Below are 132,109 nucleotides of genomic sequence, written 5' to 3'. Positions count from 1 at the left end.
ACCCGCCTACTCTAAAAGCTGGTCCATGAAATTACAGGCACTAACGCCTCTCTCACTTATAACAACTTTTATGGAATCGTAAATTGTTTAGAAGTAGGTTGTGCAAGTCGCTGACAGCACCTTGGCTTGGAGTATCTACTGAACGTGAACGTCTTAAACCTAGCTGCTTATGAAATGCCCTGGATTTTAAAGCTTTTCGGACGTTTTTCAAGTTGGATAAATTGGTGTCATTCATAATTTATTTCTGCCGCAGTGTCTTGTGGACTAAATAAGAAATAATTTCATATATACCGAATGTAAAGTAGTACCGAGATAGTATATCTACTAGTAGTACCTCAGTGTCTACATGTATGATATACTAGCTTTTGCCCGCGACTTCGTCTGCGTGGACTTAGTAACCCCATCTAGAGTAAGAATAGCGCCTGGAGAAAGTCTTATAGCAATCATTCAATTTGAGCATAATATGCACACAAATATTAGGCAACTCATTTATTATCTCAATTCCACCATGATTCCACCCTAAATACTATCCTAATGTGTCCCTGGGACTCAAACTATCTCTACGCCAATTTTCAACTAAATCGGTTCAGCGGTTTAAGCGTGAAGAGGTAACACACAGACAGACAGACAGACAGACAGACTTTCGCATTTATTGACCGAAGCGTAGCGAAGGTCTACGGTTTGACTCGCGCATTTTGCTTTTGTATGTCCGGATGTTCTCCTCTACAGGTCGCAATTCTCAACCGATTCTCGTGAAATTTTGTGACCAAATTCTATGACTAAATAGATTTTTTTTGTCGATCCGGTTTTAGGAAATTTTTCAAAATGGCGGAGTCGTGATAGCTCCCGCCTAAACAAATAGTCGTATCGATATCATAACAGTATCTTCTTTTTGAGATATGCTTACAGATTAAATGTCGAATAATGCAGAAAGTTTGTATTGCTAGTTTTGGCGGTATTTAGATATTTAGTTTTTACTCGAGAATGAGTAGCTGAATTTCGTCAACTTAGGTAAGCACTATCATGGTGTGTTTTGCAAACATTCGCTTTTTTAGTTTGCACCGGGTGGTCCCTGGTTCGATCCCCAGTAAATTGTATGCTGCTATATATATAGTTTTTTGTATTTTGTTTTTTACACTTAAATTTCGTATCGTTTTTTTTTTTATTTGTTTTTTATTTTTCTATTTTGAAACTGATTGATCAAGCGCGGGCTAAGCGTATTCGTTTCATTTGACAAGCTTTTATTTAACTAGCCCTAAAAATATGTTTTTTATTTTTGTTATTTTAATTCTCTAGTGTTCTGAACGGCGGAGCCATACATTTAGTTAGCTTTAAGGGGTTCTCCTTATACCGAATTTCATACAATTTTATTTACTGTTTTTCTTTTAAAATACGTAGATTTCTTGCACCATAAACTTTGAGGTTTACGTTGTATAGATTCGTTTGTCTGAGCGGGTTTATGGAGCCAATTATTCAAAAATTCAATAAAAAAGTAAGAAAATTTGACTCAACGCCTGTCTGTGTGAGTGACCTTTACACTATCCATGTCAAACAAGATGGTGAAGTTGTTTAATAATAACTAACAAAGATGTCACTTTAACACAGGCAGGTGACCTAACTAAGTAGTACCTAATTTGCTCGATAGGTGGTGACATCGTGAGGTTGAAACGGGCCGATTTTTAGGGTTCCGTATCCAAAGGGACCCTAAGAAAAAAAACGGGACCCTATTAATAAGACTCCTCTGTCCGTCTGTCTGTCACCAGGCTGTATCTAATGAACCGTGATAGCTAGACAGTTGAAATTTTCACAAATGATGTATTTCTGTTGCCGCTATAACAACAAATACTAAAACGTACGGAACCCTCGGTGAGCGAGTCCGACCCGCACTTGTGCGGTTTTTAGAGTTTCGTTTCGATTGGCATACTTGTAAATAAGGTTCATTCATAAGATCATAAGCCAAGCCGTACGAGCCCAATTTTAAAGAAAAACCGCAAATCTATATACAGTTTAGCTATTTGGCACACGCATACAAAAGGTCAATACAAAATTTGACCCGCACACCCGCAGTTCTTAAAAAAAATCCCTTAGGAGGGAGTGCAGTCTTTTTTTTTTGTACGCAAAAAAAATATTAGAAACCTATCGTTTGTGGTATTACATAGGTTTGTGAAAGGCCTTTTTGAGAAATCTCACCGTATTTAAGAATGATTTCGCTTAAAATGTACTTTTTTCATCGCAAGTGTGATGAAAAACATTGTGTGTGTGTAACTCCGGGGGTAATAATATTGTTACTCGAGTCTTTCCCTCCCTTTCATAAAAAATGCCCCATATACTCTCGTACAATATTTCACTTACCACCCACGTTGCACAATGTACTTATTGTCTCTCCCACAATTGAGACGAGTAAAAATTTCCAAGCGCCATTTAACTGTTTTGTGGCACTCCTTCGTTCCTAATTTTATTTTTGTTTAATACATTTTAACTGTCGTTCACCTTGTTGGTATAGATTTGCACCTGTTTCACTGTCAGTAGGCATAGTATTCGCGAGAGCCTGACTAAGTGCAGTATCCGGTAACCGGCGCTTAATATAAACACTGTAGCGTCGCTTATGCCACTACGTATAGATATCTAGCTAGAAATAAGTAGATCATCACCCAATAGTACATCCTGCATTATGACGTGATATCCACTGATATTAGACAGTTTTCACATTGCCTGATCCGATATCGGATATCGGAGATAACTACAAAAAAGCAAAAATAATTAACCTAAAAAAAATATAAAAAGCATAAAAGGCAAATAATAGAAATAACAAGCCTTAAAAAAAGTTTTATCAGTCGTTAAATAAGAAACAAAAGAAACAATGTATATATGTATTTGGGAACTCATGAGACATTTGAGCTTAGTAAAATAAAGTTACAGGGACTTTGAAATTTTTGCCAGCCACTTCATCTGCGTGGACTTAGTAACCCCAGCTAGGTAAAAATAGCGCCCGGAGAAAGTCTTATAGCAATCATTCAATTTGAGCATAATATGCACACAAATTATTAGGCAACTCTTTAATTATCTCAATTCCACCATGATTCCACCCCGCTTTTCACCCTCTTAAGGGATGATTTTCGGGATAAAAACTATCCTATGTCCTTCCCCGGGACTCAAACTATCTCTACGCCAAATTTCAACTAAATCGGTTCAGCGGTTTAAGCGTGAAGAGGTAACACACAGACAGACAGACAGACAGACAGACTTTCGCATTTATAATATTAGTATGGATAGTATGGATTGATACTTATAGACAAGGATATACTTAATCAATTTTTCAGAATTCGTAGCACGACAAGAAGACAGTTACAATACTCGTAGGTTGATATTTTTCGCCAAATTTAAACTAAATCGATTCAACGTTCAGCGGTTTAAGCGTGAAGAGGTAACACACAGACAGACAGACAGACAGACTTTCGCATTTATAATATTAGTATGGATTAAACCTAGTATTTTAGATATTTTCGCTTATGCGAGTACATGGAAATTCAGGAAAACGAATTTTCCCAAGGAATAAGGATGAAAGTTAAGTATTATTATTATGTATACTACTTACCTATATTCGTTATCGTTTGCCCGTTTATGAGAAATCATAAAAATATTGCTTGTACTGATTATTACTGAATTACTTACATAAATATGTTTAGTTGTGTGCATTCTGGGGGACGCCAAGACGAGCTAAAGCGAAGCGTAAGTGCACTACCTACCTTTTCTCGAAGCGCTTCGTCGTTTACTTTGGTTTGGATTATACCAGATAAATAAAATTCTCGGGATATGATGTCAATAGTGGACTTATTAAGCATACAAATTTTCAATAACACAGCTCTTATACTTTAGATTTTATTCATATCTAAAAAAAAATGTGTGGTTTTAGGAAACCATCAAACCACGATGCAAGTGACTTTTTTTCAGATTGTAGGCATTTAAATGAAATTTAAAGGTTTTAAACAGTGGAATAAAAATAACAAAAACATAATAGTAAAGTAAGTATTTTTATTGCTATACAAAGATAGCTGATATGATGATGATGATAGTGATTCGCACTTGAGCAAATATTTTTATTTTATTTTATAAATAGAAAAAAAAAGAAAACATAGCTTAAGTTGGCGCAGGTCTAGGTTTTCAGTTGTTTAAGAGGCCGTAGTCGATTTTGGAGCAAAAATTTTAAATTGATAGATTTAGTCGTTGAAATTATACACGTTTTGTTACGTAATATCTAAATAACAAGTATTGGTTTCTATTAGCACGTCTTCTCATCTTGCCTTTTAATTATGAGGTCGCGAGCGTGCGTCCCCGGTAATATATGAAGAGAAGGGGCAGTTTTTAAAAATTCGTCAAAAAATTATGGTGGTAAATTATACAAATTGATGTATAAGAATAGTTTCGGCAAATGTTGTAGATTGTTTAAGTATCAAAATTACGTTGAAATTAAGTAGATTTTCAGAGAAATTGTCACTTGTTTTGAAGTAATTCCTGGAGAAAATTGATTTCGTCTAACTTTCATTTACACTACTTCAAAGTCATAAAAATAAAAATGTAGTCTGATAAACGTCAAGCACAGGATATGTGTAATACAAAATTACCATGTTTAGCCGTCCAAACTTTACGAAATTTACAAATAAGAGCGACAAAATCAGTGCTTTACGCGCGTTTACCTAAACGTCCATCAGAAAAGCAAACATGACTAATTTAGTGAGTCTGTTTTCAAAAAATTGATCTGATAAAAGGTAAAATAAGAAGACGTGCTAATAGAAACCAGTACTTGTTATTTCAATTAGGTAACAAAAGGTGTACAATTTCACCGACTAAATCTATCAATTTTACATTTTTGCGACTAAAATCGACACCGGCCTCTTAATTTAGACATGTATTTTGTTACCAATACTTCCCCGCATAAACTTGCGTAACATTCACAAAGTTACGATCATTCGCAACCGCGACCGATGAAGCTTACGGGGGCCTTGGTGTAATAAAAAGTTGTCTAAACACCGGCAGAGGTGGTGACGGACGCTTGGTGTAAAATAAAGCCGCGCCAGAAGACTAATATTTGAATAATAGAGGAGCCTTCGTTGTGTCCTTGCAGCTGGCGCTGGCGTCGCGGCGGGCGCGGCTCTCTGTGCGCGGAACTGGGGCTCCGGTCCGTCCGGAGCGATATAAGGATACAAGATACAACAGGCTTACCTATATATAGGGGTTCGGACTTTAACCGCGGTTATTACACTGATACGAACCTGCACGCCTGCACTGCGGTGTGTGAGCGAGACAATTTCATGTACCTAATCACGAAACTTTATAACGAATGTTCCTACTGTTCCTAATGTTCTTATTCATCTGGTTTTTGTAAAATTTTAAACCGACTTGAACTTGAACCCTGACATTGACAAAGCAATGGTTAGGTACATTATGCGCATAACTACCTTACCTACTAAACAATAAATTCAGCCGTATAAATCTAAGTGTTTGTTTCCGTATACTTTTTTATTTGACACTTAAGAGTTAAGTACTAAGAAAGCAGACAAAAATGATCGTGTCTTCTATATAGTGTCGTCACATGCAAGTCTAAACGTGTAGATAATACCTGTAACTACCTACTCATAATAATTACACAATACCAAGTTTGGTGTCAATAATGCTCCACTGAATCCGCATCCGCACCTGAAAAAACATTTAAATTGTCAATATATTTATGTAGAGTACTATTTTTAACTTAATAAAAACAGTCAAATTAATAACTTATAAGTAAAAAAAAAATTGCCCTACTAAATACAACGTCACTAATGCTTTACCTTAAGTTAACCTGTCTATGGAAAAATTCTAACATTCTTTATAATCGAATTTAAACTATCGTGAGACATATTAACTACTTAGCGGTTTCACTCGCGACGATTTTAGTACGTGACGCCCGCCCGTCGTGACCACAACTCACTCAGGCACTGTTAGTGCTTGAAAATGGAGACCTATTCTTTATCATGTTTTACATTTTCAGCCCAAGTCAGTTTAGTTTATATCTATTTCGGAACTATGACGTCACAAACAGATACAATGAATTTGCTGGTGGTCATCGTAGAATGTTACAATGTAATTTTGACAGCATTGTAACTCACTGCAACGCTGTTGTAACTGAAATTTTCACTTACTGTTCCTATAAACGCTATTCAATTTGGTCATACCTATTCCTGCCGATAAATAAGTATGGCTTTCTCCACGCTCCCGCTCCCCGCCATCATACCCGCCGCACCCGCCTACTCTAAAAGCTGGTCCATGAAATTACAGGCACTAACGCCTCTCTCACTTATAACAACTTTTATGGAATCGTAAATTGTTTAGAAGTAGGTTGTGCAAGTCGCTGACAGCACCTTGGCTTGGAGTATCTACTGAACGTGAACGTCTTAAACCTAGCTGCTTATGAAATGCCCTGGATTTTAAAGCTTTTCGGACGTTTTTCAAGTTGGATAAATTGGTGTCATTCATAATTTATTTCTGCCGCAGTGTCTTGTGGACTAAATAAGAAATAATTTCATATATACCGAATGTAAAGTAGTACCGAGATAGTATATCTACTAGTAGTACCTCAGTGTCTACATGTATGATATACTAGCTTTTGCCCGCGACTTCGTCTGCGTGGACTTAGTAACCCCATCTAGAGTAAGAATAGCGCCTGGAGAAAGTCTTATAGCAATCATTCAATTTGAGCATAATATGCACACAAATATTAGGCAACTCATTTATTATCTCAATTCCACCATGATTCCACCCTAAATACTATCCTAATGTGTCCCTGGGACTCAAACTATCTCTACGCCAATTTTCAACTAAATCGGTTCAGCGGTTTAAGCGTGAAGAGGTAACACACAGACAGACAGACAGACAGACAGACTTTCGCATTTATTGACCGAAGCGTAGCGAAGGTCTACGGTTTGACTCGCGCATTTTGCTTTTGTATGTCCGGATGTTCTCCTCTACAGGTCGCAATTCTCAACCGATTCTCGTGAAATTTTGTGACCAAATTCTATGACTAAATAGATTTTTTTTGTCGATCCGGTTTTAGGAAATTTTTCAAAATGGCGGAGTCGTGATAGCTCCCGCCTAAACAAATAGTCGTATCGATATCATAACAGTATCTTCTTTTTGAGATATGCTTACAGATTAAATGTCGAATAATGCAGAAAGTTTGTATTGCTAGTTTTGGCGGTATTTAGATATTTAGTTTTTACTCGAGAATGAGTAGCTGAATTTCGTCAACTTAGGTAAGCACTATCATGGTGTGTTTTGCAAACATTCGCTTTTTTAGTTTGCACCGGGTGGTCCCTGGTTCGATCCCCAGTAAATTGTATGCTGCTATATATATAGTTTTTTGTATTTTGTTTTTTACACTTAAATTTCGTATCGTTTTTTTTTTTATTTGTTTTTTATTTTTCTATTTTGAAACTGATTGATCAAGCGCGGGCTAAGCGTATTCGTTTCATTTGACAAGCTTTTATTTAACTAGCCCTAAAAATATGTTTTTTATTTTTGTTATTTTAATTCTCTAGTGTTCTGAACGGCGGAGCCATACATTTAGTTAGCTTTAAGGGGTTCTCCTTATACCGAATTTCATACAATTTTATTTACTGTTTTTCTTTTAAAATACGTAGATTTCTTGCACCATAAACTTTGAGGTTTACGTTGTATAGATTCGTTTGTCTGAGCGGGTTTATGGAGCCAATTATTCAAAAATTCAATAAAAAAGTAAGAAAATTTGACTCAACGCCTGTCTGTGTGAGTGACCTTTACACTATCCATGTCAAACAAGATGGTGAAGTTGTTTAATAATAACTAACAAAGATGTCACTTTAACACAGGCAGGTGACCTAACTAAGTAGTACCTAATTTGCTCGATAGGTGGTGACATCGTGAGGTTGAAACGGGCCGATTTTTAGGGTTCCGTATCCAAAGGGACCCTAAGAAAAAAAACGGGACCCTATTAATAAGACTCCTCTGTCCGTCTGTCTGTCACCAGGCTGTATCTAATGAACCGTGATAGCTAGACAGTTGAAATTTTCACAAATGATGTATTTCTGTTGCCGCTATAACAACAAATACTAAAACGTACGGAACCCTCGGTGAGCGAGTCCGACCCGCACTTGTGCGGTTTTTAGAGTTTCGAGCGTTTGATTTCGTGTGGCTCCCTTCAACATATCTCCATCTATATATATATCTAAGCATTTCAATACTTAAACTACTAAAATCAGACAGGTATACAGGTTGGTTTGGGTCACTGAGGGCAGCTACCAGATCCCGTGCTGCTACGCGAAAATGGTCTTAAACCTTCCCTCAATTTCAAATTAATGAAGATTGGGGTTTACAGATTTTAGAAAAAACATAGGTACCTACAGGATGCGAGAAAAAGGTCATTTTTGACAAACTTTTCTTTGACGTGAAATGTAAGGTGCACGTCTTTAAAAACCCGTAGAGGGGCTCGGAACGAAAACCGATTTTAACGAAAAAGTGTTATGGCGCGATGGCGGTATATTATATATGGTTTCTATATCAGTGTATCAACGAAAGTAGCTATTACCCGGAACTGCATGTGCTGCTGACATAGATGGCGCTGATTCTGCGCTAGAAACGACGCATTCGGAGCTAAAATGACCCCTATTTGCAGTGTTAATAGTTACTCATCAGTCCATTAACCGATTCCGATACAATTGAGTTCATTTGATAGAACTTTTTGAAATATTATAAAAATAAAATACGCGGTATTATAAAAAGCTGGAGAAGAGTTAAAATGTTGCATTTTTACAGGAATTTCACGACTGTGTTTGTTTGACCACCGTGTGCGAAAATTAAGGCATAAAAAGCTCAAATGCGCATACAGGGCGCCTGCTTTACGCTATGAGGTCCCTAAGCAGCGGCCCTATGCGGTCTTCGCAATAACTTCCACGCCACGTTTCACATCAACCACTGCGGCTGTATCCCTGATACAGCCTATCCCCATGGTTTTTTGATGCCAATCGATCCCATTCCTATCCGCGATCAAAAGCTTGTATGGGACCAAAAAAACTTCCGCCTAAATAATCCACAAGTCGAGGATTTTTTTTCCATACAGTGTATGAAAATGAAAACTTTTATTTTTCACATGCCATTTTTTATGCCAATCGATTCCATTCCTATCCAGTATCAATAGTTTCATAATATTTATTTTTTATATTTGCGAAACTTACATCAAAATCAAAGTGATTTGTTAAGATTTAGTTAGTGGAAACTATTTTCTCCCGAAAAGGAAATTGTATGAAAAAAGTACCTATTGTCTGTATAGCTATTCTACCCTTTTAAACGTAACAGGACTGATTGGCGAGATAGAAAAATATGAATACAATTTCACGTTTTCTCCATAGTAGGTAAATGTAAACTTTTGTTACCTACTCAAAAATGTGACTCACACGCCAACAGTACTAAGCTATCAATAGAAGCGTTGTTGTAGTTGTCGGTAGAAGAATTCGCGACACTCAATTGATAATAAGAATAACATACGCTTAACGCGAAAAAGAACAAAAAAAAAATATTGGCACCGTCGGGGTTTGAACCATGTAATCTGTTTTTTTCAAAACAGAGGTTACGAATGCCACTAGCACACTACAATTAATATCTGAAAATATCAGTGCCTTGTCAAAGAACAAGAATTTAAATTTAATTTCTAATCTTTTTTAACAATAAACATTCCATCCGCTGCGCCCTCTAGGTTACTTTACTGTTACTTTACATTACGAATCTACTGACATTTCACACAGTACGTACGTGGACTGTTTAGATTAGCTACCCAAAATTTTTGTTCCCCGATAGCTTATGTTCCATTCGCATTTTTCCCCATTCTGCTTTTTAACCAGCGTAAATTTTTTCAGTAGTTAATTTAATCACACGCGTATGGCCCAGTAGCTTTTTTCGCCAAAGAGTAATGTTTTCACGATAGTCACACTAAGTCACATAGATAGGTAGGTTAGGTTCGTTAGGTAGCTTCAGATGCCCGAAGGGCAAACCGCCCAGAAATAGGAGCTCCGCGTAGCGGGGCTCCGTCGGCTCAGGGGCCTCAGGGTAAGAAGGCATGTTCTCGGATATATTACTCTTTGGGGAAAAAAGCGACTGGGACATACGCGTGTGATTAAATTAACTACTAAAAAAATAAACGCCTGATTGAAAAGCAGAATGGGGAAAAACGCGAACTGAACTAAAGCTGGGGAACAAAAATTTTGGGTAATTAATCTATACAGTCCGTACGTGAATGCAAGATATTGCTATATTTTGCAATCTTTCTTTACATATTTTTGATGAAGTGTGACTCTGCTGTTGAGTGCAAATATATTTCTATTTAGACGTCATATTTTTGTTGCATGCATAAATATCAACACTTCTTAGAAAATGCTTAGAAAATGGTAGAAAAGTTTTGGAAACGATGGTGATAATTCGCAAATTGTGCACAATCACGCCATCTTTTGGTGGTTAGTCGGCAGGACAGCCCTAGACACATACACATCCATCTTATCTTAAGCTATGCTCGCGAGGTCTACAGCTCACAGAGCCACTAGTAATATTAGTATGGATTGATACTTATAGACAAGGATATACTTAATCAATTTTTCAGAATTCGTAGCATGACAAGAAGACAGTTATAACACTCGTAGGTTGATATTTCTCGGTTACTCTACGCTTGCTTTTGTTACTCAAATTCCACCTTGCAAGTGACATTCGCTTCTTAAGATTTATAAAACCGCGTTTACTTCTTATTCTCACATAATATCGCAAGCATGATTCCGCTTGCAGGCGAATATAATTCCCAATACCTTCCGTTAAAACTTAGATTTGTACTGATTTGAGTTTTATCATACGAGGTTGATGAATTAGTTGTTTTCGTAGCTAAAGAGTAATTAGATGAAGGTAGCTACGGGGCGAGTCTGGGGAGCGCTAATGTTCCGCCGAACTGACACAGCATCAGCGAAGCAAACCTGCCATGTTTTTAGGTTATTACATCACTGAATATGTAATTTATATTATTTTTCTGGTACGCCGCAGTCATCATTACCGTCATTAAAGTAGGTAAAAAATGTGTTAAAATAAAGTGTAGGTTAAAATTTCAATAATATTCATTTAAATATTAGCGGTAAAAATGTCTACTCGAACCGAAAAAGAAAAAAAAAACGCGTAGCAATTTTTTCAATCGTTTCGGAGGAAAGGTTGAAAAAATTTCATTCTGAAATTCAATTTTATTGGATTTATTGTGCGTTGTTTTTGTTATTATATATGAGTTCCGATCGGAAACTGATTTTGTGGCATATTTTAAAGCACTGAAAGAACACTTTAAAGTAATTATAAAATCGTCATCACTGGGAGTTATACTCCATGAAATGAAATGATTTATTTTATTTTCCCAGACATGGTTACATAAGGTGTTATAAAGTTTTAGTTTTTCTTTGTAGTAATGTACTATTACATTTCAAGCCAACGTTCCAATAAATATCAGTTATCCCTATACTACGGATGATTTAGGGGCTCTAGCTCTATATAGATAGACTCACTTCTTGTAGTTTAAATGGGCCCACTGACTATCAGTCCGCCGGACGATACCGGACGATATCGGCCTGTCACTTAGAACAAAAATTCGACAGTTCCGAACAACTGACAGGCCGATATCGTCCGGCGGACTAATAGTCAGTGGGCCCCTTTTTAGAGTAGTTGCATTTGCCCCATAATCGCAAGAGCCTTGGGTGAGCTTAACTAGTATTTATTTTGGCTATTCGATAATTTCGGTAATAACTCGCAATAATTATTCATATTAGGTATAATTGATGAAAATATGTAGGTACTCTAGCAACATAAATAACGGGCTTCTCAAGAATCACCCTAAAATTGGTCAAATTGAGATATTAATTTACGTTTTATATCACCTCTATTATCTTATCTGATATGAATTAACTTTACAGAGCATTTCAACCACAGGTATTAACGGACTCTTCCTAAGTTGAAATGAGTTTGCCACGTTTTAAATCAAGCCCTCCCTTTGACGTCGAGTCCTGGATGCTAGTTAGGGGCACGGTGCAAAAGAAAACTGATTTATAACAAATATCCGCCTCGGGAGAGCTAGAGAGTTTGTTGGAGTTATAGTTTAGTTAGTTTATACATATGATCCATATAATTATTGTTCTACTTCCCATGCCACTCGTCGAGTACCTATGTGGCCGGGGTATATGGCTGTAGAGTCAGGCAGTCGGACCAAACTATATCTGCATGGCACTTGACTTTATCTTGCAAGGGATTAATGTCAAATTTATATGAATCTATCACTTTTATAATCGGTGCAAAGTTAGCTTAGAAGACGGACTCTATGCTAATTATCCTTTCTTGGGGTTTACGAAAAATGTAAGTTGGATAGCACTAATGCATATCGCGCCTTATTGAGGATAAGAGAGCGATAAACAAGTTACGTTAAAATTACGTCGGGAGAAATTTAGATAAGCGATTATACGCCTGTTTGCCAAGTTTTTCTTTGGACGTAAATTCGACTTGTACATATTAAATGACCAAGTCATGGACAACTACAATGTCGCTATAGCAACGATATAGACCAATATATCGTCTTATCGATCACCTTTAGCCTTGTTCGTCGTTATCGATCGTGCCTTCGATGATTCAGTATACCTATACATTAAAAATTACGATTCTAAACAGTTATTAGGGTTCCGTACCCAAAGGGTAAAAACGGCACCTTAGACTCCGCTGTCCGTCTGTCTGTCTGTCACCAGGCTGTATCTCATGAACCGTGATAGCGACAGTTGAAATTTTCACAGATGATAATAATAATAACCCAAAACATTCCATCTCCTTCAGAAGGCCGTTATCCTCAATACATGCCGCATTGTAAGAAAATTCTTACAAACTGACCAAGAAACTCTTGCTGCTTCAACCTGACCAACCTCACTATCAGCTACCCATGCAACCTTAAACTTTTCCATAGCGTCAACTACTGAACCACTTACCGCAAACTCGGAGACTCACACGACGGACAGGAACCGCTCATCCTGATGTACCGTAATTTAAGGAGATAATACATATTTACACTTACCTGAGATGCACTTGGCCTAGGCCCGTGCATAGCAGTATTCCGGTGAAAGCCGAGAAAATACGAAAAACAAGATAATAATAATAATAATAAGCCCCCAGGGCAGCTTGTGGCGAGCTGAATGGGAAGTGACGTCCCTTGGGTCCCATACCCCCGAGAGTCGGTCAGGCCCCTCCCTCCGGCTTGCCTTCATTGGACGGCTGGAGTGAACACTGAGCAGGGGCCGCAGGACTCTCACCTCTGGCTTGCCTTTACCGGCCGTCCAGTGTGGGGTGTCAGAGCTATAGTTCGCAGGGTGGAAGTGAAATATGCATAAGACGCGAGTTGGCACAGTGGCTGTGAGTGATTACAGCCACTGGGTAGAAAGCGGTGCACACCTCTCCACACCCTGAGCCACTCACGCGATGTTGTCCCCTTGTCGCTCCGTGCGAGCGGCCGTTTTCGGGGACCCATATTGTGAGTTGGCGAGTCACCACCTGTCCATTTTTTTTCGTGTTTTTAAACATAGATTGGGGCAGGTGCCATAGTATTTCCATAGACCCGGTAACCAGTACACTAACATCTCAACACAATAGCCTAGTTTATTTTGTTTCTTATCATTGCAATAGTCCTGCACTAACCGGGGCTTGTCCTTGGGTGCACTACTATAGTGCATACAGGGATAATCGTCGGTTGGTGTCACATCACCTTTTAGAGTAAATTGTCTTTTTACAAGGGGCCTCTGCGTGTTGGCTTCGGCCCCACGCACGCCTTCCAAATGTCCGGGACCCCATGGTCCCGAGATTATGTAAAGGACGAACATAATAATAATATTCTTTATTGTACACAATGAAACATGATTAAATACAGCAAATGATGATGAGATGATGTATTTCTGTTGCCGCTATAACAACAAATACTAAAAAGTACGGAACCCTCGGTGCGCGAGTCCGATTCGCACTTGGCCGGTTTTTTAGTGTCAGATCCAAATGCAGCGATGCCCATCTTTTTTTTATTAATCGACATACACCCACCGCAACTTCGCCCGAGCACGTCAAATGCAAACGATTAAAATTCTCGTTTCACAGAATTTCACTTTTTGAATACTGTACGAGTTCACAAATATATTGACAAGCCAACAAAGTAACAAAAAAATAATATTTACCCAACCTTTTTGTCAGTGTCTTTGAGACATGAATATATTTTTTCATTTCTCATGCTCTGAAAGAGGGTCATTGTTGTTCTAAAAGGTGCGCAGAAAATGATACGTGTCTGCACTAGAGCATTTTACGTTCGAAGTACGACTTTTTTAATTTTTTTACGATACGCAATTGAAATTTGAGTTTAAATGGATTTGTAATAAATTTTTCATTTTGATATTTGACTCTCCATTCCATAAATAACGATACTTTTGTCTGAATTGTTAATTGAAAGTACCCTCAAGAAATACTATAAAAATGTATACTTAGTCATGTTTTAAAAAAAATACATGCATTTTACTTTCCTCGTATTCGAAATGAAAAGTAGAGTGTTTAACTCGGGTGAAAGGCATCATTTCTGCCTCGGACTATTGGCGCTCTCACTGCATTCGAGCGCCAAAATACCTCGGCAGAAATGAGTGCCTTTCGTCCCTTGGTTAACAATCTACTATTGTTGGCTTGTAAAACGTTTGTCAACTCGGCTGTACCTACTCTAATCTCGTAAAGAGGAATCCAGATGATTTAAGGCTTTATTCTGTCCGTTTATTAGGTACAGTGTGTCAAGCTATTTCCGTCAGTAGAAAAAAGCGGCAAATTAATTAAAAACTGTCGCGAAGCCTAATGGACCCATAAAAAAAAAATCGGTCCTTTTTTTCTACTGATAAAGTTGTTTGACCGGCTGCGGCTATACACCCTAGACCAAAAGTATGGAAACAACGTTGTTTTCTTTAATATCTCATGTTTCTATTTTTGTTGTATAGGGTGGGTGGGTATAAATGCATGTTAAGAAAGACGTCGATACGAAAAGAGAATTTATCACTGGCCCCTATATATATTTGTAAACTAAGACTTACACATGTATACACGCTTAATATCAAAACATGCTAAAATATTGTCAAAAAGCTAAAAAAATAAAGTAGGAAAAAGTTACATAATTATACTTACCCTTTAATTACATGACAAAATGTTGAATTGGCAACTATCACAGCCAGAGTAATTTACTTTTAAAATGTTCTATTATTATTTTTACCAAATTGTCAATGAGTAGTATAAAATCCATCGCTTAAAAGATCATACTTCTCTATTGAAATACAACCTTGTTTCCATATTTTTGGCCTGGGGTGTAACTACCTGGTTATTAGTAGGTACTTACCAAATACTTTAACTTTTTGATCAGTTCTAATCCGATAACATTTCTGAACCATCACACAATTAAATATGATTTGTAAGAGAAATGCTTAGTTTTTATTAACTCTTTCAGCAGGGAAACAGGGCAGAAGTTTATAAAACAAATTTATGAAATGGACGAAACATCGTTTACCTCGGAACCTGCGCCGCAAGCCCGGTGGTCCAAGTGATGGAAGAAATGCTTTATAGCTGTGGATAAAATATCCTTCAATTTCGTACTTCCTTTCCTGAATTATATATTTCTACTCACATGGACATGTATTCAATGTGGAAATAATCAATGGGCCCTGGAGGGAAAGTACCTCAAAACCTTAAGTGTGCTCATTTTGCTTAAAGGACATATTCTTTTATTTTTGATAATAAACAAAACTACATGCATTTTTTTTTTTAATTCTGCTTGTCTTACTAAATATTCGATTTTATGGATATTTTGTACGACAGACGAGTGTAAGGCCTAATGTTTCTTGGAGAAATGTTATTATTAACATTAACTGTATCGAGTAGTAGAATAATTTAGCGTTGATTTAATTTAATTTTAAGTCGGTTTGATTCCCGGGTGAAACAAGCGATAAAAAAAACCGGGCAAGTGCGAGTCGGACTTGCCCACCGAGGGTTCCGTACTTTTTAGTGTTTGTTGTTATAGCGGCAACAGAAATACATCATCTGTGAATATTTCAACTGTCTAGCTATCACGGTTCATGAGATACAGCCAGACAGACGGACAGACAGACAGACGGACAGTGGAGTCTGGAACTATCCGTTGCATCTCTAGTTATTTTTTTGCTTGAGCATCGGTTGGTTTGACATCCAATTTAGCATCCACACCTATTAACTGCATGCCATATGCAGTCTAATTCAGTCCAATTAGGCTCTAATAAAAGGTCAGGTCTTCTCTTCCTTAGTCATTATTCTGAGTTCTCTTCCATCCCCGTACTCGCATATTAGTGCGAGCGAGACGTATAGGAAGTAAATAACGTAGACGTTAGCGTATATGTCAGTTTTGACAGTGTCATCTTTGCTGTTGGTGACTCATGGTACGGGCAAAGTACGGGTAATATTATGAAGTTAGTGTAAGTGGTTTAATATACCTGCGTCTCTTTACTTGAGCCACTACTTATTTGGTGCGTTTAGGCCGAACTTCAATCACTTTGCCCGCCCTTCCTGTAAGGGCAACAAACGAAATACTACGAGAAATATAAACGTACCTACTAGCTCGGCTACCATCTGCAAAAACAAGTCGATTGCGAGCTTGTACCCGTTTTTTAGGGTTCCGTACCCAAAGGGTAAAAACGAGACCCTATAACTAAATATCAATATCCAGGGAGTAAAATGAGGACTACGTTTGTATGGAGAATCGAACGTCCCCTTTCCTCTTAAGGTGCACTACCTTTCCATCAGAGAAGAAAAACTGTAGGTAACCTAGAAAAAAGTGCGCTGGAGACTCTTCAAACCTTAACCAAAGCAAATGAGGAAGAGGCCTGTCTAAGATAGTTCAGGGAAAAGGACCCAATCCACAAAAGTCCGTGAAGAGAATTTGAACTTCCTGTCAAAAAGAAAAGTCATTCATTTGAATGACAAATTTTTGAGGATGGATCCTTTCCGCTAAATCGGCCAATTTGGCTTGTCAGACAAATGTCACAAATGCTAGGCATTATAGGTATATTGGTCGTGGCATTCCTCGCCGCTGACCTGTGGTCAGACGGACTAAGGAAACCGATTTAGAACGGTTATTATTAACCGGGCAACTAAAATATTAAACAGGAACTTTCATTGGGCATATAATAATACTAGCTTTTGCCCGCGACTTCGTCTGCGTGGAATTAGTAATTTGGATACCTTAATTCTTAAACAAATCTGCTTTTTAATCCATCCTTTTTCACCCCCAAATTGGTCCACACTATACATTTCCACCCCATTTTTTACACCCTTAAGGGATGATTTCGGGGATAAAAGTTATTCTATATCCTTCCCCACAGCTCAAACTAGCCCTATACCAAGTTTCATCTAAATCGGTTCAGCGGTTATTGATTCCCCATACAAATTTCCACCCCCCTTTTCACCCCCGTGAGGGGTGAGTTCTGGGATAAAAAGTATCCTATGTCCTTCCCCGGGACTCAAACTATCTGTATACCAAATTTCAACTAAATCGGTTCAGCGGTTTAAACGTGAAGAGGTAACACACAGACAGACAGACAGACAGACTTTCGCATTTATAATATTAGTATTGATAATTTAGCCGTGTATTAATATTTTAACGCCTAAAAATTTATTTTAGCTCCAAGATTAGATATCTGATAACTTTTTGACAGTGCGAGCCTTATGGTTTCGTCTTGGCAACATTTTACATGAAAATGTTTTTGGTGGGATTTATATTTTTACAAGCGGTTTTACGCACATTAGAATGGCATCTTACCAAAAAATAATTCTTAAACCTTTCTATTTGTGGTAGTCAGGAAGACTTTACCCTACTCTAGCACTGAAAGTAGTTTTTGTATGGGAGGCAATTTTTTGTCAAAAAGTCAAATTCACCAAGGTAAAAAATCTCAGAACTATCTCAATCTGAATACAATTAGAAAAATTGTGTCTATTGTGAAAAGAGGATGTCGTAAGGCATAATTTGGATTATCTAGTAAAAAATTAAAAATATGCGGAAAGAGAAGAGTCGTGGAACGTATGGGGCCCAATAAATTCCACGATTCTTCTCTTTCCGAACAGACTCTACATCTACACCTATCTTAATATAACTACTGGGTGATATTGGGGTCGTAGTGATCCTGAATGTCAAAAATGTGTTATAAAAAAGATGGTCTTAGTAAACAAAGTTCTCTATGAAACTAAACACAATATCGCGAAAAAAGTCAAACGGACACGTTGAGAGCCCAAAGTAGGTAAAGTCACCTGCAATAATATGTTACACAACGAAGGCCAAAATATCTGACACGATCCTATTTGTAGAGCCATAAAGCGTGTCACATATTTTTGCGCCTTCGAAGAGTAACATATTATTGCATACTGTACCTAGCAGAAACGTATGAGCTCAGGGGTATATTTTTTCACGATTTTCATATCAAAGGAAACCTCTTGTTCGGTATGACCCTAATACATTTTTGACCCTCGGGATCACGATCGCATCACCCAGTATGTGTCTTTCCTATTTATTATCCTAACAACTATTCTAACAGGATTGAAATCGAGCCACTTGCTGACGGTACACCGGGATGAATTGAGATTCGGAGCATCAACAAGTAGCAAACATAGACATATATCCTTCCTAAAGACCGGCCTTACGAGCACTACGAGCGGGGCCGACACATTGGAGTCAAAATTGCATTTAGTTACAGCAGCGCGCTGCGCGCTCAGTCGTGTGGCGGATTACGCAGTGGAAAGGCGTCACCATTGGTGTAAACAAAGTATAAGCATATGCATACAATTCCGACCGAACACCGAAGCCTTTCCAACATAATAAAAGATAGGTTTCGGTCTTTATGTAAGAACGCTGTGTTCCTAGTTTCTCTTTTTTTCTCATTTCAATCTCGTGTTTTTTTTTGCTCTCTGGTTGTCTTTCCATTCATAAACGTCTCTGCAACATTTCAAAAATACAAAAACTAATCGATTCTTGATATATTAATATTTTCACAAATTTCTTTAGCCTCATCGAATTTTCCAAGGCTATTGGTGCAGTGATTTCGCTCCGTCATTACTTAAAGCTCGTTATCATGAAAACGAATGATAGAATTGACAACTATTGTGGTATCATATATGTTCCTCATGCTATAGCGATTTTAATTTAGGCCTACAAATAAAATTAAACCACCCTGACAAAAATTATAAGCAAAAATGTGTGCCTACATTTTGGCTTTAGAGTGCTTAGCAGTGCTTAGCCGAAGTAAGACGGGTACTCGTTCAGCAACAGCGTGTATTTATCAATTGGACTTCCTGCCCTGCACAAGATTACACTCCCGTGACCAGATGTTACAAATGCCAGCTCTACGGCCATTCTGCCAAGTACTGCAGGGAAGCTGATACCACATGCAGTCACTGCGGATTATCCGGACACACCATCAAAGAATGCACTAAATTGTAAACTATGAGGGCACCTAAAACCCCTCACTACCTATCTCTAAAATAAACGACCTTATTTGTTTGTTATTTATATGTATTGTCAAAGTTGACACGTTTTAATTCAGTTATTTACCTACGTTCTTGTACCTATACTATATAATCTTTACTGTTTTTGCTCAATAAGCACATAACTTACACTACAATTGACCCACTAACACGAAATACCTAAGATACAAGTATTACTTAGTTTAGGTATTTTAACCGACTTCAAAAAAAGGAGGTTATCAATTCGACCGTATTTTTTTGTATATATGTTACCTCAGAACTCCAGTAATTTCTGAACCGATTTTGAAAATTATTTTTTTGTTTGAATTTATAATAGTCCCTAGTTTTTGTAAAACCCAGTTTTGATGAAGGGATCCATTAGGAATCCAGGGAACTCCTCAAATCTTATAGGCATACATATATCGGTTTTAGTATTTTTATCAACAAACCAAGCACTTTCATCCAAAACAGTGCCCTTTGATGAAGTGGAACTACTGATGATGACCAGAACGGGACTCTTTAACAACGCATATTTCAATTTTGGAGATTTATTCTCTTCGTTATGTTTGTTAAGCACAAGTAAGTTCTGAAGGAACATTTGTGTTAGGGTCTAGTTCTGATGATGGGTTCCACGAGGTCCAAATCCTCAAATCTTGATGGCTTCAAATCCAGACCTTGAAACTTGAAACCTACCCGAATTGCAAAAATGTTTAGCAACATGACAGTTTGGCCAGACAGATAAAGAAAAACTAAAAATGGAAAAATAAAATTAATCTTTAAAACAGTAAAACCGACTTCAAAAGGGATAAAATAAAATATTATCTAGCAAACTGATACGTTTGAAGTCGGTGCCAAGCTAAATAGTTAGAATAGGTACTGGTTCGTTTGTTCTTATCAAACTATACCAGGGTTGGCATTCGGTTTGACGGCAACTTGACGCTTTTAAGATTTGGCTTGGCACCGACATTTTATGTGCCCACGTTTTGGCGTGTTCAAGCTTTAGGTACCTATTTTTATTATTTGCTGGATAGGATATACCTAATACCTACCTTATGACTCCTCTACACGATGGCCCAGCGCTGGACCTGCGAGATGGCCATGCGATGGTTGAGCGCACGCACTATGGAATGTGCCACGTTTAGATGCTTACGCACCATTGCACCGACACCGTGGCCATCCCATCGCCATCCCGCCGCGCCATAAGCCATCCGACGCCACTAACATCTCCAGCCCATCTTAGTGGGCCAGTACGATGGCCCATCGTGTAGTGAGCTATTATGTCCCCACCCAAATGTAGAAACAAGCAATAAGTATCATTATGTATAATGCCAATATTTTAATTGCCTGTTTAATAGGTATGATTTCTAAGAAAAATTAAAACACACGACGTACCTTATCAGTACATGTATATGGGTAAATATGTGCGTAATATGTTTAAGTAGGTACTTATAGTAGGTACAATTTCACATTAAGGCTATTCTCGTTCCGTGTAAAATGAACAAATGCATATTTCCGCTTCACTGCCCTAATAATCAATGTACTTACCTAAGCATAACAATAAAATACCACTCCTCGATTTTATTCTCAACTCAGTCCATTTCAGAACAGCTTCGCCGCCGGTTGCTGTCGGATATAGATTTCAAATTCGACCGCATTTTTTTTAAACCATGGACAATATGAGTTTCGTAGTCGATGAGCCATTGCCGGTCATTGGGGATGCAAAGGTTCCACATGTGCCGAACTGTGTGGCATTTTATACTAGTGGGGGGAACGGTGCTTGTGGGGCTAATTGTAGTGGGGGTGCCGTCGTACCCATCTATGGCATGTAAGTATTTTCCATGAATCTAGTATAACTGGATGAGGTCATGACAATTCATGAGGGGTGGGGGGAAATGACCGAACGGGTAGTCTTATGTATCTTTCAGCAGGAGTAGCAGAGAAAGCGCTGTTATTGTTTGTCCTTGTCACAGTCTCACATTTTTTTATATTCCCCACCGTAAATTTAGTATGGTTTATGGTGGGCTACAAATCTACTCGACCAATCATATTGTCGCATTGCGTATGTTTTGTCCCTCACGGGCGCACGCGTATAGCTGATCTATGTAATGCGAGGTCTATGGTATTTTTACAGGCTAATGAGAATGACGGATACATAAAAGGTGGATATCGAAACACATCACGACATCACACATAGGTACCATAATGCCTAGACGCTACTCAGAAGATGAAAAACCTCGTAACTCCATTTCAAGGACATTACGCATTGGCTACCGTTAGCCAACAATACCTAAAATTGTAAAACGCTTGGAGTTGTTGTGGAGGAGATACGAGGTTTGCGACTTTAGCCGATAGCCGACGCATTTTAGCTCGTGCAGTCTGCATCGAGGTGGACAATTAACTACAAAGGAAATTAAAAAAAAAATATTTTTCTGCCACTGTCAGGCCTATGGAACTCTCCTCGCGAGCTCGGATTTATGCCTACGAATCTCGTCCCGCCGGCGGTACAAAGGCCAGCCAGTTATTGGTTACCACGCGCGCTCACGCATGCATCACATGCATGTCACCGCGCGCTTTAATATGCCAAAGATTTTGCGAAAGAAATGTGTTCGTCGCGAAAAAATAACACAGCTTGTAGTGTGTAAGTAGACATTCTCAATCAGACGTTTCTGCTAGGTTGCACTAGCTGTGGTCACGGAACATGTTGTACAAAAAAGTGTTATACACGAAGTTTTACAACTAAAAATAATTCTTGCTGCATTCTTTTATATTGTACAATAGTTATTGTAGTAACGAAACGGCCAAGCCACATATTTTAACTAAGGTGTAGAGTTTGTGAAGTTAGGGCTCGTAGAGTTAGAAGCTTGGCTCTACAAGAGATCTGATAACTTTATGACAGTGCGAGCCTTATGGTTTCGTCTTGGCAACATTTTACATGAACATTTTTTTGGTGGGATTTCACTTATTTTTGCAAGTTGCTTATGAAAATCTTCCATCTCCTAATTTAAAGGGTTGGGGGCTCGGGGTAATTTACTATTAAAAATCCGGAAATAAGTATCTGGGGGCATATCTTTTATACAATCTGCTGTTTACTGATTCCCCTTACAAACTTCAACCCCCTTTTCCCCCCTAACGCCTTTTTCCACCCCCCGTTCACCCTTACAGGGTGATTTAGGGATTGAAAACTACCTATATTATATATCATTCCTCATAACAAAAACTACTCTAGATACTAAATTCCAACTAAATCGGTCCAGCAGTTATTGATTCCCCATACGAAATTCCACCCCGCTTTTCATCCCCTTCGGGGCTAAAAATTTCAAGTTTTTGAATTTTTTGGTTGCTTGTGTACTAAGACTATTACATACCAAATTTCAGCTTCCTAGGACTTCAGAAAGTACCCGGTTTTGGTGATCATCAGTGAGTGAGTGAGTGAGTCAGTGACGAAATCGTTTTTTTTAGATATGAATAAAATCTAAAGTATAAGAGCTATGCAATTGAATTTTTTAAGTCCACTATTGGCATCATATCCCGAGAATTTTGTTTACCTGGTATAATTCAAACCCAAAAACTAGCCAAAAACGACTGACGTGATTAATGGAAGCCCCCTACCTGTACAAATCGTAAAAAAAACACTGTTTCTTGATCTTAGGTTTGTAACCATACCCAGCTGGATGCTAAATTTCAAGTTGCCAGGTCATCTGGAAGTGGGTTTTAGGTTTATGATGTTAGGTGAGTCAGTCAGTACTTCAGACAGTCAATAAGTCAGTGAGAAAATCTCGATTTTTTAGATGTTTGTATCTTAATAACCGGTTGAGCTACAGGTATTCATGAAATTTGGGGTTCTAGTTAGCCTTAAGGGGTCTTAATAAATGAACCAAATTTTATAATATATGTTTAATGTTTAATAGATTATTTAAGTTACGAGTGGCTCCAAAAAATGGTTCGCGTAACATAGGTACTAATATGAGACACGGCCGTTGCGTCGCCAGTTTTCTTCTTTTGAACTTGGCTTGACACGCTGCCGCGTGTCTAGATGATACCCAAACCAAGTCAAGTCAAAAATATTTATTTATTATGTCAAAGAGAATAGATTACTATCAAAGAGGATATACATAATAGGATAATTACGGAGTTATATCTATCTTTGTATATACTATGTCTATGGCTGCCATACATGAATATGTCTTTCTCTTACCCCAGGGGCCCATACCTCGAACGGTATTAGACTAATATTATTAAAAAAAAAGGTTAATTCGCTCCCGATGCAAACTATTAATAGTCTCCATGATTATGAATTCACGAACTGTCAAATCGTATGGGGTACCATGGCAACACACTAATAATATTAGACTAATACCATGAGCGGTACTGTCATAGTAAATTTTGTAACCCCAGTAAATTCACTGCCATCTGTCGACACACTTTAAAGCTAAAAATGAAGATTTATAAAAATACGATAGAATGTATTTAAATATAGATAAATGATGTTTTTTATTTGCATTAATTATTTTTATGATTTTGACCCATGTTCTTTCACTGATATGCGTTAAAATTGTTAAATAACAAACGAAACCGTCAACGCCATCTATACGTCCGTAGGCCAAAACTAGTAGCGCCCTCTGAACGAGAATAAAATTTTCTTGATTTTCGAGGCACGTTTATATCTATCTTTGCTAATACGGTTCGAGAAATGGACCCCTGGGGCCCGTTTCTCAAAAGCTTGTAACTTGTAATACAAGCGAATGTCACTTTTTGACAGCTTTTGTTAGAAAGGGACTTCCACTTGTATTACAAATTACAAGCTACAAGCTTTTGAGAAACGGGCCCCTGGTCGCTCGGTTTCATGTCTATAACTACTTGTATATACAATGTCTATAAATCTACTAATAATACGCAAATTTAGAAACTTAAACATTTCAAATAATTGTTTCAAATAATATCAGTAGCGTCCTCTATCCTTACTGTGTAGTAATATTAAAAGCCGCTCCTATTGCAGAAGCTCACTCACGCCGCCGCCGGAACGAGCAGCCATCTGTGGGATTTTTTGCAAACTATTACCCTTTTTGCAGGATAGTGAATATGAATATTATCACAAGATGGCGATACGAAACAATATATGACTCCTTGAAATAAAAATATAGTCTAATGAAAATAAAATTAATCAAATAAAATCTGATATAAATCTTTTGAATATTTGCAATAAGTTAAAATAGCAGAATGAATGCCTTGATTTTATTTTATTATTCCACTTAGTCTATTGCTTCTTGCTGTCAGCCTGTCAAATGTCAAATCACTCATATTATTTTATTTTACTCAGTTCTACTGTTTATGGTTCTGAAAGAAAAGTTTTGATTGAAAATAGATCGTTATTTGTTTTGTAGCTACTTACAGTGTTTTGCAGTTGTTTATCGTAATTAAAAAGCAACAGGGTGTTCTTTATCGTAAGTATTTGATTTACATTGATCCGCTATGCCCTTCTCTAGCATTTACTTCTTTCAATGCACATTGCGCGTAAAACATTTAACGAATAAACTGTTTTAAAAGTGCGTTTATTTGCAGCTGCATGTACTTACATTACGAAATTATCAATTTAACGTATATCATCATCGTACAACTTGCCATTTATGTTTTAAGTAACCACTTCCCGGGTTCTAGATTGAAAAATTGACGTAATAAAGCACGCATGCGCTTTCAGTACGCCGCGAAGTGAGCCAACAGCCGCAGTTTCATGAACAGAAGTACACTCAGGCAGGTACTATTTAGTCGTTAGCACTGATCTGAGACAGTGCAGTGAATAGAGCGCGGCCCGGACCCCGGCGGCGGCAACTCAACTTTCCAGCCTTCAAGAACACCGAAGTTCCAGCACTCCCAGGTAAGAGCTCAATTCGAAATTTAAATTTAAGCAATTTCGCACCTGAGCTGTTTCACATGTTAAGACTATAAACCTGTGGCAAAGTTAAGCGAAAGTATGTGATGGCATGTTTTATTGTTATTTTAATCCTTATTTTAAGGTCTGTTTGTTAAGTGATTGGTCCAATTGGCATTGGTGTTTGAATGTCATTTGTGTTTTTTTTTATAACTTTTTTAACAGATGATTGACTGTCCAGGTTTATAATAATGCATACTCTGGAAAATTGCACCAACCACATTTAGCAAATTGATCATCGTCACTCAGCAGTCACCATTAAACTTCCCATACAATAAAATTTAAACAACGCTTTAATGCAGACAGTTTGGTGCAACCGACTCTAATACTAGTCAATGCGTATGGTGCGCTTATTATTTTTTGGGTTTGACTAAAAAGTTCACTTAAATGCCTAACCCTTTGTGTAATGTTAACTGTATCTGAGACTTGTAAGCAGGGCCCGATCAAGGCGCCAAAATGGCAAATGGCATTTTCTAATTAAATTTTCAAAAATCTATCATCATGAATGTGTACATTTTATTTGACTGAGGAGCAAGTTAAACATTATATCTTTAAAATCCACTTTTCTTACTACCTGGGCACCAGCACAACCGGCATGGCCTTAGCATGTTTTTTCTTTGCTTCACCATTTTAAGGCTTATGTTTTTTTTTGGGTGTATGTAGCATGCCTCGCAGTCTGCTGAGCGAGGGTTCATACTCGTCGCTGGACCCAGTCTACAAAGGCACCACCGTGCCTAACATTAAGGATGGTAGAATAAAGAAAGTCTTAAAGATGTCTAAGGCCAAGAAGAGATTAAATTTTAATGAGATATTATTCAGTCAGCTTCATAATAATGAAGAAGCGGAGTGAGTATGTAGCTACATGCATGATGCACGGCAGCCTTCTTTACAAGCATGGGTACTGCTTCATCTGCTTACATCATAAGTTGTAGTGTGTGCAAACCATGCACATGCCTTGGGTTATATCATATTCATACATGCAAGTGCGAATGATAGTGTATGACTAGTGTTGGTAGGATATAGATATATATATATCTTTTGAGTATAAATTTGAGAACCACTAATTTTTAAGACTGTGCAAAAAAACTTCCGAATTTAAGTCCTGAGTAGTCTTTATTATTATTATTATTTGTATCTCCTTGGATATCACGGGCCTATAAATCCCGGTCTTTTGATAGGCTTGCGTGGGGATATAGATCCAACACGTAGAGGCCCCTTGGAGAGCTTTAATGTCATGTAGAACGCCTGCTGGAACCCGTTCACAGGCGCAACAATAGACACCCATGAACCGGTCGCAGCAGGCATTGGGACTATTGCAGAAAAAGTGAACAGTATACCGGTCTATGGATTGAAGTTTGGGTGGACAATGAGACTGGGCTATTGTAAAGAACTCCGGACACCTTCCATAACAATGTTAAAAGTGTTAAAACACGTTATCAAGGCAGGTGGTGACTTGCCGCTGACTAGATGGGCCCCTGAAACTGCCGTCGTGAAGACGACCAGGAACAACACCGGTGTGAGCGGCTCAGGGGTGTCGAGAGGTGTGCGCCGCTTTCTACCCAGTGCCAGCTAGCGTCTTATGCATCTTTCAATTCCACCCCTGGAGCATATAGCTCTTACGACTCCCCTCTGGACGGCCAATGAAGGCAAGCCAGAGCTGAGAGTCCTGCGGGTCCCCTTGGGGTCCACTCCGACCGACGAAGACACGCCGGAGACGGAGACCCTGACCGACTCTCTGGAGCACTCGGGTCCGTGGGGTCGTCACTCCCCAACAGCTCGCCACAAGCTGCCCTGCGGGCTTATTATTATTATTATTATTATAGCCTTTACTTCCATATTCTTTCATATTGTTTATTTTTTGTATCTTTGAGCAAGTTGTTTTATTTGTCTTTATTGCCCTCTCTGGGTGAAGGCGGAAGAGTAGTCTTAATTAAGCGCAACTCAAAAGCACTCAAGCCTCCAAATAGACTGTCAACAATTTTGTAGATTGTATCTAATCTCATCCTCGTCGCCACTGCCACTAATATAACTCACAGTTTTAGGGGTCCAGGCACAGGCATGGGTCAGGTTCGCGTTGACACTCACTTTTCACAACTACTCCACTTTGTGTGTGTCAAAACCTACCCCTATAATACATAACAGTGTAATAAATACTAGAAGCAATAAAGAAAATAAGCGTTATTGTATGGTGTAACTAACCCACGAATTTTACATGAATACTATGCACTTTGAACATTTTCGTACAAAAAAGAGTGTTTTCTGAAAAGGGCTCAAGTCTACAACAGACTCGCGTCTCTAACAACTTGAGGTTTGAATTAATGAGGGCTATCGTTTTTTTGCTCACCAGTTGGCGCCTCTGTTGATGGTGGTCCAAAAGACTAAAGAACAGCTGTCAGTCATTAAAGTGACAAGTGACATTTGACATTTCGAACTATGGAAAAGACCACCATCTACACTAGCGCCCCTAGCGGCGAATTCATACGCGTTAGCCCTCATTATGAAAAATCGAGTCCAGTCTTAAAGCAGAGGACCCAAACGACTCGATTCTTAACCAACACTAGTCATCATGCCGATTTGAGGATACTATCATATATAGGTATACTTGTGTCTAGACGGTATCACTAATAATTACAGTTCGTTTTATACATGCATTACAAATTACAATAGGCCAAAGATACAACTAGGCCGCGTTGCATAATAATCTACAACTAACATTATGCAACACGGCCCTGATTTGGAATAACAAATTTTATCTATATATAAAAGCAGATTTAGCTTTTTTCTTGCCCAGTCTTAAACTAAAAGACAAGCTAAAGGTTAATCGATAGTATAAGGCTTTGGTTTTATCTTTTTCAAACATGGAATTTAAAGTTTACACTGGTGGAATCCCGCCTTTAGCGTTCGACAGTCAAATTTGCGGCTACAACATTTTTCATTTACGCGCTTTACGCGTCTATACGTATTTCCATATAAATGTGTCTATGATGCCGTGCCGCTAAGGTATTAAAAACCGGCCAAGTGCGAGTCGGACTCGCGCACGAAGGGTTCCGTACCATTACGCATAAAACGGCAAAAAAATCACGTTTGTTGTATGGGAGCCCCCCTTAAATATTTATTTTATTCTGTTTTTAGTATTTGTTGTTAACAGAAATACATCATCTGTGAAAATTTCACTTTGGGTACGGAACCCTAAAAAATATTAATAACAAGTTGCTTAATTTGTGTCAAAGAGTTTTTTGAGTTTAGGTACTTTTTGTAATTCGCTAACATAAACTTGGCCTTCAAATTCACACTACTCAGCCGTTCGAGCGGTTAAAATACTGAATAATTGACTAAAACACAAAGGAATTTCATTATTAATGATACCGTCTGCTTTTCATGAACTTGGTCGTATAGCGTTTATTCGATTTTATTATTGATTATGCGAACTAAAGGCAAGCAATGTCAAGGGTATATATGATTGCACAGTAATCATCGGACACTCGCCATCAGATAATGTACATGTACATACGTATACATATTGGGGATAGCTAGACAGCGACGGAATATACATAAACGGTCCATATATCTGACACATCTGATACATATCACTGAAAGTTATGTCTAATGGCTCCTGTACACCATGGGCCAGTGTAGGCCAGTCCAAGGGACGCATTTATGCGTCAGTGGGAGCAAGTGATATTGCTATCTCATTCCACCGCATAGCTGCGTCCCTTAGACTGGCCTAAGCTGGGCCATGGTGTACAGGAGCCATTTGATACCAGTACCCGTACCACGTGTCACTGACAGTAACAATAACAACACTGACATAATAATACGCTAACGTCTATACGTAATTGGACGTAAATAGTATAGCGAAAGGGATCTATCCTCTAAAATTTGTCATTTAAATGAATGACTTTGCCTTTTGACAGAAAATTCAAATTTTATTAACAGATTTTTGGGGATTGGATTGTTTTCCCTAAAATACGTCCAATTTACATCTTGCACGCACTAATGTCAGTACGAGCGAGATGCATATAAAGTAAGTTAGTTACGTAGACGTTAGCGTATATGTCAGTGTTGACACTGTCAGTAACTCGTGGTAGGGTAAAGATACCTATACGGGTATTAGGGTGATACAAACTAGTACTAAATTTTTATTTTATGTTCTTTTTTTACTCTCACAAATGAATGATTGCATTAGAAAACACTAGATTTTTTTTACTATACTACTAGTACACTATACCTAATAGAAAATATCTTCGTAGTTAAGCGCTGATACCTTCATAATTAGCCTCATGCATGAAGTTTATATTTGAACGAAATATGTTTTATTCGGATGTTTGTTACCGTTATATCATGTTACAAATGCATTTCCGTTTTTAAATTACCATTTAATCACTTAAAATTATAAATAAAAAGTACAAAAATTTGCCCGCGAAAAGCTAGTGAGCGAAACGCTCGAAACGCCACGTGACGTCACGCGTTCGACAGATTAGTGTCATTAGTAGCAAACGTCAGTTGGGCCGCCCAACGTGTGACGTCATCACGCTCTGTCGAATTCGCGCCAAAAATTATGAGCGTTTCAACCGCTCAAAAATTTTCAACATTTTAAATATTTTTTAATAAAATAATGTTAATGTTTTTGGATGCAATAACGATAAAATTGATTAATGGACTGTATTTGCTAAAAAATGTTTACACTAACTTTACACACCCGTGTATACTATATTTTAATAAGAAATCGCGGAACAAGTAAATATCAATGGAAAGTGCACAAATCACATACCTTGAACTCGAGGTTTGCTGCGAAGAAGGCTAGCTTTGGGCGGCTCTGGTATCTAGGAATATCGTGCAGCTGCTGTCTTACCGAATTACCCTCTACCTGGACCAGCCTACGAGCTTAGCTTTGTACTTTTCCACCGCACACATGTGATTGGCACTGATTTTATACTATTCTATACTTGGTTAAGGCTAAAGAGCGACTTTAAAGTAGTTTTCGACAACGGAGCACAGGACAATGTGTGCTCTCCGAAAGTAACGAGAACGAGTTATGGCTACCGGAAATGGACTCTTAGTGTTGCCCTAAATATCACGGAAGTCGTAAGAAAATAGGGTTGTGATCCAAAACCGATACGAGAGTTAAACATACCGCCTACCTAAATATACAATATTTAATAGCATTAGAATACGACAAACTTAAGACTAAATCTATGCTAAGTGACGATACTATGGATGTTAATCTGAAAGTGGCAGTGGGCACAGCTTGACGACGGGTCTTCTGTATTGACCAGTAGCTGTCTGAACTGTGACAACCCTGCACACACCATCAGCTCCAGGATGTAGAGCCACAATGCGGCCAAGCGGCCATTTTAAGGGACTTGTCTGCTCATTCAACAACAGAACCAAGGAACCGACGACAATATTCGTGTTCACTTTATTCCATTTTGTCCTCTGTTGCAAGGTATGAACGTATTCAGCATGCCACCTGCGCCAAAAGTCCTGATGCATTTTCTGGATCAGCTTCCAGCGATGGCAGGGGCTTATTTTTTGATCGACAAGAGTTTCCTCAGGGACGATCGACAGAGGTTCTAACGTTAGAAAATGACCGGGCGTGAGCGCGGCGAGGTCATTTGAGTCCGAGCTGAGGGGAGTCAAAGGACGAGAGTTCAGCAAAGATTCAATAATTGTCGTCACGGTATAAAGCTGTTCGAAGGTTAACCTCTGGTTCCCTATAACTCTAGCTAGATGCGTTTTTACTGAACGAATCCCAGCTTCGGCTAAGCCATTGAAGTGGGGACTTCCCGGTGGATTAAATGAGAATTTTATTTCTTCCGCATCAGCAGCACCTTTCATGAGAGAACCGAGGTAATTACTGGCTCCAACAAAGTTTCGACCTTGATCAGAGACAATATGGCTACACCGACCGCGACGAGCGACAAAACGTTTCAGTGCACAGAGAAAAGCTTCAGTCGACAACTCTGAAGCAAGTTCAATGTGGATGGCCTTGGTGCTGGTACAAACAAAGACACAAATATATCCTTTGAACGTCTTAACACCGCGACCACGTGCGAAGGCGATATCGAAAGGTCCGCCATAATCTATGGCGACACTCGAAAAAGGTTTTATTTGAGAAACCCGACATAAGGGTAAATTTCCCATAAGCGGCGCAGACGCCGGGGAGGGATTGGCGCGGAAGCATTTGACGCAGCCACCAATCACTGCCTGGATTGCTCGCTTGGGCGATAAAATCCAAAAGGATTGCACAAGTAAATTTTGTAACGTTTGGGCACCTGGGTGTAAGAATCTTCTATGATATTCGTCAATTATTAAGACTGTTAACCGGTGGGAGCGAGGCAATAATATAGGATGCTTGACCGAATATTTAATAGGCGAATTAGCCAAGCGACCGCCCACCCTGACGATACCCGCACTATCAATGAACAACGAAAGCTTGCGCAAGTATTTTGGCAATGAATTTAAACGACCCTCTCTCAAGTGATTGATCTCTACACCGAACGAAGTGAGCTGCACATGTTTTACTAAAAACATGAGAGCTGCTGTCGTCTCAGAGGACTGTAGAGATCCGACAACCTTCTCGTTCTTAGACGACCGTAAGAAACGAAAAACAGTAGGCTAACACACGCTTTAATGTGAAAAGCGAGGAAAACCTGTTGAGAAGTGTATCAACCAAGTCAGGTTCGCTGGTGGCGACTAAACTACAAATCCGTTGCTCATCAACGATAGCATCGTTGGCTGGAGCGTCCAAAGCTGAACAAGGCCAATCTTCTTCCTTCTCTAGGAGCCATGAAGGGCCCTTCCACCAAAGATCACAATCGACCAGGTCTCCAGGCAATAACCCTCTGGATCCTGCGTCAGCAGGATTATGATGGGTGCTTACATGGTGCCAACGATCAGGAGCGATTATATCCTGTATATGGCTAACTCGGTTAGCCACAAAGGTTTTCCAGCGCGATGGACACGACTTAATCCAAGCCAAAGTTACGCTAGAGTCAGACCAGGCAAATATTTCCTCCACAACATGCAGAGGTTCTAACGCTTCTTGGACAGACTGCATCAGATCCGCCAGCAGGACGGCAGCCTGAAGCTCCAGACGACAAATAGATTGTTTACGCAAGGGCGCAATCTTCGATTTTGCACAGCAGAACTCTACAAATATAGAGCCCTCTGCAGTAACAACACGACAGTAAACGACAGCGGCGTAGCCTCGTTCTGAGGCATCACAATATCCATGCAATTGTAACGAAACAAAAGAGTGGATGATGCGACGAGGAATGACTACGGATTGCAACAACGACAATTGAGATCTGAGTCTCGTCCACTCTAAGGCAACTGCTTCAGGTACATCATCGTCCCACTGGACCCCGGATGACCACAGGACCTGCATTAAGTATTTCGCATGGAAAGCGACAGGACAGAGGAATCCTAACGGATCATAGATGCGTGCGATGTTCGACAAGATAATGCGCTTGGTGCATCTTTGATCAGTGGGTGTCGCTACCTCAAACTGGAACGAATCTGTCTGAGGACGCCACGACAAACCTAATATTTTAAGCGACAAGTCAGAGAGTTCGTCAAAGTGTTTGAATTCACTTGAATATAACTCCGAGGAGGGAAGATCAGCGATAAATCCCTTTTGATTGGAGGTCCATTTTCTCAAATGGAACCCACCAGACGACAAAATTTTGGAGAGGTCTGATCTGATTTGTAAAGCTTGCTCAATAGAGTCAGCGCCCGTGACAATGTCATCGACATAAATATCTCTACCTAGCACGCGCGCACCTTCAGGATAGACGGTTTCAGTCTCCTTAGCCAACTGCGCTATAGTCCGCAAAGCTTGGTACGGAGCCGACTTTACCCCATAAGTAACTGTGCGCAATCTATAGTCTTTAACAGGGTCGTCACTCGAGGAACGCCACAAAATCCGCTGATAATCCGTGTCTTCTTCCGGCACGAGAATCTGACGGTACATGGCTTTAATGTCACCTGTGAAAACTACTTTGTGCCACCGAAATCGAGTAAGTACATCAAAGATATTAGTTTGTAATTTAGGTCCTGCCAAAAGGGTATCATTCAGCGATATACCGTTGCTGTCTCGAGCACTTGCATCGAAAACTGCACGAAGAGGCGTAGAGACAGACTCTGGACGCAACACAGCATGGTGTGGCACGTAGTTAAATTTCCCGACACTACTTGAAGGAGGCTCTACCTGTTCCATGTGACCGCTGGTTTCATACTCTTCCATGAAAGAGACATAAGCTTTACGAAAATCCGCATGCCGAGATAGCTTGCGCTCTAACGAGAAAAGTCTTCGCAATGCGATTTCACGAGTGTCCGAAAATGTAGGCTTATTCGTAGGGTCGACGAAAGGTAAGGGTACCTCGAAACGGCCTTCACTCGTACGACAAAAATTATTAACGAACGTATCTTCGCAAAGTTGGTCCTCTTTCGACAACACAGGTTTACTGGGACTACTAATATTTTCTAACTCCCAAAACCTTTTTAGAGAACTATCCAACGACAAATCTGATTGCGAAGGGTTCGGCACGAAAAAACAATCCTTTCGACAAGTTGCAAAGGATTGTGCATAACAATCACTGCAGTCCCCCATAAGAACCCAACCAAAAGTGGTCTCTATTGCTCTTGGTTGACCCGGCTTGCCATCTCTTCGACCGCTCAGAAGAGACGAAGCGAAAATCTGAGCATTAAAAAGTAAATCGATTGGTCCCGGAGTAGCAAAGTCAGGGTCAGCAAGAGACAAGTGTTTAATATGCGGCCATTGCGACGAATTAATTGCAAAGCATGGCTGGTCTGGAACGATGGAAGGAAGCAAGGCTACTCGACAATCAAAACCCTTTACATTTGTTCGATTGGGTTTAACAGAACACACTAAAGAACCACAAGAATTAACCCCGGTGTGTCCAATGCCAGTTATTGATTCACCCGATTGACTAATGTGCAGCCCGAGCCGCTTAACACAATCTTGTGACATGAAGTTAACCGCACTAGCAGGATCTAGCAAAGCACGAACAAGCTGATACTGGCCCGAGCCATCTCTAACAGCTACTTGAGCAGTAGCAAAGACAACTGTTCCATTATCTGAGACAGTGGTCAAACTCACTGCACTGTTCGACGAACCGCTCACAACTGGTTGCGGTGAAGGAACAGTTTCCGAATGTTCATCTTCCTTTTTACCGAAATGTAATAAAGTGTTGTGTGAGTACCCACAAATACTACAACGTGATGTGTTCTGACACTGCTTCACTTTATGGTTCTTTGAAAAACAAGACACGCACAAACCTTTCCCTTTAACGAATTTAAACCGGGCAGAGGCATCTAACTTTTTAAATTTGTCACAAGTATCCAAACTATGCTGGTCAGAACAGAAGTCACATACTGCTGTTGCTGCCACAAGAGTGACCTTTGTCTTTTTTTGATTAAAAGTAACATTAGTTTGTGTCTTATTTGAAGAATTGCCACCTACCATAGACTTAGTGTCCGTCGCTTCTAATGCACGAATCTGCTTTTCAAGAAATTGTTGCAAAACTTCAAAGTCAGGAATTTCATTTGAATTAAATTCGAGTTGAAAAGCCTCACGTGTTGATTTATCTAATTTGGACCACATTAAATAAAATAGCATAAAATTTTTATCCGGTAAACCAAATTTTCCTAAAACCTGTAAGGTTTCCTTAAATGTGCGACTTACTTTTTCCAATTCCACTGCAGACTTCGACTTGACTTGCTCACACAACAACATTTTCTCATAATAACTAAAAACTATCTGTCGTTTCTTATTGTAGAAGTCGTTGAGTGCATTATAAGCATCTATGTAACTGTCGTCTGAAATTGGGTAATTCTTTATTAAGTCTAACGCCTTACCTTGAACGCATGTTAATAGATAGTGCAACTTTTCTATGTTTGCTATATCTCGTTTGTGAATCAACGAATTAAACAATTCAATGAACGATAACCAATTCTCTAATTTACCATCAAAAGGTTTAATCTGAATTTTAGGTAATTTGGCCGAAACACTTTCACATTTTTTGGTTTTGAAAGAATCTTCATCACTCTTTATGACTGGCGCCTTTTGCCGTAACCTACTCAATATTGATTTCACCTTGCGTTCAAAGTCAACTGTAACCGAGAATTCTGCACTAATATCTTTACACTTCGCTAAAATAAGCTTTTGAGAACTATGAAAAGAGGACGTGATGTCCGCTATATCTGAATCTACATACCCATCTAGGTCATCACAGTCATACAAAAATTCTAGTCTCATGATAGCATAGTTACGCTCTATTATATCCGGATCAGCACTGACACTGTCACCACTTTTTTCACTGTCCGAAACCATTGTTATCTCCGCGTAATAAACAGAAACCGAAACGAAAATCCGCGTAATATACAAGAAAACACGGAACGAAAACGACAATAAGTGTTTTTGTTTACAGAATACGGTATAGATAACAACTGACAGCAGTGACAGTGACAAGAACGGAAAAATGGAGCGTATCTGTCACTTGGCTTGACAACTAACTTATAAGGCAACGACAATTCACGAATGGATAAACGGAACGCAGGTGTCACAATGCTGCCAACAAAATACTACTAAATTCTACCAAACTAAACTACCAAGTCGAACTTTCCGGCAGCCATTAACTAACCGAACGAAATAAGTACCCTACGAGTACAATAAAAAATCAAATTTTAAAACGCGACAAATATGATATTTTTAGCTTAAAATAGGGAACTTTTCACAATTATCGGGTCGAAGGAACAATGTTTTTGGATGCAATAACGATAAAATTGATTAATGGACTGTATTTGCTAAAAAATGTTTACACTAACTTTACACACCCGTGTATACTATATTTTAATAAGAAATCGCGGAACAAGTAAATATCAATGGAAAGTGCACAAATCACATACCTTGAACTCGAGGTTTGCTGCGAAGAAGGCTAGCTTTGGGCGGCTCTGGTATCTAGGAATATCGTGCAGCTGCTGTCTTACCGAATTACCCTCTACCTGGACCAGCCTACGAGCTTAGCTTTGTACTTTTCCACCGCACACATGTGATTGGCACTGATTTTATACTATTCTATACTTGGTTAAGGCTAAAGAGCGACTTTAAAGTAGTTTTCGACAACGGAGCACAGGACAATGTGTGCTCTCCGAAAGTAACGAGAACGAGTTATGGCTACCGGAAATGGACTCTTAGTGTTGCCCTAAATATCACGGAAGTCGTAAGAAAATAGGGTTGTGATCCAAAACCGATACGAGAGTTAAACAGTTAAGGTTTACAAAAGTATTTTTATCATTTCCGGTGTTCCAACGATATAAATTATGAATACAAAAATAAAAATTAATTCATGCATGGAGCTAATTATTAAATTAAATATATATATTTTAAGTCTACTTACCTTATATTACTGTTGTAGTGATATCATTTATACCTTTGCCTATTTTTGAAGCTTGTACATATACAAATACTTAAATAACCTTTCTTTACGCAATGAGCGCTATACCCCCAAGGTTGAACAAACGGCCTCGCTCATAGATTTCTTACGTAACTAAGTAATATAATAACAATGGATAATAATAATGTTTACAACTCGCTAACAATAATAAGTTTCGACATCAAAACAGTAGATAGGTAGATACAGAGTTAAACCGAATGTTTGCGGATGCCTTATTATGGATTCCTTGCACAACGAAGCCGGCCATCCCCGAATGGCCGAAGTCGGTCACATTCTTGATCCTTTTATAACCCGATGGCAACTAGAAGACGCTCCCAGTGAATCCGTTTGACGCTGACGCTGGCAGCGTCGAGCGCCATACATTTGTTTTCACACCTGTCTGTAGTGTCTGTCTTTCGATACCGCAAGCGTCAGCGTCAAGTTAATTCGCTGGGAGTCTTTCATGTAGCCCAGCCGGGCTAGCACATGATTGGCGCGAGAGTATCTCGCCGCGACATAGACTACCCGTCCCTCTTTAATTCATACAGTTAATAAAAGATGGGTAGTCTATCTCGCGGCGTGATACTGTCGCGCCAATCATGTGTTCGGCCTACAAGCATCAATAATTTATTTTACAGTACATATGGTGCTGCTTTCTCGCACTAGTGCGTAAAGTGCACTTTTTGTGCATATGTCGAAAGTTTAAAGGGCCATATGTACTGTAAAACGTTGTTCGATACACGTGCGAATAGGTAATTCGCAACTCATGTCGATTTAAAACACTTCCTGCGGTCGTGTTTAAATTTATCGCCACTCGTTTCGAATTTCCTCTTTTCCGCACTTGTACCGAAAATAACTATACGTATATTTTATTCGGCGGTTGACAGTTTATTTTCAACTGTTTATTTTTAAATTTAATTATATGTCTCAAAAATAACCGTTTGACGTGTAAAAAAAATCTTTTTTTTAAACCACTCAAGCACCAAGCTAGCGTCAGGTTTTTACTCGTATTCCATTTCCACGCGCCAAGAAGAAGGTAGGTTACCTCTGAAATCTGTGAGCAAGCCCCCTTTGTTCTCGTACATCTGTTTCGAAAACGCATTAGTTTGGTAATTTTCATGCAAATTAGGTACGTAGGTAACACTGGTATGGTAACAGTTCGTCATCAAATTACTATATTAGTTAGGTTAGCGAGTTTCTATAATTGGGATTCGTATTGAATAATACATTTAACAGGTACAGGTTCTACCAGCCAGGAGAGTAGGTCTAAAATGATAAAGCTTAAAAAATATCGGAGATTAAAATATATACGAAAATTAAGTTTCTACAAAATACTTCTATTTTGGAATCACAATTTTACTCTCGCTAACCTTTCTAATTCTGGCATCATATACATTCGGTTTACGAAATGTAATGTTGAATAAAATTGGTTGAAATATTATCCTAATTGATGATTAATTATAACAGCTTGATGATTGTAGGACCAGGCCCCTATTTTACCACATTGACAGGTGCGATAATTGTCGATATCACTGTTGCTGACGTCACAGGCCTCCATGGGCTACGGTTACCGGGGCCGATTTCATGTTTGTCATCATCATTGTATTATTTAAAAAAAAATTATATCGGCAAAAAACAGGTAAGTTAATGATGATGATGACAATTGTCACAGATTTAAAAGAATTTTCGGTAATTCTTGACAGGAAATGAGTTCTGTGTCTGAATTTCGTGACAATTGTCGTATTTCTTGTGACAATTGTCATTAGCTTCGCAAAATATGTAAGTACTTATTTTATTAGCGATATAATGGATTTTTTTATATTAAAATGTTGGTGGCAAATAAGCACACCGCCCGTCCGACGGTAAGCCGTTACCGTAGCCTATGGAGGCCTGTGACGTCAGCATTAGTGATTTCGACAATTGTCGCATCTGTCACCGTGGTGAAATAGGGGCCTGGGCCATTCTATAATTTGGGATTGACCTGTGCTAGCGATATCCCCTTATTGAAAAATTGTTTTTATGTGCCTTTTCGTCCCACTATCATCAAGTCTTATTAAGAACTTACGTAACAGCTAGGTAAATTATAAAAAGCTTGTTACGATTAAGAGGTAAGTATGTATTATGTTCACTCGATAGAAAAGAGAAGCGAAATATCACATTTCGCTGCTCTTATGAACACATTGTTATAAAACAGCAGTAGAAAATTGGAACTAACGAATTATAAATAAAATAATGTTACAATTTCAAGTTTCGTAAGTAATGAATGTAGATTAGATTGGAATCACCTCATGCATACATCGAGTAAGCTATCGTACAATGCACTATTTCAGAGTGAATATCCTCACGAAGGAAGAAATCAACGAGGAGAAAATGCCCACAACCAATGCTGAAGAAGCCGCTCTGCTCGGGTAAGTACAATAAAGTCACCAAAGCCTTATTGAATTGTAAGTGTTACAATATCGCGATAACAGTTCTGCACCTAAGTTTTTTTTTTCTACCTTTGATTACATTAACATGTCTCGGTTACAAAAAAAACGTTCTAAAAGAATTGGATTCTCGTTGACGCTTGTAATGTCGAGCGCATAGACATAGTATATACAAGTAGTTATAGACGCGCCACCGAGCGACCGGGGGTAAGACAAAGAATATTCATATAAAATTTGGGCAGCATAGGATTTTTTCTCTTTCACTCTTATAAATGTCGGTATTTCGCCATTCCTACCTATGATAAGACTCTTTCTCTATCAAAGAGTGTCAGGCCCTTGGTCGAGCGCCATACGCCTACCGTCAATTGTAATATGCGGTCAGAGCGTATTTTTAGTGGCCTTCGAGTTAATATAATGATAGGCCTGATTCTAACTTTAATATACGAGGGTGGGTTGATAAAAAACCGAAACGACAATTCAGTTTCAAAATATTGATATAAATTCCTTCTCTATCATAATTTAAAATCTTTCTCAATTAAGTATTTAAAAAAATTGTTCATGTTTATTTGTTTTAAAAAAAATACTATTGAGGTTTGAAGTGTCACTTTTCCATTTTGTCCAGTTGTCATACAGTTTTAAGTTTAAAAAGGAAAAACGGGAACCCACATTAAAACTGTGTTGCATCGTGCCATATGGGACTCTTCTTTTTGTATCGTCCGCACTTGGGTAGATGATTTCATACGGAGACGGCAAAGCGTCAATGGCGTGTCCCAGGAGTTGGAGACCAAATGAGGTGTAAATCCCAGAAACGACCAAAAAACTAAGAATATTGTATTAAAAGACCGTCGATAACTACCTAGGGAGACAGCAGGGATTGTAAACAGCTCGCCGGAATATGTTTTCAATAATCCGATCCATATCGTATTGACCTAATATTGGACGTATAGTAAAAGACGCATAGTAGAAGTGAAAGTTCGAATCAGGCCGTATATTCGTGTATAGTATGAATTATCTCAGTAGATTTTTTTGGGTTTGGGCCCTAATCCGTTAAACAAAAGCCTTTGTTTCTTTTAAAAGCGGTCTACAGCACGTGCGAAAGCAACCATGTCATTTAAAAAGCAACTATCGTGATAGTATCAAGGTTCAAATTCATGTGAGAGCTCATTCAGAGAATTAACAATCAGGGTGGTCTTGTTTTTGGAAATAACAAAACTTCTTATCTCCGAAAGGGTTGTTTTATGAATTTGAATTTGGGCTTGTTCCCCTTACTTATGTCGGGGCTATTAGCAGTAAGTAGTGTAACCACTGCTTAAAGTAAACAATACCTTTTGTTTAACAGATTAGGGCCCGAGCTCGAAAAAATCATCTGAAATAATTCATACTATAACAACTATTACCGATGCGATTAGAGTTGTGTAGACACATGTGCTACGCCGTAGCGCGTAGAAGGTAAATGTAGCGGAAAATGGTTCTTAGTACTGAAGCGCTGCATTGTGTCATGAGCACTGAATGGGGACGGGAGCCTTATTCTGATTATAATAACAGGTTCTTGTTTTTGGACATAACAAAACTTGTTATCTCCGAAAGGGCTGTTTCATGAATTTGAACCATATAATGAGAATAGTAAATTTGCTTTTAAACGGGCTTGTTCCCCTTACTTATGTCGGGGCTTATTAGCAGTAAACAGTGTAACCACTGCTTAAAGGAAACAATACCTTTTGTTTAACAGACTAGGGCCCGAGCTCGAAAAAATCATCTGAGATAATTCATACTTTAACAACTACATATTACCGTTGCGCATAACTTTTTCGTGGTGCTGTAGAGTTGTGTAGACACATGTGCTACGCCGTAGCGCGTAGAAGGTAAATGTAGCGGAAAATGGTTCTTAGCTCGGAGGATAAGGTTCTTAGTACTGAAGCGCTGCATTGTGTCATGAGCACTGAATGGGGACGGGAGCCGTATTCTGATTATAATAACAGCGTAATTTGATCTGGATTTGTTATGCTTATGATCTGTCAGTGTCAAAAGTGACGTTTCTGGTTGATAAAAAAAAAACAGATCAAATTCACACCCTAGTACTACAATAAGAATACGCCTCCTTGTTGCGTGCTTTCCCCAGTAAATAGCGAGTAGTTCGTAGGAGCATGATGCGTATGTAAGTCAGCATTAAATTAAAATAGTGACACGAACGAGCGTTTAGTATAACAAAGTTAAATGTTTCCAGAGCTATATATAACATGTTCTGTTTTTGCAAGAAAGTATCCCACATCGTTGTGGTTGTGTTCGCACTTGTGGCGTCCGACCGCGAAAACGCCAGACTTAACACTCTCAGGCCAACATTACGAGTATTTATTTGTTAAGATTCGACTTGCCTATTTACCTTACAGAAGATTTGCGACATTCATTGTTTTATTACATTTCGTACCTATGCGTAATTGGAGGCCCTCTAGAATTGTCAAAATATTTCTAGGTATCTTTGTGAAAAAGACTGCGCAGGCATTTTTAAGGGCAGTTTGAGTGTCATACAAAGGAAGCTTTATACTTGTACTACTTATAGTCTGCCTGTGTCTATGTATGTACGTGTAGTGATGTGGTCAGTTGTAAATCTGCACACAAACTCATTGAACTGTTTTCGTGTGAGAATATTGTATCTCACACGAAAACATTCAATTACAAAACTGTTTTTAATAGCTGTCGCAGTTTATAATTATGATGGAGCAGAATTGCAGTACCGTGTGGTACCATCTAACTCTCACCGTCAAGTGTGGATATAGATTTAGTTAAAATAATGTTTGTTTAAAGCCAAACCACAGAATAAGTTTAGTAATAGTATTACCATCATACAGAACGGCCACGCACCGCCCCGCCCCGATTCGAATTACGAGTACCTCGCCCCGCGACAGTAGATTGACGATCTTTTGCCGGCCGTTTTAAAGCAACTTACAGTACTTACACAATGACGCATGCCGCGTGTACAGACGTGCCGTTCACACATAGAAACGCAAGTGATTTTTATGTATAGCGTGTCCACCCTATGGCCAAACATCGGATTTTTGAGGCCGAAATTAAATGACAGGTAGGGAGGTCCTTTATCGATAAACTCCATTATCGATGCTTTTCCTATATATTAGTGATCGCTCCCAACTTTATTTGGAAGGGTTTTTTTTATGAGTATTATTATGGAGACAGTGGTAAAATAGATTACATAAATCATACTTCAAATTATTGCTAGGTTATGAGTACCTTTGCATTATGAAATAGTTATTACAAGAATTATATAGCGTATTTTTATAGCCCTTCGTATTTTCGTCCAAATATTATTACTTACTGTGTGCTTCATGAAGCGATTGAATTAAACAACAACTGCTATTTATACATATAATACAAGATATTATTTATCTTTTATTGAACTTCAAAGTCGGTTCAAACTTGTTATTAGTTCAGCTACTAATAGTCACAAGCAAATAGTTACAGGTATCAATGTCACCTAATCAAAGAGTTCACCCCGTTCAGCTAAATATAGCGTTCACCGAGCTATTAGTAACACCAAACACCAGGTTTGAGAATTTAAAGTAACGTCCGACTGCTCGCAATGAACTTCGTAATGGCGCATTTGAAGTTCCTTTTTTAGGGTTCTTAAATTTTAAATGGCTAAACATGTTACTCGTAAAAAATATTTCTTCTTTCATCCGCCACTCATCACGGATTGAAGCATGCTTCCGCCAGTCGCTGCAAAAAGCGCCCAGGGGGGCGATTTTTTGAATTTCGATCACTTGATTTCGGTGGTCGAAGTCGGTGGAAAACGGTGAAATGCAATTTTTTTTTAATACGACCGATAGAAATTGGGAATCGAGTGCTAGGTATTGACAGCTCGTTTTCAATTCTATTAGTAGAATTTAAATGCCTAGTAGTGGAGATATTACTTAACGAAATACACGAAATCGAGCGGTCAAAATTCTAAAATCGGCCCCCGTCGTCCCATCATGTTTTTTTGGTCTGCCCCGGCTAACCTATAATACGTACGTAATTATACGTAAAAAATTAAGTATAAGATTGAGATAGCAGCCTGGACCTGAGGATGACTTTTACTCGTATATCTGATAGACTGACAATGATAAAGCTCATGCTTTGAGAAGTATCTCGTATACACAGCGTTTCACTTACAAAAGTTGCTCAAAAAAGTCTACATCTTGGTCAAAAAGTCAAAACAGTACATCTACGGTTAACTATTACATGTATAGGAAGGTGGCCCGTGACTCGCTTGTTTTCACTATGTACTTAATCGTAATCACTTATACTAGTAGATGACATCCAATTATCGGGTCATTTTACAAAGTTAGTTACTTAAATACCATACAGAGTACCATGCACCAGTGCAATTATATTTTAACTAGTACTTAAACCGCTAAACGTGTGATTAAATTTCCATTCGATAATATTACCTATTGTAATTAAAGCCGGTATACAGCGTCATTCAGACGCCAAATCGATTTAATTATTTATTAGAAACTGTCTGGTCCTTAGTATTTAAAGAACGACTTTACAAGGAAATTGTGTCGTTGGTGTTCTGTTATTTAAAATATGAGACACTATATCCAACAGCATGTTACTTTGAATGACAGAAGTAAGCCAAAAATAATTACTTAATAACTATTACTGTATGTACATATGTTATGATAATACTATTATTTATTCTGTGCTTATGTAGAAAAGCCTACTTATTAGAGGCGGTACGCGAAACAGAAAAAGACGGTTTCACCGTATTTCCATGTTTTATTGTTATTAATATGTTTTTATGACATACCTACGCTTTCTACTATACATGACATAATTCATTTTATTACCTACCTTATCCTTTTATTTAATATTTTGTATAAATACCCGAAAAAAGGATAAGCTCTCTTTGTTTGTGGTCGCGCGCTCCATCGTAGCGTCAGATCAGCATCAGAACTTCTTAAGTCGAATCTGCTAAATTAATACGTTGTTTTGGCTTGCGCGATACGAGTGCACTGCACCCATATTTTCAACAAAGTTCCGAAAAGGAGGACATCTAAATGTTATACGCAAGAAAACGTAGCTAAACGGTTTAGTTTTTGAAATTCATACTTGTTTATATTATTGCTATGATTTATAGCAGATTTCAACATTATCAACATACGAGTGCACTGCATGACTGCACCCATATAACGTTGTACTAGATGTGAATATTCGACCTATTTCTGTGAAATTCACGTGATCGCGTGTCGGCACGTGTGTGGGGGGGAGGGGGGGGGGTATTAACCTTTTCATGAGAATGCACGTAGGCTCTGCAGTGACATCGTCTCTTTTCACAATATTTTACTACGTGTATGTTAGAGTAAAACCATTCTTGAATGCATGCACTTCCTTGAGTTTTTTCAATCTTAAATCAAATTATAATGGAGATCGTTGAATCCGGATTCAGATCCGGAAAATAGTTTACATAATATAACAGCAAGAAATATTTATAATTCCGCCTGCTTACTTCGCCAACTTGAGGTACCTCTCAAGATTATCCATTAGAATCCCAAATTTTTTGACTTGCTGCGACTTTATACCCTATATCTATGGTATTGAAGACGATCTTCGATAGCAATTTCGAACTTCCAAAAATAATAGTCTGCGTTTATTTATACATACATACGAAGGGTTAAGCTGGCCACTGTATTCGCGAGTTTGATAAATCTTCCTGTCTATTTTAGTATCTGGGGATTATAAACAGAGATTACCACGGATGAATAGAACCATAAACGAAGTTAGTTGATCTAAAACTTGCTATAACTAAATTAATCATTCATCTAAAAGGCTTCGACAGAGGTTTGGCTTTAGACTGTTTTGTTTGTTGTTGTTGTGCAAAATTGAACTGATATAAATCGTCTTACTACTACAGTGGATAACACGAATCTCAAGGGAAAATAATTAAAACCTTCAAGATTACACGTAGAGATTACGTTTTTTTAACGTATAATGGTTAAGGTAACCTCCATATTAAAGAGAGTACATGTCGTAGACATTGTATTTTTAGATTATTCGGTGTTAAAACAAAAAAAACTAGTCAGAACAGCACCCTAATATTAGTAGTAACTAGTAATTACGAGTTACCCAGACTTCGGGACTTTAGGGGAAGAGAATACATGTTTTTTCTTAGTAACAGTGAAAAGATTTACGTTATCAAGGTTTTGCCGCCGTAATGTTACTCATACCAATGTAAAACATTGTACTTATTGTTTGGATGCTTGTTAATACTTAATCACGCAAACGCTGTTGAACTGTAGACGGATTTTGACGATTTACATCAAACAACCGTTGTTAGAATTCTCTCTGTAGTTACCAGCATGTATCTAATAACAGGGCAGCCCTGGCAAAACTATCAGGTTACACCGTCCGAACTCTTTTACAAGGTATTGCATTACACGATTTATTCATTTTCAACTCTACGTACTCCAGTTAAGGTTAACTTTAAGTACAGAATCGTTCGTTTCAATCACGACTCAGTCCACGTATTTTCTTAATCCGATTAGAGTATCGATTGGAATGGAAATGAATATCTATTTGGACGGTTATTGTGTGGAAAAAAACGTTAAATTGTAGTTATTATAGCGTAACATTTTATAAGCAGTTTGAGTACAATAGAGAAGCTTAATGCGATCGCTCGTTTGGCATAATAACGGTTTATTAGGCTGCGTCCACACTGTTGGGCTGCATCGCACCGAATATCATAACAAACATGAGTTTACGCTTAAGGCCGTTCCATCGGTTTGCCGCTATCACTGTCACATTTCGCAAGAAAGAACGGGAAAGACCATGCGCGCCAAGTGTCAATTTTGATCGAATTTTGTCGATTTTTATTTATTTTAAAAACGTTGCCTCACAATATCGAAATGCGAAAGCGGTAAAATTACTATTTAAATTAATTTTGTATCAAGCAGAAACGTTTACGAACGATGCTATTAAGCTTAGAAATAAATTAAAAGTGGAAAATTCACTGTCTTGGGTGGGACTTGAACCCACGACCACTGGATCACTAGTAAGTGCTCTACCATCTGAGCCACCAAGACCGTACCCAATGCACCGGATATTTCCACCATATATTAGCCATTAGGGAGGCTCTAGCGACATCTACCGTAAGAGTGTTACACTTCTTAAACTCTTGGAACTCCGGTAGTCGTTTTTTTAGGGTTTCGTACCCAAAGGGTAAAAACGGGCCCTATTACTAAGACTCCGCTGTCCGTCTGTCCGTCCGTCTGTCACCAGGCTATATCTCATGAACCGTGATAGCTAGACAGTTGAAATTTTCACAGATGATGTATTTCTGTTGCCGCTATAACAACAAATACTAAAAAGTACGGAACCCTCGGTGCGCGAGTCCGACTCGCACTTGGCCGGTTTTTTTTAATACATTTCAAAGTTGAATGTTAGATTATTTTTTACCTCTTTCACAAACTTTAAAGGGTCGTAGTTTTTTTATTTACAAAATGTACACCAAATGTTAACTTTAACACAACTAAACAACACATAAGACAAGAACAATAAAACATTTTGATGGTTTTAATTTCATTCCACTTCGAATAAAAGTTTCACTTGCATCGTGGTTTCCTAAAACCACACAATTTTTTTTTGTTAAGAAAACTTATGGCTAGAGTAAAAAGTTAGGTGGTAACATAGAAACAGTGATTTTGGTTAAAAATACAAATAAGACCAGCCCAGACGGGGAAATATTTCGTACAATCTGATTAATTTCTCATTTACATTCTGTGGTGTGGTCGAAAAAATTTAATTGTCTCGGTGATTCCTAAAGCAATTCCTATTGCAAAGACCAGTTCCCAAACTGGACATTCAAGTTGAAAATTAGGTCAGAATTTAAATAATTATGGATCAATCTCATCTACCGGCCACATGTACAAAATTAAATCACCAATTTTAGATTCATGGCGACAAACGAGCTCTTGAAATAAACAACTTGCCCCCAAACCTGCATACTAACATCGAAATTTGTCAATTTCATCCGCACCTCCTGATTTGATCGGTAACGTCACAATCTTACAATCGAATCAACCACTTTTCTGTAAATCATATATATCGAAACCGTTTGTGATCCCTTTATAATTATCACACGGGTACTAAGTGCAATATCTTCGATATCATGTTCTCGACATATACTCGTGACTATGTCTTCTTTGCTATTCGGTATCATTTTATTTGTCAATCTCATGTCAATTTAGTTCGCATAATTCTGGAGGCGACCTTAAGTACATTCACTTCACGTATAGATTTTAAAAAAAGGGGCCCACTGACTATCAGTCCGCCGGACGATATCGGCCTGTCAGTTAGAACAAAAATTTGACAGTTCCGAACAACTGACAGGCCGATGTCGTCCGGCGGACTGATAGTCAGTGGGCCCCAGGAAGCGGTGGTGGCCTAGCGGTAAGAGCGTGCGACTTGCAATCCGGAGGTCGCGGGTTCAGACCAATACCTTTTTCGGAACTTATGTATGAAATATCATTTAATATTTACCAGTCGCTTTTCGGTGAAGGAAAACATCGTGAGGAAACCGGACTAATCCCAATAAGGCCTAGTTTTCCCTCTGGGTTGGAAGGTCAGATGGCAGTCGCTTTCGTAAAAAACTAGTGCCTACGCCAATTCTTGGGATTAGTTGCCAAGCGGACCCCACGCTCCCACAAGAGCCGTGGCAAAGTGCCGGAACCACGCGAGGAAGAAGAGATAGATTTTATATAATTATGTTTAACAGTTGTAACCGCGTTCTTTAATGACCTTAAATAATCTATACTATAGCAAATGTAATATTGACGTACAGGGTCCTATAAAGTCCTATTGATATGAGACGAAAATACTTACTAGTGACTGAGATACTGGTAATTTCTAATATACAATTATTACGCGTGAGCGAATGCGTTCCTCCCAAAGAAATGTACATACAGTGGAATCCGTTTATTACGACTCCGCTTATAGACCAACCGCTTACTATGACGTAATTTCTGTGTGAAGTTTGGTTTTCATATAAAATTCTTTGTGACAAAGTCGGATAAGATGACTTCGACTTATAGTGACAAACTGACCTATAAATCCTATTTTCATGAAATTATTTATGTCCGGTTATACTAACACATTCGCTGGTTTTCGTGGCCGTCCCTACGTCTTTCCCTGCGAGGACGTTTGGGGCGTGCGTGGCGTGTAAGATGTTTTAGTTTTGATTCTCAGAGACAAGTTGATAATTGGTACAGATCCCTTTGAAAAACTTAACAAAAATAAAACGTTAATCAACTATGCTTTATATGACATCCGCTTAGTATGACGTATTTGTCACTTCCCTTCGATGTCATTATAAGCGGATTCTACTGTATATTCAATTTGCTCTTACCATATTCAACAAGAACAATAACCACAGGCGTTTGTTAAGTTTTTACCGCAGCTAGTTCAACATGAAATGGGTCGTGCTGCGTCGTTATTGGCACTAGGCAGCTAATCGCGTTAGCGTAATACACAGCTCCATACCTACTACTAACCACTTACTATTGCGATGTGCTATCCGGACCAGTGTAACTTTCTAGATCTATCAACTATTTGTAACTGTAGAGCGCACATATACTGGTTCTCATGAGCAGTACTGCTGCACCCGGTAAGTGATTGGAACGCCACCGACGTACTAACATACTAAAAGCAACATTTTAAGTGACGAATGTAGACCTTATCTCCTTGCTTTTAGGTTTACAAGTAGACAGTTAACTGTGTCGATGGTGGTACACGACGTGCAAACAGATTATTACATAAGAGCTCACACCGAATGTCTGTGTAAATATTTGCAGATTACATACTCGCGTTATTTTTGTGAGACGATTATATTTTTTTTTGTTGTGGGTAGAATCTGAACTGACTGGATAAGGGACAAAAGTAAATTGAAATAGGAACCTAGAATTTTTAATGTTTATTAAATGACAGTGTGAATACCTACTCTGTTACATGTTTATTATCATCAAATTTAAACCGAAGAAATCATGCTCAATACTACAAAACAAGAGCTTTTAACTTTCAAAGCCTTTAAAAAGCCTTTGTGAACCTTTTCAGTCAAAACTTGCATTAGTCGGGTACACTTTAACGACAAACTGTTTTAGTATAATGCGATGCGGAACTCGAATAATGTGATTTGACTTGTGTAGTGGCCGCAATTGATGACAACGGGTGCTACGAATATTCCATGACGTTTTAGACAGCTCGTGGCATGGTAATTCAACATTGCATAAGCACCCTCCAAACTTGTGCGCGAATCGTGGCGCGAAGCCGCGATGCCTGCTCCACACGCGTTCGCGGCTTCGCGCTGCGATTACGCGCTGTTACCTACTGTCAGTTTGCTTGTGAAAATGTTTTAACAAGCAAATCGGCTTCGGCGTCCAAAATGTGAGCACAAGCGGAAAAAAATATTTGAAATCCGAATCAAATAACAAAACCGCGCAACGATATTCATTTAAAGTAATTCGCAAGTTGTAAACCTTTCCGCGAAAATAATCCGCTCTAGAAACGCTTGCTGGTATAAGCCGACACTAATACATATCCCTACAGACCTAAACGCGGCAATCAGTAAAGGCCCAAGTACGTCTTGAACTTCATTGTACATTCACTCTTTTCTTTTGCCGTATTGCCGTTATTAGGTACATCGGAAAATAAGCACGTAGAGCTACGAGAACTTTAGAGAACGCTTCAAAAGGAATAAATAAGAATTACAAAACATATTTTCTTTTATAGCCCGCTCTTTGTTTGCGATGACGTGCCTACGTATGTTTTGGGGAAAAATGTGTCGTCGCATATTTTGACAGATCATTAGGCGTAATTTTGGGTTTCTGTTATTTTTAAATCATGAATTGCGTCATTGAACGGTAATACCTATTATTTTTGATAAATAGTCTGTGTCGTTTTACCCAAGTATTCAAAATCTACGACGTTTGATATATGTGTCTGAACCATGTGAATACCACAGCCTAATTATAATACGCTGTAATTGGTTAATAATATGAGTATACAGCCTATAATTGTATCATTACAAAGTGCGCTTAATTACTTGGCTGTTATAGTGTTATATAGGGTGGGCCAGTGACAAATTCTCTTTTCGTCTCGACGCCTTTCGTTAAAATGCATTTATCATGGCCCACCCTATAGTATTCCGTATGCAAATTATAACCTGATTACTGACTAAATAGTGCACGACATACCCATTAATGTCAGTAATATCACCTAATATAATTTTGAGTAGGTGATCGGACTGTCTATTCTAATTGGTTATGTATTTCAGTATGAATATCAATATTCAAACTGTCTCCTACAAAATTTAAAAATTGATCGTTTACAGTAGTCATAATGATTTTCAAGTATCTATATTAAATTTCGTTGAGACATTTGAGAGGATAATAATTATTAACTATTTGAAATAGATTACAGAGTTGTTCAGATAAAGAAGACCCGCCTTCCATATAGATTTTCGTACTTTGACCCGCCTGTTGCTATCTCTATTGCACTCGCATTATTATATTGCTGTCTAATTCGCACAGTGACATTGACAACCGGCATCATGGGCGTGCTGTTTTTTTTAGGATGGATGTCCATATTGTCTGTAGAAGCAGTGGCGTTTGCCCAATCTGGGGAACTATTACTTCCCGTCGCTGTGTTTAAACACCGCGTATAGTCAAATTTTATTTTCAAATTTCCTTCCCGATCCTAAATCGCGCCAAACTAAGTACTTATACAGCAGATAGCAATACGCTCCGAATCTGACTCAGTTCTCTCGTCTAGACGAAACTATTGGCCAGCTCTAGCGAAAATATCTATTGGCCAATAACCGCGGCGTCTGGTCGTGAATCCACTTCCAGATTATCGAGGGCAGTTTATTGTCTATAAAATGTATTTGGTATATGACTAATTTAAGGATGACTCACGTTAGACCGGGCCGTGTCCGGGCCGGAGCTTCTGGCGCTTCGTTTCCTATGGAAAGCATCACGTGATCACCTGTCATGTCATAGAAAAGTAAGCGCCGGAAGTTCCGGCCCGGACACGGCCCGGTCTAACGTGAGTCATCCTTTAATGTGCGAAATGTCAGCCCAGCGGCCGTATCCTAACGCAATAGATAGTGTGGTACTATAAATATTAAATTGATGTAAGTACATTGATACTGCATGAACACAATAAAATGTGTGAACGCGCAGAATGTGGAATGAGTTATCTCCTGAAATATTTCTTTTGCGTTACGACATGGGGTTCTTCAAGAAGCGGGTATTCAGGGTTCTCAAGGGTCGGCAACGCATAGTGACTCCTCCGGTATTGCTTGTCCAATCTCCATTGGCGACATATTTAGTTATTAAAGCCACTTTAATAACTAAATATGACGAAGTAATTGACACTGGATAGGTTTAGTTCTTTCTAAAAATATCACCTATATTCGTTTTATATCCGACTTAAAGAGATCCGTTGAGTACCTACAATGTAATTTATCGGAGAGCACTGTTTCACGTGTTAATTAAGTTAATGTTCTAAACAATGGTATAAGCGGCGTATGCCCTCTGGCTTTGTTTTAAGAAAACAGTAACTTAAGACGAAAGTGAAGGACCCGCGCGAAATCGTTTTTTCATACAAACGTAGTCCTCATTTTCCTGTCTGGATATTAACGTTATGAAAATATTTTGTAACAATTTCTTGAATATCAACCACAGCTATGCCTAACGTTTGTTTTTTTTTCGAATTTTAATTTATCATAAGAATTAGGAGCATTTAAAAAATTGTATGAAATCTGCTCCAAATTCGCTCCAAATTTTTATAATAAAAAACCGGCCAAGTGCGAGTCCGTTTTTTTATGCGAAACATGAGTGATTAGTAAATTGCGGTTTACGATTTATGATGTAATAAAAAAAACTACTTACCAGATCTCGTTCAAATCCAATTTTCGGTGGAAGTTTGCATGGTAATGTACATCATATATTTTTTTCAGTTTTATCATTCTCTTATTTTAAAAGTTACAGGGGGAGGGACACATATTTTACCACTTTGGAAGTGTCTCTCGCGCAAAATATTCAGTTTAGAAAAAAATGATATTAGAAACCTCAATATCATTTTTGAAGACCTATCCATAGATACCCCACACGTATGGGTTTGATGAAAAAAAAAATTGAGTTTCAGTTCCAAGCTTCCAAGTATGGGGAGCCCCCAAAATTTATTGTTTTTTTATTTATTTTTGTGTGAAAATCTTAATGCGGTTCACAGAATACATCTACTTACCAAGTTTCAACATTATAGTTCTTATAGTTTCAGAGAGAAGTGGCTGTGACATACGGACGGACAGACAGACAGACATGACGAATCTATAAGGGTTCCGTTTTTTGCCATTTGGCTACGGAACCCTAATAAAATCGAAAAAAGTCAAACGTAGGGGCAATAGCTACTATGGTTAATATACATCAAATTATGTTCAAATATTGTCCATATTGTTAATATCCAGAGAGGAAAATGGGGACAACGTTTGTATGGAGAAACGGCCGTCCCCTTTCCTTTTAAGGAACAAATCCATCCCCAAGGGAGCTAAAGCTAACCCATAATTCCTTTGTCAACTCTCCAACAATTGAACTGAACCGATTTTATACAGTAACTGAATTTAATAGAGTCTGCCAGTACAATCGTCTCACCTAAGGTAAATAATTATCGCACGTGATGGTCGCACTTGTCTACATGACAGCTCGATAATGACTGTTTGTCTCTTTCAAATTATTTTATCACGTGGATGACGCCATCCTTCACACGGCTGCTCACAACACAGTTGTTTTCAACATTTAACGAAGGTATTTATTTATAAACAGTATACGGGTAATAACATAAGTACGAGTATGTTAATGTCGATAGTGACGTGTGTTGACTTTCTGGAAACACGTGTCGAAGGGCTCCGAGCACATGTGCCTTCATGAGAATACGATTATGTGCATGCGGAATTTAATTATGGTAATGGATGCGTCTAGGAAGGTTTTTCACAGTTTTATTCATGAACGTATATTTTGACCCATGCCGTCTGAGTTTCGTTAAATTGCGATAAAAACGGGTGTTCGTGCAGTTGGAAGGATTCCAGGGTAACAATTTTCCATTATGGTAGTAGTTATTTTACATATTCATAAAAGTAAAGGCAATTAAACCACAATTCTAACAAATCACGAGTTATTGGTACACATATTGACATTTATCGTTTGTTTTTTAATCGTGACTGACACGACTCTGCGACTACCGCGTACATCGAAATTCGAATCTTCATCTTTTTTTAGAGAGGCGTCATCTATCTTTTTTTAGAGTGACTACCGCGCGCATACACGAATTTTGATTTTAGAAACTCACAATTTAGCCGGATTTTACAATAGCCGGTGTGCCATATACATGCTTGTAGACAACAACGCTTAAATATCCGTTGCCTCATCAATCTCATCATCATATAAACTTTTATGCAAGACTAGATTGTTTAGATACTGTACCTTCTGCTGACTGGCTATGTAAGGTCTTCTCATTCATTTTCATTCCTCTAAGACGGATTATGTGAATACTTTGAATACTTAAATATAGGCCTAACAAATTAATTCACGTACAATGAACGTTTTCCCCCTTCGTGACGCTTAATTTTAGCCACCACTCAACGTCAAGGCCGCCAAGCCCTTAAAGCTGAGTTACGAACGTTCCATGGTCATGAAATATTTGCGTCGACAAGCAAAGACAATTCCTTTTCATGAAATCTATTAAGATTACGCTCATTGCGTAAGCATCCTAAATCTTGGGATCCCTAAGATGCGAGTACTAGGACGTGCTTGGTACATTCGTTTTCAAATTGAAAGTGCCGAAGTTGCCCCAGCCTCTAGTTGGCCCTTCGCCAAGACGCCCGGTCGATCGTACAGTGCTCGTACCTACTCGAGGCGCTTTCCGACTCGACCTTATTTTCAAATCGTTTGTGTTTTGGTTTTTACTTAGCAATTAAATGCATGTTTGGCCGTGTCGGGTTCCGGGAGAGCAATTTGCTTATCTAATAATAGACGCTGGTGTTGGATTCAATTTCTCGTCTAATTAATACACTTTTAAGTAGAAGGCAGAAGACTAAACTTAGTTATTTTACTTAACATAATACTAAAAAGTTTCATGCAACCAAGCCTTCAAACAGTCCGTAGCTGGCCATAATCATTCTTTTGTATCAACCGCGTAGACCTATAATTGCCACTGATTTGACTTCTATTAAGGATGACTCACGTTAGACCGGGCCGTGTCCGGACCGGAGCTTCCGGCGCTTACTTTTCGATGACATGACAGGTGATCACGTGATGCCTTCCATAGAAAACGAAGCGCCGGAAGCTCCGGCCCGGACACGTCCCGGTCTAACGCGAGTCATCCTTAACTTATGTTTTTTTTTTTGAAGTAAAGCTTGTTTAGGCGCGACTAAATTTATTTTTCTGACGGAAGTAACGCTCAGTAGTGTCACCACACGTACAAAAGGGCATACGTCAAAGTGCCAACATAGCGATAAACGGCATCGTCAAAGAAGTTTTACTTCAATCGCTCGTAAAGATTACACGCACACACTTTTTTTACTTTATTTAAGGGGTGGGAACAACACTGACAAGTTCCTACATACTAACAGATCGGGTTGTAATTAATTATATTTAATTATTCGCCTTGAATAAATGAAGACTATTTGATCCATAAGCTTTATAATTATTACCTAGCTATTCTATGCTTCTTCCTAGTGATGCAATAACAAATGTTTGCCATTTCACCCGCGAAGAGTGAAAACGTCGAGAAAGTGCATTTAGTAGACGTTGGCAATAGCATCGCCCTATCGGTTTTTATGACTGTGACGTCCGTGCGTTGGGCGCAGTATCTACCTCGTACCCCCTGTCGACTAGTGACAACCGCAGCTCATTGTATAGGTTCAAGCTTCTTAATTTTTTGAAATTATCATCGTATACTTTGCTTAGAGTGTAGTTATTGTCGATAGTTGCCCAGATCCTCCCCAGGACCTTATTTGTATTTCCGAGGCCATGACCAGATTTTCAGCCCGTTTGAGCATCGGCTAGTCGAGTAGCATTTCCTGATGTGGCAGTGGATGCATTTTAAGCTCCTCAATTTATTATCATAATTAAAATTCTTTACATCTTTGTTAATGACAATATGACGGATCAGCAGAATTTCCTGCCACTGGCAATGGCTATACCTAGTTACCTAGCTACTAGGAGATTCTAACCTTTGTAAATTAACCCTTTTTTTTCAAGACAAAAAAATATTGACATGAAGATATTGATATTAACTCATAATATGCTAACAATGTCTGGTATAAATGACACAGTACATATCAATGAACCATCACTTGTTTATGCATTATTTATTTTATTTATCTTTCCAAAGAAAGCAAACCCTTTTCTTGCCCTTTTATGTGTATCAAGCCGATATATTATCGTCTGGATTATGATCGAACGTTCCGACCCAGTTGCAAGGAAAGCTAGGGCACACCCTGTATGGCGTAAAACGTAGGTAATTCAATGTCACATATGTCTTTTTACCGAACCATTTAGAAAGGAGCCGTCGGAGACGTCGCGACCCTTCGCTATAATCGAATTAAAACGTACAACTAATTAAATTAACAGCGAATAACAGAGACGCTGAATAAGCTATAAGGCAATTTATTTAAATATCTATGCGAGCTACCTTTGTCAAACAAGCCCAAATTAACAAACGAATCTTTATGACTGATTTTGTTCATGCTCCTTGTAAGATTTTAATAGTTTGTGAGCAGAATACCTGTACTCGTACATGTGGTTGCTTGGCACATATGGGCTTTAAGGCTTCTGGCCCAATAACGACAAATCACTTAATCACCTTAATTTAAAAACATTATTCAGGTAAGGCGGGGTGAGAAAGAAGAACACTTAACAACGTTGTAATTCCTGGTCTTAGTGCAAAGTGAAGTTTTTCTTACCGTACAAGAATAATTAATGTTTGGTTATTAATTTGACTTATTAAATGTATTATTAATTTAATAATTGTTTTGTTCTTCTAATTGTAAATAATTTGTGAATATGACGATGATGTACAATTACTACAAATAAAATATATTATATTCTATAGCCGCAAAGAGAGGCTAAATAATGCATTGTGATTCGTCTTCAAATGGGTCATATTGGCTTATTTTGTGTTAAGTACTCTCTTATCTATGAAGTTATCCTGGGTCAAACACAAAACTGTGTTCACCACGGCTTTCCTGTAAACATACCCAAAATTTAAGGCCTATAAAGGTTAGTTTCTTATTTAACCCTTGTTTCAATTAATAGCCAGTGTTCTATCAATTAAGACGCTCTTTTGTAGGTACCTTAAGAATAGATTGGCAGCAAATTAAGATTCTTATTTTGATTTGCATCATTTTCATTTTGACGACCGGTCTGGCCTAGTGGGTAGTGACCCTACCAGTGAAGGCGATGGTCCCGGGTTCGAATCCCGGTAAGGGCATTTATTTGTGTGATGAGCACAGATATTTGTTTCTGAGTCATGGATGTTTTCTATGTATTTAAGTATTTATATATTGTATATATCGTTGTCTGGGTACCCATAACACAAGCCTCCTTGGGCTTACCGTGGTTCTGTGTAAAAATGTCCTATATAAATATTTATTTATAATATTTATTATCCATTTACGTGTGAACAAGGGATGACTGCAACTTGACGCTTTAAATTGTAAGAGTTACGCCACCGTGTTTAAATGCAATTTAGTATGTAATGTTTGTTCTGATCGTTTCAAACGTGCCCTATTCTACTCGGCCTTTTTTTTTCATAACAGAGGAGCTACCGCGAAAATCGAAAATTTAAATTTGGTTTTTCGCTGTATGCCCTCAGGTATGCTTAATCGGAATTCAGATTGGTTCGCCCGCAGCGATAATTCTCTTTGTAAATGTATCAGTTTCCCGTCACGGTTTTGATGGTAGTTTTATACTTCATTCCACTGGAATTTTCCGCGACTGGGATATTTTTTGCTGCACCCTAGCTGGGTAAATCCTCTATAATAACCTCCCTTGAGTTTTCATAAACCAGTACCTATGCGAATAGATAGCTATCATTTTACTCTGTTGCGTGTTATTTATGTTAAATTATTCTATATGGTTTAGTAATAATACTATGTGACAGTGACAAGGCGACTTCATGAAACGTTGGAATGTAAACGGGTCACTCAAGTATTAAAGTACAATGCAGCTCTGCATATTGCAGCTTTTTCGAGTAGGTATCCGATCTTGTAAAAACCGAAACAGTACGAGCTATATTCGACTATACGAGTAATACGCCACTCATCCCTTTATAAATATTAAAAATAGTTAGACTTAGATTTTTAGTCTCTACATGTTAATAATAAAGTGGAGTTTCTTCTCAGTCTAGAGTAGGTTGTAGTAAAAGATTGTTTTTTCGTATCATTCTTAATGAACATCTTTTAGTTTTAATACGATATAGCTTACCGCCAAGAAAATGGTAACTCTTATAAGCGTTAAAGATAAATCCTGCGTTAAGCATAAATATACACCATGTTTTGATACCTTACCGCCTTTATTACATCATTTTATAGGTACGATAACTCCGAATATCACCTCAATAAAGTACCATGTTAAAGCGTAATAATAAATATTTCGTGAGATTCATTGCAGGCGCTTATCCAGATCGTTTCTCATGAAAAATACAGTTTTACAGGGTAGTAGGACGTCATCGCCAGCCTATATTACTTACCACTGCTGATCCGTCGGTTGTTCACTTTAGCACCTATTTCAGAAATTTATACAAAGTAAACTAGTATGGTCAAGTCACCACTACTGGTCGCCACAGGGAATACGGCCCCTGCCGTCTTATAAATAAAATAACGATGTCATGCACTACTTTCTTTATTTACATTGGCCTATACGATACGTTATAGCTGTATGCTTTTCAGTAGCTTCAATATAGTTGAGTGGCAGCCGTTCTGAAGAATTTACTGTTTCTATAGCTAGGTTTTGTGCTATCATTTCCACTTTCTCGTTTTTTCGAATTCGTTTTAAGTGTACACATGCGTGAAACGCTACGTAGATGGGTTTCAAACCGGAATTAAAATTCGCATTCCAATTAACGTGCGGGGTTTAGCGGCGAACGGTAAAGGCCCTGGTCAGATTGGCAGACTTTGGTGTTGGAGACCAATCAAGACGTACCGCTCCCAGCAGAATGAGGCTGCAGCGTACTGTAATCGCAATTTCTACGAGTTCTATTACTTAGCGCGCTTTGAACCTTCTCAGTGAAGTATATTATGTAACTTCTACTTTAGATATTGATATATAGTTATTACATGAGGGTTGTTAATAATAATATAGGAACAGTTTACTTGTATAGTGTCAGAATTAGGTATGTCCTTAAAACTGCAAATACGTATTTTATACTTTTAGTACATTAGAAAATACGTTTTCGAACTGCAACAATTTTGCAAATCCTTCGGTTTCCACTATGGTTTCAGTGAGCTCTTTCGCTCAAACAATTTATTAAGGATTTCTGTAATTAAGCTTGTATTAATAATACATCGAAACAGACACAATAGTTGCATGTTTGAAGAAAAAGCTCATTGAATTTAGCTAGTTTTGTTGCCTTTAAACTTTCCATCCTATAGTGTCTAATCAGAAGAGAAAAAAAAGCTGATACTTATTACGTATTTTCTCATTTGTATTGCAGATTCGTAAACCAGAACAAAACAAAATTCTGCTAAGACAACTTTCCGAATCTGATCTGTATTATATGTACCTACTGCTTTGATTAACACTATAACTAACCCCGGGTCCATGTTTCCTTACAAATGGTATCCCTTTTAAATTTTCCTTTAAAGAAATAACACTCGCCCGAAACCGCTTCAGAGGAACGAATTGGCTCGTTTTACTTTAGAAAATGGCTTTTTAGCAGATGTTGGAATCCTGCCATTCACCTTAAGATTGCGGTTGAATTAACGAAACCGATTACGTTTTGAACTCGATGCACCGAGCCAGACATACACAGGAAGATTTTTAAACTGCTTTAAATGTCAACCCGCGACATGGCTAATTAAGTGCTACTTTCGTAAAGTTATTCAATAGTTTTGCTATTTAATACGCATAAATAAGATCTTTTAATGTTCAAGCATAAAACGTACGCCCAAGTACGAGCGAAATGCACGCGCCAATGATAACTTAAACACATCAGTTATAGATATCAAAATGGATGTTCGAATTGGCATAAGTATTATTGGTCTATTTGTTTTTCCAAAAATACTAATGTCAATAAATTGTAAATATTATTCTTTAGTAACCGTTATTTTATGAAATATGACCTGAGTAAATCCAGTATTTCTTAAGTCCGGGCTTGTAAGGACGCTTTGTACCTTTGTTCCACTTCCCCGCTGAGCTTCTAAACCGCTTATCGGCGTGCTTGCGATTGCGAATGCTCAGACCAGTGCCTTTGAGCTAGCTGCTAGTAACTGACCATGATCTGTATAGTTCGCTCGTGGGCTAACGAGTAAATTCTATCCGCCGCTGAATAGTCGGCTGTGGAAATGGCTGCGCAGTCGAAATAGACAAAATAAATGTAGGTAGAGTTAAACCAAGATATATCTGCAACGATTTTGACAGCACACGCAGTGCAAGTGTTATGTATACGTCATAATTTCATTGAATCTTGACGTTTAAAATAATACTTGCACTACGTGTGCTATCAAAATCGTTGCAGACTTATCTTGGTCTAACTCTAATTTGTGTACCGTGGAGCGAAGAAAAGTGAGAAAAGTTGTATTGCAATGTTGATTTTGTCAGTGTATTACACTAATTATAGGATAAATATTGAGATTAGACTACGTGGGATTAATCCCCGCCTCGGTCATGTGGGATTTCGCCATGATCTTCACGAGGAAAAACTGGAAAAACTGTTTTGGTTCTTTTTAAATATTTTTTTTGCTGGATCTAAAAAAAAAAATCTTCGAGCTAGGTATTGAAATAACTATAGGAGAACAACATGTTTTTTATTTCTTATTAACATCATATTATAAAATCGTATCGACATATCATAATAATTATTGACCCCATTAGGAAATTTACTAACCCGGATCTATCTAGAACTAATAAATGCGACTTAAATATTCAATCTTGCTTCTGTCTTGAGAGCGCTGGGAGTAATTGAATTGTAACTGATTCATTTTATCTGAAACGATAATATTTTAGTGCACAATCTTTTTATTAGTTTATGTAGAAGTTGCATTTGTGTTAATTTATTTTGTTTTTAAAGTTTGTTGACTAAAATAATTCATAAATGTATGTTTTTTCAAATCCTTTTTTTATTTTATTGAATAAGCCTGGGTGTCCGCCACTGGGGGACTTCCCCATACTCCAATGCACTTCGAAACCAGACCTCATATTCAATGGCAAACTTAAAGCGAAGCAAGGGCCTTGTAAGTACCAGCATATTAATTACTCCAGGACCTCTGTGTCCGATTGTGAAGAGCGGAAGTCGGATCCTTTACGTGACGTGATATCGCTTTTAACCCACCGGTTCTTTACTTCCTTGAGCCCTTCCGCTGAACTAGAGCCGAGTTTCATCGATATCTTATTATCTTTCCAGAATTTCAGTTACACCTTTTAGCCTCTTGACATTACATTCGATAGCGTGACGTGACGTACGCGTATGCGTTAAGTCTTGTCTAAGTTGTATGGGATTTTGAACAGCGCGCCAAGTGGGACGTTTTGGAAACACAAAATCCCTTACAAAATGAAAATTAACGCAAACGCCGTACGTCACGACACGCTATCGAATGAAATTTACACTAGGGGTACAGAGTGAAAAAAAATACTTTAATATGAAGTGTCTCGTAATATTTTCAAAATCCTCACTCTTGACTAAATGGATCCGATGGTCAAATTTTTATTGCCTGTTTCCAGTGACACATATATTTAAGTAAAACATACCTACTTTAAGACCATAATAACGAAGGCTATAAGTTACCTATATTAAAGTAAGTAAAAGCATACATATTAGTACAGTCTTCTAATTTTAGTGGAGGAGTAAGCGCAGAAGCAAAGACATATGCAACTCCGTATGAGATTAATAGTCTAAGGAAAAAACGTGCCTCAAAAAATCAAGAAAAGGTCATTCTCGAATAGATGGCGCCACACCTTTGGCCTATACTCGGCTAGATGGCGTTGACGACACCGTTTGATATTAAAAAAATTTAACTCATCATTGAAAGAACATGGGTCAAAGTCATATGGCGTTCTAAAAACATGAAAAAATCGTATATATACATTATTTGATATTTTTATACATTTTAATTTTTAGTTGTCGATAGATGGCAGAAAATTTACTGTGACTACAAAATGTACCTACTATGACAATAACCCTCTATACTATATATTCTCTTTGGCAGAAGTGTATGGAGAGCAGTATGCACTTTTGTCTTAGTCTATTACGTCATGAGGTATGCGAGTATGCATACTCACTGTGCTTTCTTTCCCTACCTACTAGTTGGTAACAGTACAAATATGCGTTTATTAATTTAAAATATGAAGCAGTATTGTTTGTGTTGTTCATTCCTTTCTCCGTAACAAAGGGAAATTACAAATGCATGAGTAGTTTAGTTTGAAACATGAAAATGTGAAACATTTTTGCCCCAGCTATAGTAAAAAGACATCGTCCTCTGCCTTTGTTCCTCGACGGACATTTTACGGACGCCCTTTGTTGCTTCCCTGCTAAAGATACCTACTTTGGAAAATTGAGTTGCAGCCTTAATTCATCAACCTATTGTCTCTTTTTTTAAGCTGTTTTTGTTTGTTTATTATTTCACTTAACTCTGTAGAGTTTTCAAAGTGCTTTAGATTGAAAGCGATTGAACGATGACCCTTCGCTTTATAACCCTCGGTTTAATACAGCAATGTACAAAACTAAACAGAAAGGACCGGATTACTTTACGTCCAACAACACAAGTTTTATATATTGCTCGAAATACGAATGGTCGAATGGTCGGCAATGCTGTAGAGTTTACAAATCGGTCACTATAGGTCAAAACGGTTGTTGACACATGTTGAATTTTATAACTAAATCTAGTTAAATATATAGAAAACGAGCAATTTAACACAATCAATTGGAAACTTAATAAATATATTGGAATAGGAAAAAAATACAAGACCTCAGTTTTAAAATTTGTTCTTTTTAGGGTTCCGTACCCGAAGGGTAAGAACGGGACCCTATTACTAAGACTCCGCTGTCCGTCTGTCCGTCCGTCTGTCACCAGGCTGTATCTCATGAACCGTGATAGCTAGACAGTTGAAATTTTCACAGATGGTGTATTTCTGTTGCCGCTATAACAACAAATACTAAAAACAGAATAAAATGAATATTTAAGGGGGGCTCCCATACAACAAACGTGATTTTTTTGCGTAATGGTACGGAACCCTTCGTGCGCGAGTCCGACTCGCACTTGGCCGGTTTTTTTTTATATCCAAAAAAAGAAAAACTAATTGTATTGTAACTATATACATATAATAAAAATTGTCTTGACAAAATTGCAATTTCCTTTTTTTCCATTCATGCTTCGGCTTCTATTAGGTGTACATGCTGACATTGCTGATCTCACGATGTATTGCTATTTTGTTAGGAGCATTAAAGTGCGATTGTCAGACTTTGACATATTTTGTTACTTTTGTATTGCTTTAAGGCAATAGGTCCCATATAGACATTTGATCCTCAAAACAAACCAATCGACTCACACCTTAATAAAAAATTGTCAGTTACCCTAATGCATGTAGTTCCGCAATAAAACTCGCAAAGTCCCCGCGGGTCTATTGCAACGTGTATCTGATACAAAGTGTGAAATAAAATAACTTTGCAGGTGCATTAGCATATAGAGCGAATCGTTCACAGCCCTGCACCCTGAAGTGCCACAGACGCATGAACTAGACGTCAGTCGTTAAATGATCGTTGAAGTTTGACAGCACTTAGAACCCTTAGCACCTACAGTAATATTATTATTCCGTCAACTTCAACACTTTACGACTTTGCGTGTCTATTATTATTCTTATCGTTGGTGGCAACGAAAGATTTACGCTTTCGTACCTATTAAGCTATATTAAAACAATTTTTCCCTCTCTACGTCTAGTCTACCTTTTTACATATAATAAAACAGTTCCAAACACGTTAAAACTATTGTAAGGAGATAACCTCCATCTATATACACGGTGGCAAAAAAATAAGTGCATTCCCGTTGCCAGGGAGGTTTTGGGATTATACTGAGCCACTTTTACCATGGGACCAACCCCAAATCGCTAAACAAAATTTGGCTGTTTCATACATTTTGGCGGGTCCATTTTCTATGGGAGGGTAAATTTTTTTTTCGCAATTTCGTTGTTGGTCCCATAGTAAAAGTTGCTCAGTATAATCCCAAAACCTCCCTAGCAACGGGAATGCACTTACTTTTTAGACACCCTGTATATAAATGCGTGTGTCTTGACCGACTGACTGATTCATCAACGCAGAGCCGAAACTAAAAACGATAGAAAGTTGAAATTTGCACACCATGTTGCATTTATAGTGTACGAGAAACCCCTAAGGGAGATAAAAAGGGGATGATAGTTTGTATGTGGTTCTAGTATGCCATAATATTATATCGGCCAAGTTAGCGATTCCAAAACTTCAATAAACAAATTAATAAGTATCATATCATAGTCAGACATGGTTTGAATGCTGCTCGAGCTAGAAGTCCGGCCTCACGCAAACCGGTGAGCAATCTCAAAGCATTGCCAGGTTTCAAGGAACTATATAGGGTGGTTCGCAGTGGACTTGTTGACTTGAGCACAGTAACCGGGAAAACTACTAATTAGAATCCACGGGTGAATAACCCGTAGCTCGTGTGTGTTACTATACCTACATGTACATACATAGATTACACTAGGTAGCGCGGCTCGTGTCGTGGGACTAACTATCTTTAATGATAAAATATTTTGTCCCAGATAGATTGACATAATGTAATGTAATGTAATGTAACGTTTATTTCAGGCAAATAGTCCATATTATAAAATTACAAACATAATTAAAATAAATAAATAATAATTAATCACGAATTAAAACAACACACACCAAGTCGAATAAATTAAATTAACACAAACCATAATAAAACAAAGTTATTCAAAAATTCAAAATTTACATTTAAATATTACAAATTTAAAATTATTTAATAGTTATGTCAAGATTATAATATTTATAATAGAAGCATGTCCTGATAAAGATAATTCTGAAATATTGAAAATTAAATTCGGGAGTTCCGGGGCCTGACATATAGAGATACTTATACGCTACGGCGACCGCTTACCATCAGGCGGGCCGTATGCTTGTTTGCCACCGACGTAGTATTTTTTTTTTGGTAAAGCTCAAATTCGCAAATAGCCCTACTCGAAAGTAATTAAGTAATAAAATCTACTGGGTGATATGATAACGTTAAGAATGCCACTAACGACCCCTATCTCCGCAGGGTGGCGCCGATGGACAGCATGGACGACATCGAATTGAAGAACATCCAGCTCCAGTTCCCATCCGCTCGCTGCTTCGGGGAAGCGGGCTGCACCGAAGTCCGCGTCCGCACCGACCGCGGGGACATCCTCGTGGCCGTGCAGGGCGACCGCAACAAGCCCGCCATCTTCACCTACCACGACCTTGGCCTAAACTGTGAGTACTTTAAAACATTTCAAATTGGAACGAATCGAACTAAAGAACACCAAGGTTTCCCGAGCGCCGGCTGCTTCGGCGCGGCGGGCTAGGGTAAACTCGCATTATTTGGTGACACGCCTAATTCGGTGATACAAGTTTTGAAGCAGGAAAGCTAGTGAATTAGGGCCTTTTAAATAGGCCTCACGGCTTCGGCGGCTTTGCCGTGAGGCCCATTTAAAATGCCCTAATTCACTAGCTTTCCTCAGTGTCCTGCTTCAAAACTAGTATCACCGAATTAGGCGTGTCACCAAATAATGCGAGTTTACCTATACTGAAACGCATGGTTAATAATAAATCGAATCGAATGGTCGAATCATCGGATGGTTAATAAATAAATCGAAAATATTCAAACGAAGTAGTAGTACTTGTCGTTATAATACAACAAATTGCGTAACAATATTTCGTATAGTATATATATATGTCCACAGAGGAAAATGGGGACTACGTTTGTATGAAGAAACAGTCGCCCACTGTCGTCTTAATAACATATTTACAAAACGGTTTAAATCATACCTTTAGTACTAGTCGCAAAAACAAAATGTCACAAACCAATTAAAACTTCAAGCTAGTACTTTAATAGGTTCTTTATTATTTATTTAATTATTAAATTGCAATGTTTGTACGCCTTTATATTAAAAATAGCAAGTTTTAAGCAAAACATAATTATACCTTAATTAAGTGCGAAGGTACCCTACTTTCATGTGTTCGGTTATTGTTATTCCCAGTACTAAAGAAATAGCGACACTCATTTTTTATATTTTAACGAAAATAAAGACACCTACAATAGGTACACTAACTACGTCACCAGCAATAATTGACGTGCAAAGTGTATGATGCAGAACAGAACGAGTGAAGCTCCAAATAACTCGAACGACCCTGCAAATTAAGGTCAGGTATTTATATAGGTACCGCATACAAACTACACTGTATTTGCACAAACTTTCGTTTTTCTGGGGAAGAGTCTCTGTGGTCTCTAGGGTCACACGTAAGTTAAGTTTCAACGCAGTACGTAGGTATTAAAGTTACCTATCATTTTAAATCCGAAATGCGTTTCCGTCATAAGTAATCATTAATCATAATCATAGCATTAATAGCTTATTAGACGGACTCTTGCTGTATAGGAAATACTTTTTAACAGAAATCATTCCACCGAGAAGGTCAACACACAACTTTATTTATTGTTAAGATTCTAATACTCTAAAATCTTACACGTTAATAAGCTGAATTGCTGCCGACTGTACATACCTATATGTGGTGGTAATTTATGTCTCGTCAAACAAAGAGAATTTCAGTGTAGGTATTTTAAATTACACGTGTTCATTAAATATGTATGATGAAATGATGATTTGAATAGGGAAAGAGTCATTTACAGAGGAGAGCGCAGAATGAATAAAAAAACGGCCAAGTGCGAGTCGGACTCGCGCACCGAGGGTTACGTACTTTTTAGTATTTGTTGTTATAGCGGCAACAGAAATACATAATCTGTGAAAATTTCAACTGTCTAGCTATCACGATTCATGAGATACAGCCTGGTGACAGACAGACAGACGGACAGCGGAGTCTTAGTAATATGGTCCCGTTTTTACCCTTTGGGTACGGAACCCTTAAAAGAATGATTTTTTTCAGAATTACCTAAAACCACGACGAATAACCGATGACGTATTTCTCAGTTACATGTTGAACCGTTTTTAAAGAATTATCCAAAGTTTTCACGCGATTTCCTCGAGCACTTAATAGGCGCTGCCTGCCGTGACAGGTGATTTAGATTTTTTTCGATTTTTTGATAACATATAATTGATAACTTAATGATAAGAGTTTTGAGCCAAAAACAAGTTCCATATATTTAAAAAGTTGGAAAATGGGTACTACGTTTAATGGCGAAGCGGTCACGTGAAGTCGTCATCTTTCCTTTTAATCTGCGAGATGAAAATGTGACAGGATTTTTTTCGGGATCTCGGCGAACCTCATATTTCCCCGAGATCCCGAAAAAAATATGGCTCATGGAAAACGCATCATCTAATTCATCAGATTTCACTTGGCCCTGAACATAATATAATACAAAATATACCCACAAAGATATTTTTTCTGGTTAAGTTAAAGGACTACAGGAGTGATAATTTTTATTATTTTTAATTTTGTACAAGTCCTTGTAGGTAAGTACAATAAGTTCTTGATTATTATGACATTTTGTCTTCTCAAAGAATGTATCTTTTTCCTGTCTTCGACGTATCCATAGATAACAATCGATGTTGTATATCGATGTAACCTTTCTTTGGTCCCTCTGAAACATCCACAGTACCTGAAAACGCGGTCGAACAGATGTTTACGTAACTCAACCGTGACGTCATCGCTGAAAAGACTTGCGAATTTAACTTTTGGCATTTAACAATACTGTACTACTGGAGCGATGTAACTTTTATTATTCGACGCTGCAGTGAACGTAATAATAGTGAAGTAACCTTTCGTACTATATCTCAATTCCTGAACAATGTTTGCGAAACATAACGTGACGTCATCTCTGAGTTCAAACATTAATGTCAGGAATATTAAAAAACAAATAAGGAGACAGATTAGACTTGGAATTTACTTGCTTCCAAAAATACGGTACTGTCAAATGGGGTGAATAGGGACAAGAACCGGAAATTACATTTACCTGATAATTTAAATGAAGGCGGTTAAAGAAAATATCAATTACAAATTGTATCTTGCGATTGAAAATAACAGTAGATTATATTCTTTTGGTAATAGAAAGACTGGAAAAGAACGAAAGTCGTGATATTCTGTCAAACTAACAGTTTAAAATTGAGTCTGTCATTAAAATGTATCTTAAAGTTCAAAATTGTCCTTATTCACCCCGTTTGACGGTATTCACGCTAATGTATTTTGGTCGGATTTCATATTATTTATTACGTGTAAATAAGTGGTAAATTGAAAGTTCAAACTCGCTTCCGGTTTCCGGTTTAGACAAAATGCGGCTCGATGCTAATAGATGTGATTCCACCCTAAGGGGCCCACTGATTATCAGTCCGCCGGACGATATCAGCCTGTCAGTTAGAACAAAAATTTGACAGTTCCGAACAACTGACAGGACGATATCGTCCGGCGGACTGGTAATCAGTGGGCCCCTTAAGTCATGTGTGTATGATTTATTTTTTATTTTTTCTGCATGCGATTAGAATAACAACTATTGAGGTGTTTCATACTTAACTTTCCCTCTTTTCGCACAAACTTACGGTGTGGTAAAGTGCTTAATTAATAAAAGCACTCTTATTGAATATGATAGGACAGGGGTAAAATGTGTAATGGTGGTAAGGGACCTGTATTTGTTAATCCTTGTATAGCTTATAAAGGACCCTTAACGCGTTAACTACGTCTCTGGAATAGACGTGCGCGCCGCCGCGCCGCGGCCATAAGGAGTCAGCGCGCCGCCGCCGCCGCCGGTAGTTTAAAATTCGCGCCGAGACAGCGACGCGAAGTATTTTTGGTTGCTGGATTGCTTTTTATAGCCAAAAGGTCCTGGCTTAGTATAAGTTACTCTATGATTTAGGGTGAACAAATTAATTTTTGTGCACGTGCACGACAACTATAAAAATTGCAAACAAAATATTTCTGTCAAGAAAAGTGATTGAGTCATCTTTTCAGTTTACTTAATAAAGTTCTTTTGTTTAAGCGTGGTTTTTCATTATACGTCTTAACTCTTAATATTGCAAAGTTGAATAATCTCACGCCGCCGCCGCATTTTTTTCGACCGGCACGCACGTCTACTCTAGAATAAAACTATGAAAACGGATTATATCGCGTATATTGAATTTATAATACATCCCGAAGTTTCGAACCCTTTACAGCGGCGTATAGCTTTATCGCGTATACTTATGAACCGATTTTGCATGTATAACCAGCCTTAAAGTTTATAGTTTATTATGGTTCATTATTTTTGTATGTGGGTATTTTTGCACATTGTAGCTTTTCCCCAGTTACCCGTTGACCACGAACGCAGTAAAGGGTTCGAAACGTCGGGATGTATTATAAATTCAATATACGCGATATAATCCGTTTTCATAATTTTATCTCATTAACTAACGCGGTAACCGAAGACAATATTACGTCTCTGGGGTTCTTTACAAGCCTCTACACAGCCACAGTGTCTGATTACTATTTAGTTGGCGGTATACTTGTTTGAGTTCCTCGTAAATAATGCTCATTCGAGTGCTTTCTTAAACTTTGTGTGCTCATTCAAGAAATAAACTAAGACATACGCCGACGCAGACCATCCGTGGACCCTTTTACTACACTTTAAGAAAGTCACACGGCTAATATGGAGTGAATTATTAAGTCTGTGTGTAGTAGCAATAAGTCCACTAAAAGGATCCGTCGTCCTGCTCGTGGAATATTTTCACGCTAAGGTGTACCTATTATGACCAAGATGACTTATTTATTAACACTTTTATCATTAGTTTTCTGTAGCCAAAGTGGCAAAACGTGACCCTTATGGTTACATTACGTTTTATGCTCTTCTCTCTGTCGCATCAATTTAACTCAGAAACCCTAAATGTAGATATCTTACATTTTTTAAGAATTAACTGCTTTTTGGATTACATAGTTTACTTACATTTTATTTGTCGCAATAAATGTATCGCCCTTCTACTTCTATAGCTTCCAAACCGTGAGTCCACAATGTATGTTAATTATAATTGTTACACGATATTTTATTATTGTGTTTTGTGCAATAAAGTTTAAATTAATTAATTAACACAGTAGATATCTACCTAAAAAGTCGTTATGACAGCTAACTTTTCCATCATTGTCTGACTATTTATGATAGGTATATACCTACTAATACACCTATTGTTAGCGCGCTGTCTGGGAACCACACTATTCTTAGACCGAACTATACGAGGTAGAAATATATTTTTTAGTTTGTATTACTTGTCCTCCGCGGTGAAGCGAGCCCGTATAAAGCGAGAACTAGTGTTTACCGGAGAATATATTGCAGTTGCTGTAAATACAGTGTGCAATTGAGTAGGTCAGCAACAAAATACAATACGTAACCCTACTGTATCTTACATTCAAAAACAAGTATGGGTATATACTTCAGTGGCAGGTTGTCATATAAACCCAAAACATTTAAAAATCGTCTCCAATTGGCAAGCCCATGGGACTAGTGTTCTATGGTCCACCATAACGTCTATATAGCGTAATAAGCCATGTATTCTATTTGTCTATTTGATTACAATCCTTTTCAAAGACTTAGTCATCAGTGCCTTTGTTATTAAATTTATTAACTAGAACAATAATTTTGAGGTGTATATATGTGTATTTACATACATACGCCTCAACATTATTGTTCTAAATGTATGTTATTGTCGTTTAAATGCGTAAATATATAATTTAAAATCGATATGGACAACCGACAATGTCATACGCATGGAGACTATATAAAGGAGCCAAATCTCTATGTATGAAAAGGGTCCATCAAAAAACAGTAATTAGGCGGCGCCACCATACACCGAAATACTACCAAAAACAACCTACGTAATTTGGTCGGGTTATTTGTTGGTTCATGTTATACTCATGTCCCAGAGCCTAACTAGCGCCACCGGAGAGATTAGGAACTAATATTTAAAGCTGAAAGCGGTCACTTTTGCAACAATTCTGCTATAAGAGATTGGCATCCTTTCTATACCATCCATAGTCATACGTTATACCTAAAAACGTCACAATATATTGCACTCCGTCGTCAGTCAGGTGTAAGAAGATTAGATAATAATGGTCCAATTCTAGGCCAGTTAAAGTTATCCAAACTGACTCAAAGCAATTAACTATTTCCAGCGTGGTGCAAACACTTTTGAACTAATCTAATCTAAAGTTACAAGTTAGTTATATGAGTTATATCCTAATACAAAGATCTAAGCTAATGACACCACTAAAAAGTATAATATTTAGAGCCAGAGATTATTATAGAGAAAATATTTTTAACATTGAAAATGTTTATTAGATCGTTTTCGTGGGAGAGTGTAATTCGGCTATATTTCCATAAGTTACAAAGATATACGAAAGGCAGTGGTATTAAAAGATGCAGGAGCTTGCGGAGCATCGTAGGTTTTTTTTTTTTTCGAAAACCGGTTGGTTTTTATGGAAAATTGAAAATAGTGGAAATAAAGACAAAATTTCCTGTTTTTTTGGAAAGAAAGTAGATTATTCTGAAAACAAAAGTCAATATCTAAAAATATAAAAAAATCTTACGGGGCAGATAGACTGTCTATCTATCATTTGGAAAAATACATTTTGGAATAGATAGGTTACCTTGAAGAGTGAGATTCGGCTATATAACCGAAAGTTATAAAGATAGACGAAAGACATTGATATAACACTTTAAACTCTCGGGTTTTGTACACATAATTAATGTCATTACCGGGTCTAACGCCATGACGTGATAACGTGATCATGATGATGATGGCGATGATGATGGTCATGATGATGATGGCGATGAAAGACATTGATGTCAAAAGAAGCAGGAGCTTATGGGGTTTCGTATCGTACCATATCTTTGAAAATCGTTATTTAATTTTTTTTATAATATCGAAAATGGTGGGGAAAAACAACATAATTTTTCGGTTTGTTTGGATAAATAGTTGAGTTGAGTCGAGTCGAGTCTAGGGTCCAGGGTCCATGGTCTAGGGGCCAGGGTTTAAAATAAACAGAATATAGAAAGAACAAAATGGAATTTAAAACACTTTAGATAATAGACTTTATATAAAGCTGGGAACTTTATATAAAGTCCGCTATATTGCACACACATAAGATATATTAAAGCAATATCAGACATGTCTTCGTCATGCCTCTCAAAATAGGTTTTGTAAAAAGCCGCAAGTAAATAGCTCGTCTTAAACCACGGCAGTATCGCAATAGCAATGCGATCTCTGTCAAAACTTTCTTGTTGTACCTACTTTTTATATTGCTCTCTTTATTCGAGACCAGCGTTACCGACAAGACGAGACACGAGCGCGCTACTCATCGCGTCCCCAGTTTAATATGTGTCCCGGGTGGAAATGCGTCTTTAAGGGATTTAATATATCCGCGGGTTTTTATTTTAGGTCTTGTGATTCGGCATGGAACGAGCTCCGGCCCTCGTAAATCAAGGCGCTCAGGAGAAACAACATCGTGTTTGGGCTGATTTAGAAGTATTTTGACACGAAATGTTTTTGCCGATTTTCGTAAGACCCATAAAAAACCGTTATTTCTTTTCTTTCGTATGTTTTACATGCATCAAAGCAGTTCTTAGTCACCCGAGGATAAAGGTAAACTAATAAACTCAACATTTTCGCCGCCACGTCAGTGAAGTAAAAAAGGGTCATGCCAATAATTGCACGTAAACAAACCTGACCAAAACGACGACGAAGTCGTGGCGCGTGGAGCACGAAATGTACTGACTTTATATCAAGTCAATGGCGGCGAAAAAGTAGGATTTTACATCTATTTACACTGAAAATAATAACTAGCCGAACTTATTCAGTAATTCAAAAAATAACTGAACTTAAGCAATTAAATTTTAATTTTAAATCAATATCCTAATACCGATTTTTTTGTTACAAACCGACCTGTTGGCTTGTGTAACACATAGTTCGCATGCCCAATTTTTGTGTAAGTAGCAAAACATATTTTATTACTGTTATGCAAACATATCTTTCAGTGTACAATTTAACTAGACTCAACCGTTAAATAAATAGCATGTTGCATTGGCCTGCCCAGTTTATACAAAAACTTCATACCAATATAGGTACTTACTCTAAAAAGTTTACCAATTCTGTGCACCTGCATACAACGTGTATGCTGGCTGCTATGGCTGGTTGTATCAACCAAAACAAACGGACCGGCTACCGTCTAATATGGTGTGGACAGCTGTCTCGATCCCGTAGAAAATTGACATACTTCATAAAATTAAGTTTATATCCCATAACCATGACAGCATAAACATTATGTATGTAATAGGGTATTTGTTTTATGCTACGATTATCCCGGTTGATTGTCATTCGCGCTAGGTCGCCCGGACTACGCCACGTGCCTCCACAGCTACGCCGTGGTTGCGCATAAATTACTTGTAACGGGGGCGTGAAAACAAAGTTGCCAACGTTCAAATTTTTAAACAAGAGAGGTAAGAGCGATGATACTGCACGCCGTGGCAAAATCAACTTCAATGCGCTCAAATCTTCATACTTCATGTCATATAACGAATGTGGTCCATAGTTGCTGGGCGGCAACTTTGCCAGGCCCATAGTCAATTCGTAGAAACGTAGTGAAACAGAAGAAATGGGTATTAGCTAGTTCAGACAATGGATTTTGGATGTAACATGAAAATGAATCTAATTGAGTTTCAGGCAGGTAAGATCCATCCAAATAATATGTATAGATTTGTATCCAAACAATAGACAAGCAAAAATAAAATGAATAGCAGAACTAAAAATGTATATGGATGTTCTTCGTGTTACGATTGTCCTCGTTGAATGTCGCTCACTCGCGCTTGGTTAGCCGGAGTGCTACGAGTGCTACGCCGAGTGTCTCAAGAGCTACGCCGTGGGTGTGCATAACATAGGGCTAGCGAATTAGTAAATGTGCAAAAATGTATTGTTAGAGGCATTCAGATTATCATCTTATGTCAGAGACCATCGAAATCGATCTCATATTTTGTGAAATCTAAATTCCGCTTTAGGTACCGGACCATGTTTAAAAACTATTTATAGTAAAGCAGGATGTGCTTAAATTATGTTGTTTTTAATGAAATCAGAAGAATACTTTCCTTCATCGTTCTAATACAAATAGATCGCCAATAATTTATTTATTTTATTTTTAGTTTTATTTTATTTGAAAATATGTTACATGACTTTACAGAAATCCAATGCGCCATGAAACTTAAAATTAACATTAAACAAACAGGTTATTAAAAATAACAATCAGGTACAAACAAATATTTACAAATAACTATTACTAATTAAACTTTCACGGATGTAGGCCTCGCATCCATCACCTCACAGAATCTCAGGCATTCATTTCTCACAGACGCCCATCGCCACGCAAACAGGTCGCACTCGGGTGCTGGGTGGGTATAATGATGTAATATTTGCGTTTTTATCTAACAGCTCGGTCGTTTTGTTCTGAAAACATGTCAATTTATGCAAACCTAACATGAACATCATTTTGTGGTATAACAGCTAAACGCATTGGCACAAGCTTTCAACCTCCCTGACATGTTAGACAACGTCATCCCACAGGAACTTTAATTTACTAGGTGCAATAAATTGTATACCATAGGTCATCCAATAAGCCTCTTACAAATACGGAACGCTACGTAAATTTCTATAAGTACCCTTTATGGTTTAATACCTCGAGTCACACAAGCTTTGAGGTCTCATTTTCTACAAGTATCAAAATGTTTTCCAATAATATTAAATATAAATATATAATTGTCGTAATTGGCAAAGTCCTTGAGATGAAAAGCGCGCGCACACGTAATATTTTATTTTGTTTGACATTTAATGATGATTCTAAATTGCTAAGATTGATTGCTGAGATTGATGTTTTTGTTTATACATACTTATATGACGATCCTTAATGGGAGAGAAAATTATTTTAATAATATTTTATATTTTTAGTATGTAATGTTTGATGATCATGATAAGAAGATAGCATAATTTTGACATTGATGCAAATTTATAGTGTAATTTTTATCCTGAAATAAATAAATCTAAATCTATTAGCGAGCACCGCTCAATAAGGATTGTAAATTTTTTTAGACCCCCATTTTTTTTTTCTGAAAATATATTGATGACAATGATAACTTTGACAATTACGTGAGTGACGGATAAATACATATTATTAAAACAAACAAAAAATCAGACTATTCACATATATTTTTGAAATGTACTATGGTTCGGTAACTTTTTTATTTTTCGATGACTTTACATTCAGACCACGAGAAAGGTCAAACTAAGGTCATAAGTATATTTGTTGAAATATCTTTTATATTCGATTATTATATCGCAGCAAATGTCGAAATTGAACATTAAAAAAATTAACAATCCTAATTACGGAGTAAATAAAAAGTAACAATATATTTCAAAACCGTTTATATTTAGTATCCCTTTATATTATTTTAATACTTGTAATTAGTGTTTTTTCCGCATAAAAAGCTCTAGATTAATATTAAACATTAATTTAATATTAATTAACACAGAACTCGACGCTAAGCGCGACGAGCTAAAGGCCAGACGGAGGGGTGCTGACCTGCAGCGAGTGTGGTCGCACATTCGCTGCAAAAATTGCCTATGTCAGTCACCTGAGAGCGCACCAGCGACGCTCTCAGTGGTAAAACGCAGTCGCTGTGGCCGAAATCGGCTAGGAGATGATGATATGATGATGATGAAACATTAATTGAAAATCCCCGATTATTTTCGTTAAGACAAATCGCTTCATCTGTGTAGGTAGCGAAGTATATTTCCGAAGCATTAGAACATTCAGTCAACCTTCCCCGCGTTTAATTCTCTTTCGATTGCTCTTTGTTTAAAGCCTGGCTAAAGAGATTAAATTAAATTACAAAATGTTTCAGAGAACCAATTTAATAATTTTATGCAAAGGTTGTCCATCGCTGTACAACGTGGCAACGCGGCGAGCATGATGGGCTCCTTTGCATCTGGAGGGGGCGCGGGGCGAATTTTGTAAATAGTTTATGTGTTTGTTAGTTTCTAGTTTAGGTTAAGATTTTGCTAACGTCTGTATTTCTGTTTGTTTAGATTAATGGTAATTTTAAGTTGTTTTTATGTATTGATTTTGACATGTGTGTATTCGATAAATAAATGTAAGGTTATTTAATAATAACATCAGGCGGCAAAGTTATTTTTAATGTTTCTAACATGTAATAAAATTAAAATTGCTTTAGTGCGAGCAAGCGTTTTCCAAGTAAATATTTTGGGAATATCTCTACACTGACGAAGTAAGTCAACTAGACATCATCCGTCTTCGTATAAACAAATAAATAATTTAATACTTAGATCTCATTCAAGACCTAACAACAATAGGAACTTATAAATATTAGTATAAAGTTAAAATCATAATGCTCACTACCAACAAAGCTAAATCTATCGTCGGCTAGGTAATCCCTACTACCTAGTATTATAAATGTCAAAGTAACTTAAGAATTGTCTGTTACCTCTTCACGCTTATACCTACTACTCAATCGATTTAGATTAAATTAGGTATACGCTTATACCAAAGAGGATAAAATAAGATAATAAGATAGAGCTGTACTGTCATAGTAAATTTTGTAACCACAGTAAGTTCACTGGCATCTATCGACACACGATTAAAACTAAAAATAAAAATATCAAAAAAATTATTCATATACGGATAAATGATTTTTTTTATTTGCATTTATTATATTAATTATTTTTATATGATTTTGACCCATGTTCTTACACTGATATGCGTTAAAATTGTTAAATAACAAACGAAACCGTCAACGCCATCTCTACGAGAGTAGGCCAAAGGTAGTGGCGCCATCTGATCGAGAATCAAATTTTCTTGATTTTCGAGGCACGTTTTTTCCTTAGACTGTATCCATCTATTACGGAGTTATATCTATCTTTGCTGATACAGATAGTTTGAGGCCCGGAGAAGGACATCAGGATAGTTTTTTAGTTAGGATAGAACTCGCGGGCAGAAGCTAGTTTTAAAATAAAAATGTCACATTCTTGAATTAGCGATAGACTCAGTTCGCACCTCAAAACCTAGGTCGCACATAATAGGTATTCAAGATCTGTCCCGTCTGTCCTATCTGCGAGCATGGGACTTATGAAAAGAGCTATTCACATGCAACAGAGCTAGCGCCCTAGATTTCTTACAGCGACAAGAGATTACGACCTCATTGTATTGATAATGTGTATTCTGTATTGTGATTTTGTGAAAATCCTTGTTAGTAAGTGGCTAGTTACTTATATGCAAGATAATATCAGGTTTAATATTATGTTTTGGGACGTCGCGTTTGTAGTGTACGAGTGTATGATTAGGTAAATTATGTTTTAAGAAATGAAATGGTCCGTTATTAAGAATTCCTACCACGATTTTGTTACTTCAGGTCACGATTTAAAATATAACTATTAATGAAATAATGACAATGACAGTCATAATTACGATCTCGTCTCTTTTAAGCAAAAGTTTATTAGGACTAAAACAAAATAAAGCTTAATATAAAATATACCTATTAAAAGTTTAATTTTCTTTATCTTTTAAGGTTTGTTACTTTGTATTTAAAGCGCAAATTGAGCTTTCGAGACATTGTTTTGGTGCCTCTACGAAATTATTTTGCTATATAGTATTTAAAACCATGCTATCTGCTACGACTTAATGCTACGAGCTATCTTAGCAGTGAAAGAGTAGAATAAGATACGTCCAATAGTGATGAGAGCTTGCTTTAAATATGTTTTTTTTTTCTCATTAAAATAGCCTAAAATCGTGGCGTAATGTAACGTAGCAATATCGTTATGGTTAGCAATTACGTTTTTTTTTTTCAAAAATCAATATCATTGGTAACCGGCAATCCAAGGATGTGGGTTCGAGTTCGAGTTCCGCGTTGGCCAGAGTTGATCATCGTTGATTTTTTCATTGTGATTGACATCAATCACAATCAATACCATTTCAGTGCTCTGCCACTCTTAAATAATTATAGTACTGTCCCGCCACGTGTAACACCCATTTGAAAACTCGTTTAATCATTTACCGTATTCTCAAGCAACAAATTACAAGCTCAAACTGGTTTTCCATGGTGTTATGCGGAGGGGGGTGGGGGCAGAATATTGCTTTTAAGAGGAAAGCCATAATTTGTGCTGGTGACGGAAACGCGTTCGCGCCTTCGCCTCCAGCTACGGAAGCTGGCGGCGCAACGGAATGGAAATAGAATTACTTACTTCGTGCCTATTTACTATCATTAGAGCTTATGTACTCGTACTAGGTCGATTTATTAAAGCCAACGTTAGTGAGATGAACTAAATGAATCATTGTTAGTGACATTCTGTCTGAGACACCGGTACGGTAGGTACCTAACATTTCTAACAAATAAGCAATGTAACTGATTATGATGTACACAGAGATTGTTACAGATGTAGTTCATAATTGTTTGCCATCGTATTTTCACGGAAACGCACGAACGTGGTATGCTATTTCAGTCAGTCTCAGTACAATAAGTACTAAGATTGACTGAACTAGCATGACAAATACGAACGTTTCCGAGAAAATACGATAGAAAACAATTATGATCTACATCTGTACATGGATTTTCACTTTTATGCGAGTACCAAATGTGTTGTAGCTGATTTATTATTGTACAATATTTAAGTACTTTGGGGAGTATGGGTGTATATATAGGTACCTAGATACCTACCCAATGTGGAGTTAACATTGCAGTCGGCTGAATTTACAATGAAAGTTATGTATTCTGAAGAACAATCCAGAGTAAAATTGAGCTGAACGTCCCTTGCTTAACTTTATCTGCAGAGAGACACTTCTTAGAAAGTAACTCGCTTTGCATAGGACTACTACAAGTTTTACAAGTTTTAAACGTCCTATTAAAATAAAACTGCACGTAAGCTCCAAGGCCAAGTTCTCAAAGGCAATTAAAAAGTTATACTCGAACTTTATGTAGGTTGTAGGTACGGCTTTAAGGCCGTTCCATCGGTTTGCCGCTGTCTTTGTCACATTTCGCAAGAAAGAACGGGAAAGAACATACGCGCCAAGTGTCAATTTTGATCGAATTTTGTCGGTTTTTATTTATTTCAAAAACGTTACCTTACAATATCGAAATTCTAAAGCTATGAAATTACTATTTACGGTAAGATTGTTTTTTCTTCTTTTTTTGTTTATAGTATCACATAATAAATAACCGAGTAAAGTAGGATTAAAAGTCCGAGTTAGAGGTTACTTTGGGAATTAATTGTATCGAGCGAAGTGTCATAATTCTGTATCGGAAGCTATGTTGTTAAAGATAATATAGTCAAGAACTACATATATTTTTTCCACGTCTATGAATATCAACGCCTCTTAGAAAAACATGATCATATAAGGAGATTTTTCGCCTTCTGGCTCAGGGAACCGCCTTAATGCCGTTTTTTATCGAGTGCAGGTAGGTATTCGATGACTGAGGACTTTATATCTAACTATTAGCGTCTACTCGCAATTCTGTGTCAGTCGCTCTATATTCCCGTACAAACTTTTATATAATTATTAATAAAGAAATATTTGTTAAATTCTTAGGTTATTAAGACGATAGTTTTTGGAGTTCTCACTGTGCATATGTAGGTATCACCCATTAGAGGAGTATAAACTAAGTTATTTTTATACAACATTTTTTATTTATTTGTGGTGTTTCAAGTAAGCAGTCACACATAGGTACATACACGGTGGCTAAAAAATAAGTGCATTCCCGTTGCCAGGGAGATTTTCGGATTATACTGAGCAACTTTTACTAAGGGACCAACACCGAAATCGCGAAAAAAAATTTGGCTGTTATACATTTTGGCTGACCCATTTTCTATAGGAGGATAAAAAATTTTTTCGCGATATCGTTGTGTTGTGTTTTTCATAAGTTTAGATTATAAAGTATTAGTTAGGTAAAAAAAAACTGTCACACCACACTACATACTCATACACCATAAACCTGTTAAATCGTGTATGAGTTATAATCATATCAATTGAATTAATGCACTTACCTGTTTACTCAAAGAGTCTCAAGAATACAATGCCATTGAGTGGTAAACCACAAATTAGGATAACTACCTCGTAGTAAAAGCAGATTATAACCGCCTTGAAATGTTAGTATAGAACTATAGATTAACGACTCTATTTTTTAACAATAGGCTACAAAATACACTAACTAAATAATGGCTAACATAACTTTACAACCGTCGACACCCAAAACGAATGCACTCTGTAGAAAACCATTTGTTACAACATGTTTTTAGACCATTTTAACCCCATTCAACAAGGAATAAGGTTAAAAATTAAATATACATGCAATGCACTTCTAACTTAATTTGTAAGTAACTAGTTGGCGGCTACGAGAACAAGAGCAGATAATAATATTGAAATAATACAATGCCATTGTTAGTACAGGTAAGTGCATTAGCTCAGTTGATATGATTCGATCTATAAATGCATAACAATTTCAAACTAGGTAAACTTTAGCTCGTTACAGCACCGGCGATCAAACACGCAAACTATCAAAACCACCACAAGCTGGTACTTGCGGTGTAATAATCCTTACAGCGTCATAGTTGCGGTTATGATGGCCATGCACTAATTAATGCAGATTTATATGCCCTGTAGCTGCAATAGGGAGTTTAAAGCTATAATTATGCTCTAGTCGGTCTAAGCTACTGCCAAGAATTGGTAAGCTTTTCATTCTAAATCAAATTCCATGAGTCGGCAATATAAAAGTAACAAGGTTCTGCCCGCGACTTCGTCTACACTCATCATCATGATGATGATTGCTAAAAACTATCCTATGTCCTTCCCAGGACTTCAAACTATCTTCATAGGCACCAAATTACATCTAAATCGGTTCAGCGGTTTAAGCGTAAAGAGGAAACACGCAGATAGACAGAGTTACTTTCGCATTTATAATATTCGTATTGATAAAACTACATTTTGTTGGCATTAACAGTTGCTGGACACTTCAGATACTATAGTCATACTTTGAATACATTCAACCTGTCGATTTATAGGGACTGCAAGTTGCACACTTTAGTATGTTTGTAATTTGCTATATGTTTCTATTTTTAACTTAACACAAAATAAAAATTGTCTGATACATGCATGTATTTAAAACTAGATACGTCTCGATTGCATCATTATGACATAGCTTGAAAAGTACCAACGTGTATCTCTTGCATGTAGAAATAACTTACTGGGTACATATAACAATAACATTCCATAGTTTATGACAGATTTCATACATTTTGTAGGTACAGTCAGCATTGAATAGATAGTGGCGGCTAAAGTGGCCAAATCTTATAAACATACTAAAGTGTGCAACTATACTGAAGTCTGACAGCTTTAGTATGAGAACACAATGAGCAACTTGTAGAACATTAACTCGTCTTACAGCCTGTTCTCTTGTTGCAGACATCTGCTTCCAGCCGTTCTTCAATTTTGTGGACATGCGCGCCTTGCTGGAGAACTTCTGCGTGTACCACATCAACGCGCCAGGGCAGGAGGAGGGCGCGCAGAGCTTGCCGGAAGAGTGAGTACTTTATTTAAGTCGAATTAGAAGGTAATTTTTCAATTCTTTTCAGTGGTGTTGTGTCTTTTTACGACTTTTTCTGTCGATGATACATGATGTGATTAAATAATCGAAAGAAGTAAAGACTAAAAACACAAGTTGGTTCGAACGCGGGTCACTCCATATAAAAAAGATGGAGGAGAAGATCACATTTACTACCATTATTACAAACAGAATAATTACATGATAATCAAAACGCTGTTAAACTTAAACTTCATGCAAGAATCACTACAATATTCAGATTTAGATATGACGTTGAGATGGTTTACCAATTTTTGGAACGGTGCAGGGCACGCAATATACACTATAATAGTTTAATTGACTCCTTAGATAAATTCTGCATCTGCAATAGGGGATATTACTGCAATGTTCTGCCAACAGAGTGCAGGACTAGCCTTTTTAGTAAACCATAGAGTAACTTATACCTACTGTACCTTTAACAGGTTTTTACAAGTTTTCAGAGATAATAAAATATGACATTGATGCATCAAGGCGGTTTGTTTACAGAGGACCTACCGGGAAACGCGAATCCGAAATTTCGCTATCTGCTTCTTTATCGCTCAAATATGCAGAAGTGACAGAGATAACGAAATTTTAGATTTTCTTGTTTCGCGATAGACCCTCAGATTGTGGTAGTAGCGCCCTGGCGCCCTCTACGCAGAGTTTCGCGTAATATTCCCTATTACTCTTTATTACACCGAATCATTTTACAAAAGATACTTCGATTTTGTCAGTTAAAGCAAGTTAACGTTAAGATCTACAAATAATGGAAATAATGTATTTTTAGGGTTCCGTACCCAAAGGGTAAAAACGGGGGACCCTATTACTAAGACTCCGCTGTCCGTCTGTCTGTCACCAGACTGTATCGCATGAACCGTGATAGCTAGACAGTTGAAATTTTCACATATGATGTATTTCTGTTGCCGCTACAACAACAAATACTAAAAAGTACGGAACCCTCGGCGGGCGAGTCCGACTCGCACTTCTCCGGTTTTTTATACTTACTCTAAAGTACAAGCAATAAATTGAACGAGGCCCGCTAGAGAAACTACTCTGATGAAGTTTGCAATTGCCATTATGCTATTTCGACGGTTAAAAGCGCTATGAAATGAATATTTAATTGCAAGCAATATGATTATGAGAGCTGTATTTCATAGCAAAAGTAAAGTTTGGTTGACGCTTGTCAAATATTAATCCAACCGTGGCGCGGTTGGCCAGCTTTTAGCCTAGGACCATGTTTGTATGCATTGTAGCTAAACTAATAGCTTTGCTGTCAGTACATACGTAGATCCCCATTGGTCGCCCAAACATGCTCTGCTAGATAGCAACCTCCTTGTACAGTCAGCATCATATAGATAGTGATGGCCAAAGTGGTCAAATATATTATAACACACCTTTGTCACCATAAAAATAAGGATGTGTTCCCATAAATTTGGTCACTTTAGCCGCCACTATCTATTTAATGCTGACTGTACCTACAAAATGTATGAAATCTGTCATAAACTATGGAATGTTATATGTACCTACCCAGTAAGTTATTTCTACATGCAAGAGATGTACGTTGTTACTTGTCATGCTGTCATAATAATGCATTCAAGTCATATCTAGTTTTAAATACATGCATGTATCCGACAATTACTTTTTTAGAAACATATAACAAATTATAAACTGAAATAGATGGCGCTTCGATATCATTCTCTTCAGCATTCTTGACTGCTGGCTGCTGGCTTGATTCCATATTTAATTCAAATAAGTACATTATTTATCGTTTATTCAGATCGAAGCGAAGCGTTCGTACGGGGTTTGAGCGTTTGTGTGAAGATTACTGCCACTGACTGATAATTTAATTAAGGTCTTTAATCCTCTTTCTGGAATAAAGCAAGTTTAATACGGGGTAATACGTTTGTAAAATACGGTGCACGGAGTTTTACGAGGACACGTTACGTGACGTGCTTGCGCTTCTGGAGAAAGGGTTAATGTGATTAGACTTACTTAATAAATTAATATTAAATTACGTTTTTACCTAGGAACGACAATATATGTGCCATTCTCAACCAAAAGGGTACTTATTGTCGGTTGTCAATAAGGCGCTTTTTCCACATAGCTTTAATTTGAAATCAACCTTATTGACAAGCGACAATGTGGTACCTTTTGGTTGAAAACGTCACATATTTTGAATAAAATCAATTTGGGGATATTTTAAACTAGGTATACTACTTAGTCCCATAACTAAGATACTTTCTAATAGACTACCACCGTATATTTTACTAATAACCTGCTATGTGGTAGACCTAGATACATGAGAAACATCTATGTACACCTCGGAAACAAGTTTTTGCTCGTCGCACAAATAAACGTACATCCTTAAAGTAAGAACGATAGAATAGTACATTGACCCGCTTGTTCCAATCTTTATCCCACGCGCATAATGGGTTCAATCCCAGGACCGCCAGGTTCGTCGGCAGCTATTTGCTTAGGAGCCTAAGGTCCGATTAACTTGTTGGGTTATGTTAAATGGTTATCAAAACAGCTTTCAACTAAATAGGATATTGTTTAATAAAACTAATAGTTCAGCGCTTTTAAGAGATGCTTGCTTACTACGTGACTATTCACTTGATGTTTCATTCAGACATAATACGACTTAAGTTAACTTAGGAACTTTAGGTCTCTTAGATAAAGTGTTGAGTGTCTCTTGAATCCTAAACATTTCTCAAGTATGTACGTAATGTTGTGGGTTACGTGCAAAATTTATAAAAATGTCACCGTAATGGTTATGATAGAAAGATATATTTGGTCATTAGGAATTCGACCCGCGTACTAAGCAAACGGGAAGTGTCCCAGATTCGTATTCGTATTACTATACCAAAGAGCTGACGAACTTTGGCTATATACCGTTGGCTCTGTTATAATATAGCCCGGCTAGCTACAATTTGGTGATAATTTTTGACAATCGACATGACAAAACTGTCGCGTTTTCGAAAGCTAACTAGGTATCTAACACGCTAATTCATAGTGTAGTTTTCTTACGTTTAGGTATATTTTACTGACATTCGATTATAATTTGTGTATTTTTAAATTATTATATCAGTAGTTACATATGTAAAATAATTGACTTTTTCTAAAATTCGACTCTCTATTATTATTTGAAACGACACCGAATTTCTTTAGAAAGCTACTGAATGGCCGATTGCTAAGTAAGCTTAACTTTGGTTTACTAATGAATGGGCCAAAAACTTTTCCCAAAGAGGTATCACACCCAAATTATTATTTCTCAGAAAAATATTTGACTAAACAACTTATCTTTTTGGCAAGTTATTGTTTAACAAAAAAATACTTGTCAAGCTTTATTTTACCAAGTAGTTAGTCAGATGTATCGTTAGACATAACTTATGTTAATAACATAATAAACATAGTGTTATGGTCATATAAGCTGAAAACGTATCTAAATGTACCAAAAAATTGGAGACATTTTTTCTCAGTAAAATGGAAAAAAGCTCCTAAATCTCAGTAGAAATACCTATAAATTGAAAATTCTAACGCAACAAATTTATTTACAAATTTAAATAGAGATGGCTATTTGTCAAATTTGCCTAGTGACAATTTGATCGAACATCTATATATGTGGAATTAGCCAATGAAAAACGTTTACTGAATAAGTTTTTGTCTTAATAAAATTTGACAAAGTAAAATCATGCCAAATGATAATTTGACCAAATAAATTAAATGCGAGGTGTAAATTTGCTAAAGATTCATTTAGGAAATGAAAATAACTTTGTTGGGAAGTGAAATTTCGCGAAAGGTACCTATTTGGCCCAAACGGAAGTACACCCTTAACTTTATCAATTCTTTTACCCTTTTTCGATAACCAAAACTCTTTTGCGGATAAACGATGAATAAATACTCAACTCACATAAATGTACCTAACGCGTTGGTAGATTTTTTATATTACGTTAACGTTTTGTAGCGCTAGCTGAAAAGTTGTTTAGAACATGGAAATACCTACTATATTAAAATACCTTAAATGCCTACATGTATTGAGATTTACGGTTCGACAACGCCGTTATAAAGCGAATGAAGCATAGACAATGCGATCCATAATGATTAATGACATTTGGTCATCAGCTGAATGAATTGTATTATCAATCAGTTCAGTCCCGCGTGCCAAACTGTCAGGCTGATCCATTCTGAACATTTGAAATGTACAAACAATATAGTTGATACATTGTGTTACATCGAAACATTATTATTATCCCAAGACCGATTATTTTGCAATTATTACACTTTGCCTATTTTCATTCCGTGGTAAATGGTCTTAAATATCAGCTACTACATAAATTCAAAAGTTTTAAAACTACCCTTAGTCTTACGTTAACAATCTTCTTTGTCTAATTTGAAACATTATTTACTTCAATTAACGACGTATTATTCAGCGTCAAATATTTTCTTTTCGCAAACAATGCCGGCTGCAATGCGCCGGTTTCCCGGAGCGAACAGCGCTCATTTCCGTCTCGATCTAGGTCTCAGGCCCCATTTCTGAAAGACTGGAAAAATGTTCCCTACCTACGCGATTACAAAGAAAGGTTATGATGAGTCTTATTTAGTTTTATTTTCTGTATTTCCGTCTCTTGCAAGTTAAACTTCACAACTTACTATCTTTCCTTGCTTATAGGTACCGGTGACCTATCAAGTTCAAATCATGTATACCTAAATAACTTTCGTTGATAAAGCAGCGGTCTTTTTGATAACAGTCTATCGATACAAACAACCTTTTCCAAAAAATCTATTGTCTAACTAATAAAATATCTAATACAAATGACCAGCGCCAGCGTATCATCATAGTACATCTACTTTCACTTACAAAAGAAACAGAGCGGTCCCTTCAGAGTACAGGACCAAACAAACTATATATTCTCCACACACAGTAATTCGTATAATGAAAGCTATCTAAACCATCCCAGTAATAGGCGTATCATGCTGGGCCCCTACCGGGAATCTCCGTCATTTCACAGATGACTTCAGACCCCATTCCGTCATGTCACGTAATAGATAAATGAAGATGAAACATACCCAAACGGTAGGGGTAGATTTTTTTCAAGTCCACGTACGTGTTTATACGCTACGCTATGTGTTAACAACGTTAATCTGAAATCGTTTTACGTTTTAGGTATGTGTCAGATTGTCGGGCCAATTCGAACAATGATCTAGACCACTAGATATGAAACAGAAACGATAGATATTTAAGAAAGTCATGTCAAATTTGACATTTCCGCGATTCCGAATGTCCTCTTGAACGATCTCTTTAAGATTTGCGTAAGATATTACTTAGACATAATAGAATAAATGGGTTTTCATGGGTGGACAAAGTAACCTTGGAGGGCTAAAGTACCCTGACCTTACGATACCTAGTTATTATTTATTTGTGGCATGTGTAAAAATGTATGCAATGACTATTTTATCATTACCAATAAAGCATTAGCGCATTTTTTTTTTTACTTTTACTATTTCTGCACCACCTATTGGAAATAAAGTAGGTAAAATACCTACCACGCTCTAAGTTTTGTAAGTTTAAGTCCTGTTTGACCTATTTAAGGCAAAATTTCCAGTTGCTTAAACATAGAGTATTGCTTGAAACGTCGATGACAGTGGGTAACAAATGAGTACTCGTTCCCGAAATACGGCGCGCTCGATGAGGTATCGGAAAAATCTTAATTGAGCGCGGTCAATCAAAAAAAAGAGTCCATTAGCGAGAGCCATAACAAAGATACCGTATAATAATAATTTATTGGGTCATTTTTCCAGGGAATTATGAGTAAACAAAATGTGTCAGAAATGTATTTTTAACGGACACCGGATGATATAACGTAACTCACGTAACGTTAAGACCATTTCCATTCCATTATATGTTACGTAGGGATGGGATGGAGCCATGACACAACCTTGGCTTGAAGATCTTGACGCCTAACGTCAGCTTCCAAAAACTCGGCCCGAGCCCTCCTACAACTATACATACAACTCATCTGGACAGCTCTACTGTGTTTCGTGCTGCCGGACTTTCAAAACCAAATTTGGATTTGCAGGTCACGCTCGCGCCTATGCGCGTAATAGTTAATAAAAACCCTTTTAAAAACAATAATATTAATAAAATATGAATAAAAAAACGACTAGTTTTTGATAGTACCTTCACAAGACGTTTTTAAAGTAGACTAAATTTTCTACAGTACTAGACTAAAACTGTCTCTGTAGATCTACTAATTTCCGACATAAAGCCTTTCAAAATTTATAATTTTTTCCAACTTGAATTCGTAGGCTATGTGAGTGCAGTGAATATGCACTTTTGTCTCAGGCTATGCCGCTTGGCACGATTGTTCCTAAGGTCAAACAAAGCTGATTTAGCCCGGTATCCACGAGATCATACCATGCCTACCCCCCTAAAAACGGGGGGAAAGGGTTGGCTCCCCAGGTCCAATCTATGCTATACTTCCTGCTCTTAGCAACTACCCTCCCTCGAGGTCACAAACTTGGATTATTCATTGGGCCAACATCATAAATAAGTGCAAAAAAATCTGAACTATCGGATTAGACGCAAACGAACCCCCGTTACAAAAGGCGACAAAGTTACTGGATTAATCCGGCCACTGTTATAAATCTTTTTGACACTATTGGTTGCATTAATTTAGGTAACTAACTTTATCAAAGTCAACCATAAATACATGTACAACAGCGATAGTATTTTATAGCAAAGAAATGATTGCTAGAACACTAAACGCTTAACGCGAAACTGGCGCGGCGTTAAGAGAACATAAAAGTGTTTGTAATTGCCACGTAAAAGAGTCTTTACTAGCATTAAGTGTCCTCTAACCAGTTTGCTAAGGAAACAAATCTTTTATGGTCTACATACTTGGCACCCGAATAGGGTAACTGCGATTGTAGATCATCATTTGACTAACTGGGCATGGGATAGGCACTAGAAGGATAGATAGATAATTATAGACGCCATGTCTGTAATTTGCTGTACAAAAAAGTCTGCCAAAATTTTGCGGGGGAGGGGAACGTCAAATTTATACGTAACGTCAAAATAACCATGTCAGATAAACGTCAGTCCATACATTGTGTATGACCATTGGCCGACTATTTTCGACAGAGGGGAACGCCTGTTAATGGCTACTCCGTTTGGTTATATCCTCCTAGGATGGGCACCATCGTTCTGCTCATGTTCTACTCGTAGACAATCTCAAAACAGATGGTCTTTTTCTATATTTAAAACAAGATAATAACAGGAAGTATTTATTTACATTTTAGAAATATGTAAAGTGTCTATGGGTGGTGTGTACTTTAGTTTTATTTCTGTGCGAAAACTTACAATGTTTAATGGTTTTATTGGCAAAGTATATTTGATCCAGGAGTCTGTTAGTATTTTACACCTGACTCTCACATCCGTATTTAGAAAAATACACATTACCTACTTATATTCATTTCAATTCCTGGATTATTCCTTGCCTCGGAACTTATGCTTGTCGTCGCAGCTGTAACTAACTAGTTCAAAAGAAAGTTCATACGTGTTGTCTCTTAGCGCCACTTGCACCATCCCACTAACCCGGGGTTAACCGGTTAAACCGTTACCCCAGTGTCAAATTGTACTGGTAACCATTGTACCTCCAGGTTTAACCGGTTAACCCCGGGTTAGTGAACGGTGCAAATGGCCCTTAGGCAGTTACGAATAACGGAGTAGGTACTTTAACACAAACTTTGATACTTTTTCATTTCATTATTATTCACAATGACGGGACTCGCTACGGACCGCGTGGATCGCGCGCGCGCGGATCGCGTGGTCTCGGAGAAGACTCCTCCGTCTTCTCCGAGACCACGGGGACAACGCCGTCCTCGAAACTTCGGAGGTAAATTTAAAACTTATGTTACGCGATTAAGTCCCGTCGTTGTGAATAATAATGAGTAAAAATCGTGAAAGTTTAAATCAGTACTTTTTCATTTCGACTAGACTGTAGTGGAGCTTATTTATAGCCTAGTTATCTGAGTAGAACTGATGCCCGTGAACCTCTCAATGCGTTGTCAAATAGAAAAGCTAAGGTCTACCTACGATGACGATGGGTATATCTTCTCCATAGTGAGTGACCCTGTCTAGCTTATCATCACCATTAAGTATATAGGTACGTGAGGTACGTCCCATTATTGGGCCTATTTCACAAATACGTTTTGGCTGTAGTCTCAACACTAGCCCAATGCGCATTGCTTACTAAGTAACTATTACAATACAGTCATATAAAGACTTAACATTGTGTTTCGTGAATATTCGTTGGCCCCTATTCCACCTATGCCTACCGCGATATCCCCCCCGTGGGGATATCTGGAATATTTTTCCATCTATTTCTACTAGTAGGGATACTTTCCATCTATCCCTACTAGTTGATGCCAAATGGATTTTTTTCCGCATGTCCCTTTTATTTTTCCTCTGGTACGGATAACTGGATTTTTATCCACCTGTACCTACTGGTTTCCCCTGAATTGAACTGAACTCAAATTAAGTAAGTTACTTTTACACAAGTATATGTTTTATTAGTAACTAGAACGGCAACGAGCCCACGCTCTCAATATTAATGTCATGAACAATACGAATCCCGGCCAGTTCCGAGTTTAACAATCCCATAAAGGAAGCGCCGTAACGAGCCAGACGCGTCTTTAACACGTCTAGCCGGCAAATAACGATACACCGTCTACATTACAGGTACCATACCACCACTATAGCATTTTATTTTCTTTAGAATCATTCATGCTAAGAAGAAATTTAGAACAACTATAAACTGATAATAAATGTCATATGCGAAAGAAAACCAAGGTCTCCAGTGACTAGGGCTGGGAATGAACCAGGCTAGTAGTGGAAGTAGTAATCACTTTATTGTACACAACACAGGTTTATGAGGGATCACTTCCAGCTAACCTTCGATATGAGTGGAAAACAAATTGGATAGTCAAAATTACGGGATATAGGTACAATAATATCTGAAAAAGTAAACTAAATAACATACATAAAATACATACTAGCATGCATAAATATAATACCACAGAATAGCTAATAGTACTACCGTGCAGAAAATTCACTCCTTCACAAAAGTCAGATTTAGGTATAAAATTATACCTATACTCGCTTAAAATTGAAACTTATAACCGCGCACGAACCGTGAATCTTCTTTGCGCGCCGCAGTTTTATGTGCGAGTGTCGGCACGGGGTTGTCACTTGACAAGTTTTTGTACATATACCTACTGATTTATTATTTTTAAGATGAATATGTAGGAATTACAAACGTTGATTCTGTAAACATAATTTTTTTTTATCCGGAGATAGTATGTCTAATTCTCACGGAAGTATAGGTAGGTATGCCACAGAAGTACTTATTCCTTTGAGAATATGTCGGTCAATATAGTCCGGAATTTAAAAAAATGTTATTTCTGCTTCCTTGTTCTTCCGTTTATTCAGATATCCGTAAACAGAACAATATCTATAGATTTAGATTTCGAAGGCATTATGTATTTTCAATTTTGCGCGAGTCGAGCGGCAGCACATTGCCGTACGCCTGCCCGGGAGGCGCGCCGGCTAAATGTACCTAAACTGCGATTTGACACCCCCCCCTGACAATACTAAAAATATATTATGTATATAAATATCACAAGTGAAAATAAAAATAAAAGGGTTAGTACTTACCAAAATCACGCTTGATTGGAAAACCAACGCTTCTTCAGCGTCCTCTGCTTTCACGGCAGATGCCATAACCACTCGGCCACCCGAATCACGGCGGTACGGGTCGAATCTTCTTGAGTACCTATATACAATCTCTGAAAGGCTTACGGAGCCCTTTGACCAACTCTATGGTAGAACAGTATAGTTCGTACCTCCTATTCGAATCAACTCAGGTTCAGCGGCCATCCTTCTTGCTATCCCGGAATCAATTAAGTTGATTCGGAAATTACATACTCTACCTTATTAAGAGTTGGGAGATAAATTGATTGACATGCGACTAACTTTAAGCGCATGTGCAAAAAAAGTTACTGTTTTTTCTTAGTAAGCATGTGTACACAAAAATATACTACCAAAAAATCACCATACAACAATAGACGATAAACTAGGTGATGGGTATTTTATTACAAAATATCTTATTACTTATATTTTTCTTTCTGTACAGCACCCTTGAAGAATGACAAATCTAAAAACTTGGGGAGCTTTGTTGGCCGTCCCGTAGCGGGATTAAATTTAATACGAGTTTCCTAAGTAGCGCGCAACACAAGTTATCCACAGTTTAGCTAAATTGAGGGTTGGTAATCCAGACAGCCTAACTTTTTGCCTTCAAGGTCGATGCTACAACATCAATTTGCTTAAAGGATTGAAATTAGAGAACTAAGCTGTTCGTCGAAAAGGTCAAATCATGGGGCCGATTTTTGAATTTCGACCGCTCGATTTCGTGTATTTCGTTCAATAATATCTCCACTACTAGTCATTTAAATTCTACTAATAGAATTGAAAAACAAGTGGTCAATACCACTCGATTTTGTATTTCGCCGTTTTCCACCGATCGAGTGACGAAATCGAGCGATCGAAATTAAAAAATCGCTCCCCAGATACTTGTTTAAGCACTGCAGTTTCAGATATGAAGATTAAAATGAGTGTTTAGACATTTTTCCAAACATACGGATCATATAGGTACGAATATTATTCAGTAAGTAAGTAAAAAAATATTCTTTATTGCACCAATAATTATACATTTTACATACATGTAAAACTACAAAAAAAATTAGAACCATGTAACAAGAGGCTATGCAACGCCAACTTATTTTTAAACCGACGACCTCTCTAAAAGTCTAGAATAGTGTAGTACAATAGGTAAGATAAAATGGTTCTACAAATACATTTTGTACGTCGAGAAGCAAATACTACTAAATTAATTCGTTTATACATACATTAAAACAGTCATTAAGTCTTTAGGGTCACCTGGAAAATAAATTATTAAATAGACGTAAAAAAAGTTTTAATTAACTGTTTTTGATGGTACATAGTCATTTCTTGGTAAAACAATATTTTATGTTATGTGTGGCCAGGATACGCATAAAGCTATTTCCAATACAGCTGCAATGAATGGCCGGGTCGAGCACAATACCGCCGGTATCCGGGGTATTCCCGGTAGCCCGTAGCCGTAGCCTGACGACTTATTGCGTTCCAATGCGTTCATTATGACCCGCTATTGCAGGCTTATCCAGTTTTTGATTAATTTTATCGTAATGTTTTTAATACGTATAATATTTAGTATAAATTGTAGTTTCTTGTGGTATTTTCGGCACTCTTGATACGAAATATACCAGACTAAATTTATAATGTAAGGCACAAATTAACGAGAAACTACTAGTAAAAAGTATATGAGTATAATAACTACTCGTAACTCGTACTTGCTTACTGAGTTTAGCTTAGCTTAGGGAACACGGGAATGGTACTCATTATGGATAATATTACCCACTTCCACTAAAATTAATATTGGTGGTATACTAATTGGTACATTGTTTGTCCCCAGACAATAATTTCGTATTTATACGACCTCGTTTTAATAGCAATTCAAACGTAATAATGCTACAAACAACCATATTGTAACTGAAACCGGTAAATTTATCCAGCATTCTAAAAACCGACAACAGTGCGATAGCTGAAAAATGCCAATGCTGAGTTCGATTCTTTATCGAAGTAAAAGGGCATGGCAAGTCAGACCGCGGTAGGCCCATTGACATTTCAATATTTCAAGCGCAGCACCAAATGAGTCCGGGCAGAAGTCTATTTTTCTTTTCTCAAAGAGTTCTAAAACATATAGGCAATTGTATTTTGTGCAACAGACCTAATTATGTACCGTTGCACACAATATTTTTTCTAAGACAGCAGCAAACACCTAAAATTATAAATAAAATCAAAGTAAATAATTGTTTATAGATCTTTGCCTATAAATCAGAATAAAAAAAACCGGACAAGTGCGAGTCGGACTCGCCCACCGAAGGTTCCGTACTTTTTAGTATTTGTTGTTATAGCGGCAACAGAAATACGTCATCTGTGAAAATTTCAGCTGTCTAGCTATCACGGTTGGTGAGATACAGCCTGGTGACAGACAGACAGACAGACGGACAGCGAAGTCCTAGTACCCCTAAAAAATAACAGTCGCATAATATTGTATGTATGAACCAGTGTTCTTAGGATCCTAACAGCAGTCTGTTAGGATCCTAAGAACACTGCGCCGGGACCCCGCACGCCGCACTTCTTATGAAGTTGATTTCAATCTACAAATAAGAGTGCGGAGTAGAAAAAATTGTATAATATATTATAAAAGACGTTATAAGACTTACAAAGTAAAATGTGGTAGCAAAACAGAAATGTCTCGAATTAGTAAACGCTTTATTTAGAATCCGGTCTCAACTATAATATATCGTAAGTGACTGGGTTACAAATGAGATTATTCATCTCTTTACCAAGTGAGTTCTGTCATCCTTAAACGGTTTGCGTAAAGAAGGAAATAACTTACTTTCTACGGTGACATATTGTTTATTTCGTTTTATATACCTACTAATCGCCGGCAGATTTTTTAATGCGAATAATTCTTGTGTGAAATGGGGGAGTTACTTAGCGCCACTTGCACCGGGGTTAACCGGTTAAACCATTACCATGGTGACCAGTACAATTTGACACTGAGTTAATGGTTTAACCGGTTAACCCCGGGTTAGTGGGATGGTGTAAGTGGCCCTTACTGATCTTAATTAAAATACCTATGTATATCATAACTGGTCACCTATAAGTGGCTAAACATCTGTAATGTTAATTATAATTATCCTTGTTCCTATGTACCTATTTGTGTAGATGTATTATCCGTTGGCGATCCTTAAATAAATAAAATAAATAACACTCCAAAGTCCTTGCAAAAGTACCTGTGTTATTATAGTTATTTGTTATACAAGGGTGCAAAGTTGTATTTTACCCGCGAGTGTAGAATTGAAACACGAGCAAGCGAAAGGATACTATAGGTGAACCACGAGCGAAGCGAGTGGTTCTAAAATAGAATCCTGAGCGTAGCGAGTGTTTCAACACACGAGAAGTAAAATACATTTGCGCCCGTGTGTAACACAAAACTTTTCACCTCACTATAGCGAGGAAAGTGGAACATCCACAGGCGTTAGATCATCTTCATCACTGGAATCACTCATTTCTTTACGATATTATAACAGAAAACTCTGGAAGTTGTGTATTTTTACGCGAGTCGGTGAGAAAAGGTTTTTTTTTTATCCTATCTGGCTTTTACTCCCCGCAATTTTGCACGGGGTGAATTTGCCAATGTCGGTTTTTGACTTTCACACGTGAGGAGAATGTTCGGTAGTCTGGGAGGTGTGAGAAAAGGTTTTAAGTAAAAAAAATGTTGACAATGTTAACATTTCTGATGTATGAAATGTCAACGATGCGTTTTGAAATTGCATCGACTCAACTTGTGCGTTCAGAATTATATTTAACATCATTATAAAAAAACAAACGTTTCTTATGGAATTTTAAGGTTTATGACTTAAAATCATTAAATAAAGCTAAATTTGGTATTTTTAATTAGATTCTCAAACCATTTATTTAATGATAATTAATATCGAACGAATCATTATCATGAGCGTTTTACGTTTTGTTATCTGTCAAGCTACTTAAACACGATCCATCCAAGGTCAAATTACTTTCCCCACTAGTGGATAAAACGCGTTTTTCCCCACTTGTATTGAAGGATAAACGACAACTTTCCGAGCTAGTGAGGGGAAAAATATTTATTATGCTTTCATTGTACTTTTGTGCACATGTCAACGGGCTTTACAAGTGCTTCAAAAAAACTCAGTTTTTAACACTACAAAACTGTTGTGTTCAAATAAGTGTTTATCAAAATCTGCAGATATGTAATATTTAAAACATATTGAAGTTTCTCATGAAATAAAACTATGAAAACGGATTATATCGCGTATATTGAAGTTATAATACATCCCGACGTTTCGAACCCTTTACAGCGTTCGTGGTCAACGGGTGACCAATGGGTAATCCGTTTTCATAGTTTTATTTCATGAGTAACTATCGCGGTAACCGAAGACAATATTATATTGAAGTTTCCTTTAGTAGAAGTAACTTTTGTAAAAATAAATAGTACTTAATGAACGTTATCAACTTATCAAGTAACAAGTTTTGTAGAAAAAGCATTTTCCGTACCAATTTCGTTTGGTTGCAAAATGCAGTTGACGTAAGGAGCTTAAATTGCTTGAACGCCTTGAAAACGGGGTCCTTAGTTATCCTGTCTTTAGAGAAAGTATCTTTTTTATTTAGGTTCTTTTCAATACATACCTACTTCATATTTTAGGTAAGTATATTAAAGATTGTCGACTATAACCACAATGATTCTGTTAAACCTGAATTAGAACTCATAAAATTATAGAATTAAATTCTTGGTATATTTTTCAGTGAGATTATTAAATTAATAAGTATTTAACGGGCTGTTTCCGTAAGCCAGATGTTTAATTTTTATCCCATTTTAAGTAATATTTTTGATAAAGTTGAAGTAAATTCATATCCTGGTATCTATTATATAGAACGACCAAGTTAATTAGCGATTTGTTATTTAGATTAAAACATATAAGTGTTCTTACAGGTGTTCTTCATTAGTTGTGTACAGAACTAATATGAAAGTTGACGTCAGAATCCATATCTTCTTATCACCTTCATGGGCCCCTGGGCTTTGATATATTATGTATAAATATTAGGCCTTTTACTACTCCGCTCAAAACGCATTGTAATTATTGTAGATACCTACTGTAAAGTACCTACTGTAGTTATTATGTTTTTACTATATTCTTTTATTAACTTTAATAACAGAAAATTTTATAGTCAAAATTAGTATTTAGCTTAATAATTATTCCATGATAATGTTGTGTACAATTGTAATCGTAATGTAAGTAATGTATAAATTGCTTATGTAAGGAATATTTTACAATGTTGTTTGCCTGCATTATGTTATTGTACCTACCAAAATAAAATAAAATAAAAGTGTAGCAATTGGCTATGTTTATACTTACCTACCACGCGACTTCGAATTATTGTACTATGCCATCACTAGTCTTATGTAAGTCAGTATTAAGAATCCTTAGATATACATATGAAGTTTCCCTTGAGAAAAATATGATGGATACTTTAGCGTTGTTCGTGCTACTAATTATTTTTTCATGCATTATATACATATAAGTATGTAGCTAGTTTGTTAAAAGGAATTTAAGCGAACGTGTCTTTATATTTATGCCATTAGGGATTGATCAAAGATGGCAAAGTTTGTAAGTTTCAGCATATTAAGGAAAAATTTGAATAATCTTCATAAAATGTTTCTTAATTTAATATTGCACACACATCAAATAAATACAGGTGGCAGTTGGACATTATGCTACATATTTACAGTCAGATTTGGAAAATAAATAAATAAATGTGCCATGAAAATAATGCAATTTGTTATTTGCCATTTTAGTGCTAACGACCACTGAGCTGGAGCGGTATTCGACATGCGTTAAGTGACGTTTCGTGTTGAACTTCAGTTGAATGGAAGAAATCGTGTGTTGTCAAATAGGTAAATTTGACATTAGCAATCCACAGTTAGGTGACAACGAAACCAAACCGAACCACGCAGAGTTCAGAGCCATTTTAAACCGTATAGTAGTAAGAAAACAAAGTTGATTTTTGTTGCATAATTTTTTCAATGAATGAGTTTTGGTGTACAACCAAATGATACTTTCCACAGTTGATGAACAAATGATTCATTCCACTGTTGAACTGATGTTGAAGCCGAAACTGACAGTTGTGCATCTCGAATAGGGCCCCTGAACCGCGGACGGGTTGACGGTCAGACTGACAGGCAGACGGACATAGCGAAACTATTGATTCCCAGTTGACTACGGAACCATAAAAATAGTAATTCTTTTCATAAATCCAAAGTAATGCCGTCATAAACTATAGGTAGTATTTATCTATAACTGTGTCAAAGAGATAGTGTAATGTTTCGATTTTTAGTGTAATATTGTTGGAAAGATATACTTATACAGGCTGACTTTTGACTATGTCATCATTGCCGCACATTTTCGAACAAGTTGTCAAAAACACTGCCAATGATTAATACAGTATGTTTCTTTTTGTTGGCGATCATTGGAATTAATTTTTGTTCGAAAATTTATTTTTTTATCTTTTGTTCGTATTAAAAAAATATTAACGTTAGAGCATTCCTGAGAAGTAACCCTACGTGGGATTTCAGGGTTTGTCCAATGGCTAAGGTCAACCTGTATATGTGTACGCCCAAATACGACAAAACTGCGAGATAGTATCAGCCCGCATTCGAACTTAAACGTGCAAATCCGAAAAGTCACACACGCCGAAGACTTCCAGGCGAATCCATTGACTCGTGGTATTCTACCATTGTTCGGTAGAACTAGGTCAGACTCCAATTAGAACTAGACGAAGGGGTCGTGACGTCAACGCCTCGGCGTACTTACGTTTTATTACCTGCGATTGAGAAATGCTCGTTACTAATACACGAGGTATACAATCTTCAAATTACAATTTCTACGCGAAAAATCGTATGATAGCAGCCATAACTGGCAGTCTCAATGAATTTTCCAGGCATTTATTTGGTAAATTCCTCAGCGTATAAAATGCAGTGGCGGAAGCACTCCCGTTAAAAGGGATGCCAGGCACGTCGCTGTATGAGCTTGTTTTAGCAAGATTAGACGTGACATGCCGTAGTCTATCAAATATGCAGCTTCGGATAAAAGCGCTTTCACTATTAAGGGGTTTCATCAACCAGCTCTGTGCGAGTTAGCCGAGCGCACTGAAATAATCCATCATCAGCTACATATTCCAAAATGTTAACGGCGCTAGCACCACTCTGATACCTCCTACACATCTTGAGAATATATATTTAGTATAATCGCAAGACGGCAGCGCTGCAGCAGCGGATCGATGCCTTGAACTCGATCTGTCATGTTTATGATTAAGAAAACATAAACAGTAGATACTTATATAGTAAACATAAACAGTAGATATTTATGCGATTAGGCTAAAGTAAGCTAGAAAAGCAAGATGAATGGTCTATTTCAATCATCGATAAAAGGAAGAACGATTCAAAAAATATCGAGATGATGTTCGACAAAGTCGACGACAGCACGATCAAAATTACTTAGTTTTAAATATTACTGGGTAACACTATGACCCTCACTCAGCGATTCCCTGACTACTCTCAGTGTAAGTTATCTTTAAGGCGTAAAAGCGTGAGGTACCCCGCAAACGTCTTTGGACTTAATTAGACCGGGCCAGCATTAGCTGCAAATTTTAACTGCAAATTAAGTTTCTAAGGAGAGTCTGCCCTCTGTGAACTCTTTTAAGGCTCAATTTAAATCTGGCTGGAAGTAAAGAAGTTATTTTACCAACCAGTGATCCAACTAGCCTACAATTTGTCCCGACTACTAATAAGAGGTAGATCGATATCGGTTAAGTCAATGGGGTAATTTTATCACCTAGGCATTGGCTCTTACAGCGCTTGTCACTAAACTTATTTAACTACCTATACCATTTGCGCACGGGCAGTAACTGGGTTCGTTAGTATTAGTAAGTATTTTAATCGCGTATATAATATATACATTTTTGTAATCACTTGTCCATCTAGTCATACTTCACTGTACTTCATTTTCATCATTTGTGGTTTATTCTGGTACAATTTGGTCGTACAAAAAAATTACACTTACGGTTTTTTTATATTTACCAAAAGTTTTTAGTACCGAGATAAAAAAACAGATACCTATAACCTAATATGAAGCTAAATGTCTTTAATTTCTGCTATAAACTTTAGAATTAGAAAAACTTAAAAATTACCATCATGCCGCAAAATATTACAACAGAAAATCCTGAACTTATTGTAAATTCCTTTAACGATTTCTTTACCTCTGTTTACGCTGGTCAGGAAGCTCATGACGCAAACCCAGTCGCCTCACGCGGTCGCCCAGTACGCACCCCAGTTCCTTCATCAGTATACTTGTATCCAGTTTCTGAACTCGAGGTATTTAAACTTATACGTGGAGTTAAAAACACGCTTAGCTCAGGAATTGACGATATCCCTTCAAAATTACTTCGATTTTGTGCTATCGAACTGACAACACCACTATGCATGTTAATTAACCAGTCTAAAGGACTGGTGGGAAGGAGGAAGGAGTATTCCCGCAGCAACTTAAGGTATCTCTAATAAAACCTATACACAAGAAAGGGAGTACTCTTGACACTAACAATTATCGTCCCATAGCACTATTGCCCACCCTTTCTAAAGTATTCGAAAAGTGTATGTGTAACAGAGTCTATAAGTTCCTGGAAAAAAATCAGACTTTAGACGAAAATCAGTATGGTTTCAGAAAAAATCGATCGACTGCACTCGCCCTTACCAACTACACACAAGATATCATGGAAACTCTTAATAATAGACGTCTGGCGGTTGGATTGCTCCTAGACCTCACAAAAGCTTACGATAAAGTTTCTCATGAAATATTGCTTAATAAATTATACGGATCAGGAATCAGAGGCATAGCTTATGATTGGTTTAAATCTTATCTAGAAAAGCGCCCGCAACTTGTCCAAATAGAATACCTGAATCCATCTAACTATCAATTGGAATCAATTAGGTCTCGTTACACCATGCCCACCACCACCATGGTGGTTGGTTCGGTTTCTGTTATACGTAACAGAAATAAAAGGCTCAGGCTTCCTTGCGGGATCGCAAGGAAGCGTTTTGTGGTGTCTTTTATTTTAATTATACATTAATGACCTACCTAAAGAAATTAATGCTAAATGTACTTTATTTGCAGATGACGTCTATCCTTTTTGATTTTAAAAATAATGAAAATTTTAATGCAAAGCTGGCACAAACCTTAAATCATATTAATTTGTGGATCCGCGACTAAATTGATTCAATTCTATCATTATCAAAGAACTCCTTTACAATTAAAATTAACGCTTAATAACACAGAAATCGAAGAAGTTGAAACTCTTAGGTATTACTCTGGATAACAATATTAACTGGAAAACACACATATTAAACACTAAAACCAAAATATCCCAGTTTCTTTATGGACTTTTTACGCTCCGCAAAACTACTAACTTCAGCACTGCACTAGCCGCCTACTATGCCTTCGCTAATTCATGGTTTCGATATGGAATTTTAACGTGGGGAAACAGTACAGATGTGCATGACTTGTTTCTTATGCAAAAAAAATGCGTTCGCGTGCTAGTCGGAATCAGAAATTGGGAAATCCATTCCTTTACATCGTAGAGTTATGCATATATGTAAGAAAAAACAAACATTTGTTCAAAGAGCTACAGAATAAAAGACAAAAATATAAACTCGAATTACCCCCGCCAAAATTAGAAATATACCGTAAAAGCCCTCACTATGCAGCAGTAAAATATTATAATCACCTACCAAATTACTTAAAAGCAGAGGAAAGGGACAAGATGTATGCATAGAAGTTGAAATCGTTCCTTGCTGAAAAAGCATATTATTCAGTAACCGATTTTGTCACTGATAGTTTTGTTAAGTAGTTTTGATCTCTTAAAATTATAAAGCTAGTTAATTTAAGGGTCCATGAGACACTACTATTTTTGTAACAACTTGTTTTTTACCATGGTGCAATAAATTATTATGATTATGAATTATCAGTGCTTTGAGAATGCCTGTAATCTTAATCACTTTCCCATACTTACACGGCATGTGAAACTTTGCCACATGAATAGTTGTACATAGTTTGCCACCTTTCGAAAGACGTGCCACTACTTGGTGCCTAGAAATCTGGCAACGTCGCCTCACCTTTGTAAGATACTTAAGAAAGATAACGTTGCATACCGAATGCCAATGTCATAATCATAATACCTACATCTTTAAAACAGTTTAATAGTATCTACGTTGATTTGTAACTATCGTAAAAAAATAACAGTAAGTGTAAGTACCTATATTGAGAATATCTACTTACTTTTCCTCATTTGTCGGAAGAGTAAAAAACGATAATTAATTGTTTGTTTTGGTATTCCTGCATCCACACACTAGGTACAAGCTGACCTATTTTTTCGTTGCGAAGACATTTCTTTCGTATGATCTCTGGCGTATTCGAGCGCGCGATGACGTGCGTGCGTTAGCGCGTGTGGCAACCAACGAACCAACTGGCTTGGTAAGTTGGTACCGTGAAGGGGACGCGATTCGTAGGTATAAATCCGAGCTCGCGCGGAGAGTTCCATAGGCCTGGCATGGGACACTAATATTCATATTGTATTCGTACCGAATTTTCATAACTGAACATGGAACTAGGGTCATAATGGCACATGAAGTGAACTGTCGCTAAAACAACGAATAATCCAGAGGTGTTTGGTCAGGGGGCTCAATAAAATGCGGGATTGTTCTCGATTAAGCGTGCTGCCATTTGTAATAAGTACTTAGGTAACATAGGTATGTCGTATGAGTTTTTTGTGTCAGTGATGTCTAGCCATCATACTAAAAAGCTGCGCAAAGTGGAATAAAGTTTCATTTGTTTGCTCCACTGTTGCTAGGATTCAAATTATAAAACTTCGATACTTAACGTTATACTATCCTTTTCGCTCATACTAAATTCATGAAGGATAGTAAACATGAAAATAAAGTCGCGTTCCGAATAGGTTTAGCTTGGATCAATATTATGCATTAGTTGCCAAAACATGCTACGCTTCGTACCGCACTCCATGCATAGTAATTAATATGGAGTATACTATTAATCTGTATCTGAAAATAACCACTTTTAAAAGCAACGCATTGGAATTACCGATGTAACCCTAAACTAAAAAAATAATCGATTTCAATGTTTCGCTAAACCTAACATAAATAAATTTGTGCTTGAAAATGGAGACCTAATAGGCTCTCCAAACATGTCGAGCGAGTGACAATTTAAATTCGATGAATAAATTTACCGTTTGAAAAAGTGCCGTTGAAATACATGTACTATACCTATGTTAGTTTCACGACGCATTGGGTTACTGTAATTTCATGCAAATATATTTGTAATTAATATAAAATATGTATAACAAATACGTATGAATAATATTTGCTTGGTTCAATTTATACTAAATTGAAGTTCCCACCATAAGCAATAAGATGTACTTAACAATTAACTAGGCAATTATTAGCTAAGTCTACGTTTAAGGGAGTTCCCTCTGCCAAGAAACTGTCCTGTTTGGCAGAAGAAAAAACTTGTATGTTGTCGTCCTATGGTACCACATTGCTACAGAGGGCCTTCGTGGAACGTCGCCATCCGCTCCTGTCCTGTGCCTCGCGCTCCGCCTTCCTCCAACTCAGTCCTGCTGGCCGCAGCTCAGCGTCGACAGTACGTGTGCGCCGGCCGGCCGTGTTGTCCTCTGGTCTTCGGAGGGTGTGCTCTATCCACTTCCGTTGAGCGATTTCTTGTTTGACCGGGACTTGGTGGCATCGATTCCATAGATCCTTGTTGCTGACAGTGTTCGGCCAGAATATGCGCAGAATGGATCCTAGGAATTCGTTGACAAACACTTGTAGCTGCCTATCAGACCCTTTGTCTCCTTCCAAGTCTCGCAGACGAAGAGCCTGTCATCACTATGGAATCGAAGAGGGAAATTTTGATCCGCCGATGAGCACGTTCGAATCCCAGACCGGTTTTAGCTAGGCAAAAGCGCCTTTGGCTTTCTTGATCCTCGCGTCGACGTCGTCATCAGAGCCACCACTGTTGGTCACGGTGCTGCCGAGATACGTGAACTTTGCGACAGATTCCAGCGGTGTACCATTGAGTCTGATGGGTCATTTATCGCACGTCTGGACTCGCATTTCGAGGGTCTGCCTAGCGTTGATTCGTAGGCCCTTCTCTTGAGCTTCCTCTCGTAACGAGTCCAGCTTCATTTGGAGGTCAGGCAGTGAAGACGAATCCAACACTATGTCGTCTGCGTAGTCGAGGTGCTCCAGGTGTAAGCTTTCGTTCCATGTGATGCCCCTGGGTGTTTCCGTTACTTTCCGCATGATTTCAACATCATATGTTCATATAATCAAAGATAGACATAACTCCGTAATAGATGGATACAGTCTAAGGAAAAAACGTGCCTCGAAAATCACGAAAATTTGATTCTCGATCAGATGGCGCCACTACCTTTGGCCTACTCTCGTATAGAGGGCGTTGACGGTTTCGTTTGTTGTTTAACAATTTTAACGCATATCAGTGAAAGGACATGGATCAAATCATATAAAAATAATTAATGCAAATAACAAAAAAAAAACATTAATCCATATTTAAATACATTTTATTGTATTTTTATAAATCTTCATTTTTAGTTTTGAAAGTGTGTCGATAGATGGCAGTGAATTTACTGTGGTTCCAAATTTACTATGACAGTACCGCTCTATCTGTTATATCCTCTTTGATATAATGTATACATTGGGTTTATTTCGCCTGAATAAATGTTTATTTTTTTTACTTGCAATAATACCTTGAGGATTTATCCTGTCCCTTGACCTATTTAATGAATTCGGGAATAACAAAGCAAACTTCAAACCCTTCGGGTAATTCATACATCTATTAGCTATTCACCACAAACATTGACTTATCAGAATTTGACGAAAACGTGGTAATCGTCTCAATTAGCCCGGATTCGCGGAAACGATTCGGCAGTCCCGCAGCTTTGATTGGGGTCGCTAATTGATGAGATAGTTAATGTTGACGGATGAAATTTAGGATTATTATTCATTATTTTTTAAAATATCCTAACAAAAATTAAGATCATTGTTATCTTTATTTAATAAATGAAATTGAAATTGAATTATGATCCATAACGAGCTGTTTACACTACACTACCTTTCTATTTCTTATTATTTCACAACAGCCATATATGTATCAGCAATCAGCATTTTTTTGACGTACTACTATGCTAAGTACCATCAGTACGTATGTGTGAATAGGACATGTTGACTTACTTCGTTATAATTGTAATACAAAAACATAACATTTCATCGCATGTTGAAATTATAAATATTTTGGGACAATCTTACACAAAACGACAAAGTATGGGGAGTAAGGTCTCCATTACACCGCTACGGCTGCTGGTGGAGTATGTACACCAGAAGACTAGCTACACGCAGAGTACGTTCTAGCTTCGATCGCGCCACTACGTGCACTTCAAATCTTTTGTGGTGCGCGTGCCGCGACCGTTGCAGGGGACCATAGAGTGCACCGACTTCTGGCCGAAGGGTGTCGTGTTTCGGAGGTTCCGAGGCAAACTGCTGAATCCGACAAAAGACCAGACGATTCAACGGAACCACGCCGTTTTGTCGCCTAAATAGTGTTTAGTTTTTAAGTTTATAAAATGCATATAAATGTTAGTCTGTAAGGTATTTATAATACATATGGGCCTTGTTGCCTGATTGAATTTTTTAAATAAATAAATATATACATGTGTAGTCTGATAGGTGTCTCGGGGGACCACAGAGCGGGCTCCTTCTTTGCTCAGAGATTGAGTCTGGCGGTGCAAAGAGGTAACGCCGCCGGCATTCTGGGGTCTACGCCGCGCCGGAAGCAGGGAATTTGAGGGAGGTTTTTTTATTTTTATATTTAGTGCTATTTTAGTTTTAGTCCCTTATTAGGTTTTAAGTTTTACTTTTAAGGTAGGTATTCATTTTATCTTCCTTCCTTATTGTTTGTATGTATTGTGTATTTTTCATCAATAAACTGCTCTGAGAATATCTGAGATAAACACACAAATACTCGTAAATATCCTTACCAGGATTCGAACCCGGGACCTTCTGCTTCGTAGGTATAGGATCACTACCGGCTAGGCTAGGAGGCTAAAAGCAAAATAGAAATCATAGTGGAAAAAAGAGCCACTAAGATTTACATTGGTTCAAAATAAAGCACTATTTCCAAAATGATTACATTTTAGAATGGTAAAATTATCCGCCCGGACTTCGTCCACGTAGATATCGTAAACAACTTCAACACCGTTTTAACCCAGTTAAAAGACGAAATTAGATGAATAGGTATTTATTTCATGTGTCATGGTCGAATGTATTCAAATAGTACTAGTAGTCAACTTAAATGACATGTGTCAATTTAAAATAACTTTGTAGTGGTAGGGTTGTCACTGATATAAAAATATTTCTTTTTAATGATTTTGTTTTTCTTTTTAATCCAGCTTTACGATTATAACAACTCGATTGTAGTCACTTAGGGCCACTTGCACCATCCCACTAACCCGGGGTTAAGCGGTTAAACCGTTAACCCAGTGTCAAATTGTACTGATAACCACGATAACTCCAGGTTTAACCGGTTAACCCCGGGTTAGTAGAATGGTGCAAGTGGGCCCAAGTGAATATTATATATAAATGTAGGTACAGACATGGTACAAATTTGAATATAATAATTTTAAAAAATTACATTTCACAACTACAAGTATTATGGCTCAGCATTACGTACTCACATTATGTAATGTTAGCTCAATTTGCCCTTTTCATCGTTCTTCAGAATAGAGAATATATTATGGTTTTGCCCTTGATCTCGAAACAATTTGATCTTAGATCAAAACTATCTGTAACAGATATACCGATTTGTATTCAATATTTCAAGCCTCACCTTTTGAATCACACCGTCGGAAATATTACAATAGAAAAGTTTACATTACATATGCCAATTTAAAACGCTATCGAATAATATTACCTATAGATTCGTTTTGACTATACAGCCCGGATGGCGAATGGCCGGATTGATAATGTTACGGCCGTCGGATTATTTATGCCTCTATTTAAATGTACTTAATCATTTGATATTTTACATGTTTATTTCGAATGAACCCAATAGAAAGCGTCCTATCTTAACATTAAATTCACTGGCTATTAGCTATTAGTAAAGCTGGCGATTTACGGATTCAACAGAGTGCATCCTAGAGGATTAGCCTAATGGGCGTGTTGCACATGTTTTTCTACACTCGCGGTCAGGGTTTTCAGTTAAATCGCATTTCCGCCTATCAAGTAAATTGGTTTAGATTTTTTTTTGTGTGAATTGACCAAATTGGTCGAGTACTTATTATTGACTTAATGGACGAGTGCGCGAAACAAAGTGATGCTTTAATACGATACGAGCAGTTTTATATTATTAGAAAGTTACAATTACAAATTTTATCAATTATCACTTATATTTTGTAGTCGGCGTTGAAATGGAACAGAAACAGTGTATTTACAAGTGTAAACAGAATTAGGTATTGCAAATCTCAACTGAATGAAAATAATAAAGTGCGCGTATATTCGCAGGCGTCGTCAAGGCGCAAAAAAAGACCGGCCGGATAATGACGAAAGCTGGGTAATCGCGAACGCAACTAGTATTTCACTATGTTAGAGAGAGATAACATATATGATTTCACTCATCGCCGTCTTAGGATTCAATTACGAGAATTACATACGACGTGGCCAAACATAAGCTATTGTTTTTTTTTTGTTTTATTACCGTGGTGGGTATAGACGAACGAATTGAGTGGGTCAATGACGAACGTTCGGCATTGCCCCATATAGAACAACAATTGTTAATTAAAATTAAAAGTAATTCAATATTTGACTTTAATTCTCCATTTAAAATAAGTAATTCTCCATTTTACGTTTGTTTAAAATGGACCCATAAGAAGTGTACAGACAGACGGGCAGGCGTCTTCACTTGGCTAATATTGTGATTTTTGCCGGGCAGTATGTACGTTGTTAAAATTTAAGTTTAATCCTGACTAATCTGTCGTATTTACATGATCTCATTTTTAGGCTAGCCTGGGTCAATTGTGAACGATCTTAACTGTTCTGTTAGGTGTTCGTGATTGCCCGACCAGTGTCGGATAAACACAAACACCAAGAGGTTTTGTTTTTGTTGTTGTGAAGTTAATTAAATATAGAGAAATTAATACTGTTGATTGTAGTAGTTTAAAGTACGATGGTTTACCTTTCAGAAAAAGCTATTACAGTTAACCTACAAATATGTACTATATTTTGATTTATTACAAAACTCCCTTAGGTGTTCGTAATTACCCCGCCTTCCCCTACTTGTAGCATAGCATGAAGTTATAGTTATACGTAGGTAATGTTGATTCTGGTGTCCCCACACTGCTCGGCATACAGTGAAGTTACAGAACAAATACGGGCGCGGCAAGCAGTCAGCTTTACGTATTTATCGCCATCGATCCCGATTGTCTCCTCAAATACTTATACCACAACCAGTGGTGCCAAGTGAATTAGGATGGGATCTCAATGTTGCTGTGTTATTTAAGTTGTTGTTTATATACAACAACGATTATATATAATACACGATGACGACTGAACCCTGTTCTTGCTAAAGAACAAACCAAGCGAAGGCCGGGACATGACATGACAATTTGATGAGTAATATACGCTCTATTATAATCTAGTTAAACGAGTCATGTAAAAAAAAAAAAATATTTTGGCAAGTATAGGTAGATAACTTTTTTAGGATACATCTGTTTTTTGATTCAATCATTTTTATTTATTTTCTATTTATTTTCTATATTTTATTATCTAAGGGTTTTTATTACAGACGTTTTAATCGCGTATCAACTCGACTTGTCTTTAGTAAGCAACCCTTTTGAGGATAAATAAATTCATAGCACTTAGGTACGTGCGATTTCGATTATTCACTGTATTTCCATTTGAAAAGTTCCAGAAATGATTACGATAAGTAAGGTTTTCCTCATTTAGATTGACTTGAACTGTATGAAAGGGCCCCCTTTTCTGTCACAGCCGTACCCAACGGCCGTACTCTGGGCAAAAAAGCAAGTAGCCGAACACTCCTAAACCTTAATTTATGCGCAGCAGAGTTGATAATCTTAGATAACCAATATGGCCCTGACCGAAATTCACGAGACAAAGTTGAAGGGCTCCGACCGACGATTTGGGCGTCAGGAAGAATTGCGAATAACTGCGTTCTAAAGAGCTTACATATCCTGTTTATTTTCCTAGATGACAATTATCATTAGGCATTACGTATTATTGAATTTCAAAAGCGACCATGTGACCGAGCGAGCTAACCTAACCTAAACTTTTTTATTAATGACATTTCAAACATAAATTAATTATATCGGGTGGAACAGAACGAAGGACTTTTATACAAACGGGGAATTGTTACGGGCTATGTACTTTATTTTTCACTTAATAATCACGTTAATATTTCTACCGTTTGTGAGATACAGTTTGTTAAACATTAGTGTTCAACCCTAGATGTTTCAACCCTAGCACGTAGATCCGAGCTATATCGAATGTAGTCAAGTTAAATGACATGTGTCAATTTAAAATGAAAATACTAAATTACTTTGTAGTGGTAGGGTTGTCACTGATATAAAAATATTTCATTTTAATGATTTTGTTTCTCTTTTTAATCCAGCTTTACGATTATAATAACTCGATTGTAGATCACTTAGGGCCACTTGCTCCATCCCACTAACCCGGGGTTAAGCGTCAACCCAGTGTCAAATTGTACTAGTAACCATAGTAACTCCAGGTTTAACCGGATAACCCCAGGCTAGTGGAATGGTGCAAGTGGCGCTTATAGTTCGTTTTTTTTTGCATTAGAAAAAAGGTAAACAATCTTCACGTGTTTTTTTATTGAAAAACATTTGTTTTTATTACTTATGAGAGCAAAAGAATGTAAAAGATCGTATATGATTTATAATGGTATAACATATTTGCTGTATTATTTTTCAAAACTGATTTTTAATAAAAAGACACGTCAATATAGCTTACCTTCTTTCTAATGCTAAAGAAACGAACTATAAGATAACACTATCCTTTCAGCTCAGTCTCTAGAAATGTTCCACCCTGTATAGTATATAACTTATTAAGATAGTGATATAAGTGATAGGGCGAACCGAAACCGAAAACTTAGTCGTACGAGTATGTATCTTTCAACTTGATTTTTCAACATTCCACTTATAGATAAAGGTTAAAGGTGAGGTGACATACGGATAGTAGGTACTGTTGCCATCCGAGTGCCACCTTAACTTACAGTTTAAAGCTTGTACATACAAGTTTATAATTAAGGATCTACTTCACGCAATATTTTACGATCAAAATATCAATTTACTGGCTGTGTTGTTGACGTCACTTGTTGTCATCCGTTTCCAGGGATGTTTCTTCTTTTCCGTAAGAAAAGAGTACCCGTAACTTTACATTTGATTTTCATATAATACAGAATCGATAAAACCGTGGGAAAAAAATGTGAAAATGCAAACAGGGGATTAGTTACGTAATCGAAAGCGATGAACAGATTGGTCCACCAACTGAGATCGGTTTCACTTTTTAGAGCATGAAATACTCGTATGGGTTTGAAGATCAAAGGGCAGTCACTTTCGTAAAAACGAACTCGTTTTTATATGGCTAAAGGCCGGGACGACGCTAATAAGAAGATTTTTTTCTGTATTCGTTAGGATTAAATATATATTTTATGATATTATTATTATTATTATTATTATTCGTAATGCAGGCAGGCAGTTTAAACAACTGATAATGCCTGTATCCAGAGTCATAAACCGAGTTCTCAGTGTTGAGTAGAATTTGCTTTGTGCTTATCTAATTTATTCTTAAACTCATTGACACTTTGGGCCGCTACTACATCCTCTGGGAGTTTGTTCCAAGCGTTGACCACTCTGTTGCTAAAGAAGTATGAGGATTATTGTAGGACCTGTGAGACACCAGCTTATACTGATGACCTCTCAGGCGGTTGTTACTATTGCGTTCTAGCATCTTATGGAAATCTTTAAGGTCATAGTGTTGGGTTAGTATTTTGTATGTCTCAATCAGATCTCCGCGTTCTCTGCGCCCCTTCAAGGTTGTGAGCTTTAAGAATTGTAGTCTTTCTTCATAGGACATGTTTTTGAGTTTCTTCGGTATCTTGGTGAAACTACGTTGAACTTTCTCCGACATCTCAATATCCTTGATAAAATAAGGGCTCCATACTTGAAATGCGTACTCCAATATAGGCCTAACATAGGTTTTGTGAATTTTGAGCATCATATCCGGCGTCAGATTCCCAAAAGCTTTTCTTATGAGGTAAATAAGGCTCTTTGCTTTCTTAACGATTGCAGTGATATATTCTGAAATGATCGCAAAATAGGTCACGTCTGCTACATTCCTCCAGATGGTCGCATTACGGGGCGGCGAAGCTACAAATGACCACTGCACGCGGCGCATGCCACGGCAATCGGTCGGCGGGGGCGATGGCCACCAATGAGGGCACAATTCCACAGAAATTATCCTACATGTGGAAAGGTTTTACTCTAACAACTGCGAAGGCTGCCAAATATTGAAATTAATAGGTATTTTTATTTTAAAACTTTCATGTTAGTCGTCTGTTTTCAGGCTTGTCGTCTTTGTTTTAAATGTAGAAACAGTATTTGCTATGAACGATTTATGATGCAAGATAATTTCAACTACTTAATCTGGAAAAAGATACTATAGGGCAGTATCTAATTTTCTTTGTATTTTAATAAAATTGGAACCTTTCATCGATATATGAACAAAGAGGAATATGTAGGTGCCACTTGTTTGCCAAATATAACATCGTGGTTTCGAGTTATATTATCTAATTAATACTAAATGTTATGACGATCTACCTAAATGTTCAACTGTGGATTACATTAAAAGATTCGTTCGCACTTGTGACACGACACGACGCGACTTAGGACAAGTAACGACAACGACAGCTGTCTTGTATTTATGTGACGCTACGCTACGCTTTACATGCAAATATTTTTCTCCTAGCATGCATATATAGCATGTGTCAATTGTTTGTGTCATTAATTACAGTACAGAACTCCTTGGCAAGAAACGTACGCACAGTAACCCGAAGTGTCTATTTTGTAGGTGAATAAACTGCATTAATAGGGCACAGTCGCGACGGCCTGGCGCCGTCTGTGTCCCGCTGCCAATCAAATGGGGGTGTATCCATCGTGAAACATTCGTACGCTTATGCCTTTTAGATACTTGTGTCATACACCCTCCAATTACGTAGCTATCTGTTACAGAATTGCGCTTACTTGGTACCAATAAGTCTAACACGCCATTCTACTGGATTACTATCAAAAATCGTCGGTTGTACTAAAGATTAGGCCAGGATCCTTGTCGTACACAGACAAGAGGTTAATCTCCCTTATTTAACTTTTCCGCTCTACTTATAATGGTAATAGTTATTTTCCCAGCTGCCAAACGTAAAACTGTTATGACATATGTTGCTTGCTTTTAATGACATGCATATTGAGAGTCAGAGTATTGTACGCCAAATTCTGGCTGGTTGTGATGTAACCAAATACTAACCCTACCACAATTTATAACCACTCACATTCAAACAAAAAATAATTTGTACTTGTATTTTATTTAAAAATAGTCTAGTTTGAAATTACTTTAACAGTTTGTATTGAATATTATTGAGGGTTGCAAGGGTTTTGTATTCTCAAGACTTAAGGGGCCAACTCACTATCAGTCAGCCGGACGATATCGGCCTGTCAGTTAGAACAAAAATTTGACAGAAAGTTCCGAACAACTGATAGGCCGATATCGTCAGGTGGACTGATAGTCAAGTGGCCCCTTTAGTTTATTTCAGTAGTACGATAATATGTTGCTATACGCAATACCTATCTCAATTTCAAGTGGATAAGTCGAACTGCATCTGCATGAAAATCAGCTACAAATGACAGCCAATAATATAAAATCGTTTAAAGATAGTTCCATTTACTAATTCTCGGTACACTATCACTATCGCCTCGCACTCGTATTTACCTTGCATTTGAATAGCTCTTGTCGGAAAGAATGGAGCCAGCGGAATCGTTGTTACCGCAGTATTATGTAACACTCGCTCGATATAGGTTACCTACGTAGGTGGCCGTCTGGCCTGGCTATGCCTCTTTAAAGCATAAGAAAATCATTAGCCGGAAAATTGTGTCCTCACGGCGTAAACAACTGTTTGATCCTTAATGACCCCTTCCTAGCCACACTTATTACCGCTGATATCAGTTTATAATATCGATAATAACCATGCCGTGACAATAGTTGCTACGTGCACAATTTGGTTATAAAGTTTGAGTTCATTTGCCGCAGTATTATGTAACCTGGTCGATCGGGTACGTTTTCAGCTGTCGGGCTTGTTTCGGACTTACTCGCTTGAGTAAATAACTATGTATCGAACAAATAAGTGGTCAATTACTCTCATATTTAATAGGTATGGGTATTTACTAGACACTAGCCAACAACCATTTTTGTATATTTCAATTCGTAACTTACTTACGAATTATCATTTGATATTTGTAACTACTAGGGCAAAGATAAACATCTAGACAAAACTTACGTTTTGATTGACGAACAAATTTATAATTATAAACTGAAAAAAACTGAAATAAATAAATAGTAGTGTGTCTACTTGAAAAACCACAAATTAAAATATTTTCATAGAAAATAATTTAATTTGTTCTTAGAGAAATTTATAATTGTACGTTATAGGAACCTTTCTAAATTCGAATTCCTACTAATTCTACTAATAATAAAACTTCAGTTCGAATACGTTAAGGTGTTTATTTAGATATATTTTGTGAATTTTTGCTGGTGTTCTGATTTGCAACTAATGCAATGTCATGGTTTTATATCAGAATTAAATTAAACTAGATAGATTGCATTAACATTTTACAACCGGTATGCACTTCTAGCGTATCGAGCAATTGTGTGTATTGTACATTCTCGTTATCTTTTTTTTTATCGTAATTCAATGGATGACTGTTAGGCCGTATTTTATGTAAGCAAAAATATGTCTTAGTTTTATTTACGGCTGTTGTTATCCTGAATAGCAATAAAATATAAAATAAAATTATATTACGTTTTATTGTCTTCGGTTACCGCGATAGTTACTCATGAAATAAAATTCCGTTTAATCCGTTTTCATAGTTTTATATTACGTTTGTTCCAGCTACATCTACCCGACTATGGATGAGCTGGCCAATCAGCTCAACTACGTGCTGGGCCACTTCGGCATCAAGTCGTTCATCGGGTTCGGCGTTGGCGCAGGCGCCAACATCTTAGCGCGCTTCGCTCTGGCCTACCCGCAGAAGGTACAACCGTTGGTTATCCATTGTTATGGGGCCTGTAGATGGGCCATATCTTCACTGCAATATGTGTCCGGCAACTATTGATGTCTTTCTCTAACATGTGAGTAAGAGAGGGACACCAATAGTTGCCGACCACATATTGCAGTGAAAATGTGGCCCGTCTACAGACCCCTTTACATAAGTAGTGCTTGGAAAAAGGGTAGGCTCTGGAGGTAACTACTTGATAGTAATAAGTCTAATGCTTAGTTACCTAGATCTAAGCGCTGTTCTAAAAAAACTGTATCATTACGTTTTTTGTTGTTTGTGGAATGTAATGTTATTTTCTCTAAATAACCAGCTGTTTCGATCCCAACGAGACAAAAAACCGTTACCGTTCTATATTGCGGACCAAAATGGACGATAACAATTTAAGGACACTATTTTACCATGTTACGATCGAAATATGCTCGTTTGACTACAATCTACGTTGTGCGTGTTATTGTAAACACAAAAAAGTTAGCGGTACGACTTTTCCCAAAGGCCGCTAAACATTTTGTTTTGGAATACCTACTTAAGTTCGTTAGGGTATGGTTTGTAGTAAGTAATAAAATGTTTGGGTCCTATATGCCTCGTACAAATAAAGTCTTGCTTACTACAAGAACAATTTTGAATGATAGACGAGTTCCTGCCGATGCCGACCTATTCGAAATGCACGTGATTCTTCTGTCGCTGAACACGCTAGTTTTATAAAACATGAAGAAAACTTGCAAGACCGAACTATATTTTAATAAAACTTTTCGAAGCAAATCCCGTTTCCAATACGATAAAAGTTATTTTCAATAAATATTAATGATTGAATAAATAGGCATGTAGGACATCCTTTGTTTGATACTTATCGCATTAAAAGTCAGTAATAAGATTATTGCCAACCGTATCAAAATTTTGCATACTTACCTTAATATAAATTCCGTGTTCCCGAAAAAAAGGAAATTTTTACTCGGTGAATTACGTCAAAAACTCATGGATCTTTAATTTAATCGTGCTTAGAAAGAATACAAAGTTTTAAATTGGGTTTGCTTGTCATGCTATTTAATTGGGTTACGGGCTGTATAACCCGCCCAACGTTACTCGAATAAGTGAGAGTTGGTAACGTGGGGCTACGAACCCTACCACTTTTATAAATGGGTGGCAATATCACCACCAAACTTTATTGACAGCAGTAACATTGCAATAGTAACTGCAGTCGCCATCCGAGTGGATATCCAATTTGCAGCATTATTTATGACTGTCAGAAATGTTTGGCGACTAAGGTGCATATTCACGTATGTTGCAGGTGGACGCGCTGGCTCTGATCAACTGCACGTCAAACCAGTCGGGCTGGATCGAGTGGGCCTATCAGAAGATGAACACGCGCTCGCTGCGCGCCCGCGGCATGACGCAGAACGTGCTGGACTATCTCATGTGGCACCACTTCGGCAAGGTATACCATTCTACTTATACAACTATTTACATATATATATATATATCTGTAAAAATAATATCCCGCGGCGCACATATCAATGTGGTTCAGTAAGGGGGCGGACTGAAAATCAGCGCTGTGCGGTCAATTCCTGGTGAAGTGGCTGGCGCAGCATATGCTGAGGCCGCTCCTTTTGTCGCGCATGCCAATTTTTTATGTTATTTGTTTCCTGTAATTTCTCTTCTGTTGTGTGGCAATTAATGATTCTTATTCTTATACACTATGCACAGTCAGTGACGGGTCAGACTGCGCGTCTTATGTATCTACCATACTCTTATAGCTTAACAAAAAATATATTAGACTGTGCAATAGAACGCGAACTGAAAGTAAGTACTCTTATGTTAGTTAAGTATTCTCGAATGGCAGATAATTTTGGAGCGTTGTTTCATCCGCTACTATTGATGCTAACTGTACATCCTTTGAACACGTATGTAAACTCCCAGTGGTTTAAAATAAATTTGTTAATACTAATGACGCATAAGTCGGTATTACTCGGTACTTGTCCGTTATTGACTTAGACTAGACAGTTTAAGTATTGAAAACGTGCATGTTTAATACGTAAAGAATAACCGATAGAGTTCGAGGATTACAATGGATGAGGAGAAATATTTTTTTAAGGTTCTGCCGTGTCGAGACTTTCATCCCTTCGCGTTACGTGCCCATACATACACAGAACCCTGTACATGTACAATAATACACCCATCGAGGGCACGATAATACGATTTTATGTCAAAAAATTCGGGTACTTCACTCAATAGTACATTATTGTCGAGGCTCGGAAGTAGCTACTTGCTGGCTGAGGATTCGTTTTAAACGGACGACCTTGGGAGTCCGTTTAATGGAATCCGAAGCCAGCAAGTAGCCTTCCAGCCGAGTCATATATAGTGCTTTTCTCAAAAATGGCGCAATAAATACAAATATAATAGAAATATTTTACAGAAGCAACGTTCTTATGTATATATTTTCACAGAAAAAAGTAAAAAGATTTGCTTTGCCGCCTTTTTATTTTTTAAATTAAAAATAGAAGTGTATTTTTCTGCTGAAAATACGCCAATCTATTTGAGACACCTAAATAGTCGCGGTACCAACATTATAATAATAAGTACTGATCATCTGTTTGGCTGTTTAATGGACCCATGCCTTCATTTGATATGGCCACTTCAACTTTTAAAAAGTTTGGAACTCGACAAATAATGGAATTTGTATGCAACATTGCAGTCCTGAAATCGAGACTGCAATGTTTTTAACTTTTTAATTTTTTGACTGACCATAAACTACGCACTTCGCGACTTATTTTTTAACCGGCAACGTCGACTTTGCTGTCCATTTTTGAGAAAAGTAAACTTATTATCTTCAATTTCGTTTGTTCGGCTCATTTGCGGTGGCAACCCGTCTCGGCCCGGGAGTTCCACCTGACAGATTTCATTTATTACCTACCGACTGGAAGTTTACTTTTAACGGCTAATTTAATATAAGTGAGGTCTAATCCCAATACAAAACGAAGCTAATCTGTCATCGTTTAGCCGTATGGACTCCTAGATTTAGTTTTAAATTATCTATTTCTAATTAGCTATACATTTTATGAAATAGCTTTTGCGAATTTTCAATAAAATTTTGTGTGCCAAAGCGAATATATAAATTTATCTTTACAAGTACACTGTATGAGAAACATGGAATCATAAAATTATCCATTCGGTAACAGTACGTTGGCCTAGCATTACTGAATGGCTACATGCTCGATACAACGCCGCCACAATGCAACCTGGGTATACAGTAGCGGCAAATAATCTATCATATTTTTTCAGACACATTTGCATATTTTTTTAAATAATTTCTCAAAAACGGCTTTAGAGATTTCGATGAAATTTACAATATAGGAGCTTATAAAAACGAAGATTTGATTAAACTAGGGTTCATTTTTAAACTAATTCGTTTGCCTGAGTTTTCGCGGTGGGTATTAAATATTCTAAAGTAATGATACTATTTAATTTTCAAACCAGAGGCTAAGAAGGGCGAAAAATCAATCCATCTAGGTTTTATTGTTTGTAGGATTCGCATTTGAGTGTTTTCAAATAAATAAATAAACAATATTGATAATATATAGTAATTGGTGTGTGTGTGAAGTCCCCAATCCGCATTGTGCTAACGTGGCGCCTACGTTGCGACGTGCAGTAGGACGTAAATATATATATACATAGTCGTGATGATTATTTACGTAATATAAAGTCTAATTTCAAGAATTTTCGAATGATTTCCTGCAGAAAATAGCAGTATGATAGATTTTTTGCCGCTACGGTATGAACCTCTTCATTTTAGTCCAGATAAGATTGACCTTCGCTAATGAGCTAACCGGATGAAAATTATGTTGTGTCAAATAAAATATATAATCCTGAAAATGTTCACGGTTACACTTAATAAAAATAATAATATTTAATAATACACTGATGTGCTTAGTTGCTTACTAAACGAGCTATAGTTAGACAGAGATAAGTCTGCAACGATTTTGATAGCACACGCAGTGCAAGTGTTATTTTAAACGTCAAACTTCTATGAAATTATGACGTATACATAACACTTGCACTGCGTGTGCTGTCAAAATCGTTGCAGACTTACCTCGGTCTAACTCTAAACTCCAACAGAAAACTTTAAACATATACAACATTCAACAGCGAGGTAGCTTACCTTTTTCCGTCCCTATTGCCTGTGCGGCTCGAAGCCTTAAATCCGGTAAGCACATTATAGTCCGACAAGAAATTGTAAAAATTAAAAAGTGGCAATACTGTAGTGTTGTCCCTTTCAAATCAATCTAAGAAAACGGGACGACACTACAATATTGCCATTTTTTAATTTCTACAATTTCGTCGATCTTACTTGGGATTCTCTACTATTTGTTAAAAGCGCTAAAGGTAGTGGTTACAACGTTTGGGAGACGTTAGTTTGAAACTTCTAGCGACATCTAGCGATCGATGTCTGTACCTACTCAGACGTTGGCGCAGTTACCTCAACACATGAATGAAAACATGAAATAATGAACTCTCCAATGATACATTTTCAGCTAAGGGGTTTTTACGTAACTAAAGATGCAGTGACATGTTTTTCACTAACTGGGTAGGTTTTAATTTTCTAATTACTTGTATGTTGTACTAGTAATTGTACGTAGTTATCACAGTGGTTTTATTTTTAAAATAAAATCTAGGTTCAGATATTTACTGGCTTAGGCGAGCTAAAGCTACAGCGGAATACAGAGTTCATCGAAATACCTAGTTCATTTCCGACGCCGCCGCTGTCCAGATTGAAGCCTCCCATACCGGATATTGCTGGCGATATTATTCGAGACCGTTAAATTTATAATGTACGAGTTCGTTTGGCCTATTATCACGTGATTAAATGGGTTTAATGTGTCGAGCATTTCATTTGACTTTCTACTAAGGGTTGCATCAAATCGCTTGTTTTTAAAGTTTCATTGTTTTCATTTATATTTTACAGTGCCAATTACTTTTTTCTTTTATTACGCGGCAGTATTTCTGAGTAGTTAAAGTACAAAAAAACGATGTTAGAATACTTAGGTATTTTTAACATGACAATAATGTACTTAGTCGGTTCATAAGTTCTGTCACAAAGGTTTTTACTGATAAAAAAGTTACAGATCCCTTATTATTCACGTATATGGTTAACAAGCTTGAGTAAAAGTCAAAGGCGGTACCCGTCCCAAATTCTCGAGTATATGCAGTTTTATTTATTACAGAGGAAACTGGATAAGTGGAACCTGGGTTAGTGGAAAACCTCTTTAAGTGGAACGAAGTTCTCGATTCCAGTCCCTTGGCAACGAATTACCTCTATAAGTGGAACTTTGGGACCTCTATAAGCGGAATCCATTTTTTCGAAAATTTCTTATTTTTACCTCTGTAACTGGAAGCAGCCGTCTCCGAAACCTCTATGAGTGGAATAGCTCGGCGTTATAAAATTTGTATTTTTAATAAACCGTCACGTCACAAGGAGGGTAGTTTGTTTCGTTAACATTTTGGTTCGTGTTTTAACTACGTATTTTGTATCAGATCACACATCGTTCAGTTTGGTTTTTTTAGCTGTGGTGCGGATACAAACCAAAATGACGCATTTTTTTCATTAAAGTACAATCGATACATTGATTTATTTAACCATACTGGTTTCCCTTACATAAATAAATATTGGAAGTGATTATGTTTAAATGTAAGTTATTTCATAACAAAGGACAGATATTATTTTTGTACACGAGTACTGTGGATTATTTACAGTATTGCTTTTTTTTAAGTCAGGATTACATACCTATTTGTTGTTAATACATATCTACATACATATTTAATAAACGATGATTATTTAAGTCTTTCATCTTTTATTTGACCATACCTATACGTGACCTCTATAAGCGACATTACTAGCATCCACAACCTCTGTTAGCGAGAGCCTCTGTAAGTGAGAAAACGTTTTATTTGAACCTGGTTAAGTGGAACTAAACAGCCGGTTCCTTGCGATTCCACTTATCCAGTTTCCACTGTATTATATTAATACGTTAGTGATTATGCGTTATTAACCCAAAGTGAGTGGTGGATAAGGACGGCTGTGCGAACGTGTTGCATGAAATCATATTTTTTATTGATTATGGCGAATTGTACTTTAATTTAGGCATTGAAATTTATATTTAACAAGCGAGTTTTTTGACATTTACTTTACTATTTACTTTACGTAAAATAGTTACTTTCGTATAGACTGCTTAGAGGCAGGCGATATCTACTCGCGACTAGTACAGTACAGTCACGGTCTTTTACATATATCCTCGACTCATTTAGCATAAATATGTAGACGACCTTATTATACCATATCATAAAACAAGGTCTATGATATGGCTATAATAAGGTCGTCTACAGCCCGAGGACTGTAACGGCTAATTAAACTGATCTTGCATCCGAATTTAATGAACTATTATGGAATTGACCTCTTCAGCTATTGCGAAGCATTGCTTTTTCCTTCTAACCCATCCATGACACATGTACGCTGGTAAATACTGTTGACCCGATCTGTGGCGTGTATGACCACACGATAATAAGCTTTAACTTGAAAGCCATAAACGTTGAATTTGTAAATTCCAGTTCCCCGAGGAGCGGAACCACGACCTGACGCAGATGTACCGCATGCACTTCAACCGCAACGTGAACCCGACCAACCTGTCGCTGTTCATCGACTCTTACCTACGTCGCACCGACCTCGGCATATCGCGCGACGCTGAAACCATTAAGGCGCCCGTGCTGAACATCACTGGAGCCCTGTCGCCTCATGTAGAGGACACGGTCACGTTTAATGGCCGGCTATACCCTAACAACTCCACCTGGATGAAGGTACGAGTATGTCCGTTATATGTCGCACCTTGATCACAGATTGTATAATAGTTCTTACGAATAGATACTTATCTCTCAAAGAAAATGCAAATACCTACCGTTTTGATACCTACACAAAAATACAATGGAGTGACCTTCAACGCGCCGCTCCCCGCACCGCGCGCGCCATCACAACGCTAGGGTTGCCGATGCTTCTTTCGAATACTTAGGTATCTTAGGTCTTATCTAACTATAAATGTGTCATAAAAACATTACCTTACATCTTTAACACAATTTAATAGTACCTACGTAGCATGTAACTATTGTAAAAATAATAACAGTAGGTGTAAGTACCTGTATTGAGTATTGAGAATGTCTACTTACTTTTCCTCATTTGTCGGAAGAGTAAAAAACTATAATTTATTATTTGTTTTGGTATTCCTGCATCCACTCACACTACAAGCTGACCTATTTTTTCGTTGCGAAGACATTTCTTTCGTATGATCTCTGGCGTATTCGAGCGCGCGGTGACGTGCGTGCGTTAGCGCGTGTGGCAACCAACTGGCTTGGTACCGTGAAGGGGACGCGATTCGTAGGTATAAATCCGAGCTCGCGCGGAGAGTTCCATAGGCCTGCCTTGGCATCTATCGACGCTGAGATCATCAAAGCGCCCGTGCTGAACATCACTGGAGCCCTGTCGCCTCATGTAGAGGACACGGTGACAATCAATGGCCGGGTACACCCCCTCAGCTCCTGGATATGACCACTGTTAAACATTACTGGGGTTGTGTCATCTCATGTAGCCGATACAGTGATGTTTAACACCCTAACCTGATAAAGGTATGTTATGACCGCCGCAGATGCCACACTTGGGTAACTAATCGACGCTGACAACTACAAGGCTACTGAATATTGAATGTCTGTCGTTCCTTTAGGCTTCAACCAAAAAGTACTTTCAAAAATGCTATCATATCTGAATCCTAGATGGCATCCTGTAAAATGTATACCATATTTTAATCGCTTAATATAATTATTAATCAGAAATACGCTTCATAGTTATTTCAATGTGGTAAACAAATCCAACGACTGATTTCAGATATCCGACTGCGGCATGGTTCTCGAGGAGCAGCCGGGCAAGATCTCCGAGGCTTTCCGTCTGTTCCTGCAGGGCGAGGGCTACGGTAAGTAAACCGCTGGACGTGACCACGCCAACGCAACCACTCGGTTCACGGAAACAGAAGAGCTAATACTAATCAGCGTGATTTCCTTCGTCATGACTCATGACTGTGGACAAAGGAGTACATTAAGAATCCCCGGCAAGCTCGGCCGAATTTCGCCTTCCCATACAAACGGAATTTCGTTCTCATTTTAAAACTACGTGTTGGAATGTAATGAAACTGCACATACAATGACATGAGGTATATCTAGGTCTGTAATATTTTTTTTATAGGACATTCTTACACAGATTGACTTAGTCCCACGGTAAGCCCAAGGAGGCTTGTGTTATGGGTACTCAGACAACGATATATATAATATATAAATACTTAAATACATAGAAAACACCCATGACTCAGGAACAAATATCTGTGCTCATCACACAAATAAATGCCCTTACCGGGATTAATTTATATATATTCATATTCTTTTATTCAGTATTGATTATTGATTACGTCAATATAAAAAACAGTAGCAATATGAATATGTACAGATAGTCATATAAATCATACAAAAAAAAACATAAAAAAATAATATAAATAAATTTAGGTCAATAAAGGTACTCCAGTTTATAAAACAAACGAAATAGAGCAAAAACAAGTTTTGTATGAAAACTTAATTTCGCTGTATTTTTTTAACTATGTTATCTGAAGCTACATAAACTAATTACAGACATAGATATACCTTATCCTATTGTAAGTACGAAGTTTCAGAGCAAAAAGCTAGTCGTTTTAAAATAAGAGCGTAACTACGTTTTTATGGAGAACCGAGCTTGCCGGGGACTCTTAAATCGCGGAAAGTAGTGCAAAATATTCCGTAGATATGGAATGGATGGTATTGTGCGACTCATTAAGGGGATTGTCAAAGGTAAGCGCTTGACAACCTAGTTACCGCATTGCTGCTACAATAATTTGCACTAGTTTACGCGTCCTAATATATTCTTTTGTTTATGGCCATGCCCAGAGACAACTGGGGCCAGATTAGACTTTAGAAAGTGGCAGAAGGTAAAGTGGCAAACCATATGGCCACATTCGCTGCTTTTGTGATAGGTGATGATAGGTATATCGGCCGAACTGTAAAATTTTGAAGGCCAATTAAAATAGGGATGTATCCTGTATTTAAAATAAATTTCACACCATGCACGAAATAAAGCACCAGAGTTATTTTTAAACACAATTTCTATTCAATAAATTCGATAGAAAGATAAATAAAAAGTAGGTGAGTTAACCGTGACGTCACTATATTAGTTTTCATGTAAATTCCATATAGCAAATCATTTTGACAGTTTTAATGACAATTTGACAGTTCTTAAAATAAACTGATTTGGCTAATAGGAGAAATAGCCTATTGGACCCCTGAACAACAGCATCGACCAATATAAAAAATAAATATGGTATAAATTAAATTAAAACATGTAGGTAGAGTATTCATTGCCATGCTGTTAATTAAGTAACTTTTACAAATGTATAAAGATTTTATTTACATCAAAGTGAATTGATGAATTTGGTAACTTTGGTGATCCTCTCAGATCTCATTTTCTACATTTTTGAAACATAAAAGTGATATCATTCTTCGGTGCTTTATCATAGACATATAAAGTCGAGAGCATTTGAACAGCGGCACCAAATTTGATTGTCAATGTTCAACTTTGTACGTCTTTAAAGTTCAGATGTCTGTGGTCGCAGGTGGGTAACGTAAAATCATTTTTATCGAGCACTGATTGTGCCCCCTTTTAGATAAATAAATACCTACAATATTAGCATGGAATATTACGGTTAGGGTTAGCCACTATATATACACGTATATTATTGCCACGTTGATGGTTATTGATATTATTTATCGAAAAGTTTGACGCAAAATAAGTACAGTGCTAGTATTTATTTTGACGTTTGAAATGTGGGAAACTAAAATGTTCAATTGTATTTACACAATGTTGGAACTTCTTTTATGTAGGTAACCTAAATTACTACTGGGATGAAATATACCTACTAAAAATATCGAAATATTAATTAATTAATAAAGATTTAGATATTTTGGATTTATATGAACATATTTGAATGTATATTAAGCCATTCGATACAGTGGATGGCATGGTTTTTTTTTAATATTATGAATATTATGATAACATGTATTCATTTATTCATAACATGTATACATGTAACATGTATTCGAATAAAATATGTAATAAAAATGGAATATAAATATGTATAATAACCGTAAACACAGAATCCTGCAATGAAACTTATATGGTTAATATTCGTACTCTGTTGCCAAATATTTATGCCACAGATACTGCCAAAGTTTTGTGCAAGCCCTCAATGACGGGTCTTTTAAGGGTCTCCACCGCGGACGCGTGCATAACGAATTCTAATCAAACACCGTCAACAATCGTTCATTTCCAACCCTCCGTCTCTATTTCCGTCCTTTTCAAATGTCTACCAAATTCTAAATTATATTAATTTATATTATATGAAGTCTCCTCGCGATATTTTTATATAATACATAAAGTCTATGCACGCGACTGTAATTTCGGTGTAATTTTAGAAGTATATTCTAACGAATTATCACTAAAATTTGTACCAAATATGAATGTATTCTAGTCATTTACTCGTTGTTATATAATAATAGCATAGTAACTAAGGTTAATCATTTTCAAATAAATGACTGCTTTTAGTGCTTTTAATGTGTAATACACTATAAACGACATACTGACAATAACATGAACATTGTCATGCTGTTTAGTGCGAATGCGCACCGGCTAGCTTTGCATTTGAACGACTATAATACAAACCACGCCACGCCTCGCTCGATAGATGCAACCACCGGTACGGTACCACGACGCCATCTTTCATTACGACACCGAAGCCTTAAGCCTTAATTACATAACATTACTAAATAACTAATCAACACTATTTTTGCATCTGTTTGGCCGCGTCATCCTACTCGTCTAATCGTTGTTTATTGTATTTTTCCCATACTTGGAATGTAAACAATTTTCAGATATTTTGTTAGATAATAAATTTGTTAGATAAACAATTTTATGGCTTTCGTGCGGCATTAAATTTTTAAAAATAATTTAGTGTTGTCAATGTTTATTTTTTACCCGTTTATTTTGTTCATTGCTGTTTGGTTGACTCGTGTGTAAAATAAAATCAAAGCTATATTTAAATGTCTTACTCGACAATATGTATAGGATGTATAACTTGTTTAAATAATATGTTCTGAACCATTTTTTTTTGTTTTCTTAATTACGTTTGAGCCTGGATATTGCATTTTGCGGCCATCCTAATCCGGTATGTATTAGCGGGAGCGCTTTGAAACTGCTTGGCTTCCCCTTTTACTTACAATTAGTGTTGTGTGCGCTAACCTGTAGATTTTAAAAAGCTACGGCTAGAAATGTGAACAGCTAGTTAAGTAAGAAGTATAATTTAAAAAAAAATTCAAAAAAACTTAAGTAGTAGGTTTGATTGTGAGCTGTAGGCGTCCGTGTAAATGTCTAAATGTATTTTAACACAATTATGTTATTATTCTAAAAATTATATATGTATCATCATCATCAACCTTTCGTTGAACATCGAGTGCATGCTCTTCTTACATCGAATACCATATACAGTATTTTATTAGAAACATTATTCTTAGTCCTTATTTCACGTAATTATTCATAACCTTTTGACAGGATGACTACGATATATATTACTTACTACTACAAATCTACCTCACTAAGATGTTATCTAGTTTTAGTGATGATTAAAACATTGCACATGATATTGGACTCGATTATCCTAGTCATTCCTTGCATAAGTGTTAGTGGCTAAAGAATTGCTTGTAGTGCTCTAAATATTACTCAGACTAACTGTTTTGGTCGATGTACCAACAATAAATCGAACACATTCAAGATTTCTCTAGCCACAGCAACAGCACGTGTTATTTCTCATTCTATTTATTTTGTTTTTATTTTTTCATCACGGTAGGTGTTGTGCAACTGCAAAAAATAAGCACGCCCCGTCGTAGAGAATCCCAGCCGGAGCTGACCGTCTAGAGCTTTCGTAGAAACAGTAAGTCACCCCTGATTTTCTTATTTCTTGTTTTTAATCTGCGAAAATAATGATATCCGTTGTACCTAGAGAACGTAAGCGTTTTTAACACTGATTTAAACTCACGATTTTTACTCATTATTATTCACAACGACGGGACTTAATCGCGTAAAATAAGTTTTAAATTTACCTCCGACGTTTCGAGGACGGCGTTGTCCCCGTGGTCTCGGAGAAGAATGGCTAAAATTGACATCAACATTCAACTCAACTTTCTTTCTTGTCAACTTTAGCCAGTCTTCTCCGAGACCACGGGGACAACGCCGTCCTCGAAACGTCGGAGGTAAATTTAAAACTTATTTTACGCGATTAAGTCCCGTCGTTGTGAATAACAGTAAGCGTTTTTGTACTGAATATGCTTGTGCCGCACACTGATGGAATCCCGCATTAACATGCACAGTCAAAATACAATCGTTCAATCAGAAACAATAAAAGTACATGCTTAAAAACCAGACATGTGCGAGTCGGACTCGCCCACCGAGGGTTCTGTACTTTTTATTTTTAGTTGTTATAGCGGCAACAGAAATACATCATCTGTGAAAATTTCAACTGTCTAGCTATCACGGTTCATGAGATACAGCCCGTTTTTACCTTTTGGGTTCCGTACCGTACCCTAAAAATCATGGTAGCAATGATGTCATTGTTTTCGCATGTTGAATATATGTTGACTACATCCCTGTAGTGCTTTAATATGTTACATAATAAATGTTATTTGTAGTATGACACACCAACTTTTTAAAGTATGTTTTTTGAATCCACTGTAAATGTTTCCTTGATTACTAAACAAATGCTAATGGTATATCTATAGTCTAGTTAACCCATAGATTCTAGTAAGTGGCAGCAATACCAATAGGTCAAAGTGTGATGTGATGAAATTTGTGGTTTTCTTTCCTCTTAAGGCTGCGTTTCTAAGGATGTACGTGTTTAACTTGTTAAAAACCAATAGTATCACTTAATTTACCTATCCTCGCTCAGCGCAGTCGGCAATTTTCTATTGATTCTTACGCATCCTTCCACATCTCTGGTGGAAACGCAGCCTAAGTGTACATGAACAGCATATTTACTGGATTTAACTTCATTCCGGTTTAGTAATTATCTTTAAAAAGTTTTTAGTCAAGTATCCATTTCATAATAGAAATTAAAAAAGAGCTGAAACATTAAATATTTTTTTCTGTCATTAAAAAAAAATTAAAAAAAAATACAAATTAACGGTACAGAGTAGTACAGAGAATATTTGAACCAAATAAAATAGACATGTCCGAAAGTTATTTGAGACTTGGATTGTTTCTATCTTGGCATACTAGTTACTTAATTCGTATGTTATTGCATACACTTGATCTTTCTACTCTATGAGTTGGTATTAGATTACCTGCTCAAAATGTGGTTGGTGTCACATGCATTAATATTTTTAGAATGTGAACAGAAAGTATTTACCCACAACGTAAATTCGTAAGAGCAGGCACCAAATGTCCAGTCAAGTCGACACATTCAATAGCTCTTATCTTACGAATACTGTTTTACCGAGTGTCAAGAACAATCGTCGAATTAGCACCGTTCGGTGACGTATAGGTATTAGGTACATGAATATTCTACTGTAGGTATATTATATACAATTGTTGTGTCTAATGGACCTGCTAACTAGTAATTAAAAATTGAATTGGAGTGGATCCAGGCTTTCTTCCTATTTATGGATTACATATTGCATGATTTATGGAGAAAATATTTCGGAAGCACGACTTGTTCTATTTCGACTATCACTTAAATCTACGTCCTTATAATAAAGTTTTTTACGTGCAATTAATATTGTTTTTAAGGTATTAGATCGTCGATGTATCACAACTGATTTTAATGCTTTATGTCCGTATCGTGTTTATATTATGTATATGATATTGTGTATTTTTACTTAATCCTACCGATTTTATTTTATGTTCTTGACAAGCTAGCAAGACCGCACCTATTTATGTTTGATAGGTTATTTATTCCGTGTTAGCAAGTAGATACGTACATTGCGGTTTTGGCGTCAAAAAATAAGCTTTTTAACAACTAGGTATATTATTTGACAAAATTGTTTTGATTTTAACAATTTTCTTCGTTAGCCAGGTCTATGTTCAAATAACGTGATACAAATCATCTAACAAAGTAAAACATGATCTAGATGACGTACTGAAACAGACTTTTATTACATTCAAAAACATCGCAATAGCCACGGGAAAAAATCACTTAGAGCAAACTTGCTCCACGCCGACGCTTCTAGCGCTAAGCAATATGCATGTGGGATAAACAAATGGCGGTCGAAGTAACAAGCGCCGGCGTCGAGCAAATTCTCTCGTTTACTGATTTTCATGGGCGAGGCATTAATGACGTTGGGTTTCAGTGGCGCCGCTCTCGCCGACCAAGATCGTGCTGTTCCGCCGCCTGTCGGACGCCGGGCGCCGCCGCCCCTGCCGCCACTCGCCCGTCATCCGCATCACCGAGAACCCCATCTCGGAGGCCATCGTTTGCTAAACACCTAACTATGCTACGCTGGTGCGATTGTCTATTATCAATACCATAATTTACTAAGATAGGCCGGACTTTGGAGTTATGAAATTATGGTATTAGGTATCTTATTGGCCGAATGACCGAGTCAGTAAATTTTGTTTGTGTACGTTCGTTTTAATTTCTTTCGATAAATCTGCTGGATGCACGTGGTGGGTTGACATGTTAGCTGACTATGCAATGATGGCACGCTTTGCTCGACAGTTATTTATAATAGTTTTTTCGGCTAATCGCACCGGCGTGGTGTTTGTCTAAACATGACCTAAGCGCATACACCCAACTCTATTAGCCCAATCGAAATTGGCAACGTGTAAATAAAGAAAAAGACCAAGTACAAATAGATACCTACGATGGACTTATCACACAGAAGCTACGCTGTTTTAGGCATCCATTTTGCTGCCATATGCAGTTTAACTGTAGTTGAATAACAACCCCAAATGTCGAAACATATAATTAGAATGATTATGATCACTTATTACATTACATCAAAGGATTTGTATTAATCACGGCATTATGTAATCGTATCAGTATTATGTAATGATTTATTAAAAATTTGATATTGTGTCGTGAGCAACTTATAATTATCAGATACCAAAATAATAACTATGCACAATGTTACAATTATAAAACCCGTCACCGCTAAAATATTAAGATCTAGCTTTAGAAGTTGTACCAAACAAACATAGAATAATAACTGATAATGGTATTTTTTTTGCAATGAACGCTAGTATCCCAAATGGCGTGTAGTTAGTTAGTTAAAATACTCGTGTATTATATCCTCCCCTAGTCTAAAATATTGATAAAGTTTGAGTTTGCCGCAATATTCGTAACATTGGTCCTTAAAAGGTTAATAAAAAATTGTATATTTACATATATTCCATGTTGAGTGTATGTGCTTTGGAAAAGGGGCGTATTTTTGCGGAATTCGTTTCCTACCGCTTAATATTTATTTTTAATACAAAAAAGCTTTAAAACTTAAGTTACGGCATGAATGTGATTATGAGCGTTGCTCCTTGATGATTATTTATATTTTATTGGTAAATACTAAACGTAAATTATTTGGCTTAGTATATAAGTACATGTGTACGTAATTTATTCGAAAACCGGTGACCGCGAAGGGTAAAGTTTGTAAGGTAGCATCAATAACATTGTTAACATAAAAGTTTACGACGGAACCAAAGAATCGTGTAAGTGTACATATCTTGTGAGGACAGTGGAATGTAAATAAAATATTCTGCGGGACAATGGTAAAAGAGCTCCGCGAGCCACCGGTTACGTACCCTTTTGTTCGAGGCGCACTTATCTCGTACCTTTTTAAATATGTTTTATTACTTACTAGTATAAACTATACATAAGTATATTAGGTACTACATCTATGACGTAGTGTTCGGGTAGGAAGTCACTTTACACTATACTTGTAAATGTTTTGTGCCGCTCGAATCGAATATTTAGTTTGATCACATAACGGCGAGAGGGACAACCCATTGGCGTTTTCTCATGTGTGTAATTGTAATATTCACTTTTAAATTAATACCGGTTGTTCCTTTCGCTGTAACGTCGTTAGAGTGAGAGGAACGTCGGCGGTTCGCTAGAGCCTCGCTGGGTGCTAAGTTAAGACCAAGATAGATTTTCGAGAATGATTATTTAACGTAAAAGGGTTTTGGAAGATTGTTTCGCCTATGTATAACGCCTAGATATATATTTAAATCAAGTTTCAAATATATTTTGTACTCGTTTTATTTCATATTAATCGAAGTGTTGTGATCAAATCGTCTAAGAAATCTTTTTCCTTGTTTTAGTTTAAGTTGATCAGTATTAATTGTGAGTAAGATATTTTTAGTTGTCTGGATTATTGAAATCACACTTCTTTTAATAAGTATAGTGTTTAAATATAGAGGAGATTGCTTGTTCCATTACAATTGATATCATTATGTTAAGTATTTAAGTGTGTTGTTGTCCGGCGTAGAATCTCCGCTACGCTTGAGCCAGGGGAGCGCTTAACTAACTTAACACTAAATGTTCGAACAGATTTGCTATTTTAGGATTTTATTTTATTTTATTTTTATATACTGGGATTGTGTCTACTCAATTGGTATATTATACAATGTTTTAAGTTAGTTAATCGCCAGTGTCGTGCGGCATTACGGGTGGGCGTTTCTCTTCGTAGTTAGGTTAGATTTTGATCTGTAGCTGGATCTGTCTAGGACCTGTTCGGGCCGCAGTGCCGCTGCGCGCTGCCCGGTACAAACGTGCCAAAGGAAAGTTTACCGAATTGCGAAATTCTCCACACTTTTGTTTGGTAACTTTCTGCGCACCTATACCAACAGGCCACGCGCGTCGCCACTCCGAGCCTGCTCCACTATGTGCTTTGTAGAGGTACAATGGATAATAAAAGAGTTTTATGATTTCTAGATTTTTAAATAAGCAGATATACCTTTTAAAGAAATCAGTCTATCGTGAGGTTATACATATTGATATTGGTACCACGAAGTGGAATAGACTCCAAAAAGAAAATTCGCCCTCAGCTTGTAAAGCTTTGACAATAATTTAATATGATACTCTTTTTTTTTCAGTTGGTTATCATTGAAATCATGACAATAAAACAAGTTTTTGACGCTTAAAATCCCACAATTATGGAATTGATTACCTGTTGAAATATTAATTGTTACCTAGCTATATGTCCACCGCCAATACGTGTGTCACATACATATTACTGTTACCAAACCACCTTCGCTTTGTTTACAGGTTAAAAGGTAAGTAGTTGGCACAGTCAAAGAGCGGGTAGTACCTACGTAGGTACACGTACCTACACCTTTTTGAATCCTTTAAATAAATAGTTCTGATACTCATTGTTAGGTAACTAAAAGGCGAATTAACTGTTTGGAGCTCATACAATTGTATGCTGTTTTTATTAGGATTCCTTTTTAAACCACACTTGCTCTTAACGAAATGTCAACAACTGAGTTTATAAATTGTGTGAATTTATGATGGTTCTAATAAAAAGTGATTTTACAAGGAGATTACTGTTTTATTGTAAATAATTAGAGTTAGTGTTGTGGATTTAAGCTTTGAGGCGTAAACTACAAGACTTGAGTCGCGACTGCTGAGCCTTGAAGCCTCGAACCTTAAAGCCTCGGAACCTTAACGACTCGAATTAAGAGTTCGTGTTGCTGCTTACGAGCAAAGAAACCTCGAGTCTTTTGGCCTCAAACTTTAAAGCCTCCTAAGCTTTGAAGGTTTAAGTCTGTAAGGTTTTTAGCAGTAAAGGTTTGGAGCAAAAAGTAAAAGCTTTTCACAAATAAGATCAACCTATGCTATAGGGTAGGGTGAAATTTAATACGTTTTTGTGAAATAGGGAAAAACAGAAAAAGATAATTATGACTTATCGCGTTTTAAGAGTTCCGTATAGTCAACTAGGAACCCTTATAGTTTCGCCATGTCTGTCCGTTCGTCTGTCTGTCAGTCCGCGGGTTGGCTCAATGACTAGTACTAGAAAGTTGAAACTTGGTATGATGTTGGTATGAGGTATGTGTTGTGAAATGTGAACACGCTGACAAAGTGCTCGGGCAAAAACAAAAAATAGTACATTATTGTCGAGGCTCGGAAGTAGCTACTTGCTGGCTGAGGATTTGTTTTAAACGGACGACCTTGG

General features: G+C 37.3%; 1 protein-coding gene and 1 long non-coding RNA gene across 5 annotated transcripts; one reads left to right on the top strand and one right to left on the bottom strand.

Moving 5' to 3' along the window:
• Nucleotides 1-21,218: 21,218 nt before the first annotated feature.
• On the top strand, nucleotides 21,219-131,477 carry LOC134754343 (protein NDRG3-like). 4 transcript variants are annotated; one of them, XM_063690622.1, is made up of 10 exons: nucleotides 26,192-26,374; nucleotides 39,318-39,395; nucleotides 64,978-65,171; nucleotides 81,378-81,495; nucleotides 113,626-113,767; nucleotides 115,077-115,223; nucleotides 120,389-120,634; nucleotides 121,710-121,794; nucleotides 125,800-125,883; nucleotides 128,294-128,435. In XM_063690622.1, the coding sequence occupies exons 1-9, from the start codon at nucleotides 26,193-26,195 to the stop codon at nucleotides 125,865-125,867; spliced, it is 1,260 nt and encodes a 419-aa protein (XP_063546692.1). In that variant the 5' UTR covers nucleotide 26,192; the 3' UTR covers nucleotides 125,868-125,883; nucleotides 128,294-128,435. The 4 variants fall into 4 exon arrangements, with proteins under 4 accessions (XP_063546693.1, XP_063546694.1, XP_063546691.1 ...); XM_063690624.1 differs by lacking the exons at nucleotides 26,192-26,374; nucleotides 125,800-125,883 and adding an exon at nucleotides 25,298-25,474 and having other exon boundaries at nucleotides 128,294-131,477; XM_063690621.1 differs by lacking the exon at nucleotides 125,800-125,883 and having other exon boundaries at nucleotides 26,178-26,374; nucleotides 128,294-131,477.
• LOC134754516 (uncharacterized) lies at nucleotides 52,421-52,840 on the bottom strand. Its single transcript, XR_010128922.1, has 2 exons — nucleotides 52,769-52,840; nucleotides 52,421-52,614 (listed from the first exon to the last, which is right to left on the bottom strand). It is a non-coding gene; the product is annotated as an uncharacterized LOC134754516 (long non-coding RNA).
• Nucleotides 131,478-132,109: the final 632 nt, after the last annotated feature.

The sequence above is a fragment of the Cydia strobilella genome, chromosome Z, assembly GCF_947568885.1.
Source record: "Cydia strobilella chromosome Z, ilCydStro3.1, whole genome shotgun sequence".
Taxonomy (NCBI): Eukaryota; Metazoa; Arthropoda; class Insecta; order Lepidoptera; family Tortricidae; genus Cydia; species Cydia strobilella.
This window is presented reverse-complemented; position numbering and strand designations above follow the sequence as displayed.

Excerpts from the sequence above, each read along its gene's own strand:
- LOC134754343 (XM_063690621.1), top strand. The coding sequence starts at position 26,193 with ATGCCTCGCAGTCTGCTGAGCGAGGGTTCATACTCGTCGCTGGACCCA. Across the intron at positions 39,396-64,977 it reads GAAGAAGCCGCTCTGCTCGG|GGTGGCGCCGATGGACAGCA; the intron begins GTAAGTACAATA and ends CTATCTCCGCAG. Across the intron at positions 115,224-120,388 it reads TGTGGCACCACTTCGGCAAG|TTCCCCGAGGAGCGGAACCA; the intron begins GTATACCATTCT and ends TGTAAATTCCAG.